A 144,179-nucleotide genomic window follows, 5' to 3' on the forward strand; every position below is an offset into this window, starting at 1 on the left:
GTAATAATCTTAGTTAATGTTTATGCATATCTTTTTTTATTTATAAAAATTTATGTTAAAAATAATCAAATATTTTCGAACCATATTTTATTTATCAAATAAATCTAGTTATGGTTCGAAATCTTAGATTTCGAAACATATTGTTATTGTCATTATATTTATTATTATGGTTCGAAATCTTAGATTTTGAAACATATTGTTATTGTCCGTATATTTATTATTATTTTTATTTTTATTCTTACTAATCCGAAATTTGAAATCGAATAATTTTTGATTTTGTGTATATAAATTTTTAAAATTTTAGTATGTTGTTTATTATCATATTGTGTTTCAATCCTCCTATTTTGATAATTTAAATATTATTAATTAGTAATTAATAGGTGTTTGTTTATTAAAATTTAGAGATCGTTATTAAGTTTTCAAATTTTGGTCAGTTATATATCATAATATTAATAACTCGAAAATGGATTAAAAATTTAATTTTTGTTTGTTTATTGTATTTAAATTCTTGTTTGTTTATTAAAAATAAAAGTTTGATAATAGGCATTTAAAATTTAATAAAATGTATTTTATAATATTTGTAATTATTATTTTTATTCTTTCTAGTCCCAATTTTGAAAGAAGATATCTTTAGTTCCTTAGAATCTAAAAATCTGAAATTTTAGTATGTTGTTAATTATCAGATTATGTTTTCATTCTCCTATTTACAACATTTAATTATTACTAATTACTAATTAATAAGTGTTTATTTATTAAAATTAAAAGGTTGTTATTAATTTTTTAAATCTTGGTCAATTGTATATCATGATATTGGTAACTCAAAAATGAATTAAAATTTTAATTTTTATCACTAATTACTAATTAATAGGTGTTTATTTATTATAATTTAAAGGTTGTTATTAACTTTTTAAATTTTGGTCAATTGTATATCATGATATTACTAACTCAAAAACGAATTAAAATTTTAATTTTTATTACTAATTACTAATTAATAGGTGTTTGTTTATTAAAATTTGAAGGTTGTTATTAACTTTTTAAATCTTGGTCAATTGTATATCATGATATTACTAACTCAAAAATGAATTAAAATTAAAATTTTCATCACTAATTACTAATTAATGGGTGTTTGTTTATTCAAATTTAAAGATTAATATTAGGTTTTTAAATTTTGGTCTTATTATATTTAAAATCTTATTATATTTAAAATTTGAAGATAATTAAAAAATAATTCTTGTTTGTTTGTTATATTAATTGCTGGTTTGTTAATTAAAAATCAAAGGTATGTAATATTCTTAGTTAATGTTTATGCATATATTTTTTATTTATAAAGTTTATGTTAAAAAAAATCAAATAATTTCGAACTATATTTTATTTATCAAATAAATCTAGTTATTATTGTTTTTATTCTTATTTGTCGAATTTTGAAAGACGATAACTTTTGTTCTTTAAAAGTAAAAGTTTTAAATTTTTAGTATGTTTGTTATTATCCCAACGAATCGCAAACCTCCTATTAACGACTTTTAATTATCACTAATTACTAATTAATATATTTTATTATTAAAATTTAAAGATTAAATTTGCTGAAATGTTAATATGTTGTTGGTATTATTATTTTGTATGTTGCTATTTAAAATGAAGATTTAACTCTAGCTAAATATCGTTTAATCATTATTTTTGTTTTTTTATAAAATAATGAATCAGTGTAGGTTTAACGCTTGAATAATTTAATAGCGTTCTGGTCGCCGTCAAAAATCGTCTTTTTCGCTGTCCATTAAAGTAAAATATATTGGTTGAAAATTTAAGTAAAATCTTAAAATATAAGTAATTATGGTTCGAAATCTTAGATTTCGAAACATATTGTTATTGTCTTTATATTTATTATTATTATTATTATTATTATTATGGTTCGAAATTTTACATTTCGAAACATATTGTTATTGTCATTATATTTATTAGTATTATGGTTCGAAATCTTAGATTTCGAAACATATTGTTATTGTCATTATATTTATTATTATGGTTCGAAATCTTAGATTTCGAAACATATTGTTATTGTCATTATATTTATTATGGTTCAAAATCTTAGATTTCGTAACATATTGTTATTGTCCGTATATTTATTATTATTTTTATTTTTATTTTTATTATGGTTCGAAATCTTAGATTTCGAAACATATTGTTATTGTCCGTATATTTATTTTTATTTTTATTCTTACTAATCCGAATTTTGAAATCGAATAACTTTTGATTTTGTGTATATTAATTTTTAGAATTTTAGTATGTTGTTTATTATCATATTGTGTTTCAATCCTCCTATTTTGATAGTTTAAATATTATTAATTAGTAATTAATAGGTGTTTGTTTATTAAAATTTAGAGATCATTATTAAGTTTTCAAATTTTGGTCAGTTATATATCATAATATTAATAATTCGAAAATGGATTAAAAATTTAATTTTTGTTTGTTTATTATATTTAAATTCTTGTTTGTTTATTAAAAATTAAAGTTTGATATTAAGCATTTAAAATTTAATACAATGTATTTTATGATATTAGTAATTAAAATACATGTTTAAAAAATAATTTTTATTTGTTTATTATATTTGAATGCTTGTTTATTTATTAAAACTCAAAAATCAATTTTGGGAATTTAAAACTTAGTAAAATGTATATTTTGATATTAACAACATAGAACTGGGTTAAAAAATTAATTTTATTTGTATAATATATATAAATGCTTGTTTGTTTATTAAAAATCAAAGATATGTAAAATTCTTAGTTAAGGTGTAAGCATATTTTTTAATTTATAAAAATTTATGCTAAACATAATCAAATAATTTCGAACCATATTTTATTTATTAAATAAATCTAGTTATTTATATTCTTATTTGACCGAATTTTGAGGGACAATAACTTTTGTTCTTTAAAACTAAAAGTTCTAAATTTTTAGTATGTTTGTTATTATCCCAACGAATCGCAAACCTCCTATTAACGACATTTAATTATCACTAATTGCTAATTAATAAACTTTATTATTAAAATTTAAAGATTAAATTTTCTGAAATTTTAATATATTGTTGGTATTATTATTTTGTATGTTGCTATTTAAAATGAAGATTTAACTCTAGCTCAATATCGTTTAATCATTTTTTTTGTTTTTTTTATAAAATAACGAATCAGTGTGAGTTTAACGCTTGAATAATTTAATAGCGTTCTGGTCGCCGTCAAAAATCGTCCTTTTCGCTGTCCATTAAAGTAAAGTATATTGGTTGAAAATTTAAGTAAAATGTTAAAGTATAAGTAGAAAATGTGTAAAATTTTTTTTTTAATTGTTTTGTTATTATTATATTTTAATACTCGTTTGATTACCAAAAATTAAGAACGGTATTTTGCTTTTTAATTTAGTTTACTTTCATATTACAATATCAACTAGATTTATTTGATAAATAAAATATGGTTCGAAATTATATGATTATTTTTAAAATAAATTTTTATAAATAAAAAAAGATATGCATAAACATTAACAAAGAATAATATATAACTTTGATTTTTAATAAACAAACAAGCATTTATATATATTATAGAAACAAAAACTAATATTTAACCCATGTTTTAAGTTGGTAATTTTAGGATATAAATTATAGTAAATTTCAAATTTCTAAAATCGTTTTTGATTTTTATTAAATAAACAAGCATTTAAATATGATAAATAAACGAAAGTTATTATTCAAATATGTTTTTTAACTTCCTATGTTATAAAATACATCATACCAAATTTTTAATGCTTAATATCGAACTTTAATTTTTAATGAACAAACCAGCATTTAAATATAACTAACAAACAAGAATTATTTTTTAATTCATTTTCGAATCATAAATATTACAAGATATAACCGACCAACCGACCAAAATGTAAAAACCTAATAACAATCTTTAAATTTGAATAAACAAACACCTTTTAATTAGTAATTAGTGACAAAAATTATAATTTTAATTCATTTTTGAGTTACTAATATCACGATATACAATTGAAAAAAATTTACAAAATTAACAACAACCTCTGAATTTTAATAAACAAACACCTATTAATTAGTAATTAGTGATAAAAATTAAAATTCTATTTTATTTTTGAGTTACTAATATCATGATATACAATTGACCAAGATTTAAAAAATTAATAACAACCTTTAAATTTTAATAAATAAACACTTATTAATTAGTGATTAGTGATAATTAAATGTTGTAAATAGGAGAATGAAAACATAATCTGATAATAAACAACATACTAAAATTTCAGATTTTTAAATTCTAAGGAACTAAAGATATCTTCTTTCAAAATTGGGACTAAAAAGAATAAAAATAATTAAATTTTCACCCAATATTTTTTACTTCAATTGACAGCGAAAAGGACGATTTTTGACGGCGACCAGAACGCTATTAAATTATTCAAGCGTTAAACTCACACTGATTCGTTATTTTATAAAAAAAACTAAAATAATGATTAAACGATATTTAGCTAGAGTTAAATCTTTATTTTAAACAGCAACATACAAAATAATAATACCTACAACATATTAAAATTTCAGAAAATTTAATCTTTAAATTTTAATAATAAAATATATTAATTAGTAATTAGTGACATTTAAATGTCGTAAATAGGAGGTTTGCGATTTGTTAGGATAATAACAAACATACTAAAAATTTAGAACTTTTACTTTTAAAGAACAAAAGTTATCGTCTTTCAAAATTCGTCAAATAAGAATAAAAACAATAATAATAATAATAACTAGATTTATTTGATAAATAAAATATGGTTCGAAATTGTTTGATTTTTTTTATAAATATAATTTATTTAGTAGGTTTATTAATTAAATTATAAATTTAAATATGAACTTTTTTATATTTAAACCTAATTTTAACAAGCGAACACGCACTCATTGATATTGTAATATAAAAGTAAACTAAATTTAAAAGCAAAATACCGATCTTAATTTTTTAGTAATCAAACAAGTATTAAAATATAATAATAACAAAACAATTAAAACGAAAATTTTACACATTGTTTACTTATATTTTAACATTTTACTTAAATTTTCAACCAATATTTTTTACTTTAATGGACAGCGAAAAGGACGATTTTTGACGGCGACCAGAACGCTATTAAATTATTCAAGCTTTAAACTCAGACTGATTCGTTGTTTTATAAAAAACAAAAATAATGATTAAACGATATTTAGCTAGAGTTAAATCTTCATTTTAAATAGCAACATACAAAATAATAATACCAACAACATATTAAAATTTCAGCAAATTTAATCTTTAAATTTTAATAATAAAATATATTAATTAGTAATTAGTGACATTTAAATGTCGTAAATAGGAGGTTTGCGATTCGTTGGGATAATAACAAACATACTAAAAATTTAGAACTTTTACTTTTAAAGAACAAAAGTTATTGTCTTTCAAAATTTGTCAAATAAGAATAAAAACAATAATAAATATAATGACAATAACAATATGTTTCGAAATCTAAGATTTCGAACCATAATAACTAGATTTATTTGATAAATAAAATATGGTTCGAAATCGTTTGATTCTTTTTTATAAATATAATTTATTTAGTAGGTTTATTAATTAAATTATAAATTTAAATATGAACTTTTTTATATTTAAACCTAATTTTAACTAACGAACACGCATTCATTGATATTGTAATAGATAGGTAAACGAAATTTAAAAGCAAAATACCGATCTTAATTTTTTAGTAATCAAACGAGTATTAAAATATAATAATAACAAAACAATTAAAAAAATTATTTTACGCATTTTTGACTTATACTTTAACATTTTACTTAAATTTTCAACCAATATTTTTTACTTTAATAGACAGCGAAAAGGACGATTTTTGACGGCGACCAGAACGCTATTAAATTATTCAAGCGTTAAACTCACACTGATTCGTTATTTTATAAAAAAAACTAAAACAATGATTGAATGATATTTAGCTAGAGTTAAAACTTCATTTTAAATAGCAACATACAAAATAATAATAACAACAACATATTAAAATTTCAGAAAATGTAATCTTTAAATTTTAATAATAAAATATATTAATTAGCAATTAGTGACATTTATATGTCGTAAATAGGAGGTTTGCGATTCGTTGGGATAATAACAAACATACTAAAAATTTAGAACTTTTACTTTTAAAGAACAAAAGTTATCGTCTTTCAAAATTTGTCAAATAAGAATAAAAACAACTAGATTTATTTGATAAATAAAACATGGTGCGAAATTATTTGATTCTTTTTTATAAATATAATTTATTTAGTAGGTTTATTAATTAAATTATAAATTTAAATATAAACTTTTGTATATTTAAACCTAATTTTAACAAGCGAACACGCACTTATTGATATTGTAATATAAAAGTAAACTAAATTTAAAAGCAAAATACCGATCTTAATTTTTTAGTAATCAAACAAGTATTAAAATATAATAATAACAAAACAATTAAAACAAAAATTTTACACATTTTTTACTTATATTTTAACATTTTACTTAAATTTTCAACCAATACTTTTTACTTTAATGGACAGCGAAAAGGACGATTTTTGACGGCGACCAGAACGCTATTAAATTATTCAAGCGTTAAACTCACACTGATTCATTATTTTATAAAAAACAAAAATAATGATTAAACGATATTAAGCTAGAGTTAAATCTTCATTTTAAATAGCAACATACAAAATAATAATACCAACAACATATTAAAATTTCAGAAAATTTAATCTTTAAATTTTAATAATAAAATATATTAATTAGTAATTAGTGATAATTAAATGTCGTTAATAGGAGGTTTGCGATTCGTTGGGATAATAACAAACATACTAAAAATTCAGAACTTTTAGTTTTAAAGAACAAAAGTTATCGTCTTTCAAAATTCGTCAAATAAGAATAAAAACAATAATAATAATAATAATAATAATAATAATAAATATAATGACAATAACAATATGTTTCGAAATCTAACATTTCGAACCATAATAATAATAAATATAATGACAATAACAATATTTTTCGAAATCTAACATTTCGAACCATAATAATAATAAATATAATGACAATAACAATATGTATAATGACAATAACAATATGTTTCGAAATCTAAGATTTCGAACCATAATAAATGCGTGTTCGTTTGTTAAAATTAGGTTTAAATTTAAAAAAGTTAATATTTAAATTTATAATTTATTTAATAAACCTACTAAATAAATTATATTTATAAAAAAGAATCAAACGATTTCGAACCATATTTTATTTATCAAATAAATCTAGTTGTTTTAATTCTTATTTGCTCGAATTTTGAAAGATGATAACTTTTGTTCTTTAAAACTAAACATTTTAAATTTTTAGTATGTTGGTTATTATCCTAACGAATCGCAAACCTTCTATTTACGACATTTAAATGTCACTAATTACTAATTAATAGGTGTTTGTTTATTAAAATTTAAAGGTTGTTGTTAATTTTTTAAATCTTGGTCAATTGTATTTCATGATATTACTAACTCAAAAATGACTTAAAATTTAAATTTTTATTACTAATTACTAATTAATAGGTATTTGTTTATTAAAATTTAAAGGTTGTTATTAATTTTTTAAATCTTGGTCAATTGTATATCATGATATTACTAACTCAAAAATGAATTAAAATTAAAATTTTTATTACTAATTACTTATTAATAGGTATTTGTTTATTAAAATTTAAAGGTTGTTGTTAATTTATTTAATATTGGTCAATTGTATATCATGATATTAGTAACTCAAAAATGAATTAAAATTTTAATTTTTGTCACTAATTACTAATTAATAGGTTTTTGTTTATTCAAATTTAATGATTGTTATTAGGATTTTAAATTTTGGTCGCTTATATCTTATTATATTTATAATTTGAAAATGAATTAAAAAATAATTCTTGTTTGTTTGTTATATTTAAATGCTGGTTTGTTTATTAAAAATCAAAGGTATGTAATATTCTTGGTTAATGTTTATGCATATATTTTTTATTTATAAAATTTTATGTTAAAAATAATCAAATAATTTCGAACCAAATTTTATTTATCAAATAAATCTAGTTTTTATTGTTTTTGAGGATAAACCCTTAAATTATGACGTCATGCGATGTAAAATTATGACGTCATTTCAGATTTTTTTGCCATACTTCGGCTATGACGTCAACCGGGCGTGCGAAATTAATTAATAGAGATCCTTTAGGGTTATCCGTTCTAAGCGATTCGTACTTGAAACAATTTTTTTTTAATTAAGCGTAAATTAAAAATATTCTTTATAACTAAAAATGGATTCTGATTTAAATTCGTTACTTGATGATGCCCTGTCTGACTTTGACAAACCTGTGTTTGCAACTTTTTCGAATAATGACTCTTCAATTCAATCTAGTTCAAAACAAACAATCAAAACTTCAAAACCAGAAACTGACACCCACTGCCTACCATTACAACCTAATCTTATACCTCCGGCAGATGTTTTTAAGGAATTCTTTAATGACGAAATGTCTGAAAAACTGCAGAAAGAATGGATAATGGCCATGAAAGAGTTATCCGAGGAAAGTCCACAGCTGATGGAACAAGTTTTAAAAGTAAACAGTGCTGCACAAAATAATACTTCAAGTAGTTCAACTTCGAATGGACAAAAATCTGATTTTAACGAAGCAATGAAAAAAACGCTCAAATCTTTGTCGAAATCCATGAAAGATAATGATTCAACGGAACTGGATTCTAAGTTTATGCAAGAGTTTGCTAACATGGGTTTACCATTTGGCGAAGGGGGTGAAGGCATGAATGAATTAGGAATGATGGAAGATATTATGAAAAGTATGTTGTCCAAGGAAATGATGTACCCACCAATAAAAGAGTTGTGTAAAAAATATCCAAAATGGTTAAAAGAAAATGACAGCAAATTAACTGATCTCCAAAGGAAAAATTATCAAAAACAGCTAGATTGCCTTAATCAAGTTTGCAAGGAATTTGAATCTGAAGACTCTGAAAATCAATTCGAAAAGATTATGGACTTAGTAAATAGAATGCAACAATATGGTGACCCACCTGAAGAGTTAGCTGCTAAAAATAACCCTATGATTAATTCTGGTGAAACTTGTGTTATTTCATAGATTAATAGACGTAATTGTATGCTTTTAGTTTATATTTCTAAAGCTTTCTGTCTGAAAATAATACAATGCCAAAATGCTATTATTTAATCATGTTGTTATATTTTAATTTGTAATACTTTTGAAATGTATGCAATGTTTTATGTTATTTTGTTTGTTTATACATTTGCAGCATTGCTGCAATTAATTAAACTTAAATTGCTTTGCAATTAAGAATGTTTAATGTTAAAAACCTATTTTAAATTAATTACTTTAGGTACTATAAATATTAAAAGCTAAAGAAATATATTATATTTTTTGGTGTAATTTATGGATAGTATTACATTACACTTAAAAAAACCAGTAAATTTTAAATACATTTATGCAAGTGTTTTACCCCTACTTATACTCAATATTATTTTTTTAAAGTTAATTTAAGTTTGTTTATGTTTTTATTGTTTCCAGGTGGTCAAGACTAATGTTAAATGTAAATCAAAATGTCAACAACAGCAAAAAGAAAATTACCAAAGCAAGCATTGAACACATATGGAAAAATAAATAAAAGCTTATCCCAAAGCTTTTCAGTACCCAAAGAGAGTTGGTGGACATATTTTGACATTCCTCCTCAGCATATTAAGTTTCTTCCAATCTCGGAGTATTGTGTTTTTTGTTTGAGTCCCAAAGATAACCCGGAGTTATATGGAGAAATTTTACATCATCAATTTTCAGGTATAGGCCTATACATTTTATTAAATAAATTTTATTTAAGGTTGAAAGTGATGATTTAACAGCCTAAACAAACGATTGTGTTTTATTTTACCCAAGTTTCCTTTGAAAAACTTATATATAACTAAATACATTGTCTGATATAATTAATCTGCTGGGTTTTAATTTGGCAGGGTGAAGTACAGTATAAATTGCCCAATGCAAAGGTGTTAAGATATGAAAGCAGTTAGAGTCAAACAAATGATCTTAGGTCCTACTGTTCTCCTATATATGTAACTCTGACGGTTACCTAAAAAAGTCTGTTCAAACTTAAGATTAATTTAGTTTTGTTTTTAGGAATACGTGCACATTATTTTTGTTTATTTCTTTCAAGCGGTTTAATGCAATCTGTGAAAGATGATCAATCTGATCAAATTGCATTATGTGGATTTTCTATTCAAGATATTGTACAAGGTTTTATTGATTTTTAAAAAGTAATAAAAAGATTAATAGAACTGTAATTCAGTGGGGTAGGATTTGTTATTGTTATAAAATTATTTGCACTGTTTTACGCTACAGGAAAGTTTTATAGTTAAAATTTCTAATAAAATCATCTTTTTTTAGAGGTGATAAGATCTTCAAAGTTAAAATGTTCATTTTGTTTTAAACGTGGTGCTTCTATTGGCTGTGCAGTTGCCACATGTAAGGTAAGAAGTATAATTTCTGCACCCAGTTTTTATATGGTGTTTTTTGAATTTTTTTTGTCTAGTAACAGCTGTTGCTGTTAAATTTACTAATAATTGTGTAAGCAAACTTTAGAAATATTGAAATAATTTAAAAAAATTAAATTTCTTAATTATTTTATAGACCAAGTTTCATTTACCCTGTGGTTTGCAAAGAGACGTTCTATCACAATTTTTTAACAACTATAGTTCTTTTTGCCGACATCATAGACCAAAACAAGAAATTAAAACTTCTTGTTTGAAAGGTTTTTGTTTTAATTTTTTAGATGTTTACTAAATTTAACAAGTTACATTTTTTGTTAGTCATGTATGGTAGTCTGTAATAATTTAGGAGTTTTGTATAGGCCATATAATTGAAAATTATTTTTTGGTCCAGGTGATTGTAATTTAAGCTCTTCGCAGAAAAGAAAGGTGAGGTTATGCTTGTATTGGTGTAAATAATTAATAAACTTTAAAAAATGGTATTAATATTAGAAATTAGTTATTATATGTATTTTTTGCACCACTTGTACTTTCTGCTTCTATAAGGTCTTTATGTCCAAAAAAGTCATTTTACCAATAGTGTAGAAATTCTATCAATTCTAGCTTTTCCTGTGATCCACCATTCGAAATTGCCCTTAAATTCTGAAATCTAAATTTCAGTATAATGTCGTTTTCAAAACTCTTTAGGCAAATGGGTATATATTTAAATTGTTTTTGATCATAAGAGCATTTGTCATAGTAGTTATAGAGTTAAGTATAGGGCAAAGTTGAAACAACCTGCAAGTCTTTAAAGTATACAAATCTAATGTTTACTAATTATTAATTGTATTGCCAGATTTAAGATTTATCTAACTTATACCGACTTAATTATTAATATCAACTTGAAATGTGGCAATTATTACCTGATGTTACAAGTAAGTACTAAGTAGTCCTATATTTTTTATGTTATAACAAAAATAAAATTAATCGTTTTTTAGATATCTGTCAAAGTAGCAACCTGCCCTATATGCCTAGATGATGTTTCATGTAATATTTCTGACATTAATTTCTTGACAAGCCCATGCTGTTGTGACAACTGGATGCATAGACCATGTGTGCAGCGCCAAGTATGTAAGCTTGCAAATAACAAAATCTAAAATTTTTTAAATAATATGCCAAATTAGAGCATAACACTAGTTGTCTGGCTAGTCTTAGGTTAACTGGGACAGTTCAAAATATATATAATTATAATAGCATGATAGTAAACTTTATGATTCATTTTTGACTCAGAACATTTTCTAAAGGTTTATAGCATGTTACTTAAATGTGCATTATTTAGTAAAGCAAAGTGTTCAACATCTAGTAAAGCAAAGTGTTTAAACCACAATACCACTGCTGGTTAAAGGTCATTTTTTAATTATGATTTAGCAGAATAAATAACAAATACATTTTAAAGGCAATGTCATCAGGATTATACTTTTTTCGATGTCCGATGTGTAACAACTCAAAGTTGTTTTCTGATGAGATGCAACGCATGGGAATATATCTTCCGGCTCGCGATGCATTGTGGGAGCTAACTCACAATGCTTTTAATGATCTTTTACTGCGACATAGTCATTGTGATGTGGAAAAATGTTTTTGTCCGCATGGTAGAGAGTAAGTTTTTTTTGTATCATATAAAAAAAAATTTTCTAATGGTTTAGATGCAGATTATGTAATAGTTCAAGTGTTTGGCTGAGCCAGTTTTCTATATAGTTAATCTAGTATTTTAGTAAAATAATTACATATTTTAGATAAAAAACACGTTATTTAAATATAGTTACAACCTAAGAAGTTCAAAATGGGCGATTGTTCTTTGTGATCTATGTGGTTCATCTGGTACACACATTGCTTGCAATAAACTAGTTGACCACGAAAACTCCTACTTTTCCTGCATCGGGTGTGTCGAGATACATGGAGAGAAAGGGTCCTTTGAACTTGCTCAATTGGTGGGGGTCATTGTACCTTTTGAAACAAACAGTATTAACAATAATAGGGTAATGGAATCCACATCTTTTACTAATACTTCTTCTGTAGTGCATACAGAAAAACCTGATTCTAAAAAACTTCGGTCGAAAAGAAAAAGAAGAAAAATTAAATATTAGGTATTTAAAATTTTTAGCATTATTTGTTTTCCTATATTTTTTATGTCTCATATGGTATTGCAATTTTGTTATACATCTTATATTATATTACTTTAAATGTCTTTTTATTAAATTAGTTAATTGTATAATTTTATGTTGTTTATGTAAACGAATTTTTTTGTTTGTTTTTGAAATAATAAAATACAAATAAGTGTATAGACTGGTCTTTTTTAAGTTGTCGTAATGTATTTTGCAAAGTGAAACTTATTGAAATAAATAAACATTGCTGTAAATTTTACCAACGTCGTTTAAATCGTTTGCTATGAGTGATTAGTAAATATATAAACCCCTTTCTTTTAATTATAAATGCTTGGTGCGTGGCGTGTTTTTTTTTAAATTTTCTGTCAAATGAATAAAATATTCTCACTAGTTGGCGCCTGTGGGTAAAATCAGTTAATAAAGTTTCTGTTTTAACTTTTAAAGATTTGTGTTTAAAATATATTAGATTTGTTAAACTACTACTACTTCGGTCTTAAGAAAAATCTTCTTAGGGTGTTTCCGTTTATTCATTGTTTAATGTTTGCATTTACTTTCTCCATTCATAAGGTTGTATTGCTTTAACGTATGTTTTGTATGTATACTTCCGATGGATGACATGCCCACAATCATATTGGGAGAAAACCACTTTAATGCAAAAGGGAAATGATTTTATTTCAACTAAAACATTTGTATTACTTACTTGAAATTGCTGTTTTTGATTTTGACACCCAACATTCGTGAATATTAAAAATACAGCTATGTTTAGACTATAACTATTAGATACAGTTAAATAAATTTGTAATAATAATACGAAGCAAAACTTGCTAATATTTTCCGTATCTATGTCAAACAAAACACAATTACTAAAAAATGACGTCATAATATCTTTCCCAATGCGACCACATACTGCGTTGTCAAATAAACAAATTCTTGACATACCAATAATATGCAACGAAGGGGCTAAGTATAGCTTAAACAACAGTGAACTTTTGTGCACTAAAATATTTAAATCATATTTAAAACATTTCAAATAATTGTATTGTGCCAATTAAGTAAACTAAATAAATAAACTGTGACATATTGTACTCGTGAAACCTTAACTAAAATTTTTTTTTTTTTATGATTTACCCTTTTTTTCTATGGTTTTGCACATTTCTTTAAGACATCTCAATTTTTTGGACAACTATAGAGGTTGAGTAATTTCAATGCAAATTTCGTGTTATACTTGATCGCAAGCTAAATCTACCACTTTAGTGCAATTAACCACTTATAACGTAATAAAAGTCATGCTTGTACCTACACTAAAAGTGATATAAAATTTGAGATTCAAGCGTGTAGTTATAGGTTCGCGTGGAAATGACAATTCTGTTTGTTTAGGATGAATCCCGTGTTGATTTGAAAGGTAATTGTAGCTATCAAATGTGTAAGTTTTTTTAACTATATACCGGCCTTCTCTCACGTGATAAGCTATAACAGTAAGCATTACTTTGCTATGGAAAACACATAATTTAGGATTGAAGAAATTCTATTGTTGTTGCCCCACCTTTTTTAAACATATATTTTACTTTATTAAATCATACCTTAATTTTTTTTGGGAAATATTTTAACATAATTTTTCAAGCAATTAATTTTTTTGATTTTTGTTTATTAAATCGTATCAATACATTATTGTAACAGTTAACAAAAAAATAATAGGGACATATTTAAACGTTGAAATTAAAAGCATACGAACTTCTTTTTTTAAAGTCATATAATTTTATTGGAGGCGTAATATTCCTGAGATAATTACGTCATAGGTCATTTTAAAGGATATATTTAATAATATGCCGGCTTTTAAAAATTGGTCTATATTTTTGGTTGACATTCACTTGACATTTTTCGTTATTTTGGTTTTCTAAACCCTGCAATTTACATGTTTTAAAAATACCCAAATATAGAAATAAACACGTTTTTACAATTCGAAATAATACGGCAAGGATTACGAAACCTTATAATAACAAATATTTCTATGGTATTTTAATTATTTTTGTTAAATACCAAATTACATGAATAATTTGATTAATTTTTGATCTGGACATAAAAATGAAAAACCTTTATTTGCTGCAAAATATAAAATGTATTATCTATAAGACAACAATAAAGTTAGAAACAATAAAGTCATTTTTACCAATATATGTTTTTATTTCGCGACTTCGTGTGAATTTGCCTACACTCTGATCTTCTTATGATACATTTTTTAAATAGACGCGCTTTATTCTCGCAGTTACTTTAAGTGCTTGGAATCCTGGGAATGCAAAAGTGTGCATGACGTCAATTCGATTAGAGCCCGGATTGGTCATTATCACAAAAGAAAGCAAGAAGCTGAGCCAATAGCGGGGAAAACGTGCGCAAGTGGCCAATCGTAATTGAACCGTGAAAAGCACCGCTACCTTTGAATGGCTATAACGTAATGATACATGCTTTATTAAAAGATATATAAAATGGTGGGGTACTCTTATATATATAATCTCAAAGATTCGTTTCAATACTTGTAAATATAGAAAACGGAATTTAAAAACATGCAGAATGCCATGCCAAAAAAACGCGCCAAAAATTATAACTTAAATCTTTATAAATCGTTTGTAAATTAAGTTTAAAAATCACTTTTTAAAAAAAAATTTTAACGCAAATTTACGTCACTCTAGTAGATTATGACGTACCAATGGTAGAAGCGCTGCTTCAACATACGGTTTTGCAATGTTTTCTTTTGCGCTTTGAAGTTTTATGATGAGTTTCATTTAAATAAAAGTTTATTTAGGTTTAATTTGTATTCTTGTTTGCCAAATCAAACCTAGTAATAATGTTAGAATTGCTTAAAAAACAATTAGACTGTTAAATCTTTACCTTTAAGCGCAAACGCGATTTTGTTTGGCTAGGTAGGCTAGCAATATCTTTTAGATAAAGACAAACCAAAGTGTTAATTAAATTACAAGTATGACTTTTAAATCGTTTTTTTTGTTATGTAAGTACACCTAACATTTTAATAAATCGTAGGTGGCAGTAACTAAAACTGCCTAACTTCCAGACCCTTGGCTGTTTAAATGGTAGTGTAAAATCGCCTAATTTAATTAAAACAAACAGACAATCAGAAACTTATTGCTATTTGCCCTATTTATAACAATTTATAAATAATAAGATAATAAGACCCGTAAACAATTTTAAACCTTAACAATTTTACCTAATCTCGCTTTTAAGATAACTTTGAAACGACGTGTAATTTGATTGTGACGTCATAATCTACTAGAGTGACGTCAATTCGCGTTTTTATAGGAACAAAGTTTTAAACTAAGATTGCAGACTAACTACACGACCAAAATTAATAAAATTTAAAATATAAACTAACAACAACATATACTTTAATTTGAATTTAGATTGTATGACCCAGAGCCATACTGTTTAACGTGTGCCTTATGGACTTTTAATATATTTGCCCTGTCACAGTTTCCCCCATAGAAAAAGCAACAATGCTTGCGATGTCAAAACGAAACGGATTATAAAGTGCTAAAATTGCAGAAATGTTAAAAAACTGTTTTTGTTCTAAAAATTACCACAACAGCATAATGATACTTAGTTTTGTGTATTAATTTTATGATACTTAATTTTAAGAACATGTAGTTGATTTCGATACACTAATAATTAAACAGCTATTATTAGTTATGTGTTTAAATTTAAATTAAAAATTATCTTTGGTAATAAAGGTAAGATTTTTGGTCGACGTTTTGGTAACGTTAAATATAATTAAAAATATTTCGAAGTAAAAATGATGTTTAATGACGTAACAGTATTCCTAAAATATTAGTTAAATTTGTGCGGTATCACTTGGTAACATCTACACACCCTCGTTTTTCTTGCGATGTAAGCATATTGCATTTATTAAATTTCGTGTATGGCGGCACCCAATTGGTTGACTTTATAAATATTAGAACAATACATTGGTGTAGCACATCTAGCAACACGATTAAAAAATAAAGTATTGTTTGCGTGTCTACTGTGTCCTGCCTTGGAGAGACAAGCAATTATACTACGTGCAGTTGAGGTAGACTTTGTTTTGTTTGCTTAGCAAGCAAAGCTTTTATTTACACCAGGCCCAAAATTTCAACACGAGTTCACACGGGTTTTGAATTAAATAATAACAATACGGAAGGTGGATTAAACCGAAAGCTGCATCATCGCTTGACTCTAAACAACAGCGTCGGGATTTTTATAAAACGTATTAAAGTGGAATTTTGATTACATGTTTTCTTTATGGAAAAAGGGCAAATTAAATTATTCTATACTATGTAAGATCAAAATTACGTTAACGTACAAAGGGGTATTTTTATGCTCTTTTACCAGGCAGTGCGTACAGCTTTAAGTGACGTTACTATTATTAAATTTATGACAGGTTGCCAAGCAAAGTTACCGTAAGTAGTCTTTTATAACTGTCATAAATAGATCATCCTAATATTAAGGCACTTGGATGACACAGATAATCTCATAATTATCTTCATTGCATAACCATGGGTCATTTGCCAATTCGTTCCACCTGTTAAAACTAATGTCGTTGACGCGTTTAGGAGATAAAAAATATTGTATAAACACGTATCCTAAATCGGTACAGACATTTTAAACTGTTTGCTGGCATCTTGTTACTGTTTTTTGGCCCGGTGTTAAACGTTTATAAAACCGGCATGACATGTTTTAAGTTTTGGTTTTACTTGTTTAAAAGGAACATAATATTAACACAGCGTTTGTGCAAGTAATATATATGTGAAAAGTGGGGGGTTCTGTTGCCTTTGCTCAAAGATATGTTTTCCTGTTGACAACTTTACTTACTTTCATTGGCGACACGACATAATCAAAACCGTTCTTTATCAAAAAATATTGTTAACATTTGATCGACTTTGTCTATGAAAAGGTAAAAGAATATAAGCGTCTTGTGTTATTTCGTTACGTGAGTTTTATTCATGAACTATTTTTCAAATTGCGTGAAGTGTTAACCAAAAACTATTCAGTTACTACAAATCGAATTATCTACGTTTTCGAAGGTGTGTTATTCTTTTTATTATTTGTTTTAAATACAGAAAATAATATAACACATTTAGAGCAGTGTAATAATTTAACTCAATGACGTAGAAAGTAAGAACGTGGTTTTTGGGTAGGTTTGTGGATCAGGTGGTAAAGAGTTTCCACGAAATTTAATTCCAATAACGTAGAAGCGTGCAGTGTAAACCGCTTAATTTGTTGTCGCTAACATTGCTTACGTTCCGATTGAAAAGTGCTAAAAGCGTTTGGTTCTTCGCGAGCTCTTGTGCGACAGTCGATGACGTCACACGGGCATACATTAGGCGCGAATGCGTGCGAGTGAAAGTCAGCGACCAAGGATGTTGATAAACGACACAAAAACTGGCTTGCTGAAATCTGTTAGAAAGCCATGTCTTATCAAACTTGTGTAACAACAGTGACACGCGAAGTTGTTCTTACTTATTATGCGCATGTATGTTGATTTTGGTGAAATATAACCACTCCCATTTTGCACGCGAGGTAGTTGTCAAAGCAGGATGGCTTTACGTAAACACATACAACTTCACTCTAACCACAAACTTTAATTAAAGTTGTTTGCTCCGGTGATTAAATTTTTCCTTGTTTAGGGGCACCCAATTTTATTATAATTTTGTTATGGTTAGGAGTTACATATTTTTAAAGAGTCTTAATTTTACTATCCTATAAGCGTTATTTATTTTTTTTAACGCAATCTTAATAAAAATATGTTTTAACAAGGGCTCACAAATTTGACTTTTTTAACAAGGTAGATTTAATTAAAATAAATATTTTATTCAAACTTAAACAAATTACAGACCAGAATTTATACTTTATTAACATTTACCGACTAAAATTAAAATACTGACTTGTGCTCTATTTATCTGATAGATTAACTATACAAGTTCATGTGCAAATTTGCCCCAAATAGTAGGGTGCGGTTTGAAAGATACCTATTACTCGATTAAAACTTTATGAACTAGCAAAAGAGTTTAACTTTTTGTCATAGATAATCAGGTCGATATTAAGTTAATGTAACATACTTGATAGTAACGAAAAGCAAACAATTAAAATACACATGTATTTAATTTATTTTTAGCGCGATATAACATGCCATAGTCATCTAGTTAACGTTTACGATAATCGTGAGAAACAACCTTTAACTTTTCCCTTTTTTTTATTTTGGTCGATGTTGATGGATAAGCCCAGTCCACACATACCATTCTACGAGATTATATATACAACATTTAAGTGGCTTAAGAAGTTTTGTAAAAGACGCCTTCATCGAATTTATTTTTGTCATTTAGCAGGTGTACTTGATAGGCATGGACTTGCCTTAATATAGCTATTTAAAAAAATAGCTTTTTAAACGACGATCAAATCGCAAATGTTTAAACCTGGTGTGGGAAATATCGGTTTATCGACTCTGCACGTGGTCATATGGGTACAACTCGGAAGTCTACTTTGTGTACAAGTAAAAAGCACCTTAGTATAATGTATTTCATAATATTAGTAAATAAAAAACATATTTAAAAAATAATTTTTGTTTGTTTATTAAATTAAATGCTTGTTTATTTACTAAAAATCAAGAATCAATTTTAGGCATTCAAAACTTCGTGTAATGTATATTCTGATATCAACAACTTAAAACTGGGTAAAAAAAATTAATTTTTTGTTTGTTAAGTATATTTGATTACTTGTTTGTTGATTTGAAAGTTAAAGATTGCTATTTTAAAACTTTTAAAATAATTTTGTTCTAAAACTTTCTTAGGTTTATAATTTAATACGTTTTTAGTCTAACAACAATTAAATACGTAATATTTGATTTATTTATTTAAAATTCTTAATTGTCATTATTATAGTTCGAAATCTTAGATTTCGAAACATATTGTTATCGTCATTATTATTATTCAGATTAATTTTTCCAGTGTCTTATAAGCCGTAAATTTTGAGTTAAAATAACTTTTGTTCCAGAACATTTGCAGTTCTGAAATTTTAGTATGTTGTTTATTATCATGTTTTGTTTCAATTCTCCTATTTTGATAATTTAAATATTACTAAATACTAATTAATGGGTGTTTGTTTATTAAAATTTAGGGATCGTTATTATGTTGTTAAATTTTGGTCAGTTATATATCATAGTATTAATAACTCAAAAATGGATTAAAAATTTAACTTTTGTTTGTTTATTATATTTAAATGCTTGTTTGTTTATTAAAAATTAAAGTTTGATATTAAGCTTTTAATATTAAGTATAATGTATTTCATAATATTAATTTTAAAAATAATTAAATGATTTCGAACCATATTTTATTTATCAAATAAATCTAGTTAATATTATTATTATTATTAATCTTTTCCAGTGTCTTATAAGCTGTAAATTTTGAGTTAACATAACTTTTGTTTGTGAACATTTACAGTTTTGAAATTTTAGTATGTTGTTTATTATTAGATTGTGTTTTCATTTTTCTATTTACAACATTTAATTATCACTTATTACTAATTAATAGGTGTTTATTTATTAAAATTTAAAGATTGTTATTTAGTTTTTAAATCTTGGCCATTTGTATATCATGATATTGGTAACTCAAAAATGAATTAACATTTAATTTTTATCACTAATTACTAATTAATAGAGTTTTATTTATTAAAATTTAAAAATTGTTATCACTTTTTTAAGTATTGGTCTATTGTATATCATGATATTAGTAACTTAAAATAGATAAAAAAAATTATTTTTTTTGTTTATTATATTTAAATTATTGTATATTTATTTAAATTTAAAGTTCGACATTAAGTATTCAAAATTTAATATAATGTATTTTATAATATAAGTAGTTAAAAACATATTTGAAAAATAATTTTAGTTTATTTGAGATATGTAAATGCTTATTTATTTATTAGAAATCAAAAATCAATTTTAGGAATTCAAAATTTAGCATGATGTGTATCCTGGTATTAACACCTTAAAACTCGGTTAAAATATTAATTTTTGTATGTATAATATATTTAAATGCTTGTTTGTTTATTAAAAATCAAAGATATTTAATACTCTTAGTAAATGTTTACGCATATCTTTTTTTATTTACTAAAATTTATGCTAAACATAATCAAATAATTTCGAACCATATTTTACTTATCAAACAAATCTAGTTATTATGGTTCGAAATCTTAGATTTCGAATCATATTGTTATTGTCATTATTATGGTACGAAATCTTAGATTTCAAAACATATTGTTATCGTCATTATTATTATTCAGATTAATCTTTTCCAGTGTCTTATAAGCCGTAAATTTTGAGTTAAAATAACTTTTGTTCTGGAACATTTGCAGTTATGAAATTTTAGGATGTTGTTTATTATCATGTTGTGTTTTAATTCTCCTATTTTGATAATTTAAATATCACTAATTACTAATTAATGGGTGTTTGTTTATTAAAATTTAGGAATCGTTATTAGGTTGTTAAATTTTGGTCAGTTATATATCATAGTATTAATAACTTAAAAATGGATTAAAAATTTAATTTTTGTTTGTTTATTATATTTAAATGCTTGTTTGTTTATTAAAAATTAAAGTTTGATATTAAGCATTTAATATTTAGTATAATGTATTTCATAATATTAGTAAATAAAAAACATATTTAAAAAATAATTTTTGTTTGTTTATTATATTTAAATGCTTGTTTGTTTATTAAAAATCAAGAATCAATTTTAAGCATTCAAAACTTTGTGTAATGTACATTCTGATATCAACAACTTAAAATTGGGTTAAAAAAATATTTTTGTTTGTTAAGTATATTTAATTAATTGTTTGTTGATTGAAAAATTAAAGATTAATATTTTTAAATTTTTGAAATAATTTTGTTTTGAAATTTCCTTAGTCCAACAATTAAATACGTAACATTTAATTTATAAATTTAGTTGGGATTCTTAACTAAGTAATGTTTATCCATAAATTTATTTATTAATATAGATTAATTTTAAAAATAATTAAATGATTTCGAACCATATTTTATTTATTAAATAAATCTAGTTATTATTATTATTAATCTTTTCCAGTGTCTTATAAGCTGTAAATTTTGAGTTAACATAACTTTTGTTTGTAAACATTTACAGTTTTGAAATTTTAGTATATTGTTTATTATCAGATTGTGTTTTCATTTTCCTGTTTACAACATTTAATTATCACTAATTACTAATTAATAGGTGTTTATTTATTAAAATTTAAAGATTGTTATTTATTTTTTAAATCTTAGCCATTTGTATATCATGATATTGGTAACTCAAAAATGAATTAAAATTTTGATTTTTATCACTAATTACTAATTAATAGGTGTTTATTTAATAAAATTTAAAGATTGTTATTTATTTTTTAAATGTTGGCCATTTGTATATCATAATATTAGTAACTCAAAAATGAATTAAAATTTTAATTTTTTTTACTAATTACTAATTAATAGGTGTCTATTTAATAAAATTTAAGAATTGTTATTTATTTTTTAAATGTTGGCCATTTGTATATCATGATATTAGTAACTCAAAAATAAATTAAAATTTTAATTTTTTTTACTAATTACTAACTAATAGGTGTTTATTTAATAAAATTTAAAAATTGTTATTTATTTTTTAAATGTTGGTCATTTGTATATCATGATATCAGTAACTCAAAAATGAATTAAAATTGTAATTTTTTTTTACTAATTACTAATTAATAGGTGTTTATTTAATAAAATTTAAAAATTGTTATTTATTTTTTAAATATTGGCTATTTGTATATCATAATATTAGTAACTCAAAAATGAATTAAAATTTTAATTTTTTTTACTAATTAATAATTAATAGGTGTTTCATTAAAATTTATTAAAACCTATTTAATAAAATTTAAAGATTGTTATTTATTTTTTAAATGTTGGCCATTTGAATATCATGATATTAGTAACTCAAAAATGAAATAAAATTTTAATTTTTTTTAATAATTACTATTTAATAAGGGTTTATTTAATAAAATTTAAAGTTTGTTATTTATTTTTTAAATCTTGGCCATTTGTATATCATGATATTGGTAACTCAAAAATGAATTAAAATTTTTATTTTTATTACTAAATACTAATTAAAAGGTGTTTATTTAATAAAATTTAAAGATTGTTATTTTTTTTTAAATGTGGGCCATTTGTAAATCATAATATTAGTATCTCAAAAATGAATTAAAATTTTAACTTTTATCACTAATTAATAATTTATGGGTGTTTATTTATTAAAATTTAAAGATTGTTATTACTTTTTTAAATCTTAGTCTATTGTATATCATGATAGCAGTAGATAAAAAATAGATAAAAAAATTAATTTTTGTTTGTTTATTATATTTAAATTATTGTTCATTTATTTAAAATTAAAGTTTGACATTAAGTATTCAAAATTTAATATAATGTATTTTATATTATAGGTAGTTAAAAAACATATTTAAAAAATAATTTTTGTTTATTTATCATTTGTAAATGCTTGTTTATTAAATAAAAATCAAAAATCAATTTTAGGAATTTAAAATTTAGTCTAATGTATATCCTGAAAATAACAACTTAAAACTCGGTTACAATATTAATTTTTGTATGTATATAATATTTAAATGCTTGTTTGTTTATTAAAAATCAAATATATGTAATACTCTCAGTTAATGTTTATGTATACCTTTTTTAATTTTAAAAATTTATGTTAAACATAATCAAATAATTTCGAACCATATTTTATTTATCAAATAAATCTAGTTATGGTTCGAAATCTTAGATTTCGAAACATATTGTTATTGTCCGTATATTTATTATTATGGTTCGAAATCTTAGATTTCGAAACATATTGTTATTGTCCGTATATTTATTTTTATTTTTATTCTTACTAATCCGAATTTTGAAATCGAATAACTTTTGATTTTGTGTATATTAATTTTTTAAATTTTAGTATGTTGTTTATTATCATATTGTGTTTCAATCCTCCTATTTTGATAATTTAAATATTATTAATTAGTAATTAATAGGTGTTTGTTTATTAAAATTTAGAGATCGTTATTAAGTTTTCAAATTTTAGTCAGTTATATATCATAATATTAATAACTCGAAAATGGATTAAAAATTTAATTTTTGTTTGTTTATTATATTTAAATTCTTGTTTGTTTATTAAAAATTAAAGTTTGATATTAAGCATTTAAAATTTAATATAATGTATTTTATGATATTAGTAATTAAAATACATGTTTAAAAAATAATTTTTGTTTGTTTATTTTATTTAAATGCTTGTTTATTTATTAAAAATCAAAAATCAATTTTAGGAATTTAAAATTTAGTAAAATGTATATCTTGATATTAACAACATAGAACTGGGTTAAAAAATTAATTTTTTTTGTATAATATATATAAATGCTTGTTTGTTTATTAAAAATTAAAGATATGTAAAATTCTTAGTTAAGGTGTAAGTATATTTTTTTTGTTTATAAAAATTTATGCTAAACATAATCAAATAATTTCGAACCATATTTTATTTATCAAATAAATCTAGTTATTTTTATTTTTATTCTTACTAATCCGAATTTTGAAATCGAATAACTTTTGATTTTGTGTATATTAATTTTTAAAATTTTAGTATGTTGTTTATTATCATATTGTGTTTCAATCCTCCTATTTTGATAATTTAAATATTATTAATTAGTAATTAATAGGTGTTTGTTTATTAAAATTTAGAGATCATTATTAAGTTTTCAAATTTTGGTCAGTTATATATCATAATATTAATAACTCAAAAATGGATTAAAAATTTAATTTTTGTTTGTTTATTATATTTAAATTCTTGTTTGTTTATTGAAAATTAAAGTTTGATATTAAGCATTTAAAATTTAATATAATGTATTTTATGATATTACTAATTAAAATACATGTTTAAAAAATAATTTTTGTTTGTTTATTTTATTTAAATGCTTGTTTATTTATTAAAAATCAAAAATCAATTTTGGGAATTTAAAATTTAGTAAAATGTATATCTTGATATTAACAACATAAAACTGGGTTAAAAAATTAATTTTATTTGTATAATATATATAAATGCTTGTTTGTTTATTAAAAATCAAAAATATGTAATATTCTTAGTTAAGGTGTAATTATTTTTTTTTTATAAAATAACGAATCAGTGTGAGTTTAACGCTTGAATAATTTAATAGCGTTCTGGTCGCCGTCAAAAATCGTCCTTTTCGCTGTCCATTAAAGTAAAATATATTGGTTGAAAATTTAAGTAAAATGTTAAAAGATAAGTAAAAAATGTGTAAATTTTTTTTTAATTGTTTTGTTATTATTATATTTTAATACTCGTTTGATTACTAAAAAATTAAGATCGGTATTTTGCTTTTAAATTTATCTTACTTTTATATTACAATCAATGAATGCGTGTTCGTTTGTTAAAATTAGGTTTAAATATAAAAAAGTTCATATTTAAATCATAATATTAATAACTCAAAAATGAATTAAAATTTTAATTTTTGTTTGTTTATTATATTTAAATTCTTGTTTGTTTCTTAAAAATTAAAATTTGATTTTAAGCATTTAAAATTTAGTTTAATGTATTTTATAATATTAGTAATTAAAATATATATTTAAAAAATAATTTTTGTTTGTTTATTATATTTTAACGCTTGTTTATTTATTAAAAATCAAAAATCAATTTTAGGCATTTAAAACTTTGTCTAGTGTTTATTGTGATATCAACACATTAAAACTGGGTTAAAGAATTAATTTTTTTTTGTTAAGTATATGTAATTACTTGTTTATTAATTAAAAAATTAAAGATTAATATTTTAAAACATTTCAAATAATTTTGTTCTAAAATTTTCTTAGTCCAGTAATTTAATACATTTTTAGTCTAATAATTAAATACGTAATATTTAATTTATTAATTCAGTTAATTTTCATAATTGAGTAATGTTTATGCATAACTTTATTTATTGGTAGAAATTAATTTTAAAAATTATCTAATGATTTCGAACCATATTTTATTTATCAAATAAATCTAGTTTAAGCTTAATATTGTTTTCTACTGTCTTGGTCTCAGCAAAGTTCATTGCGGAACATCAGAGTAGAAAATCGATACTTGCGTGTGTTACAAATTGTTATTAATGAGTATTTATTCTGGTTTCTAAATTTAGTTTTAAATGTATAAGGCATTTTCAATTAATAGTTCCGTATTGCCGCAAGATATCCGCGTTTGTTGTCAAAAAACGGGCAAACATAGTAGGTGCGAAATAATAATGACAATAATTTCGCTGATACAACTTTGCTTCGCATTTGTTATTATTTGATTAAACCAATCGTCCGTAGGAAACAGCGTTGATCAGTAGGTCAACTGATGCCGGGGACCGCAATTCTATGCTTACCATTTCCGCTGCTCTGATAAATAGCGTTGGTCATTTTAATTAATCACGAATGATTAACAATTTTGTTATTGCCATTTTACTTTTGTAACCTTTGTATGAACAAACGTAAAATCGGGAAATCGTAAAACTCAACACATTACTATATTCCACTATAAAAGTCTTATTTTTGTCTAGCCTAGCACTGATCGGCATTGCTTTTAATAATAATTATTTCATTTGGAAAAAAAAATTTTTATTGTTTTTAGAAATGAACCGGGTTTATAAATAAGTTTTACGAAAAAGTGCTAACAATAACATAAAAGTATTTTACATTTTTTAATCATTTAATGAAATATTGGTGGTCTTGAAACGTTGTAATAAATTTTTATCAGGAACATGTTTTTTGACTCGACATTTGTCACCCCCGTAACCTTAAAACATGACTTTGTGGTAAAACTAAAACAATAAAAAATAGATTGAAACATTTCATGACTTTTTAAAGTCGTACCTTGTTAATAGCATTTACTTTTAGAATTTTATTACAGCGTTTGTCGTTGTATTGAAAAAACACATTAATATTATATTTAAAATAACAAACTCATTAAAAATTCAGAACTAATTTTAAAAACTTTTTATATAATTTCAAAGAAAATCCTTTTTTGTATTGTAAATCAGCATACTTAGCTCATGATACTTGTTTTTAAATAATGTTTTATGTTTGTTAAACAAAGACTGGTCACTGGAAATTGTTTTTAAATGACAAATACCTTTACAAACGTTTATTGAATAACAGCTGTTAGGTAGAGTAGTGTTTCATCTTTGTAATACGTAATTAAGGAATACGAGGTTACATATTACCTGAAGTAGATAATAAGAAGAATAAACTTAAGTACGCTATTCAACTTTTACTCGATTTAATATCAATATTTAATATATTTTTTTAATTTTTGGAAGCTAAACGCGGAAAAATTTAGCCCTTTGGCTTAAAAGGCCATTTTTAATAAACTTTTATAATAGACCAAAGAACATTATAACAAAAGCCCACACAGAGACGAATAATGTTTACGTTTAAACATAGACAAAGCGGCGTTTTCTATTGACATAACATAAATTGACGTGCGGATCTGTTGCCGTTATGTAATCTAGCACAAATAGGATAAATATATGTGAGAACATTCTAAAAACAAGCTTCTCTTTACAATTCAACGTCCACAAAGTTTTTAATTTTTTAGCTTATTTAATACTTTTTTAACTTGCCAAGTATTGAAGATTTAGAAAACGTAAGAGATTTAGAAAATAAACAGAAAAGGGGCACATAAAAAAGGCTTAAAGTTTGCAATTTTTTTGGGCCTGTTCGCTTTCAAAAACTAGAATAAAATCCCTCGGTGTTTTGTAGTTGTCATACCAGGGGGCTCCGGAGCTAATTAAACTTAGCGCGGTTCAAGGAGTTTTCCACTACTTAAAAATCTATATTTGACATTTTTTGGTGGTATTCTGTAATAATTGTATTCTTTTGATATTGCATATGCCTTATCTTTATTATAAGAAAAATACTAAACATGCCTTCTCATCAGCCAAATATTTTTGCGATAAAAAATATCATTTACATAGCTATATCACAATAAAATATATACAAACATTCCTGGATAAAGAAACATCTTTTCTTGCTAGAGCAGAAATGTTGAGATTTTTGTGTATGTAAACAATTAAATAATAGTCTCAAGATAGCATTAATTTGTAAAATAAATGTAAAGGTAAGGTGCATTTTTGATATTTTACTGATATTTACTCTTCCGCGTATTATGTTTTAAAAACTCTCTTGATGTGGATTTATACAAAAAAAGGTTTTTTACCAGTTTTATTTATGGACTGTATTTCAAAATACTTTTAAAAGAGGTTTAATTTTTGTTTATTAGTGACTTAAGGTACACCACAAAAGACAACTTCTAGGTAATTTGTAAATGTTTTATTTTGTGTAGCGACGTGGGACAAGCTACTTAAAGGACACCCTATCCAACATTGTGGCTTGTTTACAAAGGATTTTCTTAGTAAAGAGTGTCCATATGCTTTTATACGTTCGTCACGGAAAGGTATTGAATGCTGCGGAAGCACTTACAGGCACACGCGAGTCTAATTGTTCTACAATAAACTTTCGCCGACAATGAAGTTGTTAATGGATAGACACTACTGCGTGTAACCCTTTTTTCGTTGCTTGTCGACAGAGAAATTATACACCGCGCCCTCCCATTTCACTTTCTTTGTTATGTAAGACCGTCGTTAGCTTGCAATTAGTAAGCTTCCTTGAAAGCGACTCGCAAACAAAAATAAAATTATGAGATATCGCTTCGCTCGCGACGACCCATTTAGCGTCACTTTGACTGAGGGAGTACTACCAGCTATATCGTCTCAGGGGTATGTAGTTTCAGTGCTTATTTGTTTTGCCCTAAGTCTACGATATCTGATTTCATGTTTGTCAATTCATTTCTAATTCAATTGCGTATTCATTACAAACTCTATGACACATAAAATGTATGGCCGCAGCCGGAACCAAACAGCTTTATTCTTTTTCTATTTGGCAACGCGTGTGTTGCTTTGTAATCATAATCGGAGAAATGATTTTATTGTTTTAACTTTCGTCACTTTTTTGATTGCTTTAAATAGTTGAATTTAACAATGGGGTAAAATAATTGAAAATCACATTAATTTAATAATAGTAAAATTTTCAATCCATTTTTAAGTTTTAAATATCCTAATATATAACTGACCAAAATTTAAAAACCTGATAACGATCTTTAAATTTTAAAAAACAAACACCTATTAATTAGTAATTAGTGATAATTCAACTTTGAAAATAGGAGGATCAGAAAACTTTATACGGACAAACAACATACCAAAATTTCAAAACTTTTAAAGTACTAGAACAAAAGTTATTTTAAACCAAAATTCGGACTAGTAAGAATAAAAACAATAATAATAATAAAAATAACTAGATTTATTTGATAAATAAAATATGGTTCGAATTTATTTGATTATGTTTAGCATAAATTTTAATAAATAAAAAAAGATATGCGTAAAAATTTACTAAGAATATTACATATCTTTGATTTTTAATAAAAAAAACAAGCATTTAAATATATTATAGAAACAGAATTTAATATTTTAACCGAGTTTTAAGTTGTTAATACCAGGATACACATTATGCTAAATTTTAAATTCCTAAAATTGATTTTTGATTTTTAATAAATAAACAAGCATTTACATATGATAAATAAACAAAAATTATTTTTCAAATATGTTTTTTAACTACTTATATTATAAAATACATTATATTAAATTTTGAATACTTAATGTCGAACTTTAAATTTAAAGAAAAAATATACAATAATTTAAATATAATAAACAAACAAAAATTTAATTTTTTATCTATTTTGAGTTACTTATATCATGATATACAAATAGCCAAGATTTAGAAAATAAATAACAATTTTTAAATTTAAATAAATAAACACCTATTAATTAGTAATTAGTGATAAAAATTAAAATTTTAATTCATTTTTGAGATACCAATATCATGATATACAAATGACCAAAGTTTAAAAAATATATAACAATCTTTAAATTTTAATAATAATAAACACCTATTAATTAGTATTTAGTGAAAAAAATTAAAATTTTAATTTATTTTTGAGTTACCAATATCATGATATACAAATGGCCAAGATTTAAAAATAAATAACAAAATTTTAATTTTAATAAATAAACACCTATTAATTAGTAATTAGTGATAACAATTAAAATTTTAATTCATTTTTGAGTTACCAATATCATGATATACAAATGGCCAAGATTTAAAAACTAAATAACAATCTTTAAATTTTAATAAATAAACACTTATTAATCAGTAATTAGTGATAATTAAATGTTGTAAATAGGAGAATGAAAACACAATCTGATAATAAACAACATACTAAAATTTCAAAACTGTAAATGTTCACAACCAAAAGTTATGTTAACTCAAAATTTACAGCTTATAAGACACTGGAAAAGATTCATAATAATAATGGCAATAACAATATGTTTCGAAATCTAAGATTTCGAACCATAATCAAGTCCCCTTTAAAATATATATTTATAGTTATGGTACACGGTCAAACTCATAAATATACCCTTTTATATCATGTTTAACAGTCGCCAAAAAGTTTTTATTGGGTTCAGGTTATTATGGTTCGAAATCTTAGATTTAGAAACATATTGTTATTGTCAGTACTATTTTTATAATCTTACTTATCCGAATTTTGATTCAAAATAACTTTTGATCTTGTATATATAAAGTTCTAAAATTTTAGTATGTTGTTTATAATAATATTGTGTTCCAATCCTCCGTTTTTCATAATTAAATTATCACTTATTACTAATTGCTTGTTTATTTATTAAAATTTAAAGATCGTTACTGGGTTTTCAAATTTTGGTCAGTTATATATCATAATATTAATAACTCGAAAATGGATTGAAAATTTAATTTTTGTTTGTTTATTATATTTAAATTCTTGTTTGTTTATTAAAAATTGAAGTTTGAAATTGAGCATTTAAAATTTAGTATAATGTATTTTATCATATTAGTAATTAAAATACATATTTAATAAATAATTTTGTTTGTTTATTATGTTTAAATGCTTGTTTATTTATTCAAAATCAAAATCAATTTTAGGCATTCAAAACTTTGTCTAACGTATATTGTGATATCAACAACTTAGAACTGGGTTAAAGAATTAATTTTTGTTTGTTAAGTGTATTAAATTACTTGTTCGTTGATTGAAAAATTTAAAGATTGATATTTTAAACATTTTAAAATAATTTTGTTTTGAAATTTTGCACAATGACACCAACGCACTGTAATTAAAATATAATGATAAATGTTGCTCCCTTTATTACTTTAACATGGTTAATTAAAGAAAGGCAAATTATTTACAAATATATAAGCAGTACTGCTTTTTTGCTTTCAAACTAAACGTTTTTCAATGCTTTTTTATCAACGCTTAACCATTTTAAATAGCAAACATAAATATGAATGTGTAAATATTTATTTCAACATTTTACAACAAATATTTTACTTATTTTTTTATAAAAATAATTTAAACTGTATAGCCAAAAGTAGTAAAAATAAATTACAAACGGTTATAAATAATAAAATCAGTAAAAAAAGATAAGAAAAATCAATAAGAATGTGTGCGTTCTCTCAAGGTCTTGTTATTTGTTTACTTTTTATATTTACAATTCATTTTTATCTGAACGACATGTTAACTATTCCATTAACATTGCCAAAGGGTAAACAATAAAAAAAATTTTTTCGCCGCATACTAAGCAAAGCTAAAACCAATGTAAGCATTGTAAAATGCTACGAAGTTAGCCAGTTAGCGTACGAAGCGTCTCGCATAAAAAAACTATAAATTTTGCCTCCAACTTCCATTTACATGAAAGCGGATGGTATAGTAACAAAGATCTAAAAACTATAGAAAAAAAAACAAAAAGCGATTTAAACGTTAAAGAATCACCTTGTTAAAATATTAACAGACGGTGTTGTCACAAGGGTAAATAAGGCAAACTTCAAATCGACCAAAAAACTAAATAAAGGCAATAAACAACAAAACAATATTTGGTCTGGTAATTGTACATTTACCAACGCCTAATTGATAAAGTATGTTAACTAGTCAGAACCACAAAGATACCATAATTTTGTTTACATTTTTAAAAATTTACATGTAAATTTGGTGGTTTATGTTAACACATGGTGGCAAGATACATATAGCAATAAAACCAAGATAAAAAAACAAATGTGGTGTTATAGAGTTTGCACACCGTTTGAAGAAATGACAATAAGTTTTATTCTTAGCGTATTAGTGGATTCGATTTAGAATGTGTTATCCAAGATGTAACAATCCACTTCAGACAAAATCAATACAGGCCCGCTAAATTTCGAGTCTTGTTTTCAACCCATTTAAGGTTGTCGTTTAAACGTGTACACGTTATCATTGCACATGGAAGAACAGTGGGGTAGGCAAAGAGCTTGATGGGCTCTAACTACGACAATCACAATGGCAGCATAATGCCACGCATGTCTACGTCCCATCTAAAATAAATTAGAATCGAGTGTTCTCCATCCTTCATTCGGCAGTATGAGCAGCACGGGCGTTTTTGCCCATTTTGGTGTTCTAATATCTATAGTAGGACTTCACTCCTGCCATGTATCACCCCCCATTTTTCTATAGCTAAAGAAAATGTCGTTTTCGGAGCTTGCACATTTGCGATTGCATTCGCAAGATTTGATCACCATCATGGCTTTTTTGAATTTAAATCCACCATCGCAGGTGAACTTCACAGATCGAGTAGTGGTTTGTTTAGGCGCACAGCAACGACCGTCGGTACATTGTCCACAATATTTTGGAGTGTAGACTTTGCTGTGGCAACCAGAGAAAGAGAACCGAACACGTCGTGGTGATTTGACAGTTCGCACACATCGTTTACCAGGCTGTAAAAATATATTAAAGATTAATACCAGTCAAAGTCGCTTACACATAATTACAAAAAGCACGTAGTTTATTTAAAAGCTTTTCTCTAACAAGTAAAAAATTGGTGCGCGAACTTACCTTTATAGATCGAAGGTAATCTTGTTTGCAAGGCCTGAGTTGGCAAAGTCGAGTTTGCTTCTTAAGTTTACAGGCGCGATTGTTGGTAGTAACGCGTTCCGACACACCCCATCCACATGTTTTTGAACAAGGGGACCATTCAGTTGTTTGGATGTTACATCTGTCCTTTTCGCGGACAGTAATTGCAATGGCCTGTACTCGTTTGGCTAAAAATAATGATACATTTTATTATAGGAGGACTAGGCGCATTTTGTAATTTAAATATGAGTTAAGATTAAAGTAGTTCATAATGGAAATGGAATTTCAATTTTCGCCTCGGGTCAATAAATGCCGCGTGTCTGTGTTAATCAAGGCTAATCTTAGCGCGCAAGAATTTCGAAAAATTTGGGTAATACCCTGGTTGTGTAAAAAACCTTAACTGGTGTACAAAATCATACCATTTATGGAGATAATGGCGCATCTAGATTAAATTGTTTGTGATGTAAATTAGCTTATCTCGTCTCCTGCGTAACCGTGTAGTAATACTTCGTATCATTTTGTTAATCAGCATGAAACGTATTGACTAGATTAGCACAACATGAACGTTAAAAAATTCCGTTATTTAGAAATAGTTTTAAACTAAAGGAAACTTGATTGCTGTTCTATAATCGTGACTGGAATACTTGTTATGATATGCATGATTGCTTGAAATTTTGGTGTACGATGAAAACGCGGGCGTGTCCTCTACGGTGTCACAATTTTACTCAATCCAATTTTTACTTAAGTTTGTACGATCGATTATCCACGTGACCGTATAGCTGTGATTCACCCATCTTTTATATAAGTAATTGAAAGTAAGCGAAACTTGTTGACAAGATTCTGATTTAAAAACTTACCTGCGGCAAACACACGTGGTCGGTTAAATTGACGGCGACGCTCTGAAATGAAAGAAGAAGGGTGCCTGCCCGTTGTTGTGTTGTTCATACTTTTATCCGCGCACACCCACTCTTCGCAACACTTGCCAGGTTTTAAGACAAGCCTTGGGTGAAGGCATTTCTGCAAATTAAAACAAAGTTACATTTAAAATATTTGTTATGTAGCAAACGTAGATAGGGCATGGAATAAATGACAACTTAGCCAACATACCTTTGCATCTGGTGCGGTTATTGTAACTGGGCACTTGGGTGAGCATCCTAAAGAGCCGTCAATGCAAGTACACTGGATTTTGCAACCAATGTCAAATGATTCACCGGAGATGTAAGTTTTTCCACTAGAAAAGCAGGACCGCCCGCGTTTTGCTAAAACAAAATACATTTTAATGTTAAAACTTTTATTGTGGTAAGCTATAGCCACGTTTGAAACGAAATCGTCGTGTTGTAAAATATCAGATTCCATTTTAGCTTGTTTCCAGCCAAAACAAGTTGGTTTTGTCGGTGAATTGGTTCAATTTCTTTTTAGAGAATCATGTGTGTTGTTAAATGACACCTACACCCAACAAAGGGCTTCTCTGTTTTAGGCACCCAGACTTTTTCTTTTTAGCCAGACAAGGAATTTGTAATGGAATTTTCATGAACACGAAGCAGAACATATAAACGTTTTAAAACGTTTTAAAACCATCGCAATTGCAATTTGATATTTTAATTATTATATCTTCAACATAGCTAGTTTACAGTTGTTTAGTGCCAATAGTACCTTGCGAAAACTTGTTTACGCTACTCGAACATAATTAGCATTTTGGTACAAGAAAATTCGCTTTTGTGTCGACATAAAACAATTGCCTATGGACTATGAAGTTAAATACGAATCAAATCTAAAACTTATTTTAATTAAATTTGGGACTTACCTACGCATCTTCCTTCCGTTTCATCAACATCTGTGTAACTACAATACAAGGTCTTGTAATGGTCGCATTTATTGGCATCGTTACATGCCTCGCCAACTTGTTTGGCACACATTTTGCAGCAACCGCATTTGTCGGGGACCAAACTAACTCCGGGGGCACACACTGGAGTTCGGGGGCAAGATTTGCATTTTCTTCGACATTCAGGTGAAGGAGTTGAAATCGCTCGTGGCTGTCCATAAGCACAGACCTGTAAAAAATTAAGTTAAAAAAAATGTTAATAAATTGTTAAATTTAATTCGATACTTGTAGTAAGCTAGCGTAAGCCAAACATTTATATTAACCCACCATTAAAATCCATTATATATTAACCCCCACGATGACTGTTAATGGAAATGCGAATGGGCAGCTTTCGCTGATCTTTTTGTGGTTTAAAGCAAACACAAATATTTCTTCGTATTGGTAATTTTTAGCAAAAGGTTTCCAGGAAAAAATATTTTAATGCAAAAATATAAACGATAACAATGCCAGCGTAAAACAAACAACTTTATTTCCATGGTATGTTAACCTCCTATCCATCCTTGCCTTTACCTGATACACACGACACGCATATGATTTCCTGTCTGGCATAGGTAAACGTCTCGCCAGGCAGTGTCGCCTCTTACGCATACTACACGCGATTAAATACGGCATTTTTTATATTTTAAAACACGCTCTTGATGCGACACGAATGATCGGCTAACAGAAACTACGCCTCAGTCAAACGAGGAATGACGTTTTTCGTTCAAAATCATATGAAAACGGCTTGACTAAGCAATTATGTATGGCGTTGCCAATGTTTTCGATTGTGAGATTTTAAAATCCTTAAGTACACGAATCTTTCCCGAAATTCAATTAAAGTGTAGTAAGACATTGAAAAGCTTGGTTGGATACATTACAATCGCCTGTGTGGAATTATTTCATTCCCTTAACCCAATACAATCTTTTGATACAATCAAATCATTAAAATACCTAGGTTGGTTAGTTATACCCATTCAACCTTGCGTTCCATAAACGTTAAGACTGTATCGATAACAAATTAAACGTTGAAAATAGAATGATGCGATACACTGCCTTGCTGAACCCTGTGTCATTAAATACTATAACAAAATAATTTAAAAAATTCAGTTTGTTGCACTTAAATGACGAAGTTAAATAGCTTATTTATAGCGAGATAATCACGAGCTGGTTTAGCAACTGCAACATAGCTTGGTTAGTTTGCCTAAAGGCGATCGATTATTCGCGTTAAAAAAATTGGTTATAAAACTTAAATAATGTTTAATTTTTACATACGCTTAACAGAATCAGAAAAAAAGGCTGGCGATTTTAAACTAAGTGAAATTCATATAAATGACTGGTACAAAGTTATACGACTTTGCTAATTATTTTCAGACACGTCGCCGAAAGTAGATTTTGAAATTTACGTATCCATTTTATAACATATTTTTATAGCATTGCGCATCGCAGAGCACACGTTTTTTTAAATGTTTGCTCGGCACACAAGTAAATATTTTCTAATTTCTTTTCGGGCCGAGGATTTCTCGAAATAGACTTCGTGGAAATAATCGCTGAATTTTAAAATAATCAGGGATTTAATCATCGTCGATTTTGACATAGGCAAACAACGCAGACGCGACGGTGCACAACCATGGCTTAATACAACAGTGGTTGTAAATTAGAAAAAAAACATTACTGGCCAACATGCCGATATCTCATTAACATTATAAGGCTGGTATTCAAGCTAATGCGCTCAAGGTCGGGCAGTTTAAAAAATCCTAATGTATTATCCCCTCTGATTTACACCTATTATTATTGCTATCAAAATACTATAACGAAAACACAAAAAATGAACTTAAACTTACCGCTGAAAAAAAGGCTAACAAGACGCAAACAATGGTAAAAACGTTAAGACTTGACATAATGTTGTTTCGTTGAAATATAAAAAGTAAGTTGATAATTTTGCTGACTAAATTTTTGTCGAGTGTCAAAAAAACTAGTATGTCCTTACAAAGGGTAGAAATATCTCACTGAATAATAGTCTATCGCCGTTTGGCAATCGTCGTCGTTCTATTTGGTTTAACAAGCTTTTGCTGACACTGTCTAACAAGAGTGTATGATCATAAATTCAGTGAACTGTATTTATCGCTTACCAAATATTTTCGAAACTTGGCTACGAAGAAGTGCGTAATAAAAAAAAGAGAGTCATGATAATCGGAGAGAAAAGACAGAGCTACGCGAACAAATAGGAGATTTTCGTATTTATTTCGGCTTCGGAATGTGCGTGACGTCACAGAAGATTGGCAGATGTTTTTGGGGAATTTATCCAAAAAAGGAATTAGCTAGAAAACAAAAAAATGTGTTTATTTGGTATTCATAACTTTAAATAAAAAAAAATCAATTCACACAGCCGGTGCCTTCGTTATGTCATAATTTGAGTCCTTTCTCCGAAAAGATAAATTTATATTTATAAACCCATTTTTTCAGTATACTATATAAGACTACTTCTATTTAAACAAAAATATAACAATTATTAAATTTAAATATTTTGAATAACAACTATACATTACGCACTTAACAAATGTATAAGCTGACACAAAAACAATTTTTAACTGGTTAAAGAGGCTTATAAATAAAACGATTTGCATCTGTTCAAAAGGCTTTGTTAATATATAGTAAGCTAATTAGAAATAAATAATTTTGGCACTTAAAGGGTGATTCAAGGCTAATTACAACCGTGGCTAGTTAAATGTTTTATATCTTAATAAATGAAAACGTTTACAGGTGCAATAACGCCTGCTTTGGCTTAGAAGGTGCGTTCTACTTGCGACCTTCGTACCAGCAGTGTGTGCACAATTAAAATACAATTAACACTGTCAAGTATGTCTGGAATGTGTAGATAAATCGCTTCATTTTGCCTCGCAGACTTGACGTTACCGCTATCCAACCTTTAGATAAAGGTGGCGCTAAGAACCTAGTCAACCTTAAAAATACTTTAAATTGCAAGCCACAACATAAAAAAATGCATTGTGTTACAGCAAGTAAATAACAAAAGTTTGGTAATGTGTTTTGTTTAACATTTTTACTAACTATTTAGTAAAACAAATGTTTTTTGGTAGTACAGAGTAACAGTTTAACATTTTTGGATCAGGGGCGACATCAAGTGTAATTTACCACAAAAATAATTTTCCTCTTAAGAATTACTTGGTTTTAGGGTCATTTACTTCAAAAGCACAATGCTCACCAAAATTATGGAAACCATTTTTGTGCTATTAAAAGAGTCATTTGCCAATTGCAATATATTTCAAGATATATTACCAATTGATAACATGTTTTATTAGAAATCAATCTACTTATCATATTTAGGTAAACCCTTTTATTTAAATTTTAATCGCCACAAAGTAATTTTCCAAGACAATAATAATGTATTACGCAACACGCAATTGTGGATTTATTAAATCTAATATTGCAATATATGGATTGGCATAGAAGATGACATTAACACGAGGGTCAACAACTTTATTTGGGTAGACGCCTAGTTAGACTGTTTACGCCATTTTTTGACCTGTTCGATTGTATTGTACGACATCCTTAACAATACACGGAATATTGCAAACCGAGGAAATAACTTTTACGAACAACCTGTTTCCTGTTGTTTTTGTCTTGCATGTTTAAAATTCCTTTTCTGGATCTGGAAAATTTAAAGCACAATAATTCTGGCGCCAAAATCGACTTGATATCTGCCACGCGAGCTTCAATTCAAGTCAAACAAATTTTGTTCAGAACTTTTTTACAATATGAGAAAACTATTTTCCCGCCTGACAAAATTTTTGTCCGAGTTTTAAATAACACGTCGCTAAATTATGGTGATTTTACAAGAATTATCCAGCTGTTGTCTCGTCAAGTCCCATGTTTTTAAATAGAAAGCATAGTTTTAAAATGTGTTACTTCTATACAGGTGTGTAAAAATTCGAGTGGCATTATTTTGAAATAATATTTAATACATTCTTATTTACTATTTGTTGTGTTTCGGTACAGATGAGTGAGCCATAGAAGTTGAACCGTTTAAATACGACAATTTTTTTTTTATATTACTAAGCAACAAGTCAATCAACTGAATAACAGTAAACAGGCAAAAAGTTATCTATTGTATATGGCGTCGGTTGTACTACTACTTTATTTTAACTAAGACAAAAAACGTAAATAAATTATAGATTTATATAATAAATAAAATATGAATCGAAATCGTTTGAATATTTTAAAAAACATAAATTTATATAATAAGAGATATGCATAAAACATTAAAAAAAAATATTTTTTAATCTGTTTTTAAATCATTGATAATTTTATCAACATTAAATATACCGTAATAACAAAGCAAATTAATTAGAAAGGTATTACTTAAACGCGGATGCCAAACAGACGCTTTATTTTCAATTGAATAATTAAGAATAAAGTCCTTTATTTATCGTTTTATTTAACGTACACAACACTTGTTCTATTTAAATTCCTATGGGATGTTCTCACAGTAAGATGCTAGTTTTGTCCGGTCAACCAACTTAAAGTAAAGTTTGTTATAGTAAGATAATGTTTATTTATAACATTTATTATTTTGTATTAACTACAAACTGGCTGATTGTACCGAACAAGCCTGAATAAGCTCCTAAACGAACAGTTGTTAAAGCTGGTGGTCTGCATTTAATACTAATAATACAACATAATACATTTTTGGCACTCCGGTTAAGTTACAATCGTGATCAAAGTTACCTTAATCTAATGCTATTAAACCTTACTGAACATTTTCACCATAAAGATCAAGAAATATTAATATTGTCGAAAAGGTTAAAATCCAATACGACCACCCACTTAAAGAAAACCACAGAAGACACATATGAAATAACATGATATTCTTATAAATGTTTGTAGGTTTGTTCTAGTACGTCGTGCACTAAAGTGTAAAAGTTACCAAACGTTACTGTACGTATCAATTTTTTAATATTTCTTACGCAAAATTAGTGATTTAATTAAATTTCGGAAAAAATGAGATTATTTTTATAGATGGCAAGGTGTAATTGTAACGCCATACACAACCTCTTTGGTTGATGTTATGCTGTTACACTCAGATCAAGATATATGACACACTTTTTAGCCCGCAGAAAAACTTATTTATCATTAATTTTGTGTGTTTATAAACAAGCACATAATTAACGTTTTTCTGACCAATTATGCTTCGTCATTGTTAATATTATATTTTGAAACTCACAAGTCGTGTTGTAAACATATAAATATTTTTATTGCCGTTGTTGTTTAAAGAAATTTTTTCTAAATTGTTTAAATTAAATTATTGCGCAAACAATAATGGGAACTTTCTCAATAAAGTTTGGCGCGTTGACGTCAGCGGTAATTAAGGTGATAAAACGCAGACGACTACCTCATCACGATTGTATTTTCACTATGTTTAGTTATAACGTCATCATAGTAATGTATAACTATCTAAATTTAAACAATTACTCTTGTTTAGTTATTTTCTTTGATGCGATTATAAAATTTTAGAAACAATCAATTGTATATTATTTATTTTTTAAGTAGTTTAATATTTACGATTGAAATTTTTTTTATAAACGGCAACTTTCGTTTACAACCTATAATTAACAATGTTATTGTCATTTTCATTAGAAACTGATAACTATCAAAAATAAAACACTCACCAAAGTGCTTTGGTGTAATCGGCTAAAAAATAAATCGTTAGGGGTTTTTATTTTTACTGAGAGAAATATGTGACGCTAAATCGCTGTTAGATATTACTTATAGCAGAAAACGTCATATTTATATTTCAGAGTGTTGTTAATCAGTGACCACATGCACTCATGACAAGAAGAATAACAAGCACGTGGTTTGTAACATATTTGGATCAGTGAATAAATATTTTACGGTATGACGCATTGGAGGCGTTTAGTGAGCGTATAGGTGAATGGTTTAAGTGTCTTAAAATTAAGAGTGTTAACTCAAATAGGGTTTGCTTTGCCGTTTCGTTAAAAAAAACAAATGCTGTTAATTAACTTAGAATATAAAAATACACTTGTTTTTTTCTAATAATGCATGTCTTTTAAGTTTACTTGTTGCTAACCCACAAATATAATGTTAGAACCATTTTAGAGATATAAACAAATAAATGCGTAAACTGTAAAAGTTGTCCCACTTTTCAATAAAAAGAAATCAAAACTATTACTCACGGAATAAGGTTTTAAATCAATAACAATTTTCGTTTTTCTGCATTACCTTTAGTTAAAAATTATTTGTTTTTTTGGCATTGTATTTCATTGAAAAAGATTGCTACTGTGACATTTTTGAGATATATGTATGCATCATGCTTAATGATAAATAATGTGACTCTGGGGCAGCTCAAACCCGACGCCTTTAAACTGGTAGTCTTCTGGACAGTATACCGTACTGCCGGATAATTATATTCACATGTAGCTCAACGCTTATAAAAGTGGTTTCTTAGTGCCACCTAATGACATTTATAATTTTAGCACCTTTAACAGCATAGTACGGGTCGACTGAAAATGAGGGAATGGAAATTGAAGGAACGGAAAATGAAGGAACGGAAAATGAAGGAACCGAAAAATGAAGAAACGGAAAATGAAGGAACCGGAAAATGAAGGAACAGAAAATGAAGGAACCGGAAAATGAAGGAACGGAAAATGAAGGAAACGGAAAATGAAGGAACCGGAAAATAAAGGAAAGCAAAAAAGGAGAGGGCGGAATCTTAAATGCTAAAACGCGGAAATACCGTTGACTGTTTATTTAGGATTACTGTCATTTATTCGACAACTGATGAGCGATAATGAGTTAATTTTTATTACCCCAGCATACCCTAACTCTCTTCTATAAAATGCCCGTTTATTTCTAAAATAATATTGACTTAAATACAAATAAACAGTCAACGGAATTTCCGCGTTTTATTTTTTTAAGATTCCGCCTCCCCTTTTTTCACTTTCCTTTAATTTTCGTTCCTTTATTTTCCGGTTCCTTCATTTTCCGTTCCTTCATTTTCCGGTTCCTTCATTTTCCGTTCCTTCATTTTCCGGTTCCTTCATTTTCCGTTCCTTCATTTTCCGGTTCCTTCATTTTCCGTTCTTTCAATTTCCGTTCCTTCATTTTCCATTCCCTCAAATTCCGCGTCCCCGCATAGTACTTATTCTCTTATGGATAAAGTAATTACATCTTGACAATTTTTAATTGGTAATAATAATGTAAAATACTAGTAATACGCTTTAATTTATCTTTATCTAAACAAACAAAAATTAAAAATTACCAAAAATAATTAAGTAGAAGAGATTTAAATTTTAGGTATTTTTCTGCTAAATATATATATTTACAGTTTTTTAGTTATATTATTCTACTGCATACTTTTTCAGTTTTTAATACGCTTGATTTTATTAAATTAAGCAATATTAACTCAACGAACACAATCAACATTAGAATATGGTCGGTTTGTATATAATTGACTTTTTAACAATGGCAAGCATGTTAATAAGCTTTGGGCACAACACTACATAGAATTATTAAAATTCTTCTTCGTCAATAACACTTAAACGAGGGAAGTATTAATAGTGAATGTGGTCTAATATTGGTTAAACAAAATTAATCTTCTTTTATTTTCATATAATAAAATCGCAGGAAATTGTCAATTGAGCCGCATTAATCTATTTCATTCCTAATCCATGCAACCTTTTAAACTCTAATATGTAATTTAGTTCAAGCGTGATGCAGATTTTTTTTTTTAATTTAGCGTATATTATTACCTGAGAGATATTGCAAAGATACTGACTGCATTATCGTACATAGGACCATCAGCTCTTTGTACAACAAATAAGTAATAACGGCAAAACTTAATTAAAACCTAGACCAAGCGTTATACACCCAAAAAAACATTTTTAATGATCAACACCTCCGAAGCGTTTAAAAAAGTATTTAACTTTAAAAAATAGATCTATCAAATTTATTTGAAAGACAGACCTAATCAACCGACTTATACATTTTCTCTATATATAAATAAAGCAAACAATTTCAAATATTGGTGGTTTTAATATTAAAATAAAATTAAGACTTTGGACTAATACCTTTTACTTTGCATTATAATATTGACTTAAGGTTTTAAAGTTGCAATACAGTTACGACCTTTATTATAATCATCAAAAATTGCGCCATTTTAACAAGTTTATCATCAGCAGTAAACACTTTGTCTCGACTTGATTTTATATAACGCTTTGGTTAGTTAATCATTAAACTTACAATAATAGCGAAGCGAAGCCTACTAAACTGTTATACAACAAAGTAAGACAATGACAAGCAGATATAGCCAAAAAATAGTTTATTAGTTGGTAAATTTCTATATCTTCGGTAAATATTAAATTTTTGATATTAGATTGTTTACCTTACTTAAAAAATCTAGTTGTGTAAGTTAACTTATATTAGAAAACAATATGAATCACGGAGATCACGGAGACCATGAAATGGGTGGCATGACAACAGCAATGGATCATGGAGACCACGGAATGAGTGGCCATGAAATGTCAATGACCATGTTTTTTAATTTAATGATGCCATTTACTGTGGTGTTTAAAGAATGGGAAGTAACGGATAGCGCAAGTAATTGTCTTTCACACTTTTTAAAGATAAAACGTTCTCAAATTTCGTCTGTAATAACTTTGTGTAACCATATATAAGAGTTAATAAGATGATAGTAACATGTACCACAGCGAATATTTGTTTTTAGCGTTAATTGGATCTTGTTTTGGTGTTTTCGGAATGGCAATCATGTACGAACTGCTCAAAAACTTGCGACAAGTTTGGAAAGTAAAGTTTGAAAGGCGAGCTATTCAGGTAATTTCTAAATTAAACAATTTTAATTTAATAAAGAAATATTGTACTTAAAACAGAATCGACAATGTCTATCAATAAATATAACTCCACTAGGTAAGTAGTTTTGAGTATTATTTTAGTTAATTTAAATATAAAATAATAAAGAAGATTAAATGAAATTTAATCTATGCGTGATGCAAAATTTTCTAAAGCAATTACACGTCTTTACAATGCCTAAAGCAAGTTGCTTTTTTATATTATACTGAGCCGTAGAAACCGACAAAATAGCTTTGTTTATATTTTCTTTACAGGCAAGCATGGGAGATTGTTGTAGCGAGGAGGGTGACGATTTTACCTACCGCAAAAAAAATCGCCAGTACTGGATTCACCTTTTAACACAATCCTTTCTCCATATTGCACAGGTTCATATAAAAAATACACAAGACTCCCCGCCAATATGCTCACCGTTTTTTTTATAGGGCTTTTGTTATGAAGAAAGTTTAAATTAAAAAGTTCAAATACATTTAAATTTAAGCATTTAGCCGTTCGCGTTATAACAAACTATTACCACGATATACTGTCGTCCATAATTTTGCAACAATTTCTAATTTAAGTATCCTTATATAAACATAATATATTAATACATATTTGTTTGTTTTTTATATTTTTGTACGTAGATGTTTTTAGCCTACGTATTAATGTTGGTTGTGATGGCATATAACGTTTGGTTGTTCGTGGCTGTTCTAGCAGGCGGTAGTGTGGGTTATTTTCTTTCAGCGTTGATATTTGAACAACCCGTTGAAAACAAACGTCTAAAGGGAAAAGACAACCACGGAATGTTTGAAACTGTAAATATTTACGTTATTTTTTTACAAATACGGTATATTTTATAATTTTTTATGTTTAATTTTTTAGTAATGATATACTTTAAATCAATTTGTTACTTTTGGATCTGCATTTTTTTGCAAATACTACATATATATACAAAATAACCACATACTACCACTAACAACTTAAATCTCAATTATATTAATTTTTACAATTTTAATGTTACGTTATAAACCGATATTAAACAAAAAAACTTTTAGCTTACACATGTATTATTACCATTATTAAATTATTTTTCATGCAGGAACATACATCTTATGGAACTACATCCAGTCAGGAATCATCAAAACATTCAAAGTTTTAACTCTTCTTTCTTTTAACTGCTTTATCTTTACTTAAACTTTTTAAGTTTTACATTAATTATAATTAATAATTAGCAATTTCTGTAAAAAATATAGCTTAAATTTTATTAATATTAATTTAGCATTATTGGTTTTGGACAAACCAAATGCATACTAATATTTTTTTTTCTATGTAGCCATTAAAATCAACTGTCCAAAATTTAATGAATGGTAGTCAGAATAAAGTTAATTAAATTAAAGAGTTTTTACAGAATAGAACTTATTAAAGATCAACGAAACTAATAAAATAAAAAATAGGAAAAAAATACAGAATCGAAAAACAAAAATAAAAAAATTTATTCGAAATTTAAAATAGGTTTTATCTAAATATTGATCCCTTAGCTATTTTAAGGAAAGTTAAAAATCTAATAAAACGTACTTTTATTAATCATATTTTAACCTCTTGCCTAATACCTCGTTTCTATGTGACGTTATGACATAAGTTGTCTAATTTTAAAAGGGCATGAGACAAGTGTTGATAACTAAATACTTGGTTATTATTGGCACAATATTAGAATTATTACAAACAAAAGTTAAATTTACTGGTACACAATATTAGTAGTGTTGGTGAGTTATTTATTTTTCATAAAGCTGTTTTATTAAACGAAACTTGAGACACCCAAACAAACCCAGGAATAAAATGTAATTGCAATAAATAAAACCACATGTTTTTTAATAATTCGATTATGTGTATGTTGATAGTTTTTTTCAAAATTAATTACATTCTCAAAATAAAAACAAAGAAAGCATTTGCAAATTAGTACAAGGTGTAAAATGTAAGATTATATGAAAGCGTGATTGTTTTTTAGGAACTTTTTTTAGGTGACGTTACCGATCTTAATCGTCATCATCCATACAACAACAACAGCAACATTTACAAATGGCCACACAGCAAACAACTTTGCGACAACAAGGACAACAAACAAAGAAGGCGGTTCCACAGCAACAACACAAAGTGTTTCCAAAGCACTAAATTTAAAAAAATTAAATTTTTTTTAATTGTAATACTTTTGTGTTCTTGCCTTACTTTGTTCAAAAATATTTTTACAATATAAATAAAAAATATTTTGTAATAAAAATATAGTAAAAATACACTATATCTTTAAAATTGATTTGAAAAAACGCTTCCACTTAACATGTTGTAATAAAAACAGAAAAACTCTTACACTACATATGCTGTCAAGAATTCCACACATTTTCCTCTGAGAAGTTTAAATCGTCTAGATATAGGTTATTTAATTAACCATGTATTTATACTAAAACTGCAAAAGGTTGTAAAAAACTAGGCAAAATTTTTTTTTAAAATTGTGAAAAAGGGCTCTTAATATTTTCAATGTTCATTTAATACATAGATTTAAAAAAATTGCAAAGTTATTCAGCACTTAGTTTAAAAAAAAACTAATGAGCAATACCTGAAACAACATGTTAAACATAATCTATGAACTTAAATTAATGCTACTTTATTTTTAATATTTAAAAATGAAATAGCTTAAGAAGAACTGTTGGTTGCCTAGCGTTCTAAATTAGCGTTCGAGGAAATAGTTATTGATTAACAAAAAACAAGGCGAGTCTTTCGTGATAAATAAATATAGACAAACGCGATAAACCAATATATATGCGTCATAAGTTCACTAAACAGTTTATATATTACACGTGGGAGACATTTCGTCAAGTTTAGGCCCTCATTATCTTAATGGTTAACTTTAGCTTATATTTTTTTTAAATTAAGACCAAAAGTTACACAAAACCCCTCTTAGTTTGATAATTTCTCTTAATTGAACATTAGACTAACGTTTACTATATTTGGTTTATAGTTATTAACTTTAATTTTTTAATCTATCCTAAAATTAATAAGGGACTATTTTTGGTATAAGTTATGCAATCGGGCTATAAGTTTTGATTCGTTATGCAAATTTATTTCTGCGAAATTTAAACTGCGACGTCAGAAAAAAGTAAGGAAAAAATATTAAAAAATAAAATAAAAAGGGAAAAAACTACACAGTATTAATACAACCCCATAAACTTCTATTCAGGAAAAATAGGTGTCAATCAACAAATTATAATAAATTGGACTTTGTCATTTTAAAATCCACCGACTTCGTATGTAGAAGTTAAAGACATTTGGGAAGGAAAGCCTCCACTTAATCTTTTATAGGAAGTGTCGCAGCGACGCGCTCGCGTTCGCCTACAATGTTCTTGATACAAAAATACAAGCTCGTCTACATTTTCACCGACTGCACCTCTTGATATGCTTGATGCATCTGAACCGCTGCGTGATCTTTCGATATCAACAATTGTTTGTTTAGTGCCTATTAAAGGCGGGCTAGTTGGTCCGTTTAATGACGTAGTAGATGATGATGTAGACGAAGAAGAAAGAATGGGGGTGGTTTCAGAATTCAAAAAATTGCCGTTGTTGTTTAGTTGTTGATTATCCTCCATTTGTTTGAAAACATTGTCCACACTCAATGCTTTGCATAAAGCCTTTCTTCGACCTCGCTGGTAAGTAGAAATCTTCTCTGCCCCTGTCGCTATTGCATTTTTTCGTGACTTAGGTGGCCGTGAGGTTACTTTCTCGTCAGAAAACTCTTTATCTGCAAGCGAGGCTGTGTCTTCTGGAATTCGGGCGATATTTCGAGTGTTGTCGAATTCGCTGTTGTTATATTCGCTTTGTTCTTTTGATAAGCGGGAAACTGGAATAACCGGCACACTCGTTTGCCTTCTTAATGAGCTAGTTAACGAAGATACTATTGACCCATATGCATTTCCATTTTGACCTTTTATTGCTTCCGAAGCACACGTGCACGCATTCGAATTAAGCGTGGGAATTTTGTCTTGAATTCGATAGGAAAATTTTCGTCGCTGACTGCTAGATGGCGATCGAGGGCTACGCAAAGAAAACTCACGCCATAAGTCTTCGAATACTTCGCTTGATTGATCCATCGACTCTTTCACTGAAATTTCTCGAAACATGTGACACCCAAGGTCTCGTGCAAGATTTTTCCCCTCTTCCGGACTCACCATTCGCTCGTGAGTAGCAAGATCCACCTTGTTTCCGACCAAAATCCAAACTGGAGTGAAGTTAACACGGAGTCGGGAGTGCGTGTAACTTGCAATAAACTTTAATCGACTTAACTCGTCGAAACTGTATTTGTCGGTGACGTCATAAACAAATATGAAGCTTTCGCCCCACTTACATTTATCTTCCAACATTGGCGAGTTTTCTTCCTTTAAAAAAAACAAAAAATGTAATTATTTAAGTGTAAACATTTTGTCTAACTTTTATTATTATAATTATTATAAACTCAAGTAGACTTTAAAGTTTAAAATGTCGATCCAAGTTTCAAGTTAAGTTTAATTTTGGCTTTGAAGTTTTTTTTAATTGATCTGTTTTATCTTGTTTAATTATTAAAATAATTACCTGTCCAGCAGTGTCCATTATTTCAAAATTTACAAGCTCGTCGTCGACAACAGTTGTGTGTCTGTAAATGGTTTCTAAAAACATAAATAAAAGATTGTTTGGTCAGGAATTTTTTACAGCTCTATAAAAGATCAATCCAAGCATGACAAATATTTCAAATTATGTGACTTAAATCACGCAGAGTAGGAAAATTGGAAACGATTTAGCGTTATGGTCGCTTCAATAAGCCTTTAAAAAACAGCAAAACTTTTCAGTTTTTTGCTCAAAATTTTGTCAAAACAAAATAAATTCTTACCGAGAGTTGGATCGTAATCTCCGATAAATCTTTTAGTCACAAATCGCACGGTCATAGCTGTAAAATTTAAAATAAATAAAATATTTTTGGTTTTTAAATAATATTAGAATCTAAACTCTTTTATCAATTTTAAAAAAACATTAAAAAAATAATATTAGGTTTTTAAAAAAACAATACATAAACATAATAATCATTATTCTTTAGTAACCGTTTAAATAACTAACCCATGTAAGGTGAGTATAAATCAAATTGAAAAATTGACTTTTAAACAACCACAAAAAATAAAACTTATAGGCCTATGGGGGATAATATAAAAGTTGTAAATAAATAAACAGTTCAGTCAAATAAATTAAAGCGTACTACTGGATGCTATTTTTGTAGCGGTTTATGGGATTTTAAAGCCTGTGTACATTGCTATGGCTGAAATAAACTGTAAAACGTTTATAATTTTAGAATGCAGGCCTGAGTAATAAAACTCGCTTTAGGCAGTTGTGACTTTTAGATAAGATACCGACCACAGCCATTTGAAAAACAACTCTATACCAACTGTCTACCATTAAATAACGTGTTTTAAATTCCACAAAGAGTTACTACGCCGTGTCGCAAAAAAATCTAATATTTAAAGTTAAATTCGATATTTTTCATGCAACATTTCTTGGTATATTTAAGTACATCTCTTCATAGAGACAATTGAATTGGTTACCACAACAAAACAAATCTCAGATGCACAAAGGCGATTAAATAAAATTTAATTTTTTTTGCTCAGCAGATTTCTATCACCCCGTTTTTACACCATAGGCCACTTCAATAAAAATTCCAATGACCCACGATCGACTGTTTAACAAACTTATTAAAATTGACACCAAGCTTCACGTAACGTGGCAAAACTGAATAGAAAAATGTTTTTTATAAATATGTTGTTTACTGACAACAACAATGTTTATTTTTTTTCTTGAATGTAATTAAATAGAAAATTCATGGAGAAATCCATCAACCAAGTCTTCATGAACAAAGTATTGTAGTTGTTAAAAGTTCTGCGATTTTATTTAAAAGCTAGTTTGCTTACAGGAAAAAATCTAGCCCTGCGCGCAAATATTGAAATTTGACCTAAAACTGACGTCAAGTGTCGTCATCGAAAAACCTAACTTAAATAACGGGCGGTACTAGGCCTGCAAACTTTCTTGAAATGTATGCTTAAATTTTACTTTTGCGTGCTAAGTAGCTTGAAATTAAATACATGCAGTGAAGCAACAGTTTATCCTTGTCAAGTTATGCAGTTTTAAACAACAAATTATTTGCAAATTCAAATATTACAGACGACCAAGTCAACAAATACATTTCTAGTATTCACAATCAAATAAAAAATCGCCAAATTATGTAAAGTGAAGAAATACAAGATTACACCTAACGTTTGACCTTTTGGCCAATGTTTAATTTATAAATTGAAAAGATGCCTCAGTCATGAATAGTGTTTTAAGAATTATATTGCCTGACAAAGAGCGCTGTATCTTGCGCTAAAATACTGCTTAATAAATCAAAAATGGTTTCCTTAACATTTTATAAGATATTTAGTCATCAAAATTATTTTTTTTGCTTTCAACTTAAAGTCGCTTGTCTTTTTTTAAGTTGTTGCGCATTATACCACTCGGAATACCACACAGGGCTAATAATTATGTTAATTCACACGTTCAAATAACAAATTTTAAACTAAAAATTAAAAAATTTTATTTTTATTAAAGAAAAACCATGTTAAGTGATATAATATTAAAAGAATCTGCATTCGAAAACAAGTTCAAATTTCATTGAAAAAATAGCTAAAACTACACAATTTAATTTATTTAGAGGTAGTAATAAAATTAAGTATAGCGGTTTTAAAATTACATTATATTTACCTCAACTTTAAATTTGAAATTTATGTCTTAAAACTATTAAGACCAAATCAAACCAAATGTAGATTAAAAATGTAGTTAGAAATGTCCCTGGTAGACAAGTGGTATGCAACAAGGTTCTAATTAAATGATTAACTGCTGCTCACCACTTCATGACACATCGCAACTTACAAATCGATAGGGAGCCGTTTAAACAGCAATATAAAAATTAGGTTTAAAGCATTTAATTGTGTGTGTTTGACGTGGTAATAATGTTAAATGATAGGCACTTCACATATTTTAGTGCCTTGGTTTACTATCGTACCGCATTTAATTATTTGAAATTACTCACGTATACTGCGCACTTCGTAGTGCACATTTCGGTGTGTTTTCTGAAGTATAATAATTAATGACGCATTATATTGCGTTAAACATAATTATAACATTTAAATAAATGTCATTGCGTCGCCGAAAAGCTTTAAACCAAGTGCATAATTATTAAACACCTAGATGCTGGTATACAAACAGGTCAAATGTCAAAGCTTTTAAAATGTTATTCTGTCAAATTTTAGACACAATAATTACATTCGTGCTCGTTTATTTTTTATGCAATATACCCCATTAGCAGTAACTTGCCTTTACGCTTACGGTTTTTAAAAAAATGTTATTACAAATGAAAAAAAATGAAAAATCAAATGAAAATGCTTGCCCGCTTATTTCTTACAAACAATAATCAAGATAAAAGCAATAAACGTGACAATTTTAACAGCACAAGGAAATGATAATCAAGGTGTCCATAATCGTATAATTGACAAAATATTTCTCTTACGTAGCAGAGACACGACTGGGCTGGACAATGACGTAAAGTAACTCTTTAACAATGCTAGCAAGTGGTTTACCAAGATTAAAATCCCCATGGTCGTTAGTAAACAGTTGTGTTATCTAAAGGATTTTAACACACAATCTATGTTGATCAGTTGTTAATGATTCTAAAAGGTGATAATGCACATCTGAGCCTAAACAAAACGACCATAAAATTATACCTACCAAAAACAAATTTTGACTGGACTTAATTAACTTCAAAGAAAATCAGTTTGACTTAAAAATCGATAAGAAGATAACGTGCAAGTTAGTTTGATATTTCAAAACACGTTTAACCACAATATTTTTAAGAAGTACAAAAGTAACTGGAATACCGTTTAAGGAGTGAGGAGACTTACATCACGTAATCGCTATACTTATTTCCGCAAACTGTCTAGAAACACAACCCAGTCTGGTTTAATCCAGTTATAGCCAATTTAACGTCAAAAAAGCTCGATTTTAATATTAAAAAATAACCCCACTATTAAGTTTGCTTTAACAGTTTATTGCTTGAAATAGGACAACATGGTTCGCGTATGGAAAATTGCCATACTTTACTTCTTTCTTCCAAACGCCATACACCTTTTGATTTTATCAGGTTTGTGTAGGTTTCAAGCATTCGTATGTTTTGTAACGGTACAATACGCATTTAGCAAACAAAGGAAGTGTTGTTTTAGAAGATTACAGCTATAAGGATTTTATCCCAAAAAATGCGGTAGCGCTTTCAAAAACACAACATTTATTAGGGTTTTAGCTCATAGGTAAATATTCCAAAACACGCGAACTTAGATGAGGAACTAAAATAATGAAACGCCAAATTTAGTAACTGCTATTTCTTTTATTAAAATTTACATTTTTTTGCAAATAAAGACGGCTCATTTTTCACAACATCCCGTAAGGCGTAAATAGATAATTTTCGAGTTTTGCCAAACAACGATTTCAACACATTGAAATTAAATCAAAAGGTAACTATCGGCATTTAGTCCAGGGTTACAGAACGTAAGTGGATTATTACGTTGACCATCGAAAGAGATCTGTTGTTTACCGCCAGCAACTTGTAATAAAGAATTTAGCATAAAAGATTAAACCACGGCAGCTACCTAAAATTCTAGCGAGGCGTAGCAAAATTAAAACATTGTCTTACATTTTTTTAAATTTCTATTATATTGACTTTGTATTTTGCACTGACCACATACAAATATATAGAACCTTAACATATTGTGCAAGTAAGAGTGAGATTTGAGAATCTTAAAACTTGTCTTCCGAACTAAGAGAAAATACCTAAACAATGTCTCTACGCCAGGAAATGGTATTGAATTTAAGTCACCCTTGATGTCACCTGCCATAGGAAAACATGACTACATTTTAAACCGGGGATCGGGCTATAATAATTATAGAGCGGACGAGGTAAATCTCCTGTTTGGTCAACAAAGCGTGGGATAATGCGATGTCCTGTACACTCTATGGCAAAGTAATGTCTTTACAGTTTCAAGTTTACGTAAGTTGAGTCCTGTATTTAAAGCATGACTGATCCCAAAGCCATTTATGACTGAGTCTAATCGAATTAGAAATGATAGGAGTTAAAAATTTCCCAGACAAAAATAATGTGGGAGTGTTATAAGTTTAATAATGTGTTGCTCGTAATTACCTTTTTTGTAACATTTGTGCCTGCCCACCAATTTGTTATACCTCAACGACGAAGTAATTGTTAAGATAAACCGTTTATAATTTGTCGTTTCCGTTTAATTACGTATAACTTTTGCATGCTTTACAAGTTAAAGGCCAGAGTGAAGTTAAATAATTATCCAAGTAGGCAAACGCATGTTGCACGTTCTAGGTAAAAAGGTTTCTCTCTTATTATGAGGTCACTTCTGCGCAAAGCGATAATCGCCATTAAAACATTAATTTATAAACAAACTATAGCAAAATAATGAGATGCGCTTACGTATGACTGACACCGAGATTAACTTGTAATCGTGCACAGCTATGTGCCACCAAATAAAAACAAACTTTCACGCCCATTTAAATCGTTTAAATTTGGGGCAGGGCAGTAACTATTGATCGCATTGCTAATTCGTTAATGCCAACTTGTCCCGAATTAAATTAAACTCGTGACGTCAGTTGTTATTCATCGACGCTAACTGTTTTCGTAAGTTTAAAGTTTCGTATTAGTGGTATGTGTTGGACACCAACTAGTTTGACGACTGAGTTAAGTAGTATTTAATGTTTGACACATAGTTTTATTCGTCGTTCTGCTTAAATTAAAGCTTCAAATCATCAACCACAAATTTGTCACATTCGCAAAATTACCAAAAATACTCAAAAAAAATTTAAAAAACAAAGTTTTATTTTTAGAGTCACATGTCGCAATACTGATAACCCATTGTAAAGTAACGTTTGGCAATAATCGTTAATTTTTGAAGTTGTTTGAAAAAATATGGTTACTGCGAGATATTTTGACGTTTTATTGAATTGTGTTCAATTTTGACAATTTACCTTTTAATTCGACTTAAACGTGAATTTATATTTTTAAAAATGAACGACAACTTTCAAGCCTTCGAAGCGACAATGTGGCGCCAATAAGGCATATAACCTCTTACTAAAGCACAAAATCGTTGCTCTATTTACCAATACAGTTTATTTAAATATAAAAATAATCAAAACAAGTATTTTGCGTTTTTAGCTGACTTGTATTTTATAACAAATTAGTTTTTCGAATTCGTCTTTAAAATAATCTTTATGGTTTTTGATTATTAATTTCACCGTATAGGCCAAACCTAATGTACACATTTATTAATTTTACCTAAAACAAAATAATTGTTTTAAACGGCAAATAATCGCCCATTATTATATTCATTTACAACGGTAAACACATTACTTAAAAGCATAAAAACGGGCAAATCGATTGAAGTTTTAAGGAGATTTTTTCAAAACCCAGTCGACGCTTAAACATTTGAAAATCATGATGGAGTGAAACTACCATAGAAAGCCAACGTCTTGGAAATTTGAGAAGATAATTTCCCTGCTTAGTACACAGTAATATATCTATGTTAATGTAGTCACTTCAAAATGTTATACTCATATTTTACTCATTTATTTAAAAAAATCTTTTAGTTGAGAAATAATTATAAAAGGAGGTTTACAATCGCTGTAACTTTACGCTTTTCACGTGTAATATGACGTCATGAGCGTTTAAAAGGAAAACGATGTGTTTAGTTTTGCTGGCACGACAAACTAAAATTCACCACGCTGTGATTAATCATCTTGTTGAGCAAGCGCTAATTATATACGCATAAATGTGTAGTTTAATTGTAGGCTAGGCTTGTTTATTGCTAAACGACTTTTTGTGGTACGCCAAAAAAACGATTTTGTAAAATGACAAACACAATATAAGGTCGCAGCTCGAAAGATTACAAAAGAAAATATACTTTTAAATGTGATTACGTGGTATTTACATTGTATGTATACCAATTAAAGACGCGACGTTAACACTTAGCGGCAAAAAAGTAATTAAATGTTCATTTTAAGCAAAAATTTAACTATTTTTAATATGATATGACCCTTCACCAAGACCTCTGTTTACGCAAATACGAATTACACCAAATGATAACGCTTTAAAGTTGAAGGTGTAGACTTTAGGAACAGTTCACACCCAAATTTTATCCGATTAAGAAAAATCCACGTCACTGTAAGGTCAATAACTGGTTTCGTATAACCAATTTGTCTCAGTATCGTAAATTTAAAATAACAAACAACAAAATCAATTGTGTGAATAGTTTCCAATAAGAGCAACTCTTTTGGTTTCCAGTTATCAACTTAGCTGACAATCATTTTATTTGCCAAGTACCACACTTAAAGGTAACAAGCGCTCTTTGACACCGTTTTAATCCAACCTTTGCGGCTAGTGGTTCCAATTAAATGTTGCATTAGTTTAAACATAAAAAGGTATAGTGTGGTCTATATTGGGATTAAGAATTTTGTCTAACAAAACGCATATCGTAAAATGTGCAACAAGTCAACTTGAATGTTTTTTAAAGTTCTAGAATCCAAACATGTGATGTAATAACAACGCGTATCGAATGACTCTAGCAATGCGCCAACCCATTAATTACAAAACAAATTGCATTGAAATATGCGCAGACACTTAGCGGTGGCCTCGTGTTTAATTCAATTAAATGCTAGTTATTTACGCCCGACTTCTTTAACAGTTAATATCAGGTCGAAAATTATTACGTACATAAAAAAGGTAGGTATTATTTTTTTTAAACATTTCATTAAACACTGTGGTGGGCCAATGTGACATTAACCTTTCAACATTTCGATGATGCAGTAGACCTCACATCTTGACTATTTTGGCAACAAACAAAAAAACACTGAAACTATAAACAACAGCGCATCTCTGCGTGCGTCCAACTTACTTTCTAATAAACTAAACTCTAAAATAATTAATCCAATACAAAACATTAATCAATGTTAAGTAAAAGCAAAAGCTTACCTGTTTTTCCAACCCCCCCTACGCCCAAAACGACAACACGAACACATTTGGCTAAAGGAATTCCCGATGCAGACTGGCTGCGTTTTATAACATTGGGACGGGGTAGACTTGCTAAAGCTGAGCTCATAGAAAGTGACTTCGGCTTGTTGTTGTTCATAATAACGTTTGTAAATTAAATTTTTTTAATGTTATTTTAGTTCTACTTTAGAAACTTTAAAACTGGTTTCCTAAAACAATTAAACATTATTTTAATCAAGTTTGATGCAAACAGGTTTTATTATATCTTTGCTAACACGCCTTCTACCTAGTATCTATTTCATTATCACTTGTTTTATGTCTGCATTAACTTGCTCAGCGTTTTATTGTGCTATTAATTTCGAAACGTCGCCGCCAGCAACTACAACCACTCGACTACTAGAAGCGCGTGCCCCTTTTTCTTCGTCAAAGAGATGTGACCCAACGCTTTTCGTTTGAATCTAGTAATATGTGAAGTATAGCCAGACTGTTTCTAATGCCACGTTTGCGGTAAAGAGAATGCGCTGTTTGCATATTATTTGCGGTTCGGTTAAGGTCACGTGCCAAAATGTAAATAGTTAAAACTTTACCAGTAATTTGTAATTGCAGTACTGTTCTCCCGACCTAAATACACACTATTAAAAGAAATTATTAATTTTTTTTAATGTTAAATATCTAGCAAGGTTAATAAGAAGTATATGTTTTAAAGTTTATACTGTTTTAAAGGTGATAAAAACTATGGGCTGACATATTTGTAATAAAAAACAAACTGTGATTCGACACTTGAAAATAACACAAACTCAGGAAGCAAAAAAATGCGACAGATTGTCTGACTTATGTATTCTAAAAAGTGAAAGAATTAACCACAATCGAACAGTATTTTAATAAACCTTGCTATTAATCTGGAACTATTGAAAACGGTATTACGACTAACTAACAACTATTTTCCCGTGCAATGCGTGTTGCAAATATCTCACTTTCCAAAATTGTAAAAATGCATACTTGCCTTGTTATCGCTTGTTATTGATATAATTATTTCTTTTTATCTTTAAAATTACAGTAGATTACCTTTGCTCACATTTTTGTTTTGTTAAATTTTGCTTCTACGAAAAAAAACCTAATGAAAATGAGGAATATCTAATCATGATAACGCTAACAATGCAATGTACGTAGTAATAATCCAGATTTTAAAGATAACAGAAATCATTTTCTGTCAATCAAAGCAAAATTAGATAATTAATGAATGTTGAAATTAATGTTTTGAGCTTTAAAAGGATATATACTTCTGCTTAAACAGTAAAACTTTTTGTTGCATCTTTTTTGCTAGGTGTACTCGAAAAATTTAATTTAAACTTTTTTTTTTTTAAAAAAGACGAAAATATAAATTGTTATTTTGTTACAAAATTAATTTACCATACTTTGTCATCTGACTAGTACGCGCAGGGTCAACATTTTACTCTTAACAAAACGTGATATATTTTGTGTTTGTTCAAAATGTTAACTATCTTATTTTTAATAGGATATTTTTTTAATACGTTACTGACAAAGATTGTTGTTAGCTAATTAAAATTGCAAATCAATAGGTCACACAAAAATCGATCTCCATCAAAACGATTCTTTATAAAAATTCAATTTTACAAATCGATAAAAGATTTATATGAGATTCTCCAAACTAAATATTGACATTTGGTAAAGCTTCATTATTTTTAGTTGCGTTATGGTACACAAAATTAGATGAATATAACAAAACAATATTTAAAAAAAATGTTTATTTTTACGAATATTGCAGTGGGTCTACTGATAGCAAAAATCATTCACGATTTAAAAAAATCATAAAAATAAATCATAAAAAGACAAAAATAAAAATTAAATTATTAGTGAGATAATAATTTAATTCTTGGGTAATGGTTGTAATTGTTTTGGTTTGTTTTCAAATTTAAGTGATGTATACAACAAACTATTTAAGCGTAAGGCACTTTGACAACAAGTACTAAGAATTTTGCCACAATTATATTATAAACTCATTTAGTGAAAAAAAGAACTATTACTTTATGTATTATGTGAAATATTTTGACAAAAATACGTTGAGTTAATAAAAGTAAAATAACATAAAAACAACTTGGTTAAGTAAGGCATGAAGAAAAAAAGAATTAAGAAAGTTACTAGTTATAATAATAATAATACTAAACTACGAAACACAGACAGATCAATAGAAACAAATCACAGTAATATGGCTCTATAATTCAATTTATAAAGAGTTTTTAGATTTAGACTATCGGTTGGTGGTACCAACTATTCTTGCGCAAACCAAGCGATTTAACACCTTATTGAACACTTTCAAACAACTCGCTTTAAAACCGCTTTATTATTTTCCAGTGATTAGGCTTTTGTGCCCGCACCACTTGCGCAAAAACAACCTGCCTCAAACTGGTGACGTCAGAGAGGCGGTGGTCTGCGCCGATTAAATCTTTCGAAATAATTTCGTTGTTTGATTGGATAAGTGAACAGTTCCATGTAAGTAATACGATTATCTTTAAAATTTTCTAATGTCGCTTTTGTTGGTGATACAGTACAAAATGACGTCACTAATGTCATTGCTAGACTATAAACATCAAAATTTCTACAGAGAGAATATGGGCCAAGGAAATATAGCAAGACAGAAACCTAGAAAAACTAGAATAAAGTAAAGTACCTTTTTTAGATGATTAGATAAAAGGTTTATAATTAAAATTTATTAAAACGTTTAATGGGTTATTATTTTCCATTTGTTCTTGTTTTTTAAATTTGAGTTTTCCGCATTTTCATATTTACGCATTTTTAGGGAAAACTGTATGGAAGAAAGTTAAATTTAAAACAAAAATCCCAATCTACAAAGGGGCTTCTGCACTTGGCAAGTAATTCAACTTTATTAACTTAACTTTTTTAGTTTAAAAATAAAATCCAAATACTTTGCGCTTTAAAGACTTTGTAAAATATCTTCGTGGCCTCGTAACAAAGATGAGTCGAGAGGAATATCATAATCACTCAACATATTTAACACAGAACATAAAAATGAAACTGCTGACGTATCACATAGAAATGCCGAATCTTCATATAACTGCGAATTCATCTGAAATCGAAACAAACAACATTATTAATATAATTTTAACCAAAAAAAGTTTAATTTTAAGTGCAGAAAGTGTGGAGATCTCACCCTTGCTATTTGAGAAATCTTCGGAAGCCACATTGGTAACATGTGAGTGTGTATACCGATGCACATAAGTAGGTTAAACACGTCATCTTTACCAAGAGTTTGTACTTCGTTAAGGTCGTTGCTTATTCGCGAATAAAATTCGCACATTCGGGCGGTTGCCGCTTTTTCACGCTCCAAACTATATTTAAAAATAAAACGGTTTTGTGCTACAGAAATATTTATTTAAATTTTTTCTTTAACCATTTATTGATTGTCCGCTTCATGAGTGCATTTTAACTAAAACGATTATTTGCCCGTGCTGATTTACACTGCAGTGTACTACAAACGGCACTCGTTTAAAAGCGTAAATGTATGTAACTCTAAAACTCGTCACAACAAGACACCAGTTTGAAAACAAATAAACTTACCACAAAAAAAAGTTACACATCTGTTATAAGCGATTTTACGTTAACTGGCAAATTGATTATAATGCAGACTATAATAATTATATAAATTTGGGGCGTGCGCTTATTTTGTATAATAGTATAAGTGGTTTAAAACCGAAATCATATTTTTTGGGAGTTTGTATCATCAATAGGACCATTTAGAACGCTCAAGAACGAAACCTACCATGCCTTAGTTCGTTGGTGATCACCGTCAGATCGACTATCATAATTTGGACGAGGTCTTCTTACCGGTCCAATACCCACCAAGTTCGAACCCCCAGTATGACTTCCTATTAAATAATTTAGAATAAAAAAATTATGTTTGTAATTCGAGTTGTAATAGTAATTTATTAAATGTTTAATTTTAATACAAAGGGCAGTATAATTATTATTAAAAAAAATTTAAATCATGTCTTGAGATATTGAAAAATAATTTCCCTATAAGTTATCATAAGTGAAACAAGACAAGGAAGTCAGTTACCCTGTTTACATGGACAATTTTTGCGCGACTAATATTGCTAAATAGACCAAATAGTGACGTAATATACGGTTCATTACACATACATCAAAAAAAGGATAATTTAAGCGGTAGTTCTCTCAAATTGCAAATGACCGCTTGCAGCGGGTTGTCTTAGTATCGGTTGTTTTTGTTTCGGTAATCAACTAATTAAAAATAGTTTAACTGGGGTGTTTTATAAGGATTGTAGCGTACATTATTTTTATTAAACACACTTTTTACAGATTATACAATTTAATATACAAATTAATACCTTATTTAAATATAATTACCTATAAATATATATATTAGTTTCGGTTCGTTTTTATCATGTAAACGGAACAAGAACTAAGACATGCGCAACAATTGCGGTGACGTCAAAAATATCGGTATTAGTAGCGATATAAAAAGTGTCCATGTAAACAGGGTAACTGTCAGCTGTAATAATTAAAAATGCCGAACAATTTAAAACAATTTATTATTTAAAATTTAACGAAGTAACGGTCGTTTTTATTAACAATAATTTACCCACGCATCGGATCGACTCTCTATTTTGGAAAATAATTTTGAATTAAAAAAAAATATATCAACTAGTTTATTTTTTTGAAAAAAATACGGTAATCAAAAAAAAAACATAAAAAAGGTTTAATTGTAAAATCAATGTCCACACATACTGGTTTTAATACACATTTTTAATACTAGGTATATGCAGGAACTTACCTAAAAACCAATCTCCCCCGATAGCAACGTTCGTGTTAGAGTAATCTTTCCTTATTTCATTAAGCTCTACCCCGCCTTTTATACCACTTACAAATGATTGAAACGTCGCAGAAACAACGTCCAAGGAAAACAATTTCTTTCTGCAAAATTTTTTTGTTTAATTGTAAAATTAATTATTTCAGCTTAGATTTTTTTTTATAAAATATTTGCCACATGTCGAATTTAGTTTTTTAAATAAATTATTAGTTTTATTTGTTTTAAAAAAAACCTTTTGTTTATAAGTAACATTTTTTTACATACGCCCTTTTAAACAAAAAACATAACTAGTGCTAACCATAACCCAATTGTAATATTTAAAAAGTTAAGTTCAGTTGTTAAAATATTTTCGATGATTAAAACAATATCAAGCGTTTTAATCATAATTAAATATAATTTTTGTACAAACAATTTAACAAGTAATTGCTTTGTTTACCCTAATTACACAACAATAAAATCAAAACCAGGCAAAAATTATCCAATAAAACCGTTACACTCTCGCAAACATCAACAAAACACATTCTTTTTGTGGCATATTACAATTTACGACGCTTTATTAGCTGCCGAATGTTTTGGGAGTTTAAATTTTAAAAAATGAGTTTAACAAAATAAGTTTAATAAAAATGTAGTTTTTAGGTTGTAAAGTCAACAATTTATATAATTTTACAATTTCCAGAGATGTTTGTTTTAATTTTTGATGTTAATAATAAAATGTTAAATTATAAGTTACGATTTTATAAAAATAAATCGTTAATAAAAACTTAAATGTTTTGACATATAACGTAATCAAAATTTCGTATTTACCTTAACAAACCACCAGTCTTAAGACCATGTCTAAACACACCCTCTAGCGCTTTCACAAGGCCACCTAACAAAAGCTTTGTAAATTGGGCAGATGGAGCCATAGAGTCAAGGCGACTTCGGTCACGAATGACGACTGGTTTTAGTAAAAACTTGACAATGCCGTTTACTGCTTGGCCAACATTTTCTTGCAAACCTGCTACACCTTCGGTCTGCAAACTTAAACAAAAAAATATACAAAATAAATTATTAAATATTTAAAAACACGAAAATTAGAAGACAATTGCATATATAATAACGTTTTCTTTACTTTCTGATCATATTTCTAGCAAGTTGATAAGCGTAGGAAGTCGGGTTGGCATCACGTGGTATTACTTGTGCCAGTAGGAGGCGTTCTAACCCGTTATCGTCAACACCTCTACCCAACCACCTGTTCAATGGGAAACAAGTCGTCTGCCAAAGAAAAAAGGTAAATTTAAAAAAATTACCATAAAATAATAAAAGTGTTTCAAAATCTAAATTAAAAAATAAATATTTAAATATATCGTTGAAATGTTTTGTTTTTATCTATTTATAACATTTATCCAAAATGTTCATTCAATCTTTAAACTTTAAATCTAGAAATTTGGCTGACCTGACCGGTGACCTCATTACGTAACACCACGCTATCCAGCAACCATTTTGGTAAGATTCCGGCATTGTCGTGACCTATCGTCAACGTTGTCATGACTCCAAGATTTTGATGCTATTTTATAAAAAAAAATATTTGCTTTTAAATGCTATACCTGAATTAATTTTCAAAAATCAGGCATTTATCTGACCACATATTATCAAAAGATATTGCCTACAAAATCGGTAACCAGACACTTCGGCCCCCGGACACTTTGGCCAAAATTTTTTTTTCAAAACAGCGGGGATTTTGCATTTTAATTACCGCGAGAAATTTTATTTTCGCATAGTTATATACAGTTTTTTAGACAGTATTTGAAACAAAATAAGCAGTAAATTAATATTTTTTTTTTAAATAATGTGCAAGAACATGTTATCTTTCTTTTGGCGTGTCAATTTTTTAATTTTACAAACTAAAACCTATAAAAAACTAATTTTGAAAGCGCGCGCTCTTAGGTGACACAAGACGATGCATAATGATATCTCGTATTTTGCCAAATAGTGCCGCCTTTCCAAACAATATTTGAAGAAAATAGAGCGTTCATTTTTCATTTTTTACACTGAGGATTATGCATAAATATGTTATCTTTCTTTTCCCGTGTCAACTTTTTAATTTTACAAACTAAAACCTTTAAAAAACTAATTTTGAAAGCCCGCGCTTTTAGGTGACACAAGTGTAAAAAATGAAAAATTAACGCCCTATTTTCTTCAAATATTGTTTGGAAAGGCGGCACTATTTGGCAAAATACGAGATATCATTATGCATCGTCTTGTGTCACCTAAAAGCGCGCGCTTTTAAAATTAGTTTTTTATAGGTTTTAGTTTGTAAAATTAAAAATTTGACACGCCAAAAGAAAGATAACATGTTCTTGCACATTATTATTGAAAAAAAATTTAATTTACTGCTTATTTTGTTTTAAATACTGTCTAAAAAACTGTATATAACTACGCAAAAATAAAATTTCTCGCGGTAATTAAAATGCAAAATCCCCGCTGTTTTAAAAAAAAAAATTTTGGCCGAAGTGTCTTGGCCGAAGTGTCCGGGGGCCGAAGTGTCTGGCATTCAAAGACCATAATTCTATTTAAAAGTACTTTACTTAAATCAACTGTTTGGTGTTAAATAGAAATTACATTACTGTAAAAAAATTACAATAAATATAAAGCAAATATGTTTCTACTGTAATGTTATACACAAACCTACCTTAAAAGTAAATTCTTGGCAATTTTTCGGAACAGAAATTTGTTTGGTTTGGGAGAGTTCTCCCCTTACTGACATATAAACATTCGCAGAAGTTTGCGAAGAACCTGAAAATTGCCGGCCAGGTAAAATCCAGACTTTGTATTCCATCACTAAAATAATAATAAAACAAATGCACTTGTTAAAATTAAACGAAAAAAGATAAATGTTGTTTCTAAATGTTTTAAATTTGCTGGTGTTTATATAAAACTGTTAAAAAATAGAAACTTGTCAATTAATGTACAGTTTATTGCCATGTTTTATGAAACTATGCCCCAATATGACCAAAAATCATTAAACAAAAACCCAGATTTTGAAACGATATTTTACTGAAATTTAGACTAGTAGAGTGTTAGAGTAAGCTGGGGTAACCAGAAAATAACTCACTATCAGATAAACAAGATTCCGAGCAAATCAAATTGATCTGTTAATTTAGCTGACTGTTATTTAATAGTTATTAAGGTTTAGTTTTACAGCTGTTTAAGTTAAAAAGTAATTATAAATTATTTTTAATTATGTAACTTTTAAAACAAAATTACTTGATTTATACGAGTTAGTAAAACTGTTAAAATCTGCAGCATTTAAAGAGAGAAGATGAAAAAGGAATTGTTCACGCTGATCTTCACATTGAAGTAGTGAATATTTCTTGTACATTAAACTAATTTAAAAAAAGTTTTGTCATTAGTAATTTTTTGTTTGAGATAATAAATATCTTTACTTTTTGGACCCCAAACAAACTCCCATGCTTTAGGGTATTTGAGAACCATACAAAGGATTCAACAAACTTTATTTAAAATTATTATAAAATTATCTAAATATTTATGTGACAGCGTTATAATAACATAATTTCAAAATGCCATTTTGCTTTAGTAGATTTTTTAATTACTCAAGGAGTTGATGATTGCTGAGTAACTCGGTGAGGTAAGATTTAAGTTGTTTTTGCTCGAGTGCGAGTCTAATCCAAGCTCGACTTTTTCCAACTTCGGTCTGAACTTCTTTCATATCTTGAATCATACTAAAATTTTAAAATTTTACAGATTAAACATTTAAGTTATGAATAGCTTGGTTAGGTGAGATACAAGCTAGATAATGATTTTAACTTTATATTTCAAATTTGAGACTAAATAGTTTTACCACATAGCTGATATAACAGAGTATTTCACTTGTGGAATAACTTCATTGTTAGAGATTAATTGTTGATTGGATAAAGATCTTTTATTACCTAAACACATAAACAATCAAGAAATATTCACAACACTAAAACTAAAATAACTTTATTTAAATCTAGTATTATTAAAAATATGTTTTAAAAATTACCTTGTAATTTGTGAAGAGAATCATCTGTTCTTCTTCTCGAAATAGATCGGGGAAGAGAATAATAAAAATTTGAAGGACTTCGAGCATCAGCAATCTCATTACTAATGGATGGTGAACTTCCGCTAAACTTTCCCATTGAAGTCCTCTTGTATTGTCTTTCCACCTCATCCAGTTGATATTGAAGAAGATGAGACCAAAGAGCTGATTTTCCCTGCAATTAATTTTTTTAAATTAAACCAATAAGGTTAATTTTGTATTTAAAATTTACAACATGTTCTGATATAAAGTCATTTTTTTGTACTAATTGAATCTCTATACACAAAGTAACAATTGTTACTCCGACCTAGTCTACAGTGTTTTTTTGTTTATTTTTGTTAAGATCGAACGAATATTAATCAAGAGTAACCAGTTAAAAAGTACAATTAACCACCCTTGCATTGGCAAAAAAGCACTTGAAAATAAATTTTGGCTTTTTTATGATTAGATTTCTGTTTTCAAAAATGACAAAATTTAGGCAGTTGTAAAATGAAATAAATTAAAAATCTATAGGCCTATAAATAAAATTAAAAAATTATATCTAAATAGATACTTTATCTTGTTTAAATAATAATTTATAAAAATGTCATAGATAGTTAAAATATAAAAAAAAAGTAGTTTAAAATGTTATATAGCCTAATAAATAATATTGTGTAAAAAAAAAACCTTTTTATGATTAGTCAGTAACCCATGACTCCACACGCGTTCCAACAAATCACATAAACTTGCGATCCACGTGCTTTCTTCAAGGTCAGATATGTTCAACTCACCGTGCCCCAAATCTATAGCTTCTTGTCCCATTTTACCAACTAACAGCTTTTTAGTCTGCAAACATTTTTATAAAACTAAAAGATTGATGTTAAATATTATTCTTATGTTGAAGGATAATGTACATATTTTTTTATTTTTCTGATTTCATAAGTTTATTAGTCATAGCAAGTACACTATTATAATGTAAAGATGTATTATTAACATCATGGTAACAAACACAGTAACAAATTTATTATAAAATTATATATTGAGGATTTTTTATTATATTCTTAATACAATAATAACTTAACCTTCAATTTGACATCTTTTAACAGTTTCTCCACAAAAATCCAGTTGGTTCGAGCAATTAGTTCGGGAGAGTATTCTGACATGCTTTGTTGCCTTAACAACCTTATTTTTGCATCTTGAATTCTTCTCTTTAATTGTAAAACATTTAAATATAGTGACCATCACACAGGCTTTGCCTAAAAAGTATTATAACTAACAACGTACCAATTTGCTGTCTTGCATTGTAGGATCCCGTTTCAAAGTTCTTCTAGAATCATTTCTTCTTCGAAGATGTCTCTTCTTTGAATCAAATCCTTCCTCCTCTAGTAAAAATCCCTTTAAACAAAAAATGTTTCATTTTAGTTTTTTGTTAAAAATATTAGATTTAAAGGATTTATTGGTGCTTAAATTAAAACAATGCTAAAAAAATGATGCCATAAGATAACTAAAGTTATATATAGAAGATTTTCTAAAAAAATCTATTTACTAAAATGCATGATAAATTAAGTTCTAACTCTTATATGGGGAAGAGTCCCAGGAGTATGTTGTATAATAATCTGTGCTTCCATATCATCTTTCCTGACCAAATTATGAGGCGGTGTACTCATCATGTCAACATGCTTTAAACGTTTCTCTATTGCACTTTCTATTTAAAACATAAAGTCAGAAAATAATACATAAATACAAGTCAAAATGCAACAATTCTAATGTATTAGTGTGGTCAATTTTTTAATGCTGGATTAATTTATTTTAATTATTTGGTTTTTACTAATTTAAAATTTAAGAAACTTTAAAGTTACCTGATTCCTGTATCCAGGTGTCCACTAACGCTGAATTCATAATTTGTGACGTGGAGGTAGATATGGTTCGATAAATGGTTTGGTGGTTGCTTGGGTCTATCGAGCTTGGACTTCGTGCTTCATTGCTTCCTTTGGCATGTTCGATTCGGTCATCAAATAATCTTAAATATTCGTCCTAAAATAATAAAAAGAAGATATACTACTTAAAAATGTATTATGTTTGACATCTTACTTTATAATTTAAAAAAAATTAGGTAAAAAAATATAGATTTAAATAGTTAAATTAAACTCCCAAATAATTTTTAACCTTGTTTTCGATTTCCTGATGATATATTATTGCACTGTCAATAAATGAGGCAAACATTTGAGTGTCCAGAAATGAAAACAAAAAGCGAAGTCGTATTTCTGGCTGATCAGATAAAAAAGAAGTCTGGAAATTAAAACAATAATTATTTAGAATATAATTTATAAATTGATTAGATTAACAAATATATTGACGCTGTAATAACATATATATATGTATATAACTTAGATATTTATTTACACTTGAAATGTGTTTTTTTAAAACATTACTGGCGTTAAAGTTACTGGGGTGTGGGCTTTGACAAGTTCTATTTAGTAAACTATTCGATAAAAAAAGTATATATATTTCCTTTTCAGCAATTGCCGAAATTAGGAACAAAAAACACTGTAGTGTTTTAGGTGAATTAAGTAAAAATTCAACTAGTATCAACAATTAGAATATTTTGCAAAAGTTATTTACCTTATCAAAGTTATCATGGGTATCGGATGAGTTTACCCACATTCCCTGCTCATCTTTACTTGGTTGAATAACAAACTTATCATATTGTGAAAATATTGTTAAAAATGCTGATGCGAATGTTTCCCTTATACCAATATTAAGTTTATGTTCACATAATAGATGTTTATTCACCTAATAAATATTGTTGTTGTTAACAAAAAAAATAGTTAAACTTAATAAGAATTTAGTTACAAATAAATATTCAATAAATTAATGAAAAAAATGTACTTGGACTGGTAACATGGTTGTTGTTGTTCCAACATTGGCATGCAAGTTGTTTATATCTTCAATCGAGTCTATAATTCCAGCTTTTTTTGCTATGTTGGCCACTCTTGTTAAAGTTTCGCTTACCTCAAAATCTTTAGTGTCTGTATCTAAGGAATAACAACAACACTAAAGTTAATTATTACAAAACAGCTAAAGTCTTAGGAATTTAAATGCAGTAAAATTTAATGTCAAAATAATTTTGATAAAACCAAAGACATTGTAAAGTGGTTAGCTACCTGGCTTTTTTAAATAGAGTTTTAAATTTAATTTTCTGTGCTTTAATGTTGATGTTGACTTCAATAAGGCAAAATCATTCAACAAATTAATTTTTAGGCAATACAATCAATATTATTTAAAAATGTCAAAGGCAATTTAAGTCTGGGCAACAGAAAAAAAATGTTACTCAAAATTAACCTTGTAAATTTGTCCTGTTCCAATTAAAATACACAAAAAAGAATAAAATATAATTTATTAAATCACCTGAGTCACTGACTATTAAACTTGGGGAATTATTTCCAGATCCAAAGTCATTTGTAGTTGTATGAATAGCTTTAAGCTGAATAATATATAAAATAGTAAAGGTAAAAACAACTAAGCTATTTAAATATACCAATATAGTCATCTAGTTAAAACCAAAAATATTAAAATGTTTTCAAACATTTTACTTTTACTAACTAAAAAATTATATCACAACTTAAACCATTACCTCTTTTATATAAGCAGTTACATAGTTATTTATTTTAAGCAAATTTTCTGTTTGATTGGGAAAGAGTGGTTGTTCTTCTGGGCATTCAACTGTAGCATTATCTAGATCTACATAACACTGATTTACCTGGAGAACAATAAAATGTAAATTATTACTCTTAACAAAAAAACATTTAACATGCAAGTTCTATAAATGTATATTTTAATCTTAAGTTTTAAACATAAAAATACTTAAATGGTAGCACTTTCAAATTAATACCTCTAAAGATTGGTGAACAATTTGTTTCTCATTACTGCTAGCAAGAACACCAATAATATAAGGTACTGGAGCATCAAGGTAAGGTGTAGCCAGCTCATATGATAACACTGATGCATATGTATGTTGCCAATGAAATGGAAATAACAAAGCATTGACACCTTCTGCAACCACTACTAACTTTCTGCTATCTATAAAACAACAACACCGTCTTTAAAATAAGCATTGGTTTTTGGCTTGGTGCATGGTAAAAAGTGCTACAAATAGCACTGAAATTAAACAATGGCATATAAATATATATGTACACTTCAAAAATATTTGTTAGGCTAGACAAATAAACTTTCTTTGGACTATACAGATTAAGACTTTGTTAAATTAGGATTTTTATTTTTATATTAAAAGTAATAAAAAACATTTCTGTTTTTACAATATAAAGTTTAACTTTACCTTCAGAAACCAGTAAAATTTGATGTTCAAGTAGCAAAGATGTCAGAAAACTTAGCAGATTTTTGGCACCCCCTAACAAGTAAAAAACCTCAGAAAGATGAATATCTAACAGAGGTAGCTCTGACAGACTGGGTTGCTGAACAATTACTGGATCCTCATGTCCCATACAGGAAATTTTAAAACTAAATCCGGGTGATAGGGAAGGAACCTAAATAAAAAAAATAAAGAGTCAAATTACTAAAAATTTTTCTACCTTTTAAAAATTACCTTTGCTTGTATCGGTTTAACCAATAATAAAACAAACAATAATTGTCTTATGACCATATATTGTACTTACAACAACTGTATTAGTCACGATAAGTTATTGATCTGCAAAATACGCTTGTCATGGTTTAAGACAAGAATGCTAGTATACTGCATACTTACCAACTGACGTCACCACATAACCAGGATGTGATTGTCTTATCATAAAAAACATGATACATTTACTTAAAAAATATAAACAAAGGCAACATTATTTATCAAACTTGACAATTAGACATATAAAACGCAAACAACAAAATTGGTTTAGAAAATTCAATTAAATAAAGATAATTTTAGTTGTAATAACTAAATTAACCTCATATAATAAATTGTATATGTAGCTTTCCATTGGAAGATTTACAACAAGATGATGCTTGCGTTGAACAAACATTTCCAAAAGTCTTTTTAAAACCTTCTCACAGGTATTAATCAACCCCATTTGAGTAACAAAACCAATGCATTTTTGTATTAAAAACTCCTGTTTTGTTCCCCCAGGAATAATTTGCAAAATATCTGCCAGAATAAAACAGTAAGAATCCAATATGGTTAAGCTACATGAGGCTTATTATGCAAGCTTCCTTAAACATGAAAATAGGTCAAAGACAATAGAATCAAAAGCTAAGTTTTTAAAGTAAAGTCGTAAATTGTACATGCTATTCAAAAAACTTTACAATACAGAAATTTGGCATTTCCCCAAATAACAAACTTTTATTTTTAAACAACAGTTGCAATAAACTTATCTTAACAAAGTAGAAAAAAAGTTTTTTTTCTATTAATAAAGGTAAAGCAAAATTCTTACTGATTATATCATTTTTGTTTTCTTCATTTACTAATGGCTCAAAAAATGTTAAAACATGACCATATGTTCTTGTTCCATCTTCTTTAGTTATAACAAATGAATGAAAATGTGGGTCAGGTGTTGTTTGTGAACTATTAACAACTGCCAGACCAGTAGGTGTACATAGCCTCCACAACTAAAAAAAAATGATTTACTATATAATATATATATATACTGGTTTTATAAATGAATATTTTAGTGAATAAAGCTTATTAAAAGAAAAACTTAATTTGCCATTATTAAAAAAATTTAAAAAATGTTCTTGCCTCAGAAGAATTCCATGGATTACCAAGAACTTGTTTAGGAAAGTAAGAAAGTATAGTTGCAACAAGTTTCTTCTCTTTTATTTCTAGTTTGTAAAAAAAAACAAGAAAACATTGAATTATAACTAGCAAATTAATAATTTAACAAAGTCCAACACCTGCAGCTGCAGACTTGCATTGTTGATTTGCTGATCACATAAAAACATTTTAGTTTAAACTTCTATCCAAAATTGCTGTTTTGTTTTTACAAATTATAGATTTAATCAATATTTACCAGGCGAAATAATATCTTCGTGATGCTTATAAATTCTTGGTTGTTCGTTTTCTGGAAGACCACATATAAAAAAATAATCGATAAATCTTGTTATATTTTTCATTTTGAACTTCTCCATTTTTTGAACTACCATTGTCATAAACTAGTCGTTTACTGTTTGGACAAAACTAACCTACTGACAGATTAAACATCAAATCGCTGCGACTTATTTGGACTTTCTCCGCTAGTCTGGGCTCTAGCTAACCAAGCTTAAAAAAAAGTAAAATCACAATAGTATACCAACTATCTGGTTAAAGCTTATTCAACCATATCACATAAATTTTTTACAACAACGATCGTATTTATGAAAACATTATAAATCATTGACCAAACTAATAAAAACGAAAAATGTAGTGTTTGATAACACCGAAGTAGTTTTTTTATAAGAATAAATTATTTTTAAATCAAAACATTTACAAATAAAACACAAAAATAGGTAAAATTCTGTTATATACAAATTATAAACTTAAGAGAAGAGCATTTTATGTTGCATATTACCACTAAATAATGTATTTTTATAGTGTTGTTTTACCTTAAATACGCCTACATACAAAGGTGTCTTAATGGTCCATTGCATAAACCTATTTTTGTGTGGAATGTTAAATATGTTAAGTCTGTCTCCTTTTTTGTTAAAACAGATATACCATTTGCTGTAGGATAGGTTGTCGCTTTAATAAATCTAAAATATAATTATCAGAACACTATATGGATATAGGAAAAAAACGATCGCGAAATTAGTACATACGTTATACTGAGCATAATTAGTTAATTAGAATATCAACAATGTTAACCTATAATATTAAAGTTATTTTCTATCAATTATATTACAATTTAGATACAATTTATCCACGCTCAATCAATAACGGTTAAAACATCGTCAATATTATAGTTGCCTCGTTCTGTTTCCTGTATATCATATGATCCCCAATGAATAATAGAAAAGAAAGCGAAGGCGAGGCTACACGTACTAAGCAGAGATAGAAGTTATAGCAGTACAAAGCACACGTTTTTAGCTTTATTAGCTATTGTTGCCTTGGGCATTCGTGTCGTGTTGCAAGTGCCAATCAGTTAGTAGCTGTTGTTTGTTACTTTGGTCTTACAGCACATGAAGGAAATAACTTACAGTTTGCCCTTCTTATTTTTGTATATGTGTAGTTTAGGTACGAATTAAACTGTAGGATTTGTAAGTGCTTTAGCAGCTTAGTAAATTGGTTACTTTACTTACGGACTTATTTAAAATACAAAGCTTATGCTCAAAAAGTAAGGTACAAAACCAATTACATTCTATTTAATATTGATTATTTTGCAAAGAAATCGTGCAAATCAATAGACCTATGTTTTTAAAAGTTTTGTAACAACTGACACTCTAACTAGGAACAGGCTGACAGGTTAAATGGTAGTGAAAAAACGTGTTCATTAAATTCAACGTATTTGGTACATCATATCCATTCAAGTAAACCTACATACTTAATGTCGCGGATAACTTTGGCAGTAAGAAGTACGTTTTAGCATCTGACAGTCTGACGTGTTTTTACAACCATATAAATACAAAGGTGAAGTAAAATGGTTATGGCTTATTGTTTTGCATATAACTTACCGCCATAATAAGAAATGTCTTAAAAGATATTTGGGTAACATCTACTATAAACGATGAACTTGTTTTTACGAAAAAATTACTGTGCGTGGCTTGCAATTAAGAAACCCACTTAACGACGAATGTTTATAACGTTATAATGCTAAAATATTAACTTAATTTATGCCATAAATACACTAATTACAGTTTTGAAACTAACCAAAAAAAATAAGTAACGTTTTTTTAGTTATAATGCATTTTTTTATTTGTTCCTAGAACGGCTTTAAAATTTTATAAATAAAAAATAAATATGAACAACGAAAGCGGTGATACAAAGGCAAACGAACCAAAAAATGTAAATGACTTGGAACTTGCCAGGTTTAAGTGGTCGCAGGATGTGCCACAATATGGCGATAAGCTATTAAGACGTTTGGATGAGTTTCGAAAGAACATGATGTTTTATGACGTAATACTTAAGATGAACAATGGTGAACTAGCAGCCCATAAAGTTGTTTTGGCTGCATGTGGAGGAACATTTCGGTAAGTAAAAGTAAAGTTTAATATATTAAAGTTGTATGATACAAACTTAACGTACTGAAAGGATTGTGTTAACAGTTTTATATTATGTTTTAACTAACCAACTACAACAAGATTGTTTATTGTTAGACTGTATGATAAACTGTATTGACACGCCTACATTTGTTATTTAAACATACAATAAACAACGTACACAATCACAGTCACTCGTTTTTTATTTCCGCTATTTAAATTAATAACAAAATTTAAAAAACAATACTCCTTTCGTTAGTATTTCGATTGTAAATTACATTTATGATTTTACTCAAACTGTTTGTACAGGTAATTACATTTAAATAAAAATAAAATCCAACTGTTTATATCTTTAGAACCCAATTTGTTGACCCAGATACAAAAATGATTTCCGGCGAAGTCACAGACGTGAAGTTAAAATGTCCAATATCAGGAATAAAGCCAATTTTAAACTTTGCATACACAGGCTCTCTTGAACTTAACGAATCCACCTTATTGCCTGTACTAATGGCATCTATTTTAACTGAAATGAAAGAGGTAATTCCAACAGTTTGTTATTTTGTTCGTAAAGTTAAAAGGTTTTTTTATTTTAACACTTAAATAATCGTAATTTAACTCCTACACTTTTAGGTAAAAGATATTTGCACAGATATTGCAAAATCACGAATAAGCTGGTTAATGACCTTTGACGGCACGGAAGAAACATGTTCTTGTGTGACCATGGGTGATGCGAACAACTCACAGTTAAGAAAATCGCTCGATTTAAACAAAGCGTTAAGTATTCTGTTCAGTTTGCTCACTTTGAATGCTCCAAATTTTCTGCCCTCTAACGGTAAGTTACTTGGCGATAAAAACGAGAAAAAAATCGAGAAAGAAAGCGAACCAGGCAACTACCCATGTTTAGCAGTTATTCAAAAAGAACACCCAGAATTAGTGTACGTCTACAGAAAAATGATCGATTGTTTGCGAAAAGCAAATGTGGAAATAATACCAGAAAAGTTGGCCAAGGACAACTTGGGCACAAAAGGGGATATCAAAATACTACAAGCTGATGAAGACAAGGCTAATGAGAAAATAGTAAAACCGGTAAAAGAAGAATTAGCTGGCGAGAAAATGGTTGAAAAAAAAAGTATTTCTTCTTTTCCCATAAAACTTGAGCGTAAACTCGAAAAGTCTGACGATAATTCAAAAACAAATGATTCACAATCTAATAATGATTTTGACATAAGCAAAGACGCCAAAAGCGTTCTTAAACCTTCTTCTATGCCCCGCACTGTTTCACTACCCCCGGCAATAACACCGCCGCCACCACCCACTGGTAAGAAAGTCACCCGTAAACAATCGCCCCCGCAAGCCAAGGAAATTGCCAACCCATTATCTAAAAAAGAACCTACAAAAGATACCAAGGGAAAACTTTCCGTGCCTGAATCTAAGCCTCCAATGGCGCAAAGTCCAGTACCTGTAAAACGAAAATCAGCTGCCCCCAAGCCACCCGCACATCCCCCAACCCCTAACGGTAAAACTCCACTAAAACAAGCTCCTCCTTTGCCTCCAAGCAATGCAAGAAGTGCTTCTAACCGCAGCTCCCAAAAAGTGCCGCCGCCTAGGCCAAAGCCACCTGTGGTTAAAAAGGTATTACATTACTATTTACTGTTATTGAAAATTTAACGTAAAGTTTTTTTTTATCCTCAGTTAAAAATAATATTTACGCCACAAAGTTATTTTACAGAAATTTCTTAGTACCATCGATGTTTACGATGATTCGCTTAACCCATTTTCGTTTGATGACGACGAGTCACAAAACGATTCAACAACAAAAAGCGACGATTACAACACAGAACTTAATCCCTTTTCGTAACATTTTTGTAACAATTTTTCGCTTAAATATGAATAAATATAGCCCTTTAAATGTTTTAGCAACTGTTTTTTTGAACTGTTGCCTGCTTTTTTGAACTATTAAACACTTGTATATTATATACTACTACAGTATTAACCTTATTTAACTAATAATTTATGTTTAATGAATGTTGCCAGTAATTTATTTTTTAATTAAATTATTTTGTAAATAGCTAAATTGTGTTTAAAAGAGTTGTTTTTAACATACAAAGGGTATTTTGCTGGCAAATTCCGTTTGTTTTGTTAATATATATACTACTTATGAATATTAATTAAACAACAGTTTGCCTTGTTAATGTACTGTTTTTAATTTATTTTGTTTTTTTTGGATTGCCGAGTAAGCTGCTAAAGGCCATATGTTATTTGATACTAAGTATTAACTAACAAAAAAACTATTGAAATATTATTAACCATTAGAGTTTATTAAAACATCAGTTTTTAGCGAATTCCGTTTTTGTCCATCTTTTTCATTTTTTTTTCAATTTCCTTTATTTATCGTTCATTCGATTCCCTCAAATTTTGCGTCTCTCTTATTTTTGTCCCAAGATTTTATAGAAAATAGATTAAAGATTCGCTATATAAAAATTAAACTGTTGTATTTTGAAATATAACATTCTTTATTAATCCAAATCCTTTCTCAAAGAACCTAAAACTTTTATTTTCTTGTTTAGGTTAAGTGTGTTCAATTATTTGTTTTTACAACTATCCAATTTTTATAGGCTTAATACTTAAATTTTAAAGCTCCGATTTATTTTTAAATTTGCAAGTTTTGCTAAATTAATTTTTTTTTTGTTAGTTATTGTCAAACAGTACTCTTGCGGGCTCGGGCTTGATTGATGTATTACAAATTTGGTGTTTCGGTGTCGAGCTCAATGCAGTTTAATTCGTCAACTTCATTTACTTCACTCCGCAGTGGCGTAGAGTCAACCTCCATGATTCCAGCATGTTTAGGCTCTTTATAATGTGTTTCTGGGTTGGTCCATAATTCCGGATTTTTTATTGTTTTTTCGCTCCATTTTTGCTGGTCTTTTTTGATGTTTTTGAATTTCAGTAAATCGCGATGGGTTTGCTGCTCGCATTGCAGATATTTATTGACCGGTCCATAGCGACCATGTTTCTTAATCCTTGATCAAGATTGATTGTGTATTTAAGCAAAGCTTTGACACAACCCTTTGTTAAATGCTGTTTAAGTAGGAATCTTCGAAACAAGTCTGGATCCCCATCTAAGTTTAATACATCTTTGTCATTGGTATTAATTTCAGGAACGACATACCTGAAACATATATACAATGTTAATTAATCATGCCCTAAGTGTTTATAACATTATAATGTATCATTATTAATATTTAAGCATCTTGTTAGGTTTTTAAAGTTTAAGCAAACGAATTAACTACTTTAATTTACTTTTTGTATATTGAGTAAAGGCCTTTGTTGTCATTGATTTTTTCGTTGTTGCTGTGAATGTATTCATCGTTTCGTTGATCAGAGTCTTCAATGACTTGAAGTATGTATTTTGTTCTGTATGGCCATTGGTCAGTTAAAATAACCCACGTGACTATATTTTCAGCCAGTTGATTGTCTGTAAAGCGTTTTTGAGACGTTATTTAAACCTTTATATATTAAGTTTAAAAAGACTACAAATATGTTTAAAATCTAAATTCCTACGCATCACATATGTATCATTAGGCAAAGTTCCACAGGTTGCATCACTGCTGTATATTTGTTGGTTATGCGATCCACTCATTTGCTGGTCGTTTAAATTTTGATTTTTTGATTGTTCGGCAAGAACTTTTAGATTTTTTGAGTTGCTTTCCTTTAAAAGATGTACAGTTAGGCATGCTTTATTTATAAATTATTTTTAACCTAGACTTGTTTTATTTGGTATTTAAAAAAACTTGTTTTTTTATTACTTACTGTATTCACTAACATGAACTTACAATATCTTGATAACACTTTATTAGCATTGAAGTCAAGGAAATAACATTGAAAATTCGTTTAATGCTTCTTGGGTTTCCTTTCTAAATGATTTAATAAAAAATCATCTAACATCAATTGCCTGTGTAAAATATAAATCATGCAACTTAAAGTTAAGTCAAACCATATATAGATTATATTGAATTAATATTCATTTTGTTAAGTTGTATAGCCTATGTTGTCATATAAGTTGCGCAATACCTGCACTTGACTTGAAATTGTTTTAAACTTAGCAAGTAAGATCTTCTTTCTTTATTTTGGAAACAAAAGTTTCGCTTGACCTTAAAGAAGAATCGCTGCTGTTGCTGATATTGCCGAATTGCGCTGCATCACGAAAATTACGCGCACTTGAACGTCTATTTTTAAAAATGATTTAAATAAACGGCGTGGCCAAATAATTTCAAGGTCTTACAAATGATACCTATCAAGATTATAGGTATTATTTAAAAATATTTGATACAAAATCAAATGTTTTTAAAAAACGTAAAATTGTATTTATTTGCTATAGTAAACAACCAAATAACAACATGTCTATTGAAAAACCTTACCCGATAAAGATAATCTAGTAGACAATTTTCTTGATTGTATTTCTGAAAGTAAGTTAAATTACAACAAGTTAATAGCCTACTACAAAAAAGTGTTCTCTTAACTTAGCAATTTTATTTCCTAAAAAAATTTTCCTTGTCGAAAGTGATAATTTGTCATGTCAGATTCGTCAATTAGTCCAGCCACATAGTTTCTTTTATCGGAGTTTGTAATCTTGCAAACAATATTGTTTTAATTATTAATGTGTAAAACTGTTTGTGTGCTGGCTAACACCTAATTTACATTTTAACTTAGTGTTTACCCTTTGGAAGATACTTTGTTGCAACAGTATATTCACCTCGGGCAAACAAAATGGCATATTTATGATTTTCTTTAAACACTCGTGGCCACTAATTTTTGCTCTATTCGAGTCATCGCGTTCGTTTTTCTCTAAGCTTTCGACCGCAACCCTTGAATCGACGGCAATAAGGCAAACAAATGGACTGGATCGATCGCTTAGAAGAATATTTACTGCCTCAAGGACACTTTTTATCTGTAATTATAGCCTATGAATACACACTGAAAATCACCTGGTTATAAAATAAGCTCACACCCGATTTATAACTTTAAAAAAAATCGGTTTTACGACCCTAGCATATTGTAAAGTTTGTTAACCCGACCCACTTTTAAGTTCCATTTGGCAGTTTTAAATTTTATTATGACGGTCATTTTGTCAATTGTTGTTTAAAAAAAGTTTATACCGTTTTGATAACGTTTAAACTGTTTATCGGGCTTTGACGCCACGACAGAGAAGAAGTAGCGATTACACAGGAACCTGATGCAGTAAAAACAGCCTTAATTGGTTGTTAAGTCGGTTACTCAAATTTGAATAAAACCTAAAAAAAACATTGAACATTACCCTTGGAAGTGGTATGCGATCTAAATCATCAATGGTTATATTCACTCGATACTAAACATTGTAAATAAACTCAACCGTATGAATAAGATCCGTCATATACTCGACCTTAAAATTTGGAAAATAAGAAATTTACGAAAATGTTATAATTATATCTACTTGGCCCAATTTGGGTAAATAATATTTTTTTTATTTTATAATTTTTTTGTTTTTCTACATAAAAAGTAAATAAAAAAAATATACCTCTTCCTTTACTTTATGCATAAAACCCAGTTCGTTTGCCAGATTTCCCTCTACTCCCTTTAACGCTGCCTCCACGCGGCTGGTGTGTGAGCGAATCATGGAATACACTGTAGAACCAACAGCATAAAGAAACGCGGCAGCCGCTGGCAACCACGCCAAAATTTGGGCAAACTGGGTTTTGTTCTGCACAATAAAACGTTCTGTGTTAGGAGTTGAACAATATCGCTTTAATATGGAAGAAAAAACTAATAGTAACAGGAGCTTGCGTAGCAATTAGTGTTTTAATCAAAACATTGCCCTTGATGTAAGTTTAGATATCGTCAATGGACAAAATTTTAAACGCTCTTAATACTGCACGTTAAAAATGTTAAAGATAACCTCTTCCTCAGATTCTGCTAGTTCACTTAGGTGTCCAATCGTGGAAGTCACTGCAATGGGAATAGCAAGTAGAGTTACTATCAAACACACGATGCAGAAAAGATCTTGAAAGTAACAATGTTTTTTGGGATGTTTGTAGAAATGCTTCAAAAACGATTTTTTTGTTTGAATTGTTGAATTTTGATCAACGTGTATCATACCAATTTTTTCTTCACTGTTTCTCATTCCGTTTTCTATTTTATTTATATCCTTTTTCGGCCTCAGGGGTTGTGACATGTTTAATATTTCGGCTTCAAATGTGCTACTTTTTAAAACGTTAACAGCAGTCCGAGCGCTATCCATGTCGGCATACTTTACCACCCAACCATTTTTTTATTTTAGAATCATCGGAATATTTTTTGTTTTTATTCCAATCTTTGTAAGGCATGCAATTCATTACAACACAATGCGCTTCCGTCGTCTTTCTTACCTCTTTTTCTTCGGCTTTTATTCGAATGTAAACATTGGGTGAATCGCTGGTCCCCTTCACGATTTTGTCCAAACTGATAGAACGAATTAGCCTTGTTATTAGTGAACTAAATTCTTCCTCAAATTTATCCGCCAAAGTGAGCACTATACCCGCCCATAGATTGTCACTGCCCGCGTATTTCCAAGCGTTAAAGTTGACAAAAATATACCTTAAAGATAAAGAAAAGCTTTAAATTTGTTTAATTAGAAGCGTTTTATTTTACTGTAATACTATTTTATTGTAAAAGAAAGACGTTTGTAAACCGTTTTTCAATGCCGTCCTTTTGATCCTCAACGTCTTTAGGGGGAAATCAAATCTTTAGGGGAAATCAAGCTTGAGAACGGTGGTTTTATTAAAAGATAAAGAGTAACGGCAACCAAACTTAACATCACAATGAAGAGCACAAAAGCTCGTATACAAAAGTTGCATTTTCGTGTTCTGTTTCTTCCCAAAGTTACGTCAATCTGTTTTTTTCGTTTCTTTAATATGCCTAAAACAACAAACAAATGGTTTAAAAATTGTTTATTTTAGTAAAAAAAATATCGTAACATAGGTGCAGCTTTCAACTTATACATGCCCGCGATAATCTACTAGCAAACCACATACAGCAGTTTTTTTTAATTTTAAAACCCTATAAATTGGATAACTTACATATATCGCGCAAAATCTTTACACATTGCGTTTAAAACCTATAAAATATTTTTATTGTTATAAATTTTGAACCTACTTTGAATGTGTTTGAGCAAAAATGTTTTTCCGGTTCCCCAGCGGGCAAATATCCCGAACGTGACGGGTGTTTCTATATGCTCGATTTGGTTTGCTAAAGCCCGTGCATAAACAGCGGTTCCAAGATGATCAATTCCTGAATCATTATCGTTTAACACACTGCCTAAATATAAATCATATAAATTTTACAAGATATGCAATGTGTCTGACATTTTAAACCACAAATATTTAAACAATATTACATTTTTTAACAACAATAAAACTTAAACGACAAAATGTAGACAGAAAATTGCCTTATAATATCTTTTATTGCAGGACAGTTTAATTTTATATGTACATTATGTTCGTTAATACTAAAAAAGTGTTACACAAAAAAAACGCAAAATAAAAAAAACAATCAAGTAGTTAGCTAATTTATTGACAAAATTTATTTTAAACAATTTCCAAAGAATTCGTATTTTTTAACAAAAACTTACATTAAGGCTTAAACATTTTAACCATAGCTTGCTGATGCGTCACATTTGTCTGTTCTCTGGCTGCCATTATAAAGTACACCAACAAAAGCTGACTTTACTTTACTACGTTGGCTACAAGAAACGACTATAAATTAAAGTCAGTCACGCGTTAATATATGTACAGCTCCTTCCCTTTTTTCGACTATAAATACGCTTTAGAAAACATCTAAAATTGTAAATAAATTTCAAGCTGATTTAGGTTTTCGTTAATGTGTTTTTTTGATTGTTTAGACAGCAAAAGTTTTATCATAGAATAAATTTTTAAGTCCACTTTTCTATTCTTCAAAGCAAACACGTGTAAATTAAACAGACTAAAGTTAACACGTGCAAAAACCTACGCAAAAAGAAAATATTTATTTTATTTTGTAAACTTCTACCAAAAACATAATAGTAGTGTTATCATCAAATAAAGTGTGTAGACTAACCAACGGTCTTATATATTTCACTACAGCAAATAAAATGTTTTAAAATTGTTGGAACCATAAAATGTCTGTCTTGAAATAGTTCATTATGGTTTAGAACAGCGGTTCTCAACCGTGGCCCTCGGCCCTGCAGGTGGACCGCGTGGCGTTATCTGGGAGGCCACGAGCGTAGGTGTAAGTATCATCGTGTGTTATACCTTGCTGTAGGAAAATATGTTTTGTTTCCCTATTAATACCCATCACTGACATCTTTCAACACTGCCATGTTGCCTTTCATTAGTGATAGGGACTTCACAGTCAAGGATACGCTTGATTGCTTGTCGTGGTACTACGGGTAGAAAAAAGTTTTTTTTAAGTAGGAGTTGTGTTAAAATATGGGGGTCGCCTGAAAATGAGGAAACGGAAATTGAAAGAAAGCATAAAACGAAGAGGCGGAATCCTAAACTAAAACACACAGAAAACGCGAAAATTCTGTTGGCTGTTTATTTAAAAATGCTGTCGTTTGATAGAAAACCAAATACCGACAATTAGGAGACGCGGAATTTGAGGGAATGGAAAATGAAGGAACGGAAATTGAAGGAACGGAAAATGAAGAAACCGGAAAATGAAGGAACGGAAAATGAAGGAACCGGAAAATGAAGGAACGGAAAATGAAGGAACCGGAAAATGAAGGAACGGAAAATGAAGGAACCGGAAAATGAAGGAACGGAAATTGAAGGAAAGTGAAAAAAGGAGAGGCGGAATCTTAAAAAAATAAAACGCGGAAATACCGTTGACTATTTATTTGTATTTAAGTCGATATCATTTTAGAAATAAACGGGCATTTTATAGAAGAGGGTTAGGGTATGCTGGGGTAATAAAAATTAACTCATTATTGCTTATCAGTTCTCAAATAAATGACAGTAAACCCAAATAAACAGTCAACGGTATTTCCGCGTTTTATTTTTTTAGGATTCCGCTACTCCTTTTTTCACTTTCCTTCAATTTCCGTTCCTTCATTTTCCGGTTCTTTCATTTTCCGTTCCTTCATTTTCCGGTTCCTTCATTTTCCGTTCCTTCATTTTCCGGTTCCTTCATTTTCCGTTCCTTCATTTTCCGGTTCCTTCATTTTCCGTTCCTTCCTTTTCCGTTCCTTCAATTTCCATTTCCTCATTTTCAGTCGACCCGACAATTAGACATTTTTTATAAACACTCAGCTTACCCTTATCCTCTTTTGGGCTATGCAGTTTAATTTCTGAAATAATATTGACCTTAATATAAATGAACAGTTAACAGATTTTTCGCGTTTTGGGTTGAGAACCACTGGTTAGAATCTTCGATATCAAAACCTATGGTATTGTCATGTTTATTAAAAGCCTACGCGATAATTTTTGATTAGCCGGTTACTATTTAATTCATATAATTATTTGTCGTTTTATGGTCGTTAAACAAATTTGTATATAGAAATTTTTCCGCGCCAAACAAAATACAGTTGTTTTATTTTAAAGGGCTAAAATTAGACACCGCCCATTAAATCTACCTATAGTCTAAATGAAATCCTCGTTAAAGTTTTTTTTAAGTTTGTTTTTAAAATATAGTTTTTTATCCTACATTTGTGATAATTCTAATTAATTCTAAACAAGATAATTCTAAAAACTTGATAAACAAATAATAACCGACAACCTGGTATAGGACCAGCGGCGTGGTGAAGTAAAAGGAACACTTGGCTTTACTACATGAGGTTTTTGGTTTAATCCCCACTGCTCTCATGCTGTAGCGCCCTTGAGTAAGGCGAAATAACGGTATGAAATACCGCTGAGCCAGCGGTTAATCAGCAGCATAATTATCGGGCATCTCGAGACTGGATCGGAGTAACTGATTTTTTTTTCGCATCGAGGATAAAGATATATACAAAAAAACTAACATTTGCATTTAATCTAAAGCTAAAATATTGTTAGAAATATAGATACTAGACATAACTAGAAACAAGTTTTTGGTTGCAACTTGGTTAAAAAGAATTGTCAAATACGTTAACCCAAGTAAGAGATCATCAATAACTATTGCAATAAATTATTTTAAAATGCAATAAAATTAAAACACGTAGCAAAAATTCCGTAATAATCAATAAAGTTTTTGCATTCAATATGTGAACAGTATATTTGATTTACAAAACATTTACTATTGTTAAGCAACAGTTAACTATAGTAAAAGCCAATTATGTTAGCGCTGAATAATCATATACGATCATTGCCCTAGTGACTAGTAAATGATAAGGATATTTAGGCAAATATTAAAATAATGTCTTTTTTGTAAAATTAATGCAATAATATAATTAAAATAAAAACGTTTTGGTTTGGGTTAAAAAGTAATTTTTCTACCTTAATATAATAGCGTCATCGTGTGGTTGCACTATAATTGGCTTACTCGCGCGAAATTTAACAGTTCGCGCGCTAGAGCTTTTAGTCTGGTAGGCTGTTGAGGATATATTAGCTCTCGTTAAAACAATCTGTGTAGCGGTATAGTTAATAAGTGGCCATAAAAATTTACCTATCATCTTAGTTAAAGTACTGTTTTGCAATTGGTCTAAAAGCGCGTCTGACAGGCTGAAGAATTAGACGTCTGACAGATTTCGAAATGTCGAATCGAGTGTTTTCAACAACAACTGCACGAGAGATGTTTACAAGTAATCTTGCTTCTATAACACCGGAAATGGAAAATAAACAAAAGCAAGTTTTTTTCTGTAAAACCTTCTTGTTTAATTTGTAACTCAATAAGCTTTTGGCATGAAATATAAAATAAAATATGTTTTTGCAAACATTTTTTTTATCCTAACTGTCTAAAGGGTAACCAAACACTTCGGCCCCCAGACACTTTAAGCTGAAGCTTTTTTTTAAACTGTAGGGTGTTGGCTTTTTAATTTCGCTAAAAATTTTATTTTTATTCATGGGCCGAAGTGTCTGGCATTCATCATAAAGGTATTTATTTTATTAGTACATGACTTATTCATTTTCTGCCTTTGTTAAATTGGCTTTAATATAAAATGTGAGCAAGTTGTTTTATTTAAAACATAAATTGTAAGGTTTTTAAATTAGGCCACTAAATATTACACTAACTTAAAAATCTTTTAGCAATTTCTCTTCCTCTTATGATACTCCAGAAGAAAAAGTGCAAATGCAGTGGATAAATCAAAATAATATCAATCAATATAGTGATCGAAAAACCAAACCAAACGTAATGCAACATTATATTTTTTGGCTACCGTAAATCATGTGTTTATTTTTTCACAACAAGATATTTAAGTTAAAATTTTAAATGATATCTTTTTTAATGGTTAATCCAATAGTAACTTACTTTCTATATTTATACAGTTGGCATACAAGGCTTCAACAAAACGAATAGCAAAACAAATTGTTGATCATAAAGTTCTTGCCACTAACCTTTCCTCACAGAAAAAACGTCGAACTTTTTCGACAAACTCATCAAACCAAAGATCACCTGGGGATCGATCTAGATATGACACGTCTCTTGGATTACTAACAAAAAGGTTGAACTAAAATTTTTATTACTGTTTTATATATATATATATATATATACTCTTTTTTTAGAGTGAATTAATAATTTAAGTCAATGATGTTTTGAAAGATAATCAATGTCAAAATAGCAAAATTTTAATATTATGGTAATTTAATTCGTGTTCTTAAATTTATAGGTTTATTCAACTTATGCATTCATCACAAGATGGAATTCTTGACCTCAATCAAGCCGCAGAAATTTTAAGGGTACAAAAAAGAAGAATTTATGATATTACCAATGTGTTAGAGGGAATAAAACTTATTGAAAAGCGATCGAAAAATAATGTTCAATGGATGTAAGTTGATTTTTAAGGTTTTGTTAAATATTGAACAATTGTTTGTGTTCTTGTCGTTATCAATCACTTTGCATTGGTTTTGTCCAGTCATATAGCTTTGTAAATGTAATTATAAATTGTCTATTTTTAAGTTTTTTTTATGCTATTCATCATTCAACTTTACATATTTTTTAATTATTTACAGTTAGTTATATGTACAAATTTAAAAAATGTAAGCTATATATTTACTTTAAACATTACTTTTAAAAGTATCGCTGTTTATCTTGTGTTTTGGGAACTTTATTTGATATAAATAATTTTTTATAATATGTCTAGTCATTTGTTAAACTATTTGCCTAATTTAGCACAACTTCAACCAACAAATTGGATGAATCAGTAACAGATGTTGATAAAGTTCAATGCAGAAAAGAAGTTGATGAACTTATTCAAAAAGAAGAAGCGCTAGATACACTTATCTACCAAAGACAAATTGAATTGGAAAACTTGTCAGAGTCAAATTCAAAATATCCTTTTTTTAATTTTTGATTTTTATAAGTTTTTACTTCCCGGGACACCGGACGAATTGTTTTTACAAAAAAAGACAAGATTTATAAGGTAATCACTAATGTTTGTTTTGGTAATTAAAATATTAACAGATATTTTTTGTATTTAACTATTGCTAATCAATTTGTTTGCCTTAATCTTGTATTTATTGTTCCTGCACATATTCATATGTTACCTACCAGCACATTCGGAGTATTAATAGTTTTAAGGATCAGATTGTTATTTGCATAAAGGCCCCACAAGATACAAAACTTGAAGTGCCAGACCCTGGAGATGTATGTTGGCAATAAAAAAATTTAGTTATCTTTTTGGCAATTACCTTCATAATATAAAAAACCTTTCACCAATTAATACATAAAATTTGCCTCTGAAAAATGTTTAAATTAAATAATACTTTTTTCGAAGTAGAATTAAAGATTTAACACAATTTAATACTTGTCTTTCATTTAAAATAACCACTAGTTTGGTGTTAAGTTAAATAAACTTCTTTATAATATAAAATTGAGCACAGTACATTTGCCAGAATAAATTGGTAAAAATGTTTATTGTAGAAAATACAGATGTTGCTTAAAAGTACAAAAGGTGAAATTGATGTTTTTCTGTGTCCTGACCCTCAAGATCTTCTTTCTCCTGCCGAAAGCTCTTCATCATCCCCATTTTGTGAGGAAGGATGCTCCTCGGATTCAACTTTAGAAAGTTCACCAGCAAAACGTAAATAAATAATATAAAACTAATTTGTAATAAAATTTTTGTGTTTTCTTATTTTTATATGCTGTGGTACAGATTTTCATGACAGCCAATATCATTCTGCTCTTGTCGAAAATCTTGAAATTTCTCCATCTCTTGACAATGCTCTTCTTCTTCACACTGACGATCAACTTTCAATCGGCAATGAGGCGGAAGCAGATTCTGCATTTGTTGATGAGGACTCCTCCTCTTTTGTTGTCCTCTCACCGGGTGTGAATCCTGATGATTATTTGTTTAGTTTGGAGGATAGTGAAGGTATTGCTGAGTTGTTCGATATGAAGTCTTCTGTTTTACCTGCAGCTGCAAAAAACACAAACATACATTCTTCATAGCTCTATTAGCTGCAAACACTATCTCTTTATTGTAGTAACATTAAGAATAAATACGAATAATTATTGGTGCGTGCCAATTTTGTTTAAATGATTTATTATTCTATGTATTTTATATTCTACACTGCCCAACATTATTAATGTACGAAATGTGGGGATTTGCGGAACGGAATTCTTGTACTTAGCTGCAGTGTGCGGTATTTATCTAAAGGAAATACTATCCATAAAGTTTAACAAAACAAGAAACTTTTAACAATTTCTATGCGCATTTAAAATTATTAAGGTATAAAGTGACAACAGTTTTGATGCGATTGTAAATTACAATTTTTGCTAACTAAAAAAAAAAAATCTTTGAATATTTGAAAAAAAAACAACACTTTAATGTGCCAGTAAATGTTTTTAATTTAATGTAACGTAAAAATTTAATTTAATGTAACGGATTCGTTACATAAAGAATAAATAACTACTTCAAGTTGCAAAAAATTGGCAGATTTTCTGTTTAACAATATTATTTGATATAATATGAAATTTTAACTATTGAAAATGTAGAAATCAACGAATTCCAAACAAATTTGTGACATCATTTATTATTAATATCCTGATGGGACGTCACAAGCTTTAAACAGGATAAACTTTACCATTTCAATTTGTTCCGTGTCAGTTTTTTTTCAATTAACTCGTGTAGATTTGATGAACAAAAAAATACATAAGTAACCCATTTCCTCAGGCGAAATTGTAACTTTTGTTTACGTTGTACAAAAAACGTATTAACATAAAAAAACTTATAGAGACCTAATTTAAGTATATGTAGATATATACAGGTTATAAGCGGTACAAACGAATTAAACTCATTATTTAAAGACTTTTTTGGTTGATCGCCCATAAAGCGATTGGACATCTTTTTTTATTCTTCGTAGGTTGAAATGCAAAACTTGTTTTTAGATAGATATATACGAATTGCAAGTTTCTTTTTTTCGTGATTATCTTGCTTTTATATTGTATTTACCGTCAGATTTTTTGCGCCATCATAATACACCAAATTTTGGGTAATCACCTAAAAGTTTTATATAGGATTATAGTTAATAGTTAAAGTATTATATTAAAAATGTAGTCAGTTATAGTAGAAGATTTTGTGTACAATGTAGCCGTGATTATGTTAGTTTTAATGTATGTATCGTAGTAGTTGGTTTTTATCGCGTGTATGTAAAGAGATAACATGTAATGTAGCTAATATTAAAAAATAACGTTTAACTAATAAATAGATGTTGTCTTAAATTTTTCCAGCAATAACAGCTTTCATCTAGAAAAACAATATAGGGCATAAAATATTATCACAAAAAATAAAAAATAACTTATACCCGTTCTATTTGTTAGATGGGGCTGTTAATGAAAACAAAAAAGTTAAAAGATACAAATGATTGGAACGAGCCCGCACATATGATCTCAATATCAGAAAGTGCCATAAAATGTTATACGGATATCAAAATAATTTTGTTTGTTGTGCCTAATTTAAATTTATTCTACAAAATTATTACGCACCACAAATAGTAGAATATTTATTTATAAGATGTAAGAGCAAATGTGCAATAATCCGTGGGGTCCCCCCAACAATTTAAACTGATGTCTTATGCCTTTGCATAGGTAGGCACATTTAACCAAAAATGTAACTTCGCTAAATAGTGATTCGTTAAACAATACAATAATTTTGTTAACTTTAATTAGTGATAAATATAGCTTCGTTCGAGCAAAATACTTTATTGCCTTTCCAAACATTATTTTTGATGAGGTCCTACTTCAATTGCTGTACGACATACCAATGAAGGTAATTGTTGATCCCTATCACGTTTACTTTTATCTACGGACACCTCCAGCTGAATCCTTTCAAGTTTCGATTAAGTTGTTCAACCGTTTCGTCTGCTTGCGGCCAATATGGTGTAGTTCTTGTTTTGGCAATATTAAAAGCTTTAAACATTTCTTAAAAGGGTGACTGAAAAATTAAACCTTAATCGCTTAAAATTTAGCAAGGTAAGCCAAGCCGTAAAAAGAACTGTTATATCAAGAATTTAGCAACTTTGTGTTCTTCTTGGTTTTTTATCGGGCATGCTTCCGGCCATTTCGTAAAGTAATCATATTACTACGAAATTATATTGATTACCCGAATAAAATGAATAGCCAACCAGGTGAACTTTATTAATTCTTATTGTATATATAAAGGTATTTTTAAACCATATTTGTAACAGGTTTTGTAGTGAGCTGCAACATCTGTCTGACTATAGTAGTAATATACAGGTGTTTATACGCCCGTTTCTTTGTGCCCGTTTGATTACGCGCTCGTTTCGCTATCGAAATTACGCGCCCGTTTTTTTTTCTCTAAAATTACGCACCAGTTTGGGTGTCCAAGTTACGCGCCCGTTTTTTTTTAAATGACGGACCGGTTTGGTTGTGTTGAGGCTGTCAGAATTACGATACGCCCATTTTTTCGTGTTCGTTTAAACGCACCCGTTTCGCTATCGAAGTTACGCGCCCGTTTTTTTCTTTGCAAAGTTACACAGGGTCGTTTGGTTGGGTCGAGGCCGATAAAATGACTGTCTCGTTTTAGGGGCGCTTTTTTATCTTTAATGAAATATATTTATGTATATATACATATCATTAAAATTTGTTGTTATTATATTAAATAATTTTATTTTAATAATATACATTTGATATAAAATAAATTTTAATGTTATATTAAATTTGAATGATATTGTGCGAAATCTATTCGTTAACACAATTTAATAAAATTATTTTGACCCCTTTTAAATAGTTCATATCATGTTGTTGATTATTAAGGTAAACTGGAAGGTAATGTCAATTGTTTCTACTGATATACACTGTTCTACATACTTTTTTGAATCTTTAATAGGCTATATATTCATTCGTATATAAAAACGTTTATTAACATAGTTTATGTCTCAATAACACGATTTACGTTAGTTACAAAGAAAAAACAACACATTTTAAGATTTTGTTTGTATTTATTTCTTGTTATTATTTCTTTTTTTGTAATTCGTTAAAGGAAAGGAATAAATTCGTGAAAACACAATTGTAATTTTATTCGAGGAAAAAAAACATATAATACGAATTTATTAGTCAAATTGAATTGTAATGAACCTTTTCCAAAACACCGAGAAGTTTTGCTTTTCCCTTAAAGTTTATTTTTTTAATATTATAAATATCAAATAGATTAAACTATCAAATTTTCGATTGTTCTGATTGGTTATAAGATTTTAAACTGATGCAAAAATACCTGATCTTTCAACCAAACACACTATTTTTATTTAAATCAATAGTTAAAAAGTTTTTTTTTTGCTTGGTTCGGTTAAAATTTGAGCGATTTAATTAAACTGCAATTCATTTTTTTTTAATTTAAAGCGCTGCAAGTAGTTTTCGAGAGCGTAACCATTGTACTGATTTAATTTTATGTAAATGGAGCTAGCTATTGCGTCTTCGATTATCTCATCAATGCGGCTTTGAACCGGACAAGCTTCGTTTGAATTCTTTTCAGTACATTAATAGAAAACATTTAAACAGTTTGAAAAAAACAGCAATTGAAATATAGCTAGTCAATTTAGCCGACGCGTTGTTAGCATTTCAGTAAATTAAAAAATAAAAGCCTTCATTGCTTAATTTTTCAGCTATATTACGACATAAAATTGAATTGCTGACATAAATAAATGAATATAAAATTAAGTAAATAAAAAAATCTACAATAAATAAAAATATGTTTCGTCGTTTTTTCTTTCAATTTAAAATTCTCATTAATAGTTTTATTTTAGTAAAAAGGATCTTCCGTTATACCTTAAACTAGACTTTTTTTTAGTGTGTACAAAACCCAACGTATGGCTTAAAAACGACGTGATATCAATTTATTTTAGCGCCGTGATAACACAAAAATCATATCCAATTAAAAACTACTATCCTAATATGCTTCAGCATTTAATTTTAAAATGTGCAATTTATATGTTTTGTATTTGCTAAAAGTTCATATTAGGCTTTACACGCACCCATGTAATTAACTTTTTAAGTTTTTTGTAGTCCTTACACGCACCCATGTAATTTAAAGCTAAAATCCTAATAAATTAAATATTTATTTTTAAAGTTTTGGTCAATGTCAACTAAATATTTTTCACGCTATTTTTTGATGTGCGTCCACAACTAACTAAAAAAATTAAATATAGAAAAGTTAAAATCGAGTATTTTAATGTAAAGGTTTAAATTCCGCATGCTATTTGAAGCGTTGTTTATGTTGTTTAATTCATAAATTGTGAACGAAATTACAGCGCACGTTCACTATTAAAAAGTCAGTTGTCGAAAAACGTTGTAGTTTTAAAAAAAATTATCAAAATTAATCTTTAACAAAATACCAAAAACATAAAAATTTAAAGTTAGCTATATATATTAAAATTAGGAGTAAACAAATTTTAAATAAATGTGTTTAGTTTATATAAATGTATATATAAAAAAAACTGTACATAAAAATATATATCAACAGTGCTAAAACTAATTTTACCCTGTGTTGTTTTCGGTTATTATAACAAGTTAATATAATTTTTATCATAATTCTATTTAAACCAACAATGTACACTATAATTCTTTTGGTTTTACAGTTTACTTTGACATGTTCTTTGCAATATTTTTGTTTTATTATCAAAATGCATTATCTACACAAATATTTTTTTTTTAATTTAGCTTAGAAAACACAAACTATTATTTAGAAAAAATATGTCAATTTACAATTGAATAACTTTTTTTTAATACTATATTTAGTTCAATTATTAAAAAAAATTTATTTGTTAACTTTTTTTACCCAAAACTACAGCACGTATTTATTTATTTTTATAAATGTTAATGTTTTATTATATTTTACTTTTTATATTCTGTATTTTGCTTTAACAAAAATGTTTAGTCATTACCCTTTAGGTATATGTTAATAAACCACAAAAGCAAATAAAAAACAAAAAACTATGTAATTTTTATCTCGATAAATTTACAGCAAAAGTAAATTTATTTTAAAAAACTACATATTAAATTTTTAAAAACTTTAAAAAATTAGGTTTTTTAATATTTTACAAACAAAATAAACACTATTTATTTAAAAAAAATAAATACCCATACATTTGAATAATTTTTTTTAATACTATATTCAGTTTAATTATAAAAAAAACTTTTACTTGGAATAATCCGTAAACTTGTTTTACCAAAAACTACAGCACGTATTTATTTATTTTTAGTAATGTTAATGTTTTTTTTATTTTTTGCTTTTTATATTCTGTATTTTGCTATAACAAAAATGTTTTGCTATTAACCTTTAGGTATATGTTAATAAACCACAAAAGCAACTAAAAAACAAAAACTTATGTAATTTTTATTTCGATAAATTTACAGCATAAGTAAATTTATTTAAAAAAAAATACATATTAAATTTTTAAAAACTTTAAAAATTTAGGTTTTTTAATATTTTATAAACAAAATAAACACTATTTATTTTTTTTTAATAATTCCCATTAATAATGAAAAATTAGGTTTTTTATTATTTTACAAACAAAATAAACACTATTTATTTTTAAACACATAAAAAATAAATACCCATTAATAAAGCCACCCAGCTTTCGTCCTTGCCGAAGGAAAGTTGATAGGGAAAATAAATTTAAAGCGCTGCGCTTCGTTTTTAGAGAAAAAAGTATAATTTTTTAGAGAAATTTTTTTTTAGTTGAGTGTAAAAAAATTTAAGTTTTTAAAATTTTTTTTATCTAGTTTATTCTTTTCTTTAAAAAAAACATTTACGAGGTTTTTGCATTTTGAGAAAAAAGAATAGAGTTTTAGGTTTTCTTTATTTAAAAAACAATTTTGGCTAGAGTTTTGCTAAAAATGTGCTTTGCCCTGATTTGCAGAAGGAAAAAATTACGGTTGGTTTTCTGAAAAAAGCCGCTAAATTTTCCTCAATCGGGACATACCTTATTTGAAAAAAAAAACTAGCGGTTAGTTCTCTGAGAAAAACCGCTAAATTGTTTTCGATCAGTACATCCATTACTACTCGCGAAGCACGCAATATGAAGAATGTAAAAATTGGCGAATATTTGAATTCTCAGTTGTTTGACTTTAAACGAATAATATTTAATAAATAATATGCTTTAGCATATAACCTGAGGTAGTACTTTAATTATAAACGTAAACACTTTTAAAACATTGTGTTAACGAAGTTATAAAATTAAGTTATATGCATGCTGATAATGTATATACCTTTTGTATGTCTAATATGTTAATTTAACAAGTTAGTTGGGCATTTATGTATAAAAGGTTTAATCAACGTGTGCGTTACATAATACGGCGTTTACATTACAAATATTTTCAAGCAATTATCGATTAATTACTAACTGAAGGAAATGTTTAATGCACAACAAACAAGTCAGAAAAACAATCAATTATTAGTGCTTTATGTAACGACTACACAGACATGCCTGAATATTTACACTTTGCTAATACAACTTAGCGATTCAATTTACCTGAGCCAGCTTTAATGTGTTAATCGGGGGAACAAGTTCAATTAAAATTTTAACAGCGATATAAAACTGCTGGGATTGTTTTTTTTGTCACTTTAAAGTTAAATATTACCCCGTTTTCTTCTAAATACTCTTAATTGCTGTTTGTCACATCAAAACTGTTGTCACTTTATAACTTAACTTTGGCCTTAGAAAATCACATACACTGTCTGCTACTGGGGTATCTAAAACCAAACGCTATCAACCAGAATTAACTCACATAAATTTGATGAACAAAAAAATACATAAGTAACCCATTTCCTCAGGCGAAATTATAACTTTCGTTTACGAAACAAAAACAGTGCAAGCTTGCTGCCATCTTGTGCGGTTAAAACGTTGTACAAAATACTTATTAATATAAAAAAAAATTATAGAGAACTAATTTAAGTATATGTCGTATATACAGGTTATAAGCGATACAAACAAATTAAACCCATTATTCAAAGACTTTTGATCACCCATAAAGCGATTGGAAACCTTATTTATTCTTCATAGGTTGAAATGCAAAACTTGTTTTTAGATATATATATACGATTTGCAAGTTACCTTTTTCTCGTGATAATCTCGCTTTAATATTGTATTTACTGTCAGTTTTTTTTGCGCCATCATAATACACCAAATTTTGGGTAATCACCTAAAAGTTTTTATATAGAAATGTAGGTAATAGTTAAAGTAATATATTAAAAATGTAGTTAGTTAAAGTAGAAGTTTTTGTGTACAGTGTAGCCGTGATTATGTTAATTTTAATGTATGTATCGTAGTATTTGGTTTTTATCGCGTGTGTGTAAAGTAATAATATGTAATATAGATAATATTAAAAAAAACGTTTAATAAATAGATGTTGTCTTAAATATAAGGTTTTTTCCCAATATAAGTCAGTTTTACAATGACAGGTTTATTATACTATTGGCCTAATTTAAATAGAATCAAAGTTAAACATACATAAATATATACAATAAAAATAAGTCAATACAAAATAATATTTTTTAGTAAAAAAAAACATAAAATTTTATTGCACTATAAGTTTAATTAGTTTAAAAGTACCCTAGCCTACACTACAAGTACCAACGTTTAAAACAGATAAACAGATAAGAGAAGCTACAAATAGGTTACAAAAGTTAGTTGGTGGCCCTGAGGAAAGTTTTCTACATTGCTCCCTTCATAATATTTAAATAAGAAAATAATTATTACAGAACATTACAACGAGCTATTTATAATAAAACTACATAAACATCAAACAAGCACAATACATACAAATGAGAAAGCGATAACCAAAATGAGAACTACACATAAAACGAATACAATCTACTACTTAACGAAGATAAATAATACTATACAAAAAGATGGCAATAACAATAACAATATGTTTCGAAATTTAAGATTTCGAACCATAATAAAGCAAATACGCTAACAATAATAAATAGATATACAAGGGAAAGTATATGGTAGGTTTTTTAGCGATAACGATGTCGTAGCAATATTACGGTCACTGCGTTGGTATTTTATATTACTAGATAAGTTGTTCGTATTTACACTTTGTGGATTAGTTGTTTGTGTTGGTAAGTTGTTTTGGCCACTATTGTTTATATCAGTTTGGTGGGCAATTTTAAACCATAACGCCATTGACAGTTTCTATTTACGACTTTTGGTTTATGTTTTGGTTAACGTTTTATACGATACAAAACGTCGTTAAAACGCTTACAGTTTTGGAGATAGGTTATACTCTTTTTTTCTTTGGGGGCAATGTAGCCAAAGGTTCCTGTTTGTTGAGTAACTTCGTCGCAGTTAAACAATCGTAATATTTCTATATACAGTTTTTAGAGCTAATTCGTGAGCTTCATCAATGTTTATTCGAGCGTTCTTTGCAAATTTCAACGCTGACTATTTAGTGATTTCCGGTCGACCGAATATAAAGTCTGCAGGTAAATTTATTTTCCTCCCAGACATTAATTTTGATGGGGTATTCTCCCTACTTTCAATTGCTGTTCGACAAACCAATAGTATATAGTTCGATTAAGTCGTTTAAGGCCATTACGTCTGCTTGCGGCCAATATGTTGTAGTTCTTGTTTCGACAATATCGAAAGCCTTAACCATTTCTTAAAATAGTGACTGAAAAATTAAACGTAAATCGCTTAAAATTTTGCAAAAAAAATTGCAAGGCAAGCAAAACCGTAAAAAGACTGTATTATCAAGAATTTAGCATATTTGTGTCCTGCTTGGTTTTTCATTTGCATGCTTCCGGCTATTTCGTAAAGTAATCATGTTACTACAAAAATATATCGACTACCTGAATATAATGTCAGCAATAGTCCCAATATGTCAATGGGAACGGATAGCCAACCTGGTGTAACTTTCTTGGTTCTTTTTGTTTATATAAAGGTATTTTTCTTATTGAAGCACATTTGTAACAGGTTTTGTAGTGAGCTGCAACATCTGTCTGACTATTATCCCAATGAAATTTTTTCCGCAATCGTTCTATCGGTTTCTTTTATGTCAAAATACCCGGACGTTGCGGTTCCATGCATTTAATTCATAATCAGCTGTTGTTGGCATTTGAGCAAAGTTAATTTCAATGACATTTCTGTGTCACTGAAGTTTTCCTACCATTTTTAACTACAATGGAGGCCCACTGAGGGTAATAGGATTAGCTGTTTGACTTAAAAGGTGACATTCGGCACCAGTTAGGTCGAACATCGCTGGCTTCCTTCCGCAGCAGAATACATTTTGTGTCGGGGTCGCCTAGCTAAGCCTCACGCAGATCAGTGTCGGAAACGGTGTTTGGGAAACACTAATAAATGCAAGTGCAGTTGGTAAAAAATCACTTTCTGCTCGACTGCAGTAGTTGAAATTATCAGCCAAACACGGTCTGCGCATCACTGCATCTGCATCATTATGTTGAAAACCAGGTCTATGGAAAATTTTTACGTTATATTGTTTAAGTCTTTTTATTCAGCGGGCCATTTGACCGTCTTAAGTTCTAAAATCTTGAGAGACCCGTGGTCACTTCTAATGTGCACTGTTTTCCGTAAATGTAAAAACAAAATTGTTCAGCGGCCCGTACAATTTGCCAAAGGTTCCTTATGGGTTGCGTGGCAATCTTAATTGCCTATGTTTTACTGAAAGTGTATTACCAGTATCACTATGGTGAAAAGTCGAATGGATTGAAAATTTTTCTCTAGCGTGTCTAATAAAACTTTTAATTAAATTTTTCACTTTTGTACATTGATCAGGATTTACAAATTTTAGGGACCTTTTATTATGTTGTGTGTGTCATTGTATCTGAAAACATGCCTTTGTTTTTATTGCAATCTCTTTTGAGTGTGTTTGTTTCTTGTTACTAATCGAAGTTGCACTTTTTTCAGATTGTTTTGAAGAAAGGTTAATGTATCCCTTCTTCTAAAAAGTTCGTCCTTCTTCTATTAAAACACGTTATGGCCATAATATATTGCATTAGCCCACATTTGATGGTTTTTTCCATTTTCAATTTCGTTTAGAACAAAATAAGAAGGCTCAAGCAACAGTTTTGCTGCCTCTGCGCCGGTATCCACAAACATGAAAAATTTAATAATAAAAAAAAAATGACATTAATTTAGGCGACTGTTATTTGTAGCACTAACAATTAAAGTAGGGGTGTTCTTATCTAAAGTCGAATGCCACCCCAGAAACTGATCGACTATTGGCCGTTTTCCTGTCGACTGAAGCTTCCATTTCGCGCTACTTTTCCATTTTGATGAAGTTTAAAAAAGTTACTTAGCCTTTTACATAGGGTATCTGTTAACTCGTTTGTGGCTTTGGGCATTGGTATTATTTTGCAAGCTAAGCTAACGCGTTTTTCTTGTTCCGAATTTACCGCTGAATCGACCGCTCTTTATTGAACCTTGCCTTTTCTTCAATTTCCAATCGCTAAGCTACTTTTAAGGCTTTCTTCATCGAATTTAGACATCCTTTTGCTTTTTTAATTGTGCATTGACATCCTTTAAAATATTTTGATTTTCATATAGCAACTTTTCTATTTTTTTTCATGCCATTAAATAGGAATTTTCGGATCTAATACATTTTCTTGTAATCTCGGCGGGACCTTCATTGTAACGTATTTTCTCTAATATAAAGTCAGTTTTACAATATAATTACAGGTTTACTTTATTCTCTTATTCAAACAAAATTAAGGTTAAACATACATAAATATATACAATAAAAATAAACCAATACAAAATGATATTTCAATACAAAATGATGTGTCTAAAATAAACCAACAAGATTATATTACACTATAAAATTTTAGGTAGCCTACACCATAAGTGAAAACAATTAACCGAAAAAGTAACTTTGCTAAATGGTAGTTTGTTATATAATACGTAAACTTCGTTAACGTTGATTCGTTAAATTAAAAGGAATGTAGCGGAAGTTATCAATAACCGTTAATGTTAAAATTCAAATAAAACAAACAAAGAAACGACATTTAAAAAAAACACAATTTTTATTCTAGTTGATATTTTAACTAAACGAACGTAAGTTTAAAAAAACATTTAAAACTGGCATAATGCCCAAAAACGGCGTCCGGATAGTGGTTATATACATACATACGGCCATATTAAACATATATATCTTTAAAGTGCCATAGTTTCATTGTGTCAACGAAGTTATAAAATTAAGTTATATGCATGCTTATAATGTATATACCTATTGTATGTCTAATATGCTAATTTAACAAGTTAGTAGGGCATTTATGTATAAAAGGTTTAGTTTAATCAACGTGTGCGTTACATAATACGGCGTTTACATTACAAATATTTTAAAGCAGTTATCGATTAATTACTAACCGAAGGAAATGTTTAATGCACAACAATCAAGTCAGCAAAACAATCAATAATTAGTGCGTTGTATAATAACTACACAGGTATGCCTGAATATTTACACTTTGCTGATACAACTCAGCGATTCAATTTACCTGAGCCAGCTTTAATGTGTTAAACGGTGGAACAGGTTCGATGCTTGTAATCACGATATAAAATCTTAGATATCAAAAAATATTGTTATTGTCATTATTATTATTATATTTTTTAGTGTCTTATATTATATTATCAAGATTTGAAAAGGGATTAAAAAATAATACTATGGTTTAATTTTTCAATAATTTATTTTAATAAGAAGGCAATAAATAATGTGTTATGCGCATTTGTAAATATTTTTAAAGTTATTTAAAAATACCATACAAAAATATTGGCAAACAAAAAGATCATAAAAATTAGGTTTTTAGATTTAAACAATAGAATTATTTTAGTGATTTGTTTCTTTAAAAATTGGTAAAACAAAAATTAATAATGTAAGTAATATATCAGCCTGTGATGCAATAAAATATAGTCTAGTGGAGTTATCTGCCTAGTGGAGTTGTAGTAATTTAGAAGTGTCACTTTAAAGTTAATTATTACTCCGTTTTTTCCTAAATACTTTTATTTGCTGTTTGTAAAACAAGCATTAGCTTTTTTTTGTTCGTTAATTTCTGTAACTAAACTGTTACCCTTTTTTTAAATAAAAATAGTATTTTTAATCATAAATTTAAAAATAATGATCGTGTTTGATATTCTTCTTGATCGAATTGGTCATTTCGGACGGGCACAAGCGTTGGTGTTCTGTTTGTTATCTTACCAGGCTATTACAAGTGGTTTAAATGCATTAGCAACTGTGTTTATAGCATACAATCCCGAAAGTCGGTAAGAGCATGACACAAAACCTTTCAATGTTGTAAAACAAAAACTAAATGTTAATAAACGTAAACGTTTATTATTTTTTTATTGCAGATGCAATGTCCCCCTCTTGGACAATCTTACGTTGTACCCCAACCTTACAGAACAAGACATCCTGAATTATACCACCCCGGCTAATAACAATGAAGGTTATAACACATGTCAAAGGTACATAATATATCATAACATATTTTTTTAAGTATTATATTTTGTACCAATTGTTTTAAAGGTATGGTTATAACTTGAGTCTATGTGTTAATGAGTCGACTAGTTGTGTCAACACTTCAGTTTCAGCAATAGATTGTGATGAGGGGTTTTATTTTGATAGGAGTTTGTTTACCGAAACTGTTATAACCGAGGTAAGATATTTAATTGCAGTCCATAATTTTAATATTGTTTATTGCATAACTCAGTTTTTAATCTACTTTTATTAGGCTATATTTAATTTTAGTTGCATTAAACATTTTGTTATTTTTTTGTTTAAACATTTGCCCAAAAATGTATCTGTTATAACACGTCACACATTTTTTCCAGTTTAATTTAGTGTGTCATAGAAAATATCTTATTTCTCTTTCGACGTCGATGTATTATCTAGGAATGCTGCTCGGGTCGTTCGTCGTTGGAAATCTAGCTGATGTGTAAGTAAAGTGTATTTAATAGTTTATAATAAAAACGACAAAAACTATTTAAAAAATGTGCAAAAGTTAATGTTCCACATTCCAGATAATTTTTACGTTTTTTTGGTTAATTTTAAATTGTAAACTTTATTGATAGCTTAAGGTTGTTAAAAAAAAGTTTGGGCAGGTTGTTTTCCGATTAAAATATTGTCTATTAAAATTATGAACTTGGTTTAAAACACATTTATCATAATGTGGTAACATAATTGGCCCACCAATATAAAAAAGTGATATTAAATAATTTGTGTGACCAAGATTTTTCTGTAAAAAGTCCAAACAACCAAAACAAAGTTTACGAAAGTCTATGTTATTTTAGTAATTTTTTTTCTCGTGTTTAGTTTTGGACGTAAGCCTGTTATGGTAGTTACGTATTTATTTCTTTTGATATCGATGTGTGGAATGTCATTTGCAAATTCAGTTGAAATTTATATGGTCATGCGCGTCGTAACAGCAGTGTTCGGGTATGGCACTACTATTGCAACTTTTGTTTACAGTAAGTAAAAACTGTTATGTTGCTTCTCTTTTATTTATTTCCTTATTTCCTTTTAACATTTTCTATACTTTACATGTAATATTTAAAAAAAAATTCTAATATGGTGGTTTGATCTTAGTCTTTTTGTGGCCATATTATTAGCATGGGTTTTCTACGCGTCCGAGTAAGCATTTCGGCATTTTTACTACATTAGATGGCAGCGAGTTCGCACAGATTTTTAGTTCGTAGAACGATAGGCCTGGTATTTATCCAAGAAAGTGTTTTAAGTTTATTTTTTATAATTTTTCAAATTTAGAATTTGTTTTATTAGTTTGGGGTGTCATTTAAAGCAATTTTTTTTCGAATAAAATGTGTATATTTTAACTATGAAAATATAAGTATGATAATTCTATTTGTTCCAAAGTAATGGAAATAGTTGGTCCGGAATGGAGGACATCGTTTGGTATGGGAAATGGAATTGCGTTTGCTCTTGGGTATATGATATTGGGTGGAGTAGCTTACAACTGGAGAAACTGGCATGGAATAATGGTAGGCTTGTCGCCATTATAGTTTTTTTTATCTTTGTTACTTTTTTATGTAGGACTTAAAATATTGTTGATTGTTTCTGTTTACTCTTCAGCTTGTTTGTACGTTTCTTGCATCTCCTTTCTTAATTTTTGCAATTGCTTTACCTGAATCCCCACGTTGGCTTTTTGCTAATGAAAAAAACCAACAAGGAATAAAGGTAAAAATGTAAATATTATCTGGTTTAAATGTATTACATAATATTTTTTTTCTAATTATAAACATATTTAAATTTATGGTTTATAAATTTAAAATTATATATTACGTATACTTTTGTAAGGTTTCTAAACTCATGGCTAGAATTAACAAGGTTAAAATCACAAACGAGGTGTGGAAAAACGCTCAGGTAAATTGAAAGTAAAAATTGTTAAACCTTTCTTAAATAATAATATTGACTTGTCATTGCAAAAGTTATTTGCTACACCAATAAAATAATACGTTAAATTCACTGGGCTGTCATGTAAGATTTTAATATTTTTAGATATCTGAGGTGCCTGGGAAAAGTATTAAAAGCGATACTACAAACAACAAAAAATATACTTCTTTGGATTTATTTAGATATCCTCGAACAAGATCTATTACATTTCAAGTTATGATAAACTGGTTAGAAAAGAAAACGAGTATAGCATAAAGCATTTACACGTTTACATTTTCATTTTTTTAGGTTTGTAAATAGTTTTGTTTTCTATGGAATCACATTAAACGCTGGTGCGCTTGGCGGAAATATATTTGTAAACAACACTTTGAGTGAGTTTTTTACACTAAACACACTAAAACAATTTTAAAACCTTTACTTTGTTTTTAGACGGAGTATTTGAAATTGCATCTTATGTCACATGTATTTTAATAATGGATAGAACGGGAAGGCGGAATTTGATGTGCGCCTTTTTTTTCTTGGCTGGCTTAGGGCTGATTTTAAGTGTTATTGTTAAAGAATACGCAAATTCTAACGGTAACTTTTTCTCAAATGCTACTTTTGATTAATTAACGTTTATTTAAGTTTTGTATTTTTTGCAGATCTTGTCACGTTGTACCAAGTTTTTGCTTTTTTGGCAAAATTTGGAATATCTGGTTCGTACGCAGTTATACACAATTATACAGGCGAGCTATTTGCAACTGTTGTGAGGTAACTTGGTATTAACAAACTTTATTCATTTAGTAGCAAAATGGCCAAAGATTAATAACAAATATTTTTTTGATTTATTTTATTTTTAAAGGAGTAATGGATTTGGAATGGCGTCCATAGCAGGAAGAATTGGTGGAATCTTAGCCCCCTTCTTTATATCATTACAAGATAACGTTGTTTGGCTTCCTAATACTATTTTTGGTGTTTTAGGTTACGAAATAAGCAAAATACTTGTATTTTATTTCATTAGTTGAGTTTGTTTTGTTTATCTTATACTGTGTTTATAGCAATTTTAACTGGATTATTATCCTTGAATCTTCCGGAAACAAATGGAAACAGAATGATGGAGACAATTGAGGAAGCTGAAGATTTTTACAAAACAAGGATCATTAGCAAAGAACATGTTAGCATAGGGCAAAACTTTGGTAATTATGATTAGGGGTAAAAAAATTAAAATATTAATTGTTATTTAGCATCCTTTTAAACGAGCTTTTAAACAATTTATACAACAAAGTGAAGCTTTTTTAATAAGTTTTTTTTTATAAAGTTGATGACACCAGCCCTATTAATTTACATTGTGCAACATCTCTATTTAAAAACGACACTGCAACAGCTCTTTAAATAAAAATTATTTTACAGAGACAAAAATGGCAAACAATTTTGTTAAATTTAAATAATGTTGTTGTTATGAACAAAAATTTATTTCTTTAATATTACACGAACAGGAAACTGGTAACAAGAGAATGCCGTTTGCTATTTATTGTTTTAAATAAAATATTTTAAAATGCTTTTAACTTTTAAACCTTTTCAAAAGATATATCACAACAACTTTTTTGGCTAATAATTTTTTAAATTAAAGTCTATTTTTTTACCTTTTGTGTGTTTAATTATCATTTTGCAATATTCCATCAAGATTAATTTTTAAAGAAAATTAACTTAACCGACGAATAAAACTAGATTAAAAATTGCAATAACTTTTTAAATAAATAAAACAAGTACATGAAGCATATTATTAAGAAAAACAATTAAAAGGAATCAAATCACAAATTAATTGAATTTTTTTGTTTTTGAATTCTATTTCTGTGTTATAATATTTTATAAACCCGTTCTTATTTTTACAACTTAATGTTTTATACAAAGGTTGTTTAAAAAAAATTATTGCGCAATTTTTTGTAAATATCTAGTAACTTACACTTGCTTTTTTATTTATGGGAATGAATGAAAATGAATATGTGGGTTATAGCGATATACTTATAACAAACAAAAAAATAATTACTCATGGGCTACGTTTATAAGTTAAACAAACGACAATTAATTTTTTCTTATTCGAATTTTTTAGAGACAAAATTAATTAAAAATTATTGTTTAACATCCACTATTCTACAATATATTGCAACTACGGATAATTTTAATAATTGCTTTACTTTCTTGGTGGTCTTACATTTTTCTCAAACTCGCCCTGAAAATTGCCAGAAGGTGAGTAATTCGCTACAGCGTAAAGCGTGCCCTTTCCATCAGTAGCAACACCGACGCCGATGCGTTGGGATAATTCCCACACCACTTGAGTAAAATGACCTAAGATAAAGTTCGATTGATTTCTTAAAATTATAAAAAAAATTTTAGGCATAAAACTATATTTAACTATTTTTGGTTGCATAATTAAAGCGTTTCAATTTAACCTTTTTCCTGCAGATTTTCCTACTGATAATTTATCAAGATGCAACAAAATTAAAATCAAACCTGTATTGGAGGCAAAAACCGGTCTTTTAAAGTCAAAGTTTTTAATCTCATCGTACCACATGTCGGTAATTTCACCTCCTAGTAAGCAAATACACCTTTGTAAGTTAAATGATTAAAAAGGATTTTTTTTAACAAGTTACCTGTAAAACGACGTTTATCCGACGAGTATTTATACCCTACATTTTCTCCCAAGTCAGATTCAGAACTATGCTTCAGTTTTCTTATGTCTAGGAGGTACTCAGCCCATTTCTGAGCTTTCCTGGTTAAATCGGAATCTCTTTTTAATCTATAAAAAGTATAAATGATATTTTTATAAACGAAACAAAGATTTGAAACTTTTAACAAATATTATTTTTTTAAGTTATGTCAAAATTTAAGATAATGTTTTAAAGGAATGTTTTATCGACATTATAGGCAATTTGGGCTCGTTTTTGCGCTCGCCATAAATTTTACATAATATTTGTTTTGCTTCTAACGTATGTTTTATTCCCTTTTTAATAAAATTTGTTATGCATTTTTTAAATTGGCTATTTAAATTCAGATTCAAAGCACAGGCGGTAATTACGGCAACAGCAATCACCATCTTTTTATAAGTATTGCATTAACAACTCAAATACCATCCGCAATCCAGGTCACAGGTCAATGTCAGGGTAACAAATGTTACTTTATATGTTACCTTAACATAAATCAATATCAAAATATTTTAAACACTCAAAACAAAACTTACTTCGGTGCCCCGTGCCGACGGCGAAGTTCGTTGTGACGATCAATACACTCTTCCTCAAACTTTCTTTTGTCACTATGACTCATCTTATTAACATTTCCACCTCCTCCTTTAATTTGCATTTGTTTAAAGTCATCTGTGACTTTGCCACCTTTCCAAAGAAAATTTTATACAAAAAAAACGTTCTAATTATAACAAAATATGCTAAACCATACTGGACTTAGTATATTTATCACTACCAAAACATATTTTACAAAACCTATTTACACAAATGGCTACAGCGGTATTTTGATCCTAATGGTTTGTTATAGGAAATTGTAACAGTTTCTTAAGGACGTTATATTATAATTGCGACCCTGGCTTTTCGTATAACTGATTTGTGTAACTTGGAGTGGGGTAAATGTTTTATTGTAAATCTCTTGGGGTCTCTTTAGGAGATAAACCATTCACTACCATTTCTATTATATTTAATGCATTGGGATAATAGTTTATTTTTTTAAGTAACAATGTGTATGCAAACTGTTTATGTAAAAAGTATTCCTACTTGAATTTTTTCCAGTCGTAGAGTCGCCTATATATTCTGTGTTGATCTCAGTTTTAGTGGAGGTTGATTTAGTGCCTCCTTTAGTTGTGATGGTCGTGGTGGTTTTGGTTGTTTTACGCACTTTTCGACCTTTTTTATTTACATAATAAAAAATATTTTTAATCAATTAAAAAATAATCGTTTACTAAAATAGCTTAACGACTTCAAAAATTAACATTTCTTTACAAACCTTTTTCGTCCGTTAACTCTTCTACGTTTGTTTTAACATTTGTTTCAGTTTTTGTACCACCTGAATTACAAAAATTTAATTACATTAAACATTTGTCAAACATTATATCGTTGGCTTTAGTCGAATATTTTGCATAGCGTAAGGTCGTTATGTGAAAACTTGATTTTATGGGTGACATGTTTTGCGGTTTATATTAAATATTTTTATACTTACTCTCAACTCTCTTTTTTCTTGATTTTTCGCCATTTGAATCCAAAGAGGAAGATGAAGAAGAAGAGGAACTTCTACTTCTGCCAAATCTTTTTGCACTCTTTTTTCCACAAGGAAGTACATTTTTCTCAAAATATCCTTCGTTTGAAATATTACCAGCGGGCTCGTAGTTGGCAACCACGTACGTTCCTGCTTTACCAGTCGCGATACCAATTCCCACATGAGTGGAACCTTTCCATACGACCTGAGTGAAATGCCCTTAAACATAAATATAAAATATAATAATAATATAAAGCTAAGTTAAATTATTAAAGTTGCAATAAATTTTGGTATACCTGTCCCCCTTACGAACCCTGGCTTTCCAAAGTTATACTTTTTGATTTCGTCGTACCACAACTTACAGATATCTTCACCTGAATTATTTTAACACACGATGAAAAATGGTCATTTTAACTAAGTTAATTTTTTTATTTGGTTATTAAAAATGGTTTGCCACAGCGTAGCTGATAACATTGTTTAAATTGCCAGTCTTTGAGGAATTACCTGATGGATTTGAACCAGTAGTCATCGCAACATTTTCTCCATAATCTTTGTGGCCAGAATGCTTAAGATTTCCAGATTTGGCAAGCTTGTTTGCCCATTCTTGTGCATGCCTAGAAAGTTCACTTTTTCTGCTTAATTTCGAGACTCCGTGATTTTTTCGATGATTATTATGAGCGTTGATGCATTTTCTTTCAAAATCAGATACTGAAATTGTAGATTTTTTCTCTGGACTTTTTCCTTTTTTACTTCCTACTATTTTTTATGTTGTTATATGTGTTAATGTGAGAATAACTGTTTGATAACAAATACAATTTACTTTTTACATACACAATAAATAAAAAACGTATTGATTTTTGTAACCGTATTGTGTTAATGTAATTTTATTTCCAAGTTTAATGTTTTAAATAAAGTTAATAACCTTCTATAAAATGTTATTCTTATATAGTTATTCTTATAAAAAACTTACCTTCGATATTCTTTTTTCTTGATCTTTCGCAATCTGAATCCGAAGAGGAGGATGAAGAAGAAGACGAACTTCTACCTCTACCCAATCTTTTTGTGCCCTTTTTTTCACAAGGAAATACATTTTTCTCAAAATATCCTTCGTTTGAAATATTACCAGCGGGTTCATAGTTAGCAACCACATACGTTCCTTCTTTACCAGTCGCGATACCAATTCCCACATGAGTGGAACCCTTCCATACGACCTGAGTGAAATGCCCTTAAACATAAATGTTAAAATATAACAATAATTTAAAACTAAGTTTAACTTACTCAATTGAATAATTTATTACCTGTCCCTCTTACAAATCCAGGTTTTCGAAAGTTATACTTTCCAATTTCGTCGTACCACAACTTACAAATATCTTCACCTAAAGTTACAAAATAAAATATTAACAACCTCTTGTATCTTTCAGGCAATCAGTTAACCATTAACCCCTTTGAAGCAGTTGAAAGGTACGCTCCGTCTGCTAGGGTGATTTAAAGCGGTTAATAAAAAAAATAAAAAATATTTAAACTTTCAATATACCCCAAATCTTTATTTAAGCAATAATTTATTTTTTTTAAAGTTAAATGAATAAATGTTTAGAATATTTTTTGTATATAAGTTTATCCTCCATATGGAAAGGTCTACCGTACGACCTAGACATAGAAAAATAATCGTTCCTGGCGGTTTGAGATATTATAGGTTCTAATTGGCCGATAACTTAGCTGCTGATTAAGTGCTGTTAACGGGATTAAACCCAGAACCCTTACGTAGTGTAAGTAAGTGTTTAGACATTACACGATTTAAAAAAACAACCACTTAAACACAGGTTCAAAAACAACCACTTAAACATCACCTTAAAGAACTAAAGTAAACCTAAAGCGACTATTGAGTTGCACCATTAACTGCTTCAAGCGTCAATGAAATACCCCAGCAGACGGGGCGCATCTTTCAACCCGCTTGAAATCAGTTAATAGCTCCACCTTTTTTTCGCTTCGAAGCGATTAATGGCTAACTAATCGGGTGTAACTTCTAACCTAATTGAATTTTTATATTTAACTTTGTTGCAGTACACCAATGACAATCTATGTAGTTAGGAGATAAAAATTAATTGTATTTGCTAACACTAAAATCGTTAGGCTGATCTCTATAGTTCCAAACAAACTAGAAACTACCTGATGGATTTGAACCAGTAGTCATCGCAACATTTTCTCCATAATCTTTGTGGCCAGAATGCTTAAGATTTCCAGATTTGGCAAGTTTGTTCGCCCATTCCTGTGCATGCCTGGATAGTTCCTTCTTTCTGGTTAAACTCGAAACTCCGTGATTTTTTCGATGCTGATTGTGAGCTTCAATGCATTTTCTTTCGAACTCAGGTGCAGACATTACAGGTTTATATGCAGGTCTTTTTTTCTTTTTACTTGCTACGTATTCTTCAAAGTCGTGAACACCTAGATCGTCTTGCGACAATTTCTTATTGTAGTGTTTCGCTCGTTGCTTAACCGAAAACGTAAGATTCGATTCCGAACTTGAAGAAGAACTTTGAGAACTTTCAGACACAACTAATATTTTCTTGTGACGTTTGGGTCGCTTTACAATAAGTTTTTTATTAGACAATCTGCGTTTAGAAAATAAAGAACCCATCTTGAACGCTCTTATTTTTAGACTAACTTATAATTTAAAGATTTGAATACGAAATAGAAATCATTAACGGATATGACGTGTTATTAACGCATTGAAATTAAATTAATGACACCTTTTTTTTAGATAATCTGTAGCGAAAAGCTTGACAACGAACGCTGTGCATTAAACTTAAACTGGTTTGTCCCTACTCAACTTGTTAAATAAATTAAATTGCATAGATTGGCCCTCGATGTTCGAGCAAGTGAACTATAAACGCACCAGTCTATGTAAGTTAACGTGATATAAAAAGCAATGTCGAGTCAGTCATGTAACACTAAACTGGTCGTAAATGTCAGCATTTGTTAAATATTAACTACAAAATATTGTATTAAAAATAAATGTTTAGTGAAAAACAAAAAAGAAACTAAAATTCCGTGGGTGTTGTTTATTGTTAAGTGAAGGTAAATAGTCAACTCGAACGCACATACGACCATATTTTATTGTTCACATAAAAGAAACGACTACGTGAATAAAAAGTTAATTTATGCTTTTGAACTCTACAAAAAAACAAAAATTGTTTTATTGCTTTGTCCTATGTAATTCTTAAAAGTTTATAGTTTCGCGTCAAAAAATTAGCAAATAAACCGCTTCCTTTTGAGCGGGGCGCCCTGGTTTTTGACTACTTTAATATTGCAAAAAAATCATTTAAATGTTGCAAAAAAATACCACTTTAAATTAAATTTTGACCTTGCCAAATTTGTCTGCGTTTTTTTAACCAAAAATAATAAATCTAAAAAACACAAGTAATATCGATGTTATATACAGTTCTGTAATACTCTTGACCTGTTCAATAATTTTTCTCTGTTTTTTTTATAGAATGTTTAACACGACATTACTTCACTGTTTTAATGTTGTCAGACCTGACTTTGTCTTAAAAGCCTAATATCGGGTGAAAGCGAAGCATAGTTATGCAACTTACTCAACAATTTGCAGTTGTTTAGCCTGTATTACGGTTACCCTGCGTATTATAGCTATTGTGTCATAATAATCTCCTGGTGTGACGTCACAACAAGGCTCGTTTTTTAAATTTTTTATAACCAAACGGTTTTTTATATTATAAAATATATTATTTTTATATTGTAAAATAGATTAAATCCAAGTTTAAAAAATCCTACTATAGAGCTTTCAACTTTTTAACTATTGGAATATTATTACTATATGTTTTCTAAGTTATTGGTTTAAAAAGGAGCGTCATGTCCTTTTACGCAAGGCTAATCATTTCATAAATCGTGCGAGCTATCTTTGTTGTCCAGGTACCATGTTTGCTTATGGATCGCTAAATTTCGCGTCATTTGACAAAATTTTCATAAATTTTTTATTTTTGATTTGAAACGGATCAGCAATAATAAACCAGTCAAGTTGTCTCACAACGTTAATATCACACCTGTAAATTTAATATGCCTAACATTTACCTTAACATATAATTAACGTTAAACAAAACAAACAGTGATTTTTCAATTAGTAATACAAACAGTGTGAGTAATAAAAATTAATAATACAATTAAATTAACACACAACATGAACCGGACGGATTAAACAAAACTTCAAATGTACACAAATATTACTAAACACAGCGAATACAAAACTAGCATATTGTGCGCTCGATTTAAGCTCGCAATAAATGGCATAGGCTTACTCTTTAGTTAAAAATGTTCAATAAAACTTGTTAAACTAACTTATACATTTATAAATTCGATTTAAACACTTTTAAACTCATGAAACATGATAGCAGTTTAAAAACAGCGTTTTGTCGAAACCCACTTGAACAAATGACAAATATAAAACGGTTACTGTTTTTACTTTTGTTTCTACGCAGTACGTGTTAATTTAAAGAATTACCAAGCCTACAACAAAAAATTTTAAATAGAATCATAACTACCCTTACTTTTAGTTACACATAAAATTTAATATTTCACAAAGTGCTGGTTACTATTTTTTGTACTGCTGTATAAAATTTAAATGACGTTGAGTAACACTACCTTAAAATATTCAAGTAGACCTAATCTTTTTATAGTAAGTTACAATATTTCGCTAATACTGCTTCAATTTACTATAGAGCGCCACTGAGGCAGTTATACGCTTTTGGCAAACAATAACGTCAATATAAAATAAGATTACTTTATAGTCACGCACCACACCTAACTTTTGTCCAAAAATTGGTCAGATTTGGAAGCCTTTAAATTCTAAAATGGCTACGGTGTAGAGAAAAATCCTAATAAACATTGACCACAATAACGTTCTTTAAAAACTTTGTTATAAGACTTTTACAATTATACAAAAGATTTAATAATATAGAATTTTTGCAAATTTGAACAACGAAAAAGACTAAAATTACGCTACAATTAAGTTCTTACATAAAAAAAAAATTTAAAGCAGAATTTGATCGGCAAAAACACTTCGTGAACATAAAACCAATGTCAAATTAATTTTAAAAATAAAAACATAAACAATAAATGTAAAATTTATTCAAAAAAATGAAACAATAGCGTTATTTCTACAGCTAAAAAACGTAACGTTTAAGTTACATGCTTAATGCGTTACATTTCTCTAAAACATGTAGATTATAATAAGATTAGTCTTTAGTTAAATTAAAATTAAATATTTAATTAAAAAAAACTTTTTAATTTATTTCAGCAATTAAGTTTTTTTATAATTTAATATTCCTAGAAACCATTATTGCTAAAATTAAGCCGTATTATTTAAAATCATTTTTGATATACTGATTTAGTCATACCGTTAGCGTGATATGATAGTTTACGCTAGGCTTTGTGATTTCCAAAAAACTTAGACTTCGTTGAACTCGTTTTTACTGAATTGAAATTGTTAGGCCAATATAAAGACAATAAAGTTGTAAATATAAAAACTAGACAAATTGTTTTAATTTTATTATGGTACGAAATCTTAAATTTTGAAACATGATGTTATTCCAATTACTTTTCAAAATTATCCACTTGACAAAGGAAATAAATATAAATAAAATTAAATACGTTGTAGTTAAGTTGTCATAAGCCTGACCCCTTCTTCGTTTGCCTTCTTCGGCAATGAACATAGTTTAAACGCTTTAAAGAACGCGCAAATAATATTTAACGATAGTAGATTAACAAAATTATTAACAAACAGGAACTTTTAAATCATGTCTCAATTGAATAGCAGCCTTGCACAAAGTAATAAAAGTTGGGAATTAACCCCATATGAGTTACAAAGAACACCTCAGGTAAATACAATATTTATAAGACCTGCAGACAAACAGACTAAGACTGTCAGACTGTCGTCAATAGGTCCTTACTAATACAGACATAAAGCACTTCCACCTCAAGAAAATCATTTGCATAATACAAACAACCTTTACCCCAAGTTATTACTTATGTATAATAAAATAAAAAAATGTGGATCTCTATTACTTTCGCACGCCCGAATTTAACAAGGCGTTATAACTTAAGTATGGCAATTGTTCAACCAGACATTAAAAATTAGTTGAAATTTGTTTTAATGAGTATAACTTAGTCCGCTTTACGAGTCAGATGTGTTAATGGGTAAACTGAATATGTGAGGGTTAGGGTAAGGGTTTAGTTTATGCAACCTCTTTGTTTAATTACATGTGCCGTATTTCGGTTACACACCCTGTTTATGTAGGGCGTGCGAAACTAATAGAGATTCAAAAATGTTTTTGGTTTTAACTCTTGCTTGTCTGCTTGTACATAAACAAATTAATCTTTAGTCCATCTTTTGTCAAAGCTAAAGCATAAATATATTTTGTTTAACAAGAGAACTTTGTTATAAAATTATGGTTTAGTTTTATCTGGTTTTATAATTATAATTGAGTATGTAGGTAACCAGACTCTTCGGCCCCCCGGACACCTCGGCCAAGACACTTTGGGCGAAAGATTTTTTATTAGAATAGCAGGGAGTTTGCATTTAAAATTTTATTTTTGGATATTTATATACAGTTTTTTAGACAGTATTTGAAATAAAATAAGCAGTAAATTAATAATTTTTTTAATGAATAATGTGCACAGGAAAAATAAAGATATAACAAATTCCTAAGGCCAAAGGCACTTGTCTTTAATCCATTTTAAAATTAGTTTTTGAAACCTAAATCTTAAAAAAAAATTTTCTAAAAACTAACATATGTCATTAATTTTTTTTTTTTTTTTTTTGTTGTTGTATATATCTTTATCCTCGATGTGGAAAAGTCGAATGCGCGACTTAAACATAGAGTAACATAAGTTACTCCGACCCAGTCTCGAGTTGCCTGTGGCAGTTTGGGATATTATAGAGACTATAATTGCCCGGTAATTAAGCTGCTGATTAAGTGCTGGCTCAGCAGGAGTTTATACCGTTTATAGCGCCTTCCTCAAGGGCGCTACAGCATGAGATCAGTGAGGATAATGTAACAACCAATTGAAAAAATTTTATATATACTGTACTTTTTGCAAAATTTTATTTTGAATATCGGTAAAATATGGTTACTCTAACTTTATACACGGGGAAAAAGCGCGCTTTCAAACTTAGTTTTTTATAGGTTTCAGTTTGTGAAATTAAAAAATTGACACAGAAAAAGAAAGAGCCTACCATGTTCTTGCAAATTATTCTTTAAAAAATTATTAATTTACTGCTTATTTTAATTCAAATATATACTGTCCAAAAAACTGTATTTAAATACGCGAAAATAAAATTTTTTGCGGTAATTAAAATGCAAACTCCCTGTTGTTTTAAAAATTTCTTCGGGCTGAAGTGTCTTGGCCAAGGTGTCCAGGGGCCAAAGTGTCTGGCAATCGAGTATGTACACGATGTAAACTTATGATCACATGATGTGTGCAATTTTCTTTAAATAATTTACAAATGTTTTTTAAAATTTTCTTTGGGCCAAAGTGGGGGCAGGTCATGATTAACCCCATTGGGACAATGTCAAAACATATTTTAGATTAAATAATCAACCAATATTTTTATTTAAGGAGGTCATTACAGATTCAACTGAAATCGCTGTTTCACCACGTAGTCTTCATAATGAGCTCATGTGTCCAATATGCCTTGACATGCTCAAAACGACTATGACAACTAAGGAATGCCTTCACAGGTTTTGCTCAGAATGCATAACAACAGCTTTACGTAGTGGGTAAATAAATTTTTTTGATAGCCTACTAATTTGTATATATTGTAACGTTTTCTTCATCTAATTACTGCCGTTTTTATTAGACAATTTATAAACTACCACACTGCACAGAGTTCAACATATAACATTTGCTAGCAATAAATAGGCAAACACAATAACAAAAAAACACAACCATTCAGCAGGTTTTCTAAAACGCAACTAACTAAAAATGTAATAAAACATCCAAACTAAGTTGTTCGCGCCAAACACTAACGGGTCTTATGAGAAGGTGTCAAAACAAGCTAATTATTTTATTGGGCAAGTGCAACAATGATTAGGAAAACTGTGATGTGTAGCGGTGACTACTATGTAAACAAACAATTATAATGCTGCTTGCTTAAAGGCCTTAATAATGACCTATTTTAATCATGTAAATTGCTAGGGTCCAGACACGCGCTAATTAGTGTTTGTATCTTGTTTTCTCGCTATTCAAACTGTTGTTTTAATCGCAATAAAAACAATCTAAAAAGTGATACATAATGTTCGTTTCTGATTCGCTTTAGATGTCCATTTATTACATTCCTCCTTTTCCAGTAAAGTGAATGCCCCGCATTTAGAAATACAATAAATGTAACCAAGTACATCAATAAATTAACAAAAATCATATAATAAAAAGGTTTGAAGGTTGTAATATTTGGCAGGTTATAAAACTTAGATATTCTGATGAAAAAAAGGTTGGAATAAATTTGTGATATCATTTTTACAATTAACCACTCCATATCGCTAGGCTTTTTTCCAGATTGTAGATTCATATTAGGTAACTTTACATTTTAAAGAAACAAAGAATGTCCAACCTGTCGCAAAAAGTTGGTTTCAAGAAGATCGTTAAGGCCAGATCCAAACTTTGATGCTTTAATAGCAAAGATATACCCTTCTCGGGATGAATATGAAGCTCATCAAGAAAAGGTCTTGCAGACAATAACTCGACACCATAATCAAGCTGCACTTTCTGCCCGCATTGAAGAAGGTCTAAAATCGCAAGCTTCAAATCGGTAAGTTTGTATTTATTTTTTATTGGTATAATAAAACACATTTTTTTTATTCTAACTATTTATAATATTTTATTTTCAACAATTTTTTAATGAAATTTTATCTCATTATATAAAGTTCATGGCTGTTTTTTTATTTATCCACTTATGCGTACACAGACTTCAAAAAACGAAAAAGCCTGACATTTCCTTAGCTATAAAACAATGGAAACCTGAGGAAACTAGTGTTGAAAAAGAAAACAAGTCCAATAACGAGATAAATTCTGCTCAATCTTCTAGTAAAAATTTAACAGCTATTTGTATTTAATGCATGATTACATTATTAAAGCCAAGCAGGAATTAAAAACTAAATATTGTAAATTATTATATTTAGGCTTTTTAAAAATGCCATAATTAAATTTTTTGTGTTAGAATTAATCAAAATTAAAAAGTTTTAGAACCTAAATCACAAACTGCATCACCCACTAATAAAAAGCGGAAGTTATCGGATGAAAATAAATGTGCTGAACAAGAAAATGTTTCCACATCCTCAAATAAAGGTTTGCCTTATTTTATATTTTTGACACCTGAAGATTTATTGAGTTTTGTTTAACTCAAAATTTTTTTATAAAAACTGTAGTTTTGACAATTCCCAGACGGATTTTAAGCTTAATTTTTATTTATTTCTTTAGACAACATCCAAGAAAAATTAAAAGAATGTGAAGTCAAAACAGAAGAAGAGAATAAGTCTGTTTTGATAGAGTTGTATCCTCATGAACTACAAACAGGACCAAAGATAGCTCAACTTGTTAGGTCTGTTACTTCTATTTTTTAGATCCAATAAAACATATTATCTGGTGCAAACTTAGATTGCCTTTTTATAATTATTGCCAATAAATTGTGATATGTTTATTTATTGTTAACAGAAATTTTCTTACGGTAAATTTTATGATAATTTTGCAGCTACATGCTTTTCACAAATATAAATTGTTTAATATTACTTATTGTAATGCTTATTTGTATGGGATAAAAATTTAAATGTTTAGGTATGTTAAAACTTCGATTGACGCTACTATTCAACATGTCTCACAATATATTTCCATGAGGATAAATCTTGAAAAACAAACTGAGAAGCCAGCGATGATAAAAAACGACACCCCTCAGTTTTTTCTGTTTATTAAAACAGATGATGACAGTATGAAGGTTAGAATCTTTATAATTTTTGTACATTTTTTACTTCAGTAAAAGCAATTACCTATTTTACAGGAGCTTCAATACGAGAAAACATTAAAATCCATTTCTAGTAAAGAAAATATTCAAATATATTATTTAAAAAAGGATGATGAGACCATTGTTTAAATTTTACTTTTTTGTGTTTTTTCTTTAAAAAAATGATAACTTTCGATAACACATACTGTAAATTTATCTAAAAAAATGTTAGTTCATCTTTTCATTAAATCCTAAAGTTTAAACTTAGAATATTCAAAAGTTTTTTCAACCACGCAAACTATTAAATAATCTGTTAAAGTAAATTCGCCTTGCTTTATCGCTTAAATTAGATTCTCCCTTTAGGAGTTTACCAACCTTACTCTACTTGATCAAAAAAGGTTGACCAGATAATAAAACAAACCCATTCACACAGATTAATCCCAGTATAAGAAAAGTTATGCTGATAGTGGGCCTAGAAAAGGGGCAACTTGGGGTAACAAATGTTACTCTATGTTTAGTCAACCTTTCCAGATTAAGGATAAAGATATATTAAAAAAAACTAAAACATAATTTCAAAAATCACCCATATGACTTTTTAAGAAAAAGAACTAATGATATATAATAAACACTAGATGGCCAATTTGCTAAAAAAATGAAGCTAACCTTGTAAATCCAGATCATGCCCAAAAACGCATGGCAAGGTACATGTAAATGTCCGTTTTTTTGTATATATTTTTATCCTCGATGTGGGAAAGTAAAATGTGCGACTTAAACATAGAGTAACATCAGTTACTCCGACCCAGTCTTGAGTCGTCTTTGGCAGTTTGTGATATTATAGATTATAATTGCCCGATAAAATTACTGCTGATCAAGTGCTGGCTCAGCAGGAGTTCATACCCAAGGGTGCAGCAACATAAGATCAGAGGAAATTAAACCCACGGCCTCATGTGTGATGTAGCAAGTGTTCACTACACCACTCTGCCGGTTTGGGGGCTTGTCCCAGATCATTGCGTAAAACAGAAAAAGAAAAGTGACTAGGCGATACAGAAAGAAACGCAAAATAGCAGCTAATCAAGCATGGAACTGCTTTTTCAAGGTCGGTCCTACTAATTACCACACAAGCCATAAAGGACAATACATTTACCACACGGGAACAAAAATAAAACAGACTGTTTTTTGTATTTAGGGCAACTAAGGGCATATCCTAAAAGAGGGTTAGGGCTGGGCTGATGAAAAGTATTCCAGTGTCGGTATGAGTTTTTTTTTTGTTAAATTATAGTATCCCTAAATAATCAGTCAACGCGTCCTGGGTGGGCCTACAATTTCTTAAAGAAAATACAACATTTTTATTAAAAATTGCGCATAAAAATGTCAAAATGTTAGTAAAATGGAATTCTGGTTAACATTTTTTTTAGATTTTCTATGTAAGAAATTTTTGTAAATCAAAATATTTATGTTTTATTCCTATAAATGCATCTTTAAGACCCATTTTGATCTTTAAAATCAAAGAAAATGACGTAACAATCTGGTTGAATCAGTTAAACTACTTGTGTTTGTATATATACTTTACTTTGGACCACCTTCATGATTTTCCTTTACCAAATCTGAATTTACCGGCATGAAGTTACCTCTGATTTCCGGTTCATTATTTAGCACCAGATTCAAAATGAAAATTAGGTAAAGGGGTAATAGAGGCCCCTTTTTCGGGCTTCATAATAAACTGAATTTTAAATGTAGTGCCAAGTATTAAACTGGATTTTGAATCTAGTGATAAATAATGAACCGGAAGCTGGAGTCTAACTTCATGCCAGTTCTGAATTTTTGTTATTAGTTTTTTCATGTTCGTTTTGTTTTTCTTATTTAGTATTTCTAAATTTTTACAACTTGGTTAGTGTACTTTGTTTTTTCATAAATATAGTAAACATTGGTTCTTTTAATAATAGTATAAACATCATACTTATGATGTAAATGTGCCTCTATATAGCAGTCAATTTTCTTAAGCTCAAAATAATAGGCTAACTCTCTGGTACACATAATGGTGTCGTAACCGAAGAAATGCCATCTCCACATCTGGTGTCCTTTCTTACGCAAAGGCCAGCATACAATAAATAATAGCGTACTTTTCTCCCTAGCATTAACAGACTTGCTGGCAGGTCAATTTGCCCTTTGATTGAAATATCCTTTTCATATCAAAAAACCTTGATGAACAACAACTCTCACTTACAAACTGTAATAAATCATTTTTTAAGGATTGTTTTTCTACCGATTCTTTTGTTTTCTGACAATCGTTAATAGATTTTACTTATATTTGTAGCTGTTTAACTTAAACTCGTAGCCTCCCTAGGAAGCGTAAAAAAAATCATTTCCATTGTCACATCAATGAGATCACTGGCACAAAACTTTTCATCATGTTGTAATTTCACTTCTTTGTAGGCCTTTGTTTGTTTGCAAAAATACTTGTAACCTTCAATTGCCTCGTCTATGTTCCTTAAAAAAAGTTGTTATAATACGATTTTTAAATGCAATACGAAAAAGTTTTATTTTAAAATATATTTAGATTTTAAAATGAATTTTAAAAGTTATTTGTTACTTTTTAATTTTTATTATAGTAGGTATGGGGGATATGGAAACTATTAATTTTTTTTTAAATAAATATTATAGTATGGAAATGTTGCTGTTCTTCGATTTTTCTTTTTATTTAAATAAAAATAATTTTTTTGTTAAATAAAGATTACATAAAATTTTTAACACTAATTTATCTAAAGTTCTGCGCATCTAACAAGAAAATGGCATTTTTTTAAATTTTGTTTTACGATGTAACCTGGAAACAAACAATTACAACACGTTTGTACTTGTGACTTTTATTTTAAATACATTATTATGTAAACTATATAATTTCAAAATTTTATAAAACAATAATCAAAGTAAAATTTATCAAACAATTTTTAAAACTTTAATAAAATGAGCAAAAAAATGATTAAACTAAATGAATTTGAAGCTTTCTTCTAAATGCAACTTCGATTTCCAATTTTTGTTGGTGTAACTCCTACCTCAAGCTCAGTACCGAGCACCATGTATTTGCTCCTCACATCTTCAGCATTTACATATGTTGACTGCACAAAACAACTTTTTTAGGTAGTAACCACATGGGTTTATAATTTACACACCCCGTCTAACCCAAAAAATTATATATTAAAGTAAAATCCATATAAAACAACTTTTAAAAATAAATAGGTATAATACTATAAAATCAAACTTCATGCACCATAAGTAAATGTATAAAAAAGTTGCATTGCATCAATTTACAAAATGTTAAAAAAATACTTTTCTTTATTTTGCAATCATTACGTAACTTAAAAACACCAGAATTTTAACAAAATATTATTTAATTCATGTCAATTAAAAAAAATTCATTACAAATTATATTCAAACTGCCAAAGTCAACTCAAGACTGGGTTGTAGTAACTGATGTTACTGTATGATTATGTCATGAAGTTGACCTTCCCACATTGAGGATAAACAAATGTAAAAAATAACTAATTTATCAAAGATCAATAATATATTAAACTAGTATAGGTAGTTAAAGATTGAACTAGGATAGTAAAATATATTTGCACAATGCTGTAAAGTGATCCTAATTTTTTGACAAACATAAGTAAGTATCCAAAAAATATTTACTGACTTGTAAAAGTCTCATCCCCCCATTTGGTTCAAAAGCGTTACGCCCATGAGCAACTCTGCGGTTGTTAAAAACAAGCAAATCTCCTGGTCTCATACGATGATTAAACTAAAAAAGCATAACCAAAAAATTTTAAAAAATAATTTGATGTTGGGAATACAAGATTACAATTTAATCAAACTTACAAAATGTATTTTTACAAACAATTTTTTAAAAACAAAAAAATTAACAAAATTTGTATAAAAGTTAAAAGATAATAAATAAAAGGGAAAATAATAAAAATCTTTAAGGTTATTGTCATTTTTTTTCTACACAAGAAGATAAAGTGTATTATTACTATTAAATTATTTGTACAATTAAACTATCTAGACAATGTTGTTTGAATAAATAACAAAGTTCAATTTGTTAAACAACAATTCCAAAGTTTAACATTTTTACCACCATGTGTGTCAATGAAACCAGTTTATCAAGTAAATGATTAATTTAAAGCCAAAGTGCTGATCCAACAAAACATAATATATTAAACTGTAACCACTTTATAAAATTTAAACAAAGCTGATTATTGACTAAAAGGCTTTGGTTTGCAAAAGCTTTGCAAAATTTGAGCAAGAAGAATTGCGTTAGTTTAAATAATCTGAATAGTTAAAAAAATACTGGATCAAACGATTGCAAACCTATCCCTCACCCATTTGAAATCCACGTAATATATGCAACTTATTCTATATCTATTGGATCCATACAATCCATGCGTTCTTGGTGTAATTTAATATATTATTAAGTTTTTTTAATACTGAAGTTATTTATATTAAAGATTTAAAACAAATTACTCTAATTTCAGGTCTTGTTATTATTCTCCAAAGTTTTCTGTGAGCACTATAATATTTTTCAACTAAGTTTTCATGAACTCTTAATGTTGAATCCAACCCAGTGTTAAAATGAACAGCCACAATCTTTACGATGAAAAATTCAAATAAAAATTAGAAAAATAAAATAAATGTAACTTAATTGTTGTAAAACTGTTAATTAAGCAAGAAGTAAATAAAGATTGTATGCCATACACATGTTACGCTAAGAATATTAATAAACTGTGTTTGTAAGTATTAGTAACTCTATTAAAACTTTTTATATTTTGTTTTTATAACTGTTAAACAACAGAAAACATATTATTAAGAAAACATAATAAAAATAACTGGGATTACCTGATCAACATAGTCAACCTCAATGACAGGTTTTCGTGTTTCATAAAACGCTTTATTTTTTCTCTTAAAGTCAATGGTTGCAAAACTTTGGGGCACTTTTGTTAGAATTTTAAAGTCTTCTGGTGATTCAGTTCGAAGTATTTCTGCACTTTGAAACATGTCAGCAATAACTGTTTCTCCGCCTTTTACACACTCATCAAACCTTAATATAAGAATTGTGTAAAAAAATATAAACAGCATTTTATAGTAAATTAAACAGCATTTTATAGTAAATAATCAACTACTAAGACAAAAAAAAATTAAAATGTTAAATTTTTCAGCAAAATAAATTGAATATAACATAAGATGTTAAAAAAGTCATTGACCCTTTTGCACAAAAATAAGTAAGAAATTAAACTTAAAAAGGGGTAAGCAAGGCCTTTTTAATTCCCACTAAGTATTAAAAAATTTTTTAAGAAAATATTGAAGTCACGAGCCAGCTTAATAGAAAATTTAATTTATTTAAAACTCAACTTTAAAGTACTTACTGAAGGCAATGAAAGAATTGTGTTCCTAACTCTGACTCATAATGAGCTTGGTCAGAATGAAAAGTCAAAAATTCCCGCGTATTTGTTACAACCTCTTTGCTACCTGTATCTTGAATGGAAAAGACCTGCAAAAATTGTAAGAGGTTTGCTTTTTCGAAAAATTCTAGACAATATTTATTGCTAAACCTTGTTATAAAATATTATGGCATAGTCTTACTTTAAAGCAATAATGTAAGCAGATTTAAATGAAAAATGATTTACAGGTTTTGGGAATATAACAGTAATGTGATGCAAAAAAAAAACATAAAAGTATCAAGAATAATATTGAGTAATTATCATGATTTTTTTATATCGGCATAATCTCACGAACACCTTTTTGTAACAACAACAATGCCCATTTTGTCATGAATATCAATATAAATTAATCCTTTGAAATTATTTAATTAAAATCTTGTAACTCTAATAACAAAAGTTTATACTTTGATTACAAGATTTATTTTGTGATAAAACAGTAAAAAATTTTCCTTTTTATATAATCAAGCTCAGTAAATTTTTTATTTAGTCAGATTTTTTAAGGTTGATTTATTAAAATGACTTTTTTAAATTACAAGATTCTAAAGAATCATAAGGTATAAACAAATTTAAAGAGAATTGTAAATTTAATGAATTCGAGGACTGTCAACTATATACATGCTATTAACAAAAAATTATTATTGCAGAATTATAAAGGCAAAAATTAATCGAAAATGACTTTTACTTACTTTTCCATATGTTGATTCCACTATTGGTCCAATCTGATTTGCAAACTAAAAAAACATAGATTAATTTAACATTTTGGTATTGTTTAAATTCAAATTTATATATAATTTAAAAATAATAAACCTCCTGAAGAAAAGGTTTTTCTGTTGGAACCCCTTTTACATAACAAACTCCAACTTTTATTACTTGTTCAAGGACGCTACAATAAAAACATAACCATACAGTTGCACTTATTTTTTTAAACCAAAGCTGTGCTACACAAAAATTTTATTTTAGCTTAAAATATAAAAATTACCTGAACAAACCCCTTTTATTTTCTTGTATTTCCTTATATTTAATCGGTTTAAGGACATGACTTTCTGTAGGTGGAATAAAATGCATTTTTCTTTCTTCAATCATTACACTTAAGCACTGATCACAATAGCACAAATCTCGCATCCATTTTATGCTCAACTCAGTTATGTGATCCACAATTATTTCACCATGAAAGTGAAATTGAATTAAATCTTTAAATAAAATTAAACTGGGTTCAATAATAAAAAAATAAGGTTATTAAGGTTATTAAAAAAAAATAAGGTCATTTATTTAACAACTAAAAAAACATAAATTTCAGCAAAAAAAACACACACCCTTATCTTTAAAGGTGTCACATTTTTCCATAAAAAGATCTTCCGGAAACAAGCTGCAATTGATTTTTTGTTGCCCAACAACTTTTTTAAGGCAGGTAAAACATTGACAATTAAACCTAAGCCACTTGCTGTGGAATCTAAAAAAATATAAAAATCAATTTTAATTATTTATAAAAAGTGGATGTAATTATGCTTAAACTTACCTTAGATGCTTACATTAATGTTTTTTTAACCTAAAAATTAGGCTTTATATGTAAGTATATTGTTTAAAAATACCTGCTGCAATGACCATCTTCCCAAAGTATGTCTACATTTTTTTGAGATTTACCTATACTTATATCTCTTGTAAGATATTTTGACATATTTTTGACTGTATGTAAAAAATGTATTTAAAAAAGATTAAAGTGCTAAGTAACATTAGGTGATCAAAATGGGTGTGGAGTATAAGAGTAAAACCCACTTCACCTTCAAGTAATAATAAAACGAAGCTTAACTCAAGGAAGCAGTTCTTGGTTATAACAAAAAGTGGGCACCAAACCGTTACTGCGTTAATCGTTAATTAATCACGTTAAATTTCTCGTTAAAATTTAACTTTTGCGTTAACTTTAAAAATCGTTATCCGACCTGTTCACTTTCGTTAAATTGTGTTTGAGTCATGGGTTTGTTATTTTAGGTTTATTACAAGTAAAGCATGGTAAAATAAGGTTATATATGTTAAATATTGCTGTTTATCGGGTTTAAGCGTTGCAATTTTTAAACGATGTATGTAACTACCATTTGATCATCGTCATTCGGCAATTATACTAGCATTAGAAACTTTTAAATAACATATGAGCATTTATGTACCGCAAAAATATTTTCAATGTTTAACATGGCAATAATCAAGGGAAAATACTTCTCGCTAAGTTAACGGACAGTAAATTCTACTCGCTAAATTTTGTGCATTCTCGTTCATTAAAAGTGAAATTTTTTGTTTCGTAATACCGATTTTCTCGCTAAGTGACGTTCTCGCTCGCTAATGACGTATAAGTAACGAGATCGTTAACTTAACAAGTTTCGTAATGCCGCCCAGACTTAATGCCGGTTCACACCAAACGACAAGAAACCATATGACCTGTCGGCCTTGGACAAAAAAAAAGGGGGTACCAAGATAGTGCAAACTCTCTGCCATCCCGTGCGGTTTAAACACCGTACAAAATACTTATGAATATGAAAAACTTATAGAGACTGTATTTATGTATATTAAGGTATATACATTATAAAGGGTACTAACAAATTAACCCCTTTATTCAAGGACAAGTCTAACACCCATAAGGCAGTTAGACGCTTTAAATTTATTCGTTATTTTATTGAACATGGTCCAATTGTGTATTTTTTTCTTGTAAAAATTGTCGCTATTTGTTATGTAGAGCCAGTGGAAACTGTGCCTAATTTCATGTTCAGTTGGACTGTATTATTTTATAAATTCATAGAATAAGGGTTAATAGTGTAACCCTTTTAATGTACAAAATGTGAATTGACAGTTGTCCGTTTTGGTGTTTTTCCCCCGCGTTTTATTTTGCCAAGTTTTTATTTAGAATTAGTTAACAGTTCAATACAGGATGTAGTCGATATACGAAAGACGTTTTTTGTGTGTAATGTACTCGTATTTATGTTAATCGTTATGTATGTAGCATAGAGACCAGTTTTTGTTGTGTGTACGTTAAATAACCAATTTTGTATATATGTAATGTAACTTTCGAGATAATTATATGATGAACGTGTTTGATTAATTAATAGATGTTGTCTGTAGATTTGGTTTGCTATTTTTGACTATTACTGGCGGGTCTTAAACCCAATTTTAGACATTAGAAACCTATACTTTATACTTAACTACCAATATTTTTGAATAAGAGCACCCTTGGGAGTTGAAACTTTTTATGATTAGATTTTTCTTGAACTTAGTCCCTATACGAAGTAACCATATTTATTAACGAATTTCTATATAACGAAGTTCTTTTTTTTAAAAACTGTGCCAATCTTGATTAACAATTGAATATTTGCACTTTTAGAAATAAACTTAAAAACCTTAAAATGTGTTAACAATTTAAGTTATGTCACAGTTACGATTCAGTTACAATTTGTGTATCTATAACCTTCTTTAAATAGAAAATAGTGGTTAGTATATAGAAACTAAATTGTAAAATAAACTATGCAAACAATTAAAGATATGATAAGCCACCTAGTTTTAAATTGCGCAACTAAATAAACCGTTTAACACAAATACCATAAACACCCATTTCTATGAGTTTGATGCCAAAATATCATATAAAATCTTTATGTAAACTTTATGGTTTTTTTATTTTTCATTTAGTTTTTTTGCGCATTAATAAAAGTAAATAAAAAGGTATACAATAAATATTACAATTATGCGCCGGGAAAAATTACAATCAATTTAATGATTTAAAAAAGGCCACAAATATTAATGTTTACATATAAGTATGTTATGGCTTGTATTATTATAAAATAACTTAATCATTTTTGCAATAATCTAATATTTATTGTGCATTTTTAACCTTTACTAATGCGCGAAAAATCTAAAAAAATTAAAAATTAAATAAAAAAAAACTACACATCTACGCTAACGTAATATACTGGTAACACATAAAACAACTATTTAAGTTTTACGGTAGACATAACTGCAATATAAAAATATTGATCACAAATCAACGCAATATAAAGGCAGAAATAAGAAAAGAAAAAAGCAGCAATTAAAACAAAGAACGAAAATATTCGAACCATTTTTCTAGCGATTTCATGCAAAACCTTACGCCCAAAAAGTCACAGTACAGTGTTGCGTAGGATGTTCCGACGCCGTGCCTCGCGATAAACATAATAAAGCACAAATTTAAGTGGTAAGAATAGGTTATTATTTATAACATGGAATTTTAAAAAGATCTTAACTTTTTATATGATATATTATTTTAACCCCTCTCTCTCTTTTAATCCTCTTGTAATTATTCTGGATAAATCCGCATAAGTTAACTTTTAATTTTATAGCCAAACAGTTTTTTTAATGTTGATTTAAAATAAAATTGTTATTTATTTGCTAAAAAGCTTTGGCGTATTTTTCCTCCATCTTTAATTAATAAGTTCCAATGCTTTTTAACTATAACTTGTTTATCGAATTTGCGGTTTATATTTTACAACTGTTTTTACATTGAAACTCTAACCTCGTTTTACTGGTATTGAATCATTTTATTAACAATTTATTTCCGCTTTATATTAAATGCAAATATTTGTTTTAAAAACAGATTTTTTTTTCTGCCTCTACTAAACGGACGCCACTCAACAAACACGAAATTAGACTTAACTTAAATTCAAATTTAATTTCCGTAAGAATTAACCCAACTTTTATATTCTTGTAAACAACCAACAGATTTGCTACAAAATAATGATTTTTCAACGTGATTAGGGTTTTGAGATTTAAACAGAAAATAAACACCTTCCAAGGAGTTGCGCAAACGGTATAAGTAAGTTTCAAGATTTCAGTATTACCCAAAACTTAAAAAAACAGACAATTAACAATTTTTAAATTGCAAAAAAGTTATTGCAAGCTTCAAATTTTAACAATTAAACTACAAAAACGACAAATAAAAAGAGACCATTGCAGAATTTCTTTAACGTGTATTTTTTGACAAGCGGGTTAAGTGAACAAGTTAAAAAAATTTCTTTGCACAAACTACTTTGTTTTGTTTTGCCCAACGATTGCCGTCTAAAGACAATAATCAATGCACCCATGTCTGATGCCCACAGAAGGCCGATTATTTTCCCAAATGCCAAAAAAGGCCAATTTGTCTATGAGCCCACAGAGGCCATGTCCCTCTTATTCGTCGATCGTCGCAATCATCTACCTCACTAAAGTTCAAATGTGCTAGAAATACAATCATTAAACAATAAACGCTTTTTTACAAATGTACGCTTGAAAATGTTTATCGAATTTGCGATTTGTATTTTACAACTCTTTTTACATTGGAACTCTAACCTCGTTTTTTTTAGTATTGAATCATTTCCTTAACAATTTATTTCCGCTTTATATTAAATGCAAATTTTCGCTTTAAAAACAAATAGGCAATTTCGTTTTAAATTCAGAATTTATTTCCGTGAGAATTAGCCATAATTTTATATTCTTGTAAACAACAACAACTTAGGGCAGTTCAAGTTTGCAAATTAGCTACACTTTAAATTAGATGTTGTACTTGTTCATAAGGAAAATGGCAGACAAGTGGAAGGCAGGCACCACAACGGTGATGTGTGCAGTAGCCTAAATCTACACTTGGCTGTTCACATGGAAATACAAAAAAAGCCATATTAAGTCTAAGATCTAGGCATAAAATTAGAAACATAACGCTATTTGACCTACTTCTCTTGATTTTAACAATTCTTGATTAATTTACTATAATAAAACGCGTATTTTTTGTAAATCTTAACAATCCTAATTACAATATTACTTTGAGGCGTCGTGTAGTTTGATTGTGGCGTCATCTACTATAACTGCACCACTAGAAGTTTAATTTGAAACTAAGTTGCACGACCTGAAGCCCCGCCGTATAAATATTTATTGTGTGTATATTTATCCTCGATGTGGAAAGGTCGAGGGCGCGACCAAGGGGAAGGGCACTACAGCATAAAAGCAGTGGGAATTTAACCAACGACTTCAAGTAATGTAGCAAGTGTTCTTATCACTACACCACGCTGCCGGCCAATATGTGCTCAGGGTCATAAAGCTTAAGTGTTTATTAACTTATGGTTGTTGTAAAATTATATTATAAATTTTATAAATTTCGGTTAAGTTTGCACAGTATAATTTAAACTAAAACAAACTTAACTAGATTTATTTGATAAATAAAATATGGTTCGAAATTGTTTGATTCTTTTTTATAAATATAATTTATTTAGTAGGTTTATTAATTAAATTATAAATTTAAATATGAACTTTTTTATATTTAAACCTAATTTTAACAAGCGAACACGCACTTATTGATATTGTAATATAAAAGTAAACTAAATTTAAAAGCAAAATACCGATCTTAATTTTTTAGTAATCAAACAAGTATTAAAATATAATAATAACAAAACAATTAAAACAAAAATTTTACACATTTTTTACTTATATTTTAACATTTTACTTAAATTTTCAACCAATATTTTTTACTTTAATGGACAGCGAAAAGGACGATTTTTGACGGCGACAAGAACGCTATTAAATTATTTAAGCGTTAAACTCACACTGATTCATTATTTTATAAAAAAAACAAAAATAATGATTAAACGATATTTAGCTAGAGTTAAATCTTCATTTTAAATAGCAACACACAAAATAATAATACCAACAACATATTAAAATTTCAGAAAATTTAATCTTTAAATTTTAATAATAAAATATATTAATTAGTAATTAGTGATAATTAAATGTCGTTAATAGGAGGTTTGCGATTCGTTGGGATAATAACAAACATACTAAAAATTTAGAATTTTTAGTTTTATAGAACAAAAGTTATCGTCTATCAAAATTCGTCAAATAAGAATAAAAACAACTAGATTTATTTGATAAATAAAATATGGTTCGAAATCGTTTGATTCTTTTTTATAAATATAATTTATTTAGTAGGTTTATTAATTAAATTATAAATTTAAATATGAACTTTTTTATATTTAAACCTAATTTTAACAAACGAACACGCACTCATTGATATTGTAATAGAAAAGTAAACTAAATTTAAAAGCAAAATACCGATCTTAATTTTTTAGTAATTAAACGAGTATTAAAATATAATAACAACAAAACAATTAAAAAAACAAAATTTACACATTTTTGACTTATACTGTAACATTTTACTTAAATTTTCAACCAATATTTTTTACTTTAATAGACAGCGAAAAGGACGATTTTTGACGGCGACCAGAACGCTATTAAATTATTTAAGCGTTAAACTCACACTGATTCGTTATTTTATAAAAAAAACTTAAAATAATGATTAAACGATATTTAGCTAGAGTTAAATCTTCATTTTAAATAGCAACATACAAAATAATAATACCAACAACATATTAAAATTTCAGAAAATTTAATCTTTAAATTTTAATAATAAAATATATTAATTAGTAATTAGTGACATTTAAATGTCGTAAATAGGAGGTTTGCGATTCGTTGGGATAATAACAAACATACTAAAAATTTAGAACTTTTACTTTTAAAGAACAAAAGTTATCGTCTTTCAAAATTCTGACTAGAAAGAATAAAAACAACTAGATTTATTTGATAAATAAAATATGGTTCGAAATTATTTGATTATGTTTAGCATAAATTTTTATAAACAAAAAAAATATACTTACACCTTAACTAAGAATTTTACATATCTTTAATTTTTAATAAACAAACAAGCATTTATATATATTATACAAAAAAAATTAATTTTTTAACCCAGTTCTATGTTGTTAATATCAAGATATACATTTTACTAAATTCTAAATTCCCAAAATTGATTTTTGATTTTTAATAAATAAACAAGCATTTAAATAAAATAAACAAACAAAAATTATTTTTTAAACATGTATTTTAATTACTAATATCATAAAATACATTATATTAAATTTTAAATGCTTAATATCAAACTTTAATTTTTAATAAACAAACAAGAATTTAAATATAATAAACAAACAAAAATTAAATTTTTAATCCATTATCGAGTTATTAATATTATGATATATAACTGACTAAAATTTGAAAACTTAATAACGATCTCTAAATTTCAATAAACAAACACCTATTAATTACTAATTAATAATATTTAAATTATCAAAATAGGAGGATTGAAACACAATATGATAATAAACAACATACTAAAATTTTAAAAATTAATATACACAAAATCAAAAGTTATTCGATTTCAAAATTCGGATTAGTAAGAATAAAAATAAAAATAAATATACGGACAATAACAATATGTTTCGAAATCTAAGATTTCGAACCATAATAAATACACAGACAATAACAATATGTTTCGAAATCTAAGATTTCGAACCATAACTAGATTTATTTGATAAATAAAATATGGTTCGAAATCGTTTGATTCTTTTTTATAAATATAATTTATTTAGTAGGTTTATTATTAAATTATAAATTTAAATATGAACTTTTTTATATTTAAACCTAATTTTAACAAACGAACACGCATTCATTGATATTGTAATAGAAAAGTAAACTAAATTTAAAAGCAAAATACCGATCTTAATTTTTTAGTAATTAAACGAGTATTAAAATATAATAACAACAAAACAATTAAAAAAACAAAATTTACACATTTTTGACTTATACTGTAACATTTTACTTAAATTTTCAACCAATATTTTTTACTTTAATAGACAGCGAAAAGGACGATTTTTGACGGCGACCAGAACGCTATTAAATTATTCAAGCGTTAAACTCACACTGATTCGTTATTTTATAAAAAAAACTTAAAATAATGATTAAACGATATTTAGCTAGAGTTAAATCTTCATTTTAAATAGCAACATACAAAATAATAATAACAACAACATATTAAAATTTCAGAAAATTTAATCTTTAAATTTTAATAATAAAATATATTAATTAGTAATTAGTGACATTTAAATGCCGTAAATAGGAGGTTTGCGATTCGTTGGGATAATAACAAACATACTAAAAATTTAGAACTTTTACTTTTAAAGAACAAAAGTTATCGTTTTTCAAAATTCTGACTAGAAAAAATAAAAACAATAAATACACTGACAATAACAATATGTTTCGAAATCTAAGATTTCGAACCATAACTAGATTTATTTGATAAATAAAATATGGTTCGAAATTGATTCTTTTTTATAAATATAATTTATTTAGTAGGTTTATTAATTAAATTAAAAATTTAAATATGAACTTTTTTATATTTAAACCTAATTTTAACAAGCGAACACGCACTCATTGATATTGTAATATAAAAGTAAACTAAATTTAAAAGCAAAATACCGATCTTAATTTTTTAGTAATCAAACAAGTATTAAAATATAATAATAAAAAAACAATTAAAACTAGATTTGAACAAAAAACTCATTAAGTAATCGCAAATAGAGCACAAACTACGGGATAAGGACTTTTTACGACGCTCACGGGAATTTACAGCGCAGAACAATACAAACCGAGTCCAGTCTTAACGCCGTAAAAATTTTTAGAAGAAAAGAAATCATTAAACAAACACAAAATAAGTCATGACCAACGCGATAAAAGACCACGCATAGGAAGTTAGAGCCTAAAACAATAGAAACTAGATTTATTTGATAAATAAAATATGGTTCGAAAATATTTGATTATTTTTAACATAAATTTTTATAAATAAAAAAAGATATGCATAAACATTAACTAAGAATATTACAAACCTTTAATTTTTAGTAAACAAACAAGCATTTATATATATAATACAAACAAAAACTAATATTTTACCCAGTTTTAAGTTGGTGATATTAGGATATAAATTATAGTAAATTTTAAATTCTTAAAATTGATTTTTATTAAATAAACAAGCATTTAAATATGATAAATAAACGAAAATTATTTTTCTAATATGTTTTTTAATTACTTATATTATAAAATACATCATACCAAATTTTTATTGCTTAATGTCGAACTTTAATTTTTAATGAACAAACCAGCATTTAAATATAAAAAACAAACAAAAATTATTTTTTAATTTATTTTCGAATTATAAATATTATAAGATAAAACCGACCAAAATTTAAAAACCTAATAACAATCTTTAAATTTAAATAAACAAACACCTATTAATTAGTAATTAGTGACAAAAATTAAATTCGTTTTTGAGTTACTAATATCATGATATACAATTGACAAAAATTTAAAAAATTAATAACAACTTTTAAATTTTAATAAACAAACACTTATTATTAAGTAATTAGTGATAGAAATAAAAATTTTAATTTTTTTTTGAGTTAGTAATATCATAATATACAATTGACCAAGATTTTAAAAATTAATAACAACCTTTAAATTTTAATAAACAAACACCTATTATTTAGTAATTAGTGATAATTAAATGTCGTAAATAGGAGGTTTGCGATTCGTTGGGATAATAACAAACATACTAAAAATTTAGAACTTTTAGTTTTAAAGAACAAAAGTTATCGTCTTTCAAAATTCTGACTAGAAAGAATAAAAACAATAATAACTAGATTTATTTGATAAATAAAATATGGTTCGAAATTGTTTGATTCATTTTAATGAATATAATTTATTTAGTAGGTTTATTAATTAAATTATAAATTTAAATATGAACTTTTTTATATTTAAACCTAATTTTAACAAGCGAACACGCACTCATTGATATTGTAATATAAAAGTAAACTAAATTTAAAAGCAAAATACCGATCTTAATTTTTAGTAATCAAACAAGTATTAAAATATAATAATAACAAAACAATTGAAACAAAAATTTTACACATTTTTTACTTATATTTTAACATTTTACTTAAATTTTCAACCAATATTTTTTACTTTAATGGACAGCGAAAAGGACGATTTTTGACGGCGACCAGAACGCTATTAAATTATTCAAGCGTTAAACTCACACTGATTCATTATTTTATAAAAAAACAAAAATAATGATTAAACGATATTTAGCTAGAGTTAAATCTTCATTTTAAATAGCAACATACAAAATAATAATACCAACAACATATTTAAATTTCAGCAAATTTATTCTTTAAATTTTAATAATAAAATATATTAATTAGTAATTAGTGATAATTAAATGTCGTTAATAGGAGGTTTGCGATTCGTTGGGATAACAACAAACATACTAAAAATTTAGAACTTTTAGTTTTAAAGAACAAAAGTTATCGTCTTTCAAAATTCGTCAAATAAGAATAAAAACAATAACTAGATTTATTTGATAAATAAAATATGGTTCGAAATCGTTTGATTCTTTTTTATAAATATAATTTATTTAGTAGGTTTATTAAATAAATTATAAATTTAAATATTAACTTTTTTAAATTTAAACCTAATTTTAACAAACGAACACGCATTCATTGATATTGTAATATAAAAGTAAACTAAATTTAAAAGCAAAATACCGTTCTTAATTTTTGGTAATCAAACGAGTATTAAAATATAATAATAACAAAACAATTAAAAAAAAAATTTTACACATTTTCTACTTATACTTTAACATTTTACTTAAATTTTCAACCAATATATTTTACTTTAATGGACAGCGAAAAGGACGATTTTTGACGGCGACCAGAACGCTATTAAATTATTCAAGCGTTAAACTCACACTGATTCGTTATTTTATAAAAAACTAAAATAATGATTAAATGATATTTAGCTAGAGTTAAATCTTCATTTTAAATAGCACCATACAAAATAATAATACCAACAACATATTAAAATTTCAGAAAATTTAATCTTTAAATTTTAATAATAAAATATATTAATTAGTAATTAGTGACATTTAAATGTCGTAAATAGGAGGTTTGCGATTCGTTGGGATAATAACAAACATACTAAAAATTTAGAACTTTTACTTTTAAAGAACAAAAGTTATCATCTTTCAAAATTTGTCAAATAAGAATAAAAACAATAATAATAAATATAATGACAATAACAATATGTTTCGAAATCTAAGATTTCGAACCATAATAAATACTAGATTTATTTGATAAATAAAACATGGTTCGAAATTATTTGATTCTTTTTTATAAATATAATTTATTTAGTAGTTTTATTAATTAAATTATAAATTTAAATATGAACTTTTTTATTTTTAAACCTAATTTTAACAAACGAACACGCATTCATTGATATTGTAATAGAAAAGTAAACTAAATTTAAAAGCAAAATACCGATTTTAATTTTTTAGTAATTAAACAAGTATTAAAATATAATAATAACAAAACAATTAAAACTAAAATTTTACACATTGTTTACTTATATTTTAACATTTTACTTAAATTTTCAACCAATATTTTTTACTTTAATGGACAGCGAAAAGGACGATTTTTGACGGCGACCAGAACGCAATTAAATTATTCAAGCGTTAAACTCACACTGATTCGTTATTTTATAAAAAAACTAAAATAATGATTAAACAATATTTAGCTAGAGTTAAATCTTCATTTTAAATAGCAACATACAAAATAATAATACCAACAACATATAAAAATTTCAGCAAATTTAATCTTTAAATTTTAATAATAAAATATATTAATTAGTAATTAGTGACATTTAAATGTCGTTAATAGGAGGTTTGCGATTCGTTGGGATAATAACAAACATACTAAAAATTTAGAACTTTTAGTTTTAAAGAACAAAAGTTATCGTCTTTCAAAATTTGTCAAATAAGAATAAAAACAATAATAATAATAATAAAATATGGTTCGAAATTATTTGATTATTTTTAACATAAATTTCTATAAATAAAAAAAGATATGCATAAACATTAACTAAGAATATTACATATCTTTGAATAAACAAACAAGCATTTATATATACTATACACACAAAACTAATATTTAACGCAGTTTTAAGTTGTTTATATCAGGATATAGATTATACCAAATTTTAAATTCCTAAAATTGATTTTTGATTTAAATTAAATAAACAAGCATTTAAATATGATAAACAATTGAAACTTATTTTTCAAATATGTTTTTCAACTACTTATATTTTAAAATACATTATACCAAATGTTTAATGCTTAATATCGGACTTTAACTTTTAATCAACAAACAAGCATTTAAATATAATAAACAAAAAGAATTAATTTTTATTTCATTTTCAAGTTATAAATAATATAACATATAACTGACCAAAATTTAAAAATCTAATAACAATCATTAAATTTAAATAAACAAACACCTATTTATTAGTAATTAGTGTCAAAAATTAAAATTTTAATTTATTTTTGAGTTACTAATATCATAATATACAATTGACAAAAATTTAAAAAATTAACAACAACCTTTAAATTTAAATAAACAAACACTTATTAATTAGTATTTAGTGATTAAAAATTAAAATTTTAATTCAGTTTTGAGTTACTAATATCATGATATACAATTGACCAAGATTTGAAAAATTAATAACAACCTTTAAATTTTAATAAACAAACACCTATTATTAAGTAATTAGTGATAAAAATTAAAATTTTAATTTATTTTTGAGTTAGTAATATCATAATATACAATTGACTAAGATTTAAAAAATTAATAACAACCTTTAAATTTTAATAAACAAACACCTATTAATTAGTAATTAGTGATAATTAAATGTCGTAAATAGGAGGTTTGCGATTCGTTGGGATAATAACAAACATACTAAAAATTTAGAACTTTTAGTTTTAAAGAACAAAAGTTATCGTCTTTCAAAATTCGTCAAATAAGAATAAAAACAATAATAATAAATATAATGACAATAACAATATGTTTCAAAATCTAAGATTTCGAACCATAATAACTAGATTTATTTGATAAATAAAATATGGTTCGAAATTATTTGATTATGTTTAGCATAAATTTTTATAAACAAAAAAAATATACTTACACCTTAACTAAAAATTTTACATATCTTTAATTTTTAATAAACAAACAAGCATTTATATATATTATACAAAAAAAATTAATTTTTTAACCCAGTTCTATGTTGTTAATATCAAGATATACATTTTACTAAATTCTAAATTCGCAAAATTGATTTTTGATTTTTAATAAATAAACAAGCATTTAAATAAAATAAACAAACAAAAATTATTTTTTAAACATATATTTTAATTACTAATATCATAAAATACATTATATTAAATTTTAAATGCTTAATATCAAACTTTAATTTTTAATAAACAAACAAGAATTTAAATATAATAAACAAACAAAAATTAAATTTTTAATCCATTATCGAGTTATTAATATTATGATATATAACTGACTAAAATTTAAAAACTTAATAACGATCTCTAAATTTCAATAAACAAACACCTATTAATTACTAATTAATAATATTTAAATTATCAAAATAGGAGGATTGAAACACAATATGATAATAAACAACATACTAAAATTTTAAAAATTAATATACACAAAATCAAAAGTTATTCGATTTCAAAATTCGGATTAGTAAGAATAAAAATAAAAATAAATATACGGACAATAACAATATGTTTCGAAATCTAAGATTTCGAACCATAATAAATATAATGACAATAACAATATGTTTCGAAATCTAAGATTTCGAACCATAATAATAATAAATATACTGACAATAACAATATGTTTCGAAATCTAAGATTTCGAACCATAATAATAATAATAAATACACTGACAATAACAATATGTTTCGAAATCTAAGATTTCGAACCATAATAATAATAATAACTAGATTTATTTGATAAATAAAATATGGTTCGAAATTATTTGATTATTTTTAACATAAATTTTTATAAATAAAAAAAGATATGCATAAACATTAACTAAGAATATTACAAACCTTTGATTTTTAATAAACAAACAAGCATTTAAATATATAATACAAACAAAAACTATTATTTAACCCAGTTTTAAGTTGGTGATATTAGGATATAAATTATGGTAAATTTTAAATTCTTAAAATTGATTTTTATTAAATAAACAAGCATTTAAATATGATAAATAAACGAAAATTATTTTTCTAATATGTTTTTTAATTACTTATATTATAAAATACATCATACCAAATTTTTTAATGCTTAATATCGAACTTTAATTTTTAATGAACAAACCAGCATTTAAGTATAAAAAAACAAACAAGAATTATTTTTTAATTCATTTTCGAATTATAAATATTATAAGATAAAACCGACCAAAATTTAAAAACCTATTAACAATCTTTAAATTTAAATAAACAAACACCTATTAATTAGTAATTAGTGACAAAAATTAAAATTTATGTCGTTTTTGAGTTACTAATATCATGATATACAATTGACAAAAATTAAAAAAATTAATAACAACCTTTAAATTTTAATAAACAAACCCCTATTATTAAGTAATTAGTGATAAAAATAAAAATTTTAATTCGTTTATGAGTTGGTAATATCATAATATACAATTGACCAAGATTTAAAAAATCCATAACAATCTTTAAATTTAAATAAACAAACACCTATTAATTAGTAATTAATGACAAAAATTAAAATTTAATTCGTTTTTGAGGTACTAATATCATGATATACAATTGACAAAAATTTAAAAAATTAATAACAACCTTTAAATTTTAATAAACAAACACCTATTAATTAGTAATTAGTGATAATTAAATGTCGTAAATAGGAGGTTTGCGATTCGTTGGGATAATAACAAACATACTAAAAATTTAGAACTTTTAGTTTTAAAGAACAAAAGTTATCGTCTTTCAAAATTCTGACTAGAAAGAATAAAAACAATAATAACTAGATTTATTTGATAAATAGAATATGGTTCGAAATTATTTGATTATGTTTAGCATAATTTTTTATAAACAAAAAAAATATACTTACACCTTAACTAAGAATTTTACATATCTTTAATTTTTAATAAACAAACAAGCATTTATATATATTATACAAAAAAAATTAATTTTTTAACCCAGTTCTATGTTGTTAATATCAAGATATACATTTTACTAAATTTTAAATTCCTAAAATTGATTTTTGATTTTTAATAAATAAACAAGCATTTAAATAAAATAAACAAACAAAAATTATTTTTTAAACATGTATTTTAATTACTAATATCATAAAATACATTATATTAAATTTTAAATGCTTAATATCAAACTTTAATTTTTAATAAACAAACAAGAATTAAATATAATAAACAAACAAAAATTAAATTTTTAATCCATTTTCGAGTTATTAATATTATGATATATAACTGACTAAAATTTGAAAACTTAATAACGATCTCTAAATTTTAATAAACAAACACCTATTAATTACTAATTAATAATATTTAAATTATCAAAATAGGAGGATTGAAACACAATATGATAATAAACAACATACTAAAATTTTAAAAATTAATATACACAAAATCAAAAGTTATTCGATTTCAAAATTCGGATTAGTAAGAATAAAAATAAAAATAAATATACGGACAATAACAATATGTTTCGAAATCTAAGATTTCGAACCATAATAATAATAATAATAAATACACTGACGATAACAATATGTTTCGAAATCTAAGATTTCGAACCATAACTAGATTTATTTGATAAATAAAATATGGTTCGAAATTATTTGATTATTTTTAACATAAAATTTTATAAATAAAAAATATATGCATAAACATTAACTAAGAATATTACATACCTTTGATTTTTAATTAACAAACCAGCATTTAATATAACAAACAAACAAGAATTATTTTTTAATTATCTTCAAATTTTAAATATAATAAGATATAACCGACCAAAATTTTAAAACCTAATATGAATCTTTAAATTTGAATAAACAAACACCCATTAATTAGTAGTTAGTGATGAAAATTTTAATTTTAATTCATTTTTGAATTAGTAATATCATGATATACAATTGACCAAGATTTAAAAAGTTAATAACAAACTTTAAATTTTAATAAACAAACACCTATTAATTAGTGATAAAAATTAAAATTTTAATTCGTTTTTGAGTTACTAAAATCATGATATACAATTGACCAAAATTTAAAAAGTTAATAACAACCTTTAAATTATAATAAATAAACACCCTTTAATTAGTAATTAGTGACAAAAATTAAAATTTTAATTCATTTTTGAGTTACTGATATCATGATATACAATTGACCAAGATTTAAAAAATAAATAACAAACTTTAAATTTTAATAAATAAACACTTATTAATTAGTAATTAGTGATAATTAAATGTTGTAAATAGGAGAATGAAAACATAATCTGATAATAAACAACATACTAAAATTTCAGATTGTTAAATTCTAAGGAACTAAAGATATCTTCTTTCAAAATTGGGACTAGAAAGAATAAAAATAATAATAAAAATAATAATAATAAGTATAATGACAATAACAATATGTTTCGAAATCTAAGATTTCGAACCATAATAATAATAATAATAATAATAAGTATAATGACAATAACAATATGTTTCGAAATCTAAGATTTCGAACCATAATAAATATAACTAGATTTATTTGATAAATAAAATATGGTTCAAAATCGTTTGATTCTTTTTTATAAATATAATTTATTTAGTAGGTTTATTAATTAAATTATAAATTTAAATATGAACTTTTTTATATTTAAACCTTATTTTAACAAACGAACACGCATTCATTGATATTGTAATAGAAAAGTAAACTAAATTTAAAAGCAAAATACCGATCTTAATTTTTTAGTAATCAAACGAGTATTAAAATATAATAATAACAAAACAATTAAAAAAAAAAATTTTACACATTTTTGACTTATACTTTAACATTTTACTTAAATTTTCAACCAATATTTTTTACTTTAATAGACAGCGATAAGGACGATTTTTGACGGCGACCAGAACGCTATTAAATTATTCAAGCGTTAAACTCACACTGATTCGTTATTTTATAAAAAAAATAAAATAATGATTAAATGATATTTAGCTAAAGTTAAATCTTCATTTTAAATAGCAACATACAAAATAATAATACCAACAACATATTAAAATTTCAGAAAATTTAATCCTTAAATTTTAGATTAAAATATATTAATTAGTAATTAGTGACATTTAAATGTCGTTAATAGGAGGTTTGCGATTCGTTGGGATAATAACAAACATACTAAAAATTTAGAACTTTTACTTTTAAAGAACAAAAGTTATCGTCTTTCAAAATTTGTCGATTAAGAATAAAAACAATAATAAATATAATGACAATAACAATATGTTTCGAAATCTAAGATTTCGAACCATAATAACTAGATTTATTTGATAAATAAAATATGGTTCGAAATTGTTTGATTCTTTTTTATAAATATAATTTATTTAGTAGGTTTATTAATTAAATTATAAATTTAAATATAAACTTTTGTATATTTAAACCTAATTTTAACAAGCGAACACGCACTTATTGATATTGTAATATAAAAGTAAACTAAATTTAAAAGCAAAATACCGATCTTAATTTTTTAGTAATCAAACAAGTATTAAAATATAATAATAACAAAACAATTAAAACAAAAATTTTACACATTTTTTACTTATATTTTAACATTTTACTTAAATTTTCAACCAATATTTTTTACTTTAATGGACAGCGAAAAGGACGATTTTTGACGGCGACCAGAACGCTATTAAATTATTCAAGCGTTAAACTCACACTGATTCATTATTTTATAAAAAAACAAAAATAATGATTAAACGATATTTAGCTAGAGTTAAGTCTTCATTTTAAATAACAACATACAAAATAATAATACCAACAACATATTAAAATTTCAGCAAATTTAATCTTTAAATTTTAATAATAAAATATATTAATTAGTAATTAGTGATAATTAAATGTCGTTAATAGGAGGTTTGCGATTCGTTGGGATAATAACAAACATACTAAAAATTTAGAACTTTTAGTTTTAAAGAACAAAAGTTATCGTCTTTCAAAATTCGTCAAATAAGAATAAAAACAATAATAATAAATATAATGACAATAACAATATGTTTCGAAATCTAAGATTTCGAACCATAATGACAATAACAATGTTTCGAAATCTAAGATTTCGAACCATAACTAGATTTATTTGATAAATAAAAAATGGTTCGAAATTATTTGATTATTTTTAAAATTAATCTTTATTGTGAATAAATTTATGCATAAACATTACTTACTTAAAAATATTAACTAAACTAATTTAACAAATATTACGTATACCTTTTTTATAAATCTTTTTTATGACTCACCTTTATAAATCAATATCCTAATCACATCACATTCTTCCACAAGCGAATATAACATCTATTAGTTTAAAGTATTATAAAAAAAAACAATTTTACATGTTCCTCTTATACTGTGTTGCATTTTGTTGTTTTTATATAATGTATTGAAAAATAACAATTTTATTACTTGGTTAGTTAGCAAATTCAACCTCTTCTGAAAGTCTAAATAACTTTGCTAAATAAATATATTTTAGTACCAAGGCTAAGAACAATGGGGCTTTGTTCCCATAAATGCCTTGATGTAATTAAATTAGGTTTACAACAAATTGTTGGGACATTGTTAAAGTTATGAATTAGTTGAAAAAGTAATTATAGAAATATTCATCAAAAAAAATTTTGTTCCCACAAACTTTTCTTAAAAATAATATTTTCCTTAAGTTATGTAAGGAAACTATTTTATTGCTTTGGAAATTTTTAAGTTTTGACTGCCTTTAAAAGTGTAAAACATAAAAAAATTGTAAACACGTTCTTAAAATTACTTGAAGAATAATAAAAGAACAAAAGTGACAAAGAAATGTTGAAAAAATGCAACAAAATATATATTTATATGTTTTATAGAGGTAGCATTATTTTAAAAGATTTAGGAATGGTACAAATTGCTAAAAAATTAATCTTACAACCAACATTTTCTAAGAAAGTATACAAAAATCAATAGCAACAGTAAATATATATTAAACATTGGAAAAAAAAACAATATATTAATTTAATAGCCGGCAGCGTGGTGTAGTGGTAAGAACACTTGCTACACCACACATGAGGTCGTGGGTTCAATCCCCACTGATCTCATGCTGTAGCGCCCTTGAGTAAGGCGCTATAAACGGTATAAACTCCTGCTGAGCCAGCACTTAATCAGCAGCATAATTACCGGGCAATTATAGTCTCTATAATATCCCAAACTGCCACAGGCAACTTGAGACTGGGTCGGAGTAACTTATGTTACTCTATGTTTAAGTCGCGCATTCGACTTTCCCACATCGAGGATAAAGATATATAAAAAAAAAAAAAAAATATAGAGATGCTGTTGGTAATTACATAAAAATATATGTATTTATTTGTTTTTGGTAAGCATTAGACTCTCAATTAAAGAAGTGTTAATAACGAATTTTAAAATAAATAAGCAATCTTAGTTTAAAGCCCAGATCCCACGACAAGGAGTTGCTTTTATCCAGGAAAAAATGGTAAAAAGTAAATGTATATATAAAAAAAGTTAAAAAAAAAAATAGTAAAAGATTAATAAGTGTGTAAAAAAGGTGTATAATATGTTTAAAAGTAAAAAGTTTTTAGGTTAACAGAAACAAAGAAAAGAAAAGAAAGGGTAAAGATCAATTACAAAAAAAGAAAATTTGTCAATTAAAAACAAAGAAAAAGTATAGTCAATTAAAGTAAAGAAAAGTGTATAGGTCAATCAAAAGGGAAAAAATAAGATCAATTAAAGCAAAGAAAAATGAAAGGGTATAGGTCAATGCAGAAATAAACAAAAATCAGCTAATCATCATTACTTAAAAAGTGTGCAGTGTGAAATGGTTGTTTGTCAATAATGTTATTGTATTGAATAATCATTGATTCATCCACATTAGAAACAGAGCAGTTAAGCCAATCTTCGTCGTTCATCACAGCCTGATAGATTGACCAGCTTGCTCCAATACCAATGTATCCACAAGAATATCCACGTTGAGAATCGTTGATAGTTGCTGTCACGTTAAAACCAATTCTTCTTAAAGAATTAACCAAATCATGAGAAACTCTACTTGCCATAAAATCAATAACTCGAGCTTTGCCAAGAATAAGAGTGTTGTCCGAGAGGTTGTATGAATTAACTTAAAGTTTTATGTGGTTTTTACTAGATTTAACTTGAATGATTGGAGTTTCGGATTTAAAATTAGTTTGTAAAGTCTTATTATTGGTTTTGTTTAAAGTCTTATTATTGGTTTGTTCCATAGAAAAATGATTTGCAGCAGCTGTAGAGTAAAAAAAATATTATAAATACGACATAAACTTATGAAAAATATAAAAACTTTAAACTTATTTTTGGTTAGTGATTTACCTTGATTATATTCACAATTTTCATTGTTGCATAAGGCGATATAAATGGCGTTGTGGTAACTGAAATGCACAGAAAGAATTCCCACATGACAAGGCAGCTTTTTTGAAGTATAAATGTGATCTAACAAGGTGTTGTTTGTTGTTGTAGAAGTCTTCATTAATTGCAGAAAATTGTTTTCGACCAATTCTTCATTTATAGGAAGTCTCCGATCACTAAAATTTAAAAATAATCTTTTTAAATAACCACAATATGTTCAATAATAAAATTAGTGTATAAGAAAATTATAATCTATACATAATTTAAAAATATTTCCTATTAAATCTTATAATGAATTAAAAATTACCTTAATAAATTTTCATTGAAATCACCCAATAAAATTACAGTGCCATAAGATTTTTGAATTTTCAAAATAAATCTTAGAAAGTTGGTAGTTGTTGAATTGGGGGGCCTGTACACTGCGCATATAACACAATCTTTTACTTTGACACACATGATTTGATTATAATAGGAGTCCGAATAGTGTTCAAGAAATTGATGATCCAAATTGTTTTTTATGTAAATAATTATGCCACTACCTCGCGATCCTTTGTTTCGGTCAAATCGTAAAAGGAAATGGCTTTCGATTTCAAACCTAAAAATAATGTAAATTGAGTTAATTAGCGACTGTAAGAGATCATCAGTTCACCAACTAGAAATTATTAAAACAAACAAGTAAATATATAGATAACTAAATAAAGTAAAAGTACCTTGTAGTTAAATCTGTCTCTTTACACCATGTTTCACTGACACAAATAACATCTGATTTTAAAAGTTCATGGTAGGATTTGAAATCATCAATATGCAAAGATAAAGATTGTGCATTAATTGCATTTATTACTAAATGAGAATCATGTTGCTTTAAAGTTTGAATGGGGAATAGTTGATGCGAAATAATTTTAGGCATTTTTTCCACAGCTTGAATAATCGAATGTTTGGTATGGATAAAGTCCGAATTATAATTTTTGAGATGCAATCCTTTTAACTCTTGACATCTACTCAAAGCGACATAAGCTTGTCCTAAAAAACATAAATAATTTATTTAGAAATGTAGTTTAACACGAAAAATTGACTTTACATTTTTTTATGTACAATATTAAACTAATCAAGTTACCTGCGCGATTAATTTTAGCCATGTCAACGACTGCATTTTGAAGTGTCATCCCTTGGATTTTGTGAACAGTGCAGGCATAACATAGACGTATTGGAAACTGGTATCTGCTGTAAGTTTTGGTCCCAGATCTAATCGGTTGGCAAAGATGTGGTTCGATCAAAAGACAATCTTCACCAACCTCTTTGTAGTACGGTTGTTTTAATCTACGATTTTTCCCAACCTTAGAAGAATCAAATGAGATTCCGATGTATTGGGGAAGACCATATTTCATTTCACCCTCAATGATGCATCTTACAGTTCCAATACAACCGTTGCAGATACCATCAGCTACGTCAATGTTCACCAAGATCATGACACGACATCCCACGGCAACTTGAATAACCCCATCAAAAATTATAGTTTTTTGATAGGCTGCTGCAGGATATTTAAAATTCACAGATTCAATACAAGTTTTTCCACTTAAATTTTTCGAAATGTCAACAGCTTTTAAGTCGTACAGATTGTCCAGTTTTTCAATAACTCTAGAATTGTGCATATTAACTTCACGATTAGTGCCAAATATGTGCAAAATATTACTACCCAAATTAGTATCTTTGTTTAAAATTTTAGATTGAAGTAATTCATCGTCAGATTTTTGAATGATTGTGTTAACTTTGACTCGAAGTCTGTTTAGCATTGTCGCAAACTGTTGGTCACATTTCTGCCTCACAATTTCATCAAGATGGTGAACTTTGAAATGAAGCTAGTGTTCAGGAAGGAGGGAGCCAGGATCAACATCATACATAGCACAGGCTTTGACAGGAGGAAGCTGATGAAAGTCACCTACTGCAATCACACCAACATTTCCAAAAGAAGAATTTTTTTAATTTGGTCGGAGAATTTGATTAAGACGTTCGCTAATGACACCTAACATTTCCTTGCTGACCATTGAAATTTCATTGATAATTAAAAGTTTAAGATTTTGATATTGTGATCGTAGTGTGTTTGCAGTTTCTTCAGTAAGACCTTTCATGTAATTCAGCCTCATTCCTGGACTGATGCGGAAAGCATGATGAATGGTTTGACCCCCTATGGCAAAAGCAGAGACACCTGTTGGAGCAATTAATAATACAGAAGAACTATCCGGAGTGTCAAC

General features: G+C 27.7%; 13 protein-coding genes and 1 pseudogene across 20 annotated transcripts; 7 read left to right on the forward strand and 7 right to left on the reverse strand.

Moving 5' to 3' along the window:
* The first annotated feature begins 8,234 nt into the window (after positions 1-8,234).
* LOC145747932 (peroxisomal biogenesis factor 19-like) lies at positions 8,235-9,626 on the forward strand. Its single transcript, XM_082564924.1, has one exon. It carries the CDS (start codon positions 8,356-8,358, stop codon positions 9,184-9,186), a length of 831 nt encoding a protein of 276 aa, XP_082421050.1. The 5' UTR covers positions 8,235-8,355; the 3' UTR covers positions 9,187-9,626.
* Positions 9,627-9,659: 33 nt separating this feature from the next.
* LOC145747916 (E3 ubiquitin-protein ligase PHF7-like) lies at positions 9,660-12,951 on the forward strand. The gene is made up of 8 exons (XM_082564923.1): positions 9,660-9,891; positions 10,225-10,341; positions 10,492-10,574; positions 10,735-10,855; positions 10,987-11,021; positions 11,570-11,698; positions 12,028-12,227; positions 12,391-12,951. Exons 1-8 carry the CDS (start codon positions 9,660-9,662, stop codon positions 12,713-12,715), a joined length of 1,242 nt encoding a protein of 413 aa, XP_082421049.1. The 3' UTR covers positions 12,716-12,951.
* Positions 12,952-31,241: 18,290 nt separating this feature from the next.
* LOC145756314 (CCN family member 2-like) lies at positions 31,242-36,802 on the reverse strand. Of its 2 annotated transcripts, none has more exons than XM_082572358.1 (6): positions 36,541-36,802; positions 34,643-34,889; positions 33,946-34,097; positions 33,696-33,855; positions 32,821-33,026; positions 31,242-32,702 (listed from the first exon to the last, which is right to left on the reverse strand). In XM_082572358.1, exons 1-6 carry the CDS (start codon positions 36,595-36,597, stop codon positions 32,406-32,408), a joined length of 1,119 nt encoding a protein of 372 aa, XP_082428484.1. In that variant the 5' UTR covers positions 36,598-36,802; the 3' UTR covers positions 31,242-32,405. The 2 variants fall into 2 exon arrangements, with proteins under 2 accessions (XP_082428484.1, XP_082428485.1); XM_082572359.1 differs by lacking the exon at positions 36,541-36,802 and adding an exon at positions 34,988-36,525.
* Positions 36,803-43,115: 6,313 nt separating this feature from the next.
* Positions 43,116-44,922, forward strand: LOC145763656 (protein SLC31A2-like). The gene is made up of 5 exons (XM_082575160.1): positions 43,116-43,330; positions 43,458-43,564; positions 43,855-43,965; positions 44,221-44,391; positions 44,676-44,922. The coding sequence occupies exons 1-5, from the start codon at positions 43,165-43,167 to the stop codon at positions 44,733-44,735; spliced, it is 615 nt and encodes a 204-aa protein (XP_082431286.1). The 5' UTR covers positions 43,116-43,164; the 3' UTR covers positions 44,736-44,922.
* A 1,756-nt stretch (positions 44,923-46,678) lies between these two features.
* Positions 46,679-55,931, reverse strand: LOC145743680 (uncharacterized). The gene is made up of 4 exons (XM_082561747.1): positions 55,710-55,931; positions 48,486-48,542; positions 48,191-48,264; positions 46,679-47,997 (listed from the first exon to the last, which is right to left on the reverse strand). Exons 1-4 carry the CDS (start codon positions 55,864-55,866, stop codon positions 46,855-46,857), a joined length of 1,431 nt encoding a protein of 476 aa, XP_082417873.1. The 5' UTR covers positions 55,867-55,931; the 3' UTR covers positions 46,679-46,854.
* A 1,585-nt stretch (positions 55,932-57,516) lies between these two features.
* LOC145743593 (DENN domain-containing protein 5B-like) lies at positions 57,517-70,875 on the reverse strand. Its single transcript, XM_082561628.1, has 29 exons — positions 70,648-70,875; positions 70,377-70,459; positions 70,072-70,246; positions 69,589-69,785; positions 68,970-69,177; positions 68,526-68,713; positions 68,268-68,393; positions 68,042-68,117; positions 67,523-67,668; positions 67,256-67,426; positions 66,800-66,922; positions 66,493-66,667; positions 66,208-66,338; positions 65,918-66,028; positions 65,716-65,841; positions 65,321-65,479; positions 64,619-64,829; positions 64,436-64,523; positions 64,188-64,316; positions 63,841-63,959; positions 63,266-63,414; positions 62,030-62,140; positions 61,706-61,848; positions 61,399-61,614; positions 60,559-60,698; positions 59,527-59,632; positions 58,918-59,095; positions 58,673-58,833; positions 57,517-58,397 (listed from the first exon to the last, which is right to left on the reverse strand). Exons 1-28 carry the CDS (start codon positions 70,784-70,786, stop codon positions 58,681-58,683), a joined length of 4,077 nt encoding a protein of 1,358 aa, XP_082417754.1. The 5' UTR covers positions 70,787-70,875; the 3' UTR covers positions 57,517-58,397; positions 58,673-58,680.
* Positions 70,876-72,065: 1,190 nt separating this feature from the next.
* On the forward strand, positions 72,066-75,222 carry LOC145760159 (uncharacterized). 2 transcript variants are annotated; one of them, XM_082574040.1, is made up of 5 exons: positions 72,066-72,239; positions 72,536-72,799; positions 73,165-73,345; positions 73,439-74,440; positions 74,527-75,222. In XM_082574040.1, the coding sequence occupies exons 2-5, from the start codon at positions 72,570-72,572 to the stop codon at positions 74,758-74,760; spliced, it is 1,647 nt and encodes a 548-aa protein (XP_082430166.1). In that variant the 5' UTR covers positions 72,066-72,239; positions 72,536-72,569; the 3' UTR covers positions 74,761-75,222. The 2 variants fall into 2 exon arrangements, with proteins under 2 accessions (XP_082430166.1, XP_082430171.1); XM_082574045.1 differs by having other exon boundaries at positions 74,538-74,789.
* Positions 75,223-75,339: 117 nt separating this feature from the next.
* LOC145758070 (kinase D-interacting substrate of 220 kDa B-like) lies at positions 75,340-81,160 on the reverse strand (annotated as a pseudogene). The gene is made up of 13 exons (XR_014286120.1): positions 81,025-81,160; positions 79,976-80,137; positions 79,561-79,738; positions 79,089-79,417; positions 78,741-79,030; positions 78,363-78,545; positions 78,123-78,227; positions 77,562-77,756; positions 77,352-77,437; positions 76,632-76,760; positions 76,370-76,543; positions 76,109-76,283; positions 75,340-75,977 (listed from the first exon to the last, which is right to left on the reverse strand). The product of XR_014286120.1 is annotated as a kinase D-interacting substrate of 220 kDa B-like (transcript).
* Positions 81,161-83,376: 2,216 nt separating this feature from the next.
* On the forward strand, positions 83,377-86,760 carry LOC145755749 (transcription factor E2F3-like). Its single transcript, XM_082572000.1, has 8 exons — positions 83,377-83,616; positions 84,019-84,121; positions 84,259-84,434; positions 84,600-84,758; positions 85,103-85,261; positions 85,462-85,576; positions 85,853-86,012; positions 86,085-86,760. Exons 1-8 carry the CDS (start codon positions 83,525-83,527, stop codon positions 86,378-86,380), a joined length of 1,260 nt encoding a protein of 419 aa, XP_082428126.1. The 5' UTR covers positions 83,377-83,524; the 3' UTR covers positions 86,381-86,760.
* An 11,761-nt stretch (positions 86,761-98,521) lies between these two features.
* LOC145758231 (organic cation transporter protein-like) lies at positions 98,522-102,181 on the forward strand. The gene is made up of 15 exons (XM_082572500.1): positions 98,522-98,667; positions 98,755-98,868; positions 98,930-99,059; positions 99,235-99,338; positions 99,716-99,870; positions 100,274-100,398; positions 100,490-100,594; positions 100,715-100,780; positions 100,925-101,037; positions 101,099-101,181; positions 101,240-101,386; positions 101,452-101,560; positions 101,652-101,770; positions 101,848-101,985; positions 102,108-102,181. Exons 1-15 carry the CDS (start codon positions 98,522-98,524, stop codon positions 102,179-102,181), a joined length of 1,728 nt encoding a protein of 575 aa, XP_082428626.1.
* A 105-nt stretch (positions 102,182-102,286) lies between these two features.
* On the reverse strand, positions 102,287-108,636 carry LOC145751450 (uncharacterized). 3 transcript variants are annotated; one of them, XM_082567617.1, is made up of 12 exons: positions 107,213-108,636; positions 106,345-106,422; positions 106,017-106,271; positions 105,551-105,754; positions 105,343-105,420; positions 105,011-105,265; positions 104,798-104,857; positions 104,569-104,697; positions 104,028-104,175; positions 103,441-103,586; positions 103,301-103,378; positions 102,287-103,135 (listed from the first exon to the last, which is right to left on the reverse strand). In XM_082567617.1, the coding sequence occupies exons 1-12, from the start codon at positions 107,679-107,681 to the stop codon at positions 102,981-102,983; spliced, it is 2,055 nt and encodes a 684-aa protein (XP_082423743.1). In that variant the 5' UTR covers positions 107,682-108,636; the 3' UTR covers positions 102,287-102,980. The 3 variants fall into 3 exon arrangements, with proteins under 3 accessions (XP_082423743.1, XP_082423734.1, XP_082423725.1); XM_082567608.1 differs by having other exon boundaries at positions 102,288-103,135; positions 105,551-105,799; XM_082567599.1 differs by having other exon boundaries at positions 102,289-103,135; positions 105,551-105,802.
* A 2,119-nt stretch (positions 108,637-110,755) lies between these two features.
* Positions 110,756-116,150, forward strand: LOC145752210 (E3 ubiquitin-protein ligase RING2-like). Of its 3 annotated transcripts, none has more exons than XM_082568446.1 (8): positions 110,756-110,934; positions 112,676-112,836; positions 113,649-113,864; positions 114,021-114,139; positions 114,293-114,400; positions 114,533-114,653; positions 114,887-115,043; positions 115,107-116,150. In XM_082568446.1, exons 1-8 carry the CDS (start codon positions 110,854-110,856, stop codon positions 115,197-115,199), a joined length of 1,056 nt encoding a protein of 351 aa, XP_082424572.1. In that variant the 5' UTR covers positions 110,756-110,853; the 3' UTR covers positions 115,200-116,150. The 3 variants fall into 3 exon arrangements, with proteins under 3 accessions (XP_082424572.1, XP_082424580.1, XP_082424589.1); XM_082568454.1 differs by having other exon boundaries at positions 114,299-114,400; XM_082568463.1 differs by lacking the exon at positions 115,107-116,150 and having other exon boundaries at positions 114,887-115,085.
* Positions 116,151-118,054: 1,904 nt separating this feature from the next.
* LOC145758393 (gamma-butyrobetaine dioxygenase-like) lies at positions 118,055-122,204 on the reverse strand. The gene is made up of 10 exons (XM_082572512.1): positions 122,119-122,204; positions 121,843-121,979; positions 121,509-121,719; positions 121,337-121,412; positions 121,216-121,260; positions 120,455-120,579; positions 119,928-120,129; positions 119,556-119,678; positions 118,732-118,836; positions 118,055-118,162 (listed from the first exon to the last, which is right to left on the reverse strand). Exons 1-10 carry the CDS (start codon positions 122,202-122,204, stop codon positions 118,055-118,057), a joined length of 1,218 nt encoding a protein of 405 aa, XP_082428638.1.
* Positions 122,205-141,661: 19,457 nt separating this feature from the next.
* On the reverse strand, positions 141,662-143,907 carry LOC145763357 (uncharacterized). The gene is made up of 5 exons (XM_082574793.1): positions 143,045-143,907; positions 142,641-142,950; positions 142,238-142,525; positions 141,895-142,106; positions 141,662-141,808 (listed from the first exon to the last, which is right to left on the reverse strand). Exons 1-5 carry the CDS (start codon positions 143,718-143,720, stop codon positions 141,669-141,671), a joined length of 1,626 nt encoding a protein of 541 aa, XP_082430919.1. The 5' UTR covers positions 143,721-143,907; the 3' UTR covers positions 141,662-141,668.
* Positions 143,908-144,179: the final 272 nt, after the last annotated feature.

The sequence above is a fragment of the Corella eumyota genome, chromosome 1 (assembly GCF_963082875.1).
Source record: "Corella eumyota chromosome 1, kaCorEumy4.1, whole genome shotgun sequence".
Classification (NCBI taxonomy): Eukaryota; Metazoa; Chordata; class Ascidiacea; order Phlebobranchia; family Corellidae; genus Corella; species Corella eumyota.

Excerpts from the sequence above, each read along its gene's own strand:
- LOC145756314 (XM_082572358.1), bottom strand. The coding sequence starts at position 36,597 with ATGTCAAGTCTTAACGTTTTTACCATTGTTTGCGTCTTGTTAGCCTTT. Across the intron at positions 34,890-36,540 it reads TGTTAGCCTTTTTTTCAGCG|GTCTGTGCTTATGGACAGCC; the intron begins GTAAGTTTAAGT and ends AATTTTTTACAG. Across the intron at positions 33,856-33,945 it reads TAACCGCACCAGATGCAAAG|AAATGCCTTCACCCAAGGCT; the intron begins GTATGTTGGCTA and ends TTTAATTTGCAG.
- LOC145747932 (XM_082564924.1), top strand. The coding sequence starts at position 8,356 with ATGGATTCTGATTTAAATTCGTTACTTGATGATGCCCTGTCTGACTTT.
- LOC145743680 (XM_082561747.1), bottom strand. The coding sequence starts at position 55,866 with ATGAACAACAACAAGCCGAAGTCACTTTCTATGAGCTCAGCTTTAGCA. Across the intron at positions 48,265-48,485 it reads AGATTACGATCCAACTCTCG|AAACCATTTACAGACACACA; the intron begins GTAAGAATTTAT and ends TTATGTTTTTAG. Across the intron at positions 47,998-48,190 it reads TAATGGACACTGCTGGACAG|GAAGAAAACTCGCCAATGTT; the intron begins GTAATTATTTTA and ends TTTTTTTTAAAG.
- LOC145758393 (XM_082572512.1), bottom strand. The coding sequence starts at position 122,204 with ATGTCAAAATATCTTACAAGAGATATAAGTATAGGTAAATCTCAAAAA. Across the intron at positions 121,980-122,118 it reads GAAGATGGTCATTGCAGCAG|ATTCCACAGCAAGTGGCTTA; the intron begins GTATTTTTAAAC and ends ATATTTTTTTAG. Across the intron at positions 118,837-119,555 it reads TAACAAGACCTGAAATTAGA|TTTAATCATCGTATGAGACC; the intron begins GTAATTTGTTTT and ends ATGCTTTTTTAG.
- LOC145751450 (XM_082567599.1), bottom strand. The coding sequence starts at position 107,681 with ATGGGTTCTTTATTTTCTAAACGCAGATTGTCTAATAAAAAACTTATT. Across the intron at positions 106,423-107,212 it reads TACTGGTTCAAATCCATCAG|GTGAAGATATTTGTAAGTTG; the intron begins GTAGTTTCTAGT and ends TTGTAACTTTAG. Across the intron at positions 103,379-103,440 it reads GGATAAACGTCGTTTTACAG|GAGGTGAAATTACCGACATG; the intron begins GTAACTTGTTAA and ends TTTGCTTACTAG.
- LOC145747916 (XM_082564923.1), top strand. The coding sequence starts at position 9,660 with ATGTCAACAACAGCAAAAAGAAAATTACCAAAGCAAGCATTGAACACA. Across the intron at positions 9,892-10,224 it reads TTTACATCATCAATTTTCAG|GAATACGTGCACATTATTTT; the intron begins GTATAGGCCTAT and ends TTTTGTTTTTAG. Across the intron at positions 10,575-10,734 it reads GTGCAGTTGCCACATGTAAG|ACCAAGTTTCATTTACCCTG; the intron begins GTAAGAAGTATA and ends ATTATTTTATAG.
- LOC145755749 (XM_082572000.1), top strand. The coding sequence starts at position 83,525 with ATGTCGAATCGAGTGTTTTCAACAACAACTGCACGAGAGATGTTTACA. Across the intron at positions 83,617-84,018 it reads GAAATGGAAAATAAACAAAA|CAATTTCTCTTCCTCTTATG; the intron begins GCAAGTTTTTTT and ends AAAATCTTTTAG. Across the intron at positions 86,013-86,084 it reads AGAAAGTTCACCAGCAAAAC|ATTTTCATGACAGCCAATAT; the intron begins GTAAATAAATAA and ends GCTGTGGTACAG.
- LOC145752210 (XM_082568446.1), top strand. The coding sequence starts at position 110,854 with ATGTCTCAATTGAATAGCAGCCTTGCACAAAGTAATAAAAGTTGGGAA. Across the intron at positions 112,837-113,648 it reads ACAACAGCTTTACGTAGTGG|AAACAAAGAATGTCCAACCT; the intron begins GTAAATAAATTT and ends TACATTTTAAAG. Across the intron at positions 114,140-114,292 it reads AAATTCTGCTCAATCTTCTA|TTTTAGAACCTAAATCACAA; the intron begins GTAAAAATTTAA and ends AAAATTAAAAAG.
- LOC145758231 (XM_082572500.1), top strand. The coding sequence starts at position 98,522 with ATGATCGTGTTTGATATTCTTCTTGATCGAATTGGTCATTTCGGACGG. Across the intron at positions 98,668-98,754 it reads GCATACAATCCCGAAAGTCG|ATGCAATGTCCCCCTCTTGG; the intron begins GTAAGAGCATGA and ends TTTTTATTGCAG. Across the intron at positions 101,387-101,451 it reads AGAATACGCAAATTCTAACG|ATCTTGTCACGTTGTACCAA; the intron begins GTAACTTTTTCT and ends TATTTTTTGCAG.
- LOC145763656 (XM_082575160.1), top strand. The coding sequence starts at position 43,165 with ATGAATCACGGAGATCACGGAGACCATGAAATGGGTGGCATGACAACA. Across the intron at positions 43,966-44,220 it reads CCTTTCTCCATATTGCACAG|ATGTTTTTAGCCTACGTATT; the intron begins GTTCATATAAAA and ends TTTTGTACGTAG. Across the intron at positions 44,392-44,675 it reads ACCACGGAATGTTTGAAACT|GAACATACATCTTATGGAAC; the intron begins GTAAATATTTAC and ends TTTTTCATGCAG.
- LOC145763357 (XM_082574793.1), bottom strand. The coding sequence starts at position 143,720 with ATGCTAAACAGACTTCGAGTCAAAGTTAACACAATCATTCAAAAATCT. Across the intron at positions 142,107-142,237 it reads TTCAATGAAAATTTATTAAG|TGATCGGAGACTTCCTATAA; the intron begins GTAATTTTTAAT and ends TTTAAATTTTAG. Across the intron at positions 141,809-141,894 it reads AAATTGTGAATATAATCAAG|CTGCTGCAAATCATTTTTCT; the intron begins GTAAATCACTAA and ends TTTACTCTACAG.
- LOC145760159 (XM_082574040.1), top strand. The coding sequence starts at position 72,570 with ATGAACAACGAAAGCGGTGATACAAAGGCAAACGAACCAAAAAATGTA. Across the intron at positions 73,346-73,438 it reads TTTTAACTGAAATGAAAGAG|GTAAAAGATATTTGCACAGA; the intron begins GTAATTCCAACA and ends CTACACTTTTAG. Across the intron at positions 74,441-74,526 it reads AGCCACCTGTGGTTAAAAAG|TTATTTTACAGAAATTTCTT; the intron begins GTATTACATTAC and ends TACGCCACAAAG.
- LOC145743593 (XM_082561628.1), bottom strand. The coding sequence starts at position 70,786 with ATGACAATGGTAGTTCAAAAAATGGAGAAGTTCAAAATGAAAAATATA. Across the intron at positions 65,842-65,917 it reads CAATGCAAGACAGCAAATTG|AGAAGAATTCAAGATGCAAA; the intron begins GTACGTTGTTAG and ends TTACAATTAAAG. Across the intron at positions 59,096-59,526 it reads CACCAACGAACTAAGGCATG|TTTGGAGCGTGAAAAAGCGG; the intron begins GTAGGTTTCGTT and ends TTTTAAATATAG.